The 144,179-nt window shown below is 38.4% G+C and overlaps 10 protein-coding genes and 1 long non-coding RNA gene across 16 annotated transcripts in view; 5 read left to right on the plus strand and 6 right to left on the minus strand.

Moving 5' to 3' along the window:
- Nucleotides 1-7,296: 7,296 nt before the first annotated feature.
- On the plus strand, nt 7,297-10,926 carry LOC147850101 (uncharacterized). Its single transcript, XM_087337123.1, has 6 exons — nt 7,297-7,443; nt 8,245-8,299; nt 8,410-8,847; nt 9,479-10,016; nt 10,133-10,290; nt 10,397-10,926. Exons 3-6 carry the CDS (start codon nt 8,536-8,538, stop codon nt 10,787-10,789), a joined length of 1,401 nt encoding a protein of 466 aa, XP_087193249.1. The 5' UTR covers nt 7,297-7,443; nt 8,245-8,299; nt 8,410-8,535; the 3' UTR covers nt 10,790-10,926.
- A 9,442-nt stretch (nt 10,927-20,368) lies between these two features.
- LOC147850102 (uncharacterized) lies at nt 20,369-37,979 on the minus strand. The gene is made up of 12 exons (XM_087336963.1): nt 37,624-37,979; nt 37,260-37,500; nt 35,818-36,573; nt 35,578-35,665; nt 33,548-33,610; nt 31,675-31,838; nt 30,089-30,164; nt 29,589-29,648; nt 29,401-29,511; nt 21,802-21,996; nt 21,536-21,621; nt 20,369-21,360 (listed from the first exon to the last, which is right to left on the minus strand). Exons 1-12 carry the CDS (start codon nt 37,928-37,930, stop codon nt 21,084-21,086), a joined length of 2,424 nt encoding a protein of 807 aa, XP_087193089.1. The 5' UTR covers nt 37,931-37,979; the 3' UTR covers nt 20,369-21,083.
- Nucleotides 37,980-48,688: 10,709 nt separating this feature from the next.
- Nucleotides 48,689-56,175, minus strand: LOC147850103 (uncharacterized). 3 transcript variants are annotated; one of them, XM_087336964.1, is made up of 14 exons: nt 56,080-56,175; nt 55,484-55,621; nt 54,530-54,637; nt 54,311-54,403; nt 54,057-54,199; nt 53,853-53,928; nt 51,135-51,203; nt 50,846-50,929; nt 50,635-50,770; nt 50,430-50,505; nt 49,862-50,324; nt 49,563-49,757; nt 49,163-49,403; nt 48,689-49,034 (listed from the first exon to the last, which is right to left on the minus strand). In XM_087336964.1, the coding sequence occupies exons 1-14, from the start codon at nt 56,134-56,136 to the stop codon at nt 48,799-48,801; spliced, it is 2,115 nt and encodes a 704-aa protein (XP_087193090.1). In that variant the 5' UTR covers nt 56,137-56,175; the 3' UTR covers nt 48,689-48,798. The 3 variants fall into 3 exon arrangements, with proteins under 3 accessions (XP_087193090.1, XP_087193091.1, XP_087193092.1); XM_087336965.1 differs by having other exon boundaries at nt 49,563-49,725; nt 49,830-50,324; XM_087336966.1 differs by having other exon boundaries at nt 48,957-49,048.
- Nucleotides 56,176-57,647: 1,472 nt separating this feature from the next.
- Nucleotides 57,648-64,288, minus strand: LOC147850104 (putative E3 ubiquitin ligase SUD1). The gene is made up of 9 exons (XM_087337237.1): nt 63,860-64,288; nt 61,351-62,034; nt 60,502-61,242; nt 60,165-60,376; nt 59,739-60,029; nt 59,117-59,274; nt 58,870-59,033; nt 58,634-58,780; nt 57,648-58,455 (listed from the first exon to the last, which is right to left on the minus strand). The coding sequence occupies exons 1-9, from the start codon at nt 64,286-64,288 to the stop codon at nt 57,820-57,822; spliced, it is 3,462 nt and encodes a 1,153-aa protein (XP_087193363.1). The 3' UTR covers nt 57,648-57,819.
- Nucleotides 64,289-80,753: 16,465 nt separating this feature from the next.
- On the plus strand, nt 80,754-81,960 carry LOC147850105 (uncharacterized). Its single transcript, XM_087337251.1, has 2 exons — nt 80,754-81,664; nt 81,787-81,960. Exons 1-2 carry the CDS (start codon nt 80,786-80,788, stop codon nt 81,796-81,798), a joined length of 891 nt encoding a protein of 296 aa, XP_087193377.1. The 5' UTR covers nt 80,754-80,785; the 3' UTR covers nt 81,799-81,960.
- Nucleotides 81,961-93,502: 11,542 nt separating this feature from the next.
- On the plus strand, nt 93,503-99,883 carry HSP101 (heat shock protein 101). The gene is made up of 10 exons (XM_087336985.1): nt 93,503-94,429; nt 95,129-95,298; nt 95,462-95,607; nt 96,088-96,229; nt 96,590-96,771; nt 96,907-97,188; nt 97,403-97,743; nt 98,348-98,627; nt 98,804-99,001; nt 99,162-99,883. Exons 1-10 carry the CDS (start codon nt 93,702-93,704, stop codon nt 99,447-99,449), a joined length of 2,757 nt encoding a protein of 918 aa, XP_087193111.1. The 5' UTR covers nt 93,503-93,701; the 3' UTR covers nt 99,450-99,883.
- Nucleotides 99,884-101,491: 1,608 nt separating this feature from the next.
- LOC147850107 (protein S-acyltransferase 10-like) lies at nt 101,492-108,487 on the plus strand. Of its 2 annotated transcripts, XM_087337099.1 has the most exons (10): nt 101,492-101,620; nt 102,148-102,262; nt 102,338-102,412; nt 102,521-102,580; nt 104,990-105,023; nt 105,141-105,250; nt 105,514-105,603; nt 105,691-105,774; nt 108,065-108,130; nt 108,236-108,487. In XM_087337099.1, the coding sequence occupies exons 1-10, from the start codon at nt 101,605-101,607 to the stop codon at nt 108,405-108,407; spliced, it is 822 nt and encodes a 273-aa protein (XP_087193225.1). In that variant the 5' UTR covers nt 101,492-101,604; the 3' UTR covers nt 108,408-108,487. The 2 variants fall into 2 exon arrangements, with proteins under 2 accessions (XP_087193225.1, XP_087193226.1); XM_087337100.1 differs by lacking the exon at nt 105,691-105,774.
- Nucleotides 108,488-110,211: 1,724 nt separating this feature from the next.
- Nucleotides 110,212-120,350, minus strand: LOC147850108 (2-oxoglutarate (2OG) and Fe(II)-dependent oxygenase superfamily protein). Its single transcript, XM_087337187.1, has 15 exons — nt 120,254-120,350; nt 119,876-119,953; nt 117,761-117,810; nt 117,574-117,627; nt 116,698-116,750; nt 114,569-114,641; nt 114,399-114,460; nt 114,258-114,326; nt 113,078-113,183; nt 111,726-111,799; nt 111,255-111,355; nt 110,809-110,904; nt 110,666-110,733; nt 110,509-110,557; nt 110,212-110,432 (listed from the first exon to the last, which is right to left on the minus strand). The coding sequence occupies exons 1-15, from the start codon at nt 120,347-120,349 to the stop codon at nt 110,355-110,357; spliced, it is 1,107 nt and encodes a 368-aa protein (XP_087193313.1). The 5' UTR covers nt 120,350; the 3' UTR covers nt 110,212-110,354.
- Nucleotides 120,351-132,714: 12,364 nt separating this feature from the next.
- On the plus strand, nt 132,715-138,135 carry LOC147850109 (uncharacterized). 2 transcript variants are annotated; one of them, XM_087337129.1, is made up of 7 exons: nt 132,715-132,876; nt 133,446-133,827; nt 135,032-135,228; nt 136,959-137,106; nt 137,372-137,525; nt 137,611-137,855; nt 137,943-138,135. In XM_087337129.1, the coding sequence occupies exons 1-6, from the start codon at nt 132,839-132,841 to the stop codon at nt 137,637-137,639; spliced, it is 948 nt and encodes a 315-aa protein (XP_087193255.1). In that variant the 5' UTR covers nt 132,715-132,838; the 3' UTR covers nt 137,640-137,855; nt 137,943-138,135. The 2 variants fall into 2 exon arrangements, with proteins under 2 accessions (XP_087193255.1, XP_087193256.1); XM_087337130.1 differs by lacking the exons at nt 137,611-137,855; nt 137,943-138,135 and having other exon boundaries at nt 136,959-137,050; nt 137,372-137,512.
- On the minus strand, nt 135,480-136,051 carry LOC147850110 (uncharacterized). The gene is made up of 2 exons (XR_015531725.1): nt 135,851-136,051; nt 135,480-135,770 (listed from the first exon to the last, which is right to left on the minus strand). It is a non-coding gene; the product is annotated as an uncharacterized LOC147850110 (long non-coding RNA).
- Nucleotides 138,136-143,709: 5,574 nt separating the features above from the next.
- Nucleotides 143,710-144,179, minus strand: part of LOC147850111 (uncharacterized) — a 5,730-nt gene continuing 5,260 nt past the window's right edge. For both annotated transcript variants that reach the window (XM_087337065.1, XM_087337064.1), the window contains exon 11: nt 143,710-144,088. In XM_087337065.1, the coding sequence (XP_087193191.1) occupies nt 143,929-144,088 (160 nt within the window). In that variant the 3' untranslated portion in view covers nt 143,710-143,928. The remainder of the gene's footprint in view (nt 144,089-144,179) is intronic.

Below are 144,179 nucleotides of genomic sequence, written 5' to 3' on the forward strand. Positions count from 1 at the left end.
TCACTGAGGACTACTCTGTCTCTGGCATGGGTCATGTTATAAATAAATTTCTATTGGATGGTTGTGGATCTGTTCTTGGCGATTGTACCATGGAGCCAAATTTAGTTGGCACAATATTCTTAATTGTTCGGTGCTCTTGGCTTTGTGCATGTTTCAGCACTACACTCAAAGAATTATGTGGGCCCATTTTCAACTTTGAAAGGAGTCATTGGTTTGATACTAGTTTGTAAGGAGATCCTTCATAGTAATTTGATTGCTCCTTGCTAGGCCATGATCATGGCGTGATACACGACTCAAGTTTTTATATATGTGGATGTCTATAACTATCAATGGGTTGTAGGGAAGATATGTACTGCGAAGAAAGAAGAAGAAAGTTATATTTGTGTCGGCCTATGAGACAAGCCATAGTATCAGTGTGCAAACTTTTATTTTGCCACAAAACTCTCTTATGGTTTTGTCCCATGTTCTTCAAATCAGTCTTATAAAGTGATATATCGTACTTACTGATGAATTAAACTCGTGCAAATACGGGGGGGTCTCTTATTGAAGATGGTTGGAATAATGTTCAATGACAATTGATCTTTTGTATGGACTGCCTATATGTAATCCATCCAGAATGAGAAGAGTGAGATAGTATCAGTTTTTAAACTGTACAGTGTTAGTTCCAACCTATTTCCAACTTGTCATGTCCCATTTTCAGAAGTTAGTATATGAAAGACTTGATGAGCCCCAAATCTTATGGCAAATTTAGCTCATTAGCAGCGACAAATATTTTGCGAATGGCCTTAAAAAAGGCCCCTCAAATTGGGAATGTAACTTCGATTCTCTTTGGGAGTTAATCTCAGCTTGATTGTGTGGAGAGTTGCATCAACATGCTATTTACAGATGCTAAAATAGGTACCCAAAGCAGAATATAATAAGCTGGATTCAGAATTGTGGGGAAAAAATGAATTAGAGGATGTTCATTGAACTCAGGATGGAAATCTACACAAACTATGTTATTGTAAAGTTGAATTTGTGTTTACTATTCAAGAGAATCCAACACATGTTCTGTTCTTTTTTAAAGTCATCAACTAGGTGGTTGGAAACAATAGCAGCCCTTTGATAGATTGTATGTTCCACTAGGTATAGGCTGCAATAAAAGAAAGGTTGTGGGCCCAAATCCAACAATGCTATGCGATTAAAGATTACAGTTGAGACTCCATCCTTGTGCGAGAATTCAAGATCTTTTTGCGTATAATGAGGATTTGTAGGTGTATTGCGATAGGGTGAATACTTTCTCTTTGATTGCCTAGAATTTGGCCTGACATTGTCTTAATAGCATGTGAAAGAGATCTTACATTGCTCTATGCCAAACTTAAATTGGGTTCAAGCACTCGACTACTTCTCTTGAACAACTGCCTTGCAAGGTAAGTGTCTTTTGTGTAATTGAGCTTGAGATTTTTCACTTCGATATGGTGTTGTGTGATGGTTCGCTTGAGAACCCCTAGAATGCATACATACTTACATTCTTGTGCTTAACCTGAATCTCTCATACATAATTGACTACTTTTGGAAGAGCGTCTTTAAGTTTGTTTAGTTAAACCTACCAATGTAACGAGATTTTGTAGGCAGGTTACGTTCTCCCGAGTCCCTACTTCAAAAGTTCTGTTTGGAAATAGTGAAAGCACATACTCTAATCATCAATTGAAGAAGACATTTATAAAATATTTTCGATTACCATATTAAATACATCTTTTCATCCATCATGGAAACGGTTACATAAATTCATCTTTTGGGATAAATATCTTATCTCTCGAGACTTCATTCTAACTTATCTGCAAAATTTGGAAAAAACAAGTTTGCACTTCACTTGTTAGTCTTGTACAACAAATCTTGTGCCACAACTATGAAGGCAATGTCAAGGTAATAGCTTACTCTTATCTAGCCTTCACAAATTTAACAAATTTCAAATTCTAAAATAATATATATCCTTTATAAGAATTCACTTCCATTGGTGACACAATCCTCACCTCGTCACAACAAACGGTTAGGCATTTCTTCGATGTACATTTGTTCTTTTGTTGAATGGGTTTCGCTATAACATCCTTACCAAAAAGATATTACATATTAAAACATAGCTTTTTATTCGTGCAATTTATATTGTTGATTTCCAAATATTCAAACTAACAAATATGACAATGTCGTGTGGGTCTTCAATAATGGGTTAGACGTTGGATGCAACACAAAATCTCTTCATAACCTTAGCGATTTTTCGCCTCACAAAGGATGTACTATGTTAGGTTGATTGTCTCACTAATGCAAAAGAGTGAAAATCATAGCGATTTTAAACTCATGACAAGTGCATTGTTTGGCTTGTCCTTTAATAGGCCATGCTAAACCAATCTCCACTCTATGACCATTCGAGATTTCTTCTTTTTGTATTTCTTTACCTTCACTATTTGGTGATTAAGGTGAAACGAGGATATTGTTGTCTCCATGTACACCCTATATAGATGTTATATATTATAGGCATAACCTTATGGATCAAATTTATGGCTAATTTTAATGAGTTAAGGGACCGTAGGATAATAAGGAAAATCGGTTATCCTTGAAATGAAAAACAAATCCATAAGGACCAATTATGAATATCACCCAACTCTTTTCTTTATTATCTCACTTTTGCCCTATGTACTAGTTTAAATCTTATATGATTTTGCCCATTTTGGGATATCATGAAAGGACGTGACAATGCATGCTGCAAAAGAAGTTTCTATTTTTGGTACAAGGTTTCTTGAAAGGTATAAAGAGAGGAAGAGAGCTCATTTCCAAGGATCAACATGCAAGGCCTAGTCTTTGTGGAAATATACAAAGGCCACATTGTCGTGACACTCACACTTCACGTTATGAAATTTGCAGAATTTCAGTATCAAAGGTTAGGCATAGCAATAAGGGGGTCACTAGAGAAAACAAGGCATGCATCAAATATTTAGAGACCGATTTGTGGTCAGTGAAATATTTGGTCATGTTTGTAAATTCAAGGAATGTTTGGTCTATAAGTAAAAAAGATATTTTTATAATTATGAATTAATAGCGAACACGTATATTTGTGTCACGGACGAGTAGTATAAAGTAGAACCAAGAGGAGATCAAATATTGAGATAGAGAAGAGACGAGAGAAAGAGAGCAATAACTCAACCTATGCTTTCATAATTGGTGTTGTTCACCTTGATTGAAATCAAGGTGCACCCAAGTATTTATACAAGAAGGTGGAGGTGTGCATGCAAGTTAAGAATATTCTAGAGAATGCACGAGGATGCATTTTCTAGAAGTTTTTAGAAAGTTCTAGTGTTCAACATATAATGCATCAAGTACAAGGATGCCCAGATGGATGTAGCTCAATTGGTAAGGTTTCCTAATGGAATCAAGGTGCACCCAAGTATTTATACAAGAAGGTGGATGTATGCATGCAAGCTAGGAACCTACTAGAGAATGCGTGAGGATGCATTTTCTAGAAGTTTTTAGAAAGTTCTAGTGTTCAACATATAATGTGTCAAGTACAAGGATGTCGAGATGGATGTAGCACTCAATTGGTAAGGTTTTCCAATGGAGCTAAGAGGTCATGGGTTCAACCCTTACATTCCATAGTGGTATCTATCGAATTCAACCTCATATACATGTCAATGTTGTGACATTACAATTTGAGGCATTTCAAGAGAAGTCTAGGAGTATCTCAACCACCCTAATGAGGGTGGTGATTAGTCTATATAAACTACTCAAGGAGGCAAGGGGAAATGAAGGAAGCAACAAATCAATCAATCAAGGAGTGAAGCGAAGTAGGCACTAACAATAGGTGTAAAAGTATGAAGTGAAGAGGAGGAGGAAGAAGATAGTGATCAAAGAGAAAAAGAAGGGTTTCCCACGCAAGGAAAACGAAGTGAGGTCACAACAAAAGAAAAGAAAGGGGAACATCTTATTGCAAGAGCCGTTACCCATCAAGTGTCAATCAAGAGTTCAAATCTTTCTCTGTACACATATACGAGAAGTAGAAAATGAGGGGAGGTCATAACAAAACAAAAGAAAGAGGAACACCTTATTGCAAGAGCCTTTACCCATCAAGTGTAAATCAAGAGTTCAAATCTTTCTATGTACATATATACAAGAAGTGTAAGTTAAGTCATTTAACATTCTTGAGACAATCCAAGTGTTATTGTTTAAATAGTGTAAATTGATATATTCAAGTAATAAAAGTGTTTCCTTTTACTTCATCTTTGAAGACAATCTTTTATGCATAATCCCATGTTTTTTCCACAACCATCTAGTTACTTCTATGATCTCCCCTTAAATAAAATATTGGCAGTTTGATGTGAGGACCACAATCTATGCGACATTGTTGAGATATAAGAATCAGGTTTGCGATAACAATTGAAGGAATGATGTCAACATATAGAGGGTGCATAGGAGGCCTACAACAACAAAGCTACGGGGCCATCAATCATAGACTTGATATGCGAAAACTCAAGGATCTCCCCCCAACACTCTTTTTCAAATTTATATATTTCATCATCCTAATCTCTCTCTCTCAATACCCCATGTAACAGGGTTAATCGTTGTAAAAACACTTGATCATATCTTAGTGCTAAGCCCTTTTGAATTGATTGTAATTGTCTAAAATGTTTCCATCTTTATGTATTTGGGAAAAGAATTGCAATTGTACTTCTTTTGATTTACGATCGAACAAGGATTGCCAAGGAGCAGAAGAAATTATACATATCTCCAATGCTTGCTTTTGTGGAAGGATTATCCATTGTCCTGCCCATCACCCCTCGATGCCCAAGTTTGTATGGCAATTTCCATTGTTAGAAATCTTCACAAACATGCTCCTCCTCCAAGTCAATGTTGTAGTAGGAGATGAGTGCCGACGAAGGAGAGTAACTGTATGGTTGAGAGGTCATAGAGATATTGTAACGGATAGAGAGAGTGTACGATTGTAAGGTGTCATCCACACTAACAATTGGATATCGAGATATATAAATGAGGATTTCCCAATCTACTTGATCTCAAGGTCATCCACATTAACCATTGGATATGATGATGGCCCTTTGTTTTGAACCATTGCTCATCTCTTTCATTCTTATCCAAACTCTCTTTTTAACTTTTTATTTGCGTTGCTACTCTCTCTAGTTCTCACACCATTGTTCTAGGGTTGTGCCTAGGTTCTTCTCATGCTTGACAATTGTCCATTTTATCATCTTGCTCTATGTTGATGTGTGTCTACTCACTTGCCCAACTCCATTGGCTCATGTTTCCTTGCTCTTTTGATTCTACACACGATCTCAACCATCCAAACATTTGCCAACCTATCTTTTCGTTCCCTCATAACTTCTCCACACGCTTTTCATGCACCTTCACCAACATCCATAACAATGGACAATTTCCCTTATTCTTTGTCCTCAAACTTTCTGGATCTACTAATAATGAGGGGTGTCCACTCATTTGCTTCCTTATATGATAGGTCACATGGCCCATCCAATTGAGTTTACATGGTCGGGTTCCCTAACATGGGTGAGTTTCTCGACATGGGTCTAATTCCCGAATTTCTTCTAGTTGCCAAATGCGGTATGGTTCCATACCCTCGCTCAAGTGCAACCCACCATTAGTGTTTTCCCGAATGTTTGGCATAATAGAGATTTGGCCCATCAGTATTCTACTTCTAAATTGGCTTACATTGGATACTTCTTCTCCTTGTTGAAGACTACATTGCTGAATCCTAATCATTGTCCATAATATTGGGTCCCATTGTGTATGCCTAAACCTCTCATTAGGCTTATTATCACGATGTGGTGTGTGAGAAGGGGGAAAACACAAAAGAGATCAAGTTTAAAAAAATCTTGAGACCCATCAAAAGCAAAAATTGTTGCATAGTAGTAGAAAAGGTAATGGCGCATGAAAATAATAGATTTTTTTATGTTTATGTTACAAGGGAGCTCTTGAAAGCTATAAGATGTGTAGATAGCTCATCACCAGTTGGCAGGTTTTGAGATTTGAGTGCTTACAAGGCTTTGGTGATAAATCAAACACAATAATGTATCAAATCAAGAGGGCCCATGACAGGCTTGACAACGAGAAGACGACATTGTTGTTGATTGTGGATTTGTCATGCCAAATCAAGGATATAGCCCAACTCATTTCTTTCATATCTCGCTTTTCGCCCTATGTATTAGGCATAAATCTTGAATTATTTTGCATATGTCCATATAATTTTACTTGTAATATGCGAGCTTTACAACTACTCTCTTCCTTATTTATCTACTTCAACCAAACTTTAAGCTCAAGTTGTTTACACTTGCCTCCCCTACTGAGGCTTGATAAAAGGGAAACACCATTGTAAATCTGATCCTCAAGAGAACATGTTGAAGACCAAAGTAAGCTATGCGTTGAAATGCTACTCAAAATCGAATTTATCCATTTGTCCCCTATTTGATTCCATGTAAACGCGAGAGTAGTCCTCGTGAGGCTCTCCACAAGGCAAACCAATATTTTCTTTTACGAAACCTATGGAGCCATTTCGTGATGAAGATCTAGAGCGGGCCACTTGTCGACCCATCAATGGAAATCATGTCTCTTGAGCAACTCGACATGAGGCAGACTCGATAGAAATGGTGGAGTTGTTGCCAGGGAACCCGTTGTAAAAGCTCTCCTAGAGAGAATGACATCTCTCAAGCCCTCTTACCATACTCATTTTTCTTTTTTTTATCGGCATACTGGATGGTGAAGGTGTTTTACGAGAAAGCAATCTTGTGTGTATGTGTTACGCGCACGTGCCTCCCATTCTTTTGAGTGTCGAGATGATGACTTCGGATAACTCTGTGATGATAACACAAGGAAGCATGATCTTCTCTTCTGAAAGAAGACAAAAGGAAGGCTAGTTTTGTAATTGATTGAAATTAAACATGTTGTAAACAATGAACACACACACACACAAGGAAGAAAGAAGAAGAAGAAGTGAGAACAAAAGGAAGGCTAGTTTTGTAATTAACGAAATTAAACACACACATAGGGAAGAAAGAAGAAGAAGAATTGGGAACAAAAGGAAGGCTAGTTTTGTAATTATAGAAATTAAACACACACACATTGGGAAGAAAGAAGAAGAAGAATTGAGAACAAAAGGAAGGCTAGTTTTGTAATTATAGAAATTAAACACACACATAAAGGGAAGAAAGAAGAAGAAGAAGTGAGAACAAAAGGAAGGCTAGTTTTGTAATTATAGAAATTAAACACACACACACACACACACACACAGAAGAAAGAAGAAGACGAAGAAGAAGAAGATGAAGTGAGAACAAATTTGGATGAAATTAGGGTTACAGGCAAATCAGTCCCTGTGGTTTCTTGGCGTGGTTCTCTGCTCACGTCTGTCTTCTTCTTCGCCCCAAGCTTCAGATCTCCTTCCAACCACACGAGGTTTCCTCTCTCTTCTTCGTACTTGTTTTTTTGTTTTTTTTCTTCTTCTTCTGTTCTATGTTGTTTTCTTTCTTTGGTAAAGTTCCTTTCTTTCTGCCTCCCAATTCGCATGGTTTTCTAACAGTTCGTAGTTTTCTGTGGATCTTGTAAATAGATCCGATCTTCTTCTGTTTGCCTTCCTGGGCTGCCAATGTTTATATTTTTTGCTGAATCTTCTAGGATTTACTGAATCTTTTAGGGTAAACTGAAGCTTCTAGGGTTTACTGAAGTTTCAAGAGCCTATGGTTTTTTAGGGTTTACTGATGCATTGTAGCATGTACGTGATGTATTACAGTACCCCAAGTTTCCGGAGTAGCAATGGAAGTTGATTTTGAAAAGAGCAAAGTTGTTTCCAATAATTTCAAAAGTAATTCGAAATCTCCGTGTAGGCTAAAATTTTGTATCAAATCGGCAGCAACAATTGTTGCTGGATGTATAGCAAAGGAATATAATTGGAAAGAAATTTATAAAGTTACAGATTTGGCTTCCGTAAATCTTGCGCTATTAGTATATTTATTCTGCTATAAACTTATTTGGCTAAAATCCGATATGAACTTGTGGTATTATCTCATAATGACCTATTGCTTCTTGCATGAAAAGGAAACTTGGGGTGATCACTAAAGCAAAGTATCCCAAACATTGGATGTTGATGCATTCTTGAGTATATAGAGAAGGCTTGTTTCTAGTTAGAGATTTATTGATGTTTTCCTTAGTAAATTCATGTACCTCCATGAAAGCAAGCCTTATTGCTTTGTGGTTCAGGTTTGCAATCAATTATTGGACTTGAGGCTGCTAACCTTAGGAAGGTTAAATTAAGGTAAGTAAACAGCTATGATTGATGGGAGGTCACATTGATTGATTTTTCAAACGAATCATTACCATCTTGGGTAACATCCTCTTGATTGTTCTATAAAAACACTTTGACAGAAATTTGGTGAAAAGTAGTGAGGAACTGGCCTATTACTTCTTCGGTGATTCCTATACACCCCCAAATCACAAATATTTGTGTAAGTTAAAGAGCCAAGCACTCTGTGCTAAACCTTTTTGTCATCAATGGGTGAGCCTAAGGATGATGAAAGAGATGAGGAATGGTTTAAGGAGGTTTATGGGCAAGGGTATACGGGTCCTATACGGTCGACCAACGAAATCTCTCATGATAAATCTAGTGTAAAAAAGAGGTCCATGACAGAGGCAAGTGATGAGGATGAATCCCCTCCTGATCCTAATGCAGTCCCTACTGATTTCACAAGTAGGGAAGCTAAAGTGTGGGAGTCCAAAGCCAAAGCTATAGAAAGAAATTGGAAGAAAAAGAAAGAAGAGGAGCTCATTTGCCGCATATGCGGCGAGTATGGTCATTTTTCTCAGGTATGTTTGTGTTGAAAATCTCCAGGTAATCACTGCACTCCAAACTACTTACTTGTGCTTGCTTTCAAAGTACTAGGTTCCTGAGAACTGTTTGAAAGGGCTTATACAGAGGTTCATGTCAGATGTTGGAAGTAGTATTGCTGAGTGCTTGGAAACTTACAACGATCTTTATTGTATAAATGGGAAGATGGATCATTCAATCTAAAATAATTCAATCTATGACCGTTGTCATGTAATGAAACTATATTTACTGAATATGCAACACAGCCATATTTTTCAGTGGCTCTGTAAAGTTCTGGGATTGGAAATGCTTCTGGAGCTATACTTTACCTGATTATTCTATGTGGGCTGTTTGGAGGTAGACATAACTCAGCATCATTATATGCTGGCACTGAGTGGGCAATTATCCATCATTATTGCAGTCGTAACTTAAGAGTTATTAGCTATACGGTGCTATTTTCTTGTCATTTTTGCCATCATTAAAAAAATTGGGACATGTATTCATATTTCCAGCATTATGATATTGTCATAATGTTCTCACATCTAGTGCATCCTCTATGGATTCTTTCATTTCATTTCTTTCATTTACTATTTAATCTTCTTTCTGATCATGTCATTTGTTTATGTACAGGGATGCCCATCCACCTTGGGTGCAAATCTCAAGCAGCAAAGAGAGATAGTGGAAAAGATTCCGGTGAAAGACAAGAGGTTAAAACCAAGAATAATTGGAACAGGTGGTTCAGTAATACAGGGTATAGAAAAGGATACAGGATGCCGACTAAAGCTAGAGGACAATTTAGCATCTGGAAGTGCCTCTTTTTTCGTCCGAATTTCGGGCAGCAGCCGAAGTATGGTTGGAAAAGCTGTAGACGCTGTGAAGAAATTACTTGATCAAGTGCAACATGAAAGGAAGCCACAAAGCTCACAACGGTCACATGGTTCCCATAACCGCGGGTCTAGCATGAATTCAGTGGGTAGTGTGCAAATTCAACACATGCCTAACCAACCATCACGTCATGAACAGTCATATCCTGGTCAAGATCTTCCTTATTATGGAGATGGTCAGTATGGGGGCATGGAGCAGATGAATCAAGTTGATTCAAGGCGTCAATGGGAGGGTGGGAATCAGAATGGTTCCTTTGCCATGACATCATATGGGCATAAAGGAGGTACTTCTGCTTCTCCTTCAAATTTTGTTAAAAGTTGTCTTATGGTTGACACTATTGTATGGTTTGCACTTCTAGATAGAACAAGTTCTGAACTGCAAGTATTATGAATGTCATAGGGGAAGATCATGTTGCTGAGGTGGATGTGGGGTACACGGATCAGCAACCCATAACCTCAACCATTGAAACCCTTGAACACAAATTTGTACAAGAGACAATGCAACTAACCAAGGAGCTGAATGATGCTGAAGACAAGGAAAATGCGAGGCATCGAGAGGTTTGAGAAAAATAAAATAGTTATCAATTTAAAGCGTTTTTAGGAAATAAAAGATGCATCTGAATGTTTTCAGCTTATGCAATATTCTCTTTTAACTTGTTTTTAGGCCATGAGAGAAATCCAAGAGCAGTATCAGCAAAAGATGGTAACGCTTAGGTCGCAGCAAGGAAAACGTCGGGAAGAGTTTTTGAGGCAAGACGCACATTTTAGGCAGCAAAAATACCAGCAATATCCGCCAAATGCTCCTCCACAATCTGGGCCGAAATATTATGATTATGATTCATCAGGTGGCTTTGGTAATAATAACCGTGACAAACTTGGCTATGGAAACTTGGTAGACAGGAATGATGGAGTCATTACCACAGGAGGTAGTTATGATTCTTATAGAGGTGAAGGGGGTTATCATAACTCTTCACGGTCATATAGGAGCTCAGGTTATGATGCCCCTGTGACTCATTCCAGAAGTCAAGGTTATGATGCAGGGCAATACCGTTACTGAAGCCATCCGTGTATGTATATTTCTTTTGTTTTGCTTCTTTTGATATTTTCTACTTAGGAGATTGCTATTGTAGGCACAACTTGCGCATGATCTTTCAGATTGTTTTTTAGTTTAGATAACAAGTTTATTGTTCAATATTTTCTTTCTTTTTTTAACATTCTCTTTGATTGTTCACGTTCTTGGAAAAAAGACAAATATTAGTTGTGGTTGCATAGATGTTGGAGAAAGAGTCCTTGAGAGTACATCTCAAATGTTATTGGTCTAATTTTCCCTTTGTATTGCACATTAATGGTGCTATTGATCGAGCAAATGTGTCCAACATCAAATGAGCATTCTATATGCATATAAATATGTTGGTATATGGTTTTTGTTAATGCATGAATTTATCAGATTGTTATATATCGGAAATTTTCCCTGTTTAGATTTTTCAGGACAAGCTCCTTGTTTTTTGATATATTTTTTAAGGTTATCCTATTAAAGAAAGAAATGAGAATTGCAATTAAAAGAAAGGGATCTGAGTGTGTTAGGTTGATCAGTGACAAGCTTTTGTGGTTGGAACCATTAATAATTTTTCATTTTAGTGTAGTTTCAGATGCCTCATTGACTCTATTTCTATTATTATGTGATATATTAGTATCATCCAACGTAAAAAAAATGACATGAAGATTCTTTTTTTGAAGCCAAACTTGATATATTTCATGGGAGTTGTAGTTGATGCTAGTGTACCATGAAAGTTTAATGGCAAAAAATTCTTGAATTCCCCTCCTATGGACTTCTTTCTCTATTGTATTACATTTTCCAAAACCTATGGAAATATTGTTATTTTCATTGAGATATTTTAAGGTGTTTTAGGTTAGGATTCAACTTAGTTATTCATTGGTATTATTAATGTTTGTGAGTGCTTATCAATGGTATGTTTCAATTTTCTTTTTTTCCTTGTCTTCATGAGTTTCGTTGTTTCTAGCATAGACATTAACCCTTTCTAATGCCAAGAAAGTGAAGCCACTTAAACAAGAAGTGAACACCATTGCCAACACTACCATAACATAAATGGTCACCACTTGAACAATAAACTCATTTGAGTGTTTCGTCGGCCACACCATTACAATAGGCCTTTGAAGCTAATGAAGTACGAGATACAACCCTTTGAATAGTAAAGCTATTTACTTTTTATAATGTTTCTCAAGACAATTCTCTCTCAAAGCATTGAAAAAGGCATTAAAAAAGATATCAATACAAATGTAGTAATGATGGTTTTTGTTGCATGAAGATGATGTGATATTTTTTGCAAATACTTCATGAGATGCACAAAAGTTTACGAGGCATTGGAAGAGTTTCATATATACACAAAGTTGAGTGTGTACGATAATGACTCATGAGCCACTTAAAATTGTGGAAAACTTTAAATGCCTTGACCTTGAGGCTCCCTCAAATCATAGATGGATTGAATGTGCTACTCGCCTAAATATAGGAAAGAGTATACTTGAAAACACATGAAATCACGGAGAAATTAGTGTTACGTCATCATGAAATGCTTTTATGACATGGGTAGCGAGTAAAAAGATCCAAAAGACACATAAAAGCAAAATTTGTGTTCCAGCTGGATAGTTGGATGTAAGTATAAAAAAATGGTTTGGAATATGGGATGTAATACTCTTGCTTCATGATGTATCACTAGATTCCATTGTAAATGAGGCCATTTTGGTACGCCAATCTATCATCACATGGGGAAAATGTGGAGGCTCACGCTTCACACATTATACTACATATGTTGCACCTAACTACAAAACCATATACTTTGCTAAACAATGAAACCATATACATCAATACATGTTAGAGCCCATCCCATTGTCTACCATCCGAACCAATGCTTCCATTCAACTTAGTTCACACACATTGCAACGTGAGGCATGTCGTTGGGTAGAAGTAATAAGAGTAGTCGACTATGCGTACTTTGCTTGAAATAAGTTTGGAAGTCTAAATATTATTCTTTGATACAATGTTATGCCTTTGATCATATTCGACTATTCTTTGCACACATCTTTGACTAAACCCAATCCTTGCACAAATTTCTCCCACAGTCACAATGTGCACTCTTGATTGCAACATTCATTGGTGGAAAATTCTTGAACATCAAGAGTCACTACTCACTTTCACATGTATTGCATGAAATGTAATATTTTTGGTATTATTTTTTGGTCCTATTTGACCTCCAAAGTTGATAATAGAATCTATCTATTTATCTATCTATCTCTCTACACAAGAATACATGTTAGAGAACATCTTGTTGTTTAGAATCCAAACTATTGCGTCCAACAACTTAGTTCGCATTTACTTTGATGTGATATGGGGCCGTGGGTGATAAGGCTAGTCAACGATGTAACTTTTGCTCTATATTACACTTTGATACACTCCTTTTCTTCCTTGGATCATAGTTGATATTGCTTTTCATGAAGTTTTTACCAAAGCTTTCAACGATAGATGGCATTGGTGTGCACCAAGAGTATCAATTCTTGCCCATTGACTAACCAAGCTTTCCATCGGTCATTTGCTTTAAATATTGAAAAGGGACTACACAGATAGGCAAATTAGATGGTGCTTGATTCTCAAAGTTTTGTCTTTTTCCACTTACAAATATGTACTTACAAACATACATATATTAAAACACATTATCATTTGAACTTGATTACATTGCATTCTCTAAAACAATATGCAATGCTATAGAAATGACAATTGCATTGAGATCTTTTGAGGTATTGAAGGATATAGTAATTTTCATGAATTTTTTGATAAGATGGAAAGAGGTTCTCATGTTCAATGTGTACTCATCAATGATGCGCACATGCACATAATTTTACCATAGCAATTGTCATTTATTGATGAATGTTTCAACATGTTCTCTTCAATGGTGTGCACATGGACCTTCACACTGTAGGCATCACCCTCAAACACTTATGAATATCTTTAGAGACTTTTGTATATTGAAAGAAAAATATCTACTTCAATGAAACCACCACACTCGTGACATCCATCCTCTCTTTCACAGACATTTTTCTAAGTGATATCTAGGAATGTGAACTTTAGCTCAAAGCATTAGTTGATTCTTGATGGCATTCGTATGCATACGCTTTTATGGGAGGAGCATATGTAAGCACAAATGGGCGTATTGGATGTTTTGGTAAAGGTATGTTTATGAAACAACGTATGCAATCCTAGTATCACATGGAAGAAGAGTATAAAAATACAAGTGAATAATCAAAGGTATATACAAGAATGTGAATATTCAAGGAAAATCGTTATGTAAAGAACCAACTAAGCATTAGCATGTTTTTTGCATCGATGGAAATTAATGTCATATAAAGCTTTATAAAAAGAAATAGTATCAAGATTACTTATAACATCACACAACCTTCACGTTAAAATATTTGCTATCACAATATATATTCACATAAATGTGCATCCTTGAATCTTTGAATCGCACCAATTTCCAAGAAAGTAAGGGAGCAAAGCCTATTAGCTTATACTTGAACATGGAGTATGACAAAATAATGAGAGTTTTATGAAACAACATTACAACCAACATTAGCATCATTAGCATTAACGTTTCACTGTCCCCACTATCAATAGAGTGGGATCCAAATACTTTTACAAGGTAGTTTAACCCAATTATTCTCTTGTAGGGGATTCTTACTTGTTATCTTGAGCAGGAACTCTTGTGACTAAATGTAAGAAAGTGAATAGGGGTACAAACACATACATAAATATATGCACTCACACACACAACCGAGTAACCGCTAAATTTTAAACAACTAGTGTATTTAAGTAATTTCTTACTTTCAAAAACCCTATCTTGCTAGATAAAATATCAAGTAATGTTCAATTTCTACTAAGCAATTAACCACATCATTTTCTACATTCTAATTCCTTAGTATGTAGTGTTAGTTACTTCCAAATATAGTATTCAAACATAATTAAGGAAGGGAATTTTAGTTAAAATGAGGACTTCTTAATACAACTCACCAGAGAGATTTTATTGATGCTGAAGTAATGATTTGATGATTTGATGAAAATGATTCGTCGAAGACATGTTTATATACGTATAGCCTAGAGGAAGCCAAAAAACCCACCACATTCTTGTTTGGCATCCCGTCCACCTTTATGATCTTTTACATTAGTCAATTTGGATGCCCAAATGCTTATTTGTTTCTAAAAGAGGAGGTAAAGGTGGACAGAATGCCAGTGAACAATATGATGAAAATCTTTTTTGGCAAACTCTAGTCTATGGAGTTGTTGATATGATCATGTGCATGGAGGCACTGCACGCATTGGTAGGCATATGTGTATATGAAAAGAGGCAAGCCTCACAATGGGAGAGAGAAAGATTGTTAATTGGTGAGGTTGTCCTATAGAAACACCCCAAGGTTACACATCCAACCAACCCCTACATTCGGCATGAGTGGCATTTGGTGAGTTAGTGTGGTTATTATAATTAGAATGCAATTAGCGAGGTGCAGACCTAGATATTTTGGTGGTAAACAAGAACAAGGTGAAAACTATATGCATTGTATAAGAGAAAAGAGAAGGGGAGAGGAAAAGTGTGTGTGAGTGTGTTTTGGAGAGTTCTTTGTGTGATTGTGGATTTATATAAGAAAAAAACTCTTGGAACGAAAATTCTTTCAACCAATAAAAAAAGAAAAGAAAAATGGGATGATAATAAAAACGGAAGATGTGTTACCAATTCAAAACAAAAATTGTCCGTACGAATTGGAATATACTTTGTTATCATTTTTTTGCGTAATGGAAGTGTGCTAGTGGTAAGATATTAGGCTATCAACACAAGGTCCTGAGATGCTAATCGTGACTTTCACATGCCTGTGTTACACCATATATAACTTCTTCCTAAACTATATGCCCTTGATGGTGTATCGAACCCAAGGTCTCCAAACAATTGTCGCAACCTTCTTAGCTCTGGCTCGATTGACATTGTCTTTATTTGATACTAAAACTAATTGCTATCATATTCAAGAAAATTGCCCAAAATAATATGTTTACTAATGGAAATTCAAAATGCACACTCACTCACAATTAACTATATGTTTGTGTGTATATATGTATATGTTTACTATTGGAAATTTCAAATGTACCTTCACTTACAATTTACCATGTATGCATGTATACATACATACATACATATATATCAAGCCAAAATCTTATTTTGCTAATGGTGCTTCAAAAGTAAAAGTTGGGCATTGTCTCTATTGAGATTTAGAAGTTGAATTTGGTAGTTTCACTTGTAAATTAGTAGAAGCTAATTTATGCGCTTAATCTCTGAATTTCACATTACTAGAAGCTTGCTCAACATTGATAAGATGAATGCAGACACATGTGAAACTATGCATGTAAAGCTTTCTAGAAAAAACTTGCACGCATACGCATATTTTGGCAAATTTCCTTATTATATTTATATATCGAACATAAGCAATCTTGTTTTCTGTAGTAAGATTCCTACTTATCATTTTCCGCATAGAAGATGAGATACTGAATATAGTTGTTAATGTAGTAACCATGGATTTCACAATAGTTTCAAGTCACTTTTTTCCCACACAAGCCTAATTGCTAGCAATCAACGATGGTTCAATTTGGGCTTAACTACTTTAACTTTGACCAAGCCAAATTGTTTAAGGATTAACTAGTTTTGAATATTTCAAACTTGAACTAATTGAACCCTAAACCAATTAAGTCTTAACTGGTTTAGCTCAAACAAGTTTTGGGCCCCTTGAATGGAGGGCAATCTTGGGATAATAATAAATATTGTAAATGACTTAACCGGTTTGAGTGAATTAAGCATAGCTCAAGCCAAACCAAACTGAGCTCAAACCGATTAAGAAAACTTAGGCGTGAACCGAACTGCCAAACCATTTAACAAAGGTCAAAGAACTCGATTAAGGCTTGAGCTGAATTGTTGGTAACTCCTATCCACTACTATAAATACAATTCACCACGTTTTGCTTCAATATTGTATTATAGTATTACAAACATTGCTTTAGGTTGAGAGCTCATGATCAAAGGTCATTGTTGGCATGGCATTTTTGTAGACAAAGTTGGGATATGGGACCATACTTGGGCTTCTACAAAACGTCACAAACTTTTGGATTAAGAACAAATTGTGAATATTTTCTAAATTATCGATATATTATCATCGTTATCATAATGTTATGATGATAGGTACATATTGTCTTGACAAACATTAGTTTTCTTGTATTAAAGAAAAAGATGTGTCAATGAATCAAACAAACTTGGAGCTCATCAACCTTTCATTTTCTCCCTGACACACAATAAAGCCCCTTTGATGTTGGCTTGTTCCCTGCAACATATCCCCTTTGGCTTCTATTTTCACATACTTTTCTACCAAATTTCTTGTGATACTATATAATAAGCTCATAAATCAAAGAAAATTTCAATTCGTATAAACCATCCTTGTATTCTATATTACTTAAAGGATGAAGTTGGACCTATTCTACTACCTTTTTAACGGCCTTTCTTTTGTATGTCTTCTTCATATCCCTAATTTACTTGATTTAGCCTAGCTACCTAGAGTCTCAAGTGGAGCCCCCTTTTTATACACAAAGCTTCGAGATTGATTGCTTAATATTGACACTACACATCTCACGTTGCCAATGCTGAATATGACTTTTATCATGTCATTGTCGCCGCTTGCCCCCCCAAAAAACAAACCTTTATATTAGTTGTGCAAAAGATCCTTTGATCCTAAAGATAGTTCAAGCACAAGAGTGATACAATTTTTGGCTATTTTAGTGAAATTTACAAACCTTTACAATAAAATATCTATCTTTCAATGGCCTTATCATATTTGTAATTATGAAGCTAACTTGATGTAAGGTCATGAGTTCAATATTCTAACTGAAGACATCTTTGCCACACCACACACATATCACATCTCTTAACTTCATACCATGTGAATGTCAACGTATCGAAATAATTATCTTGTTATCTCCATCTCAACTATGACACAATATTGACCAATAACCTTAGTAAAATACATTTACTAGAAACGAAGTTAAAAAATGGTTCGACATATGCTTTAATTCTAAATCAATCTAGGTCGGGGAACACTACACCATACATGGTGGCAATGTTTCCAATGTGCCAATGGACCTCCTATATTTCTCACACACACACTCTCCCCATAATATTATTAACCTTGTGAAATCAAGTTAGTAAGCTTTTATTGTATAAATAAATTTACCTTCTCCACTATCCTACATCCCTTTTTGCTATACCATAACTTCTTTTGGGATTTATGACATTGAACTCTCATCACCTCATGCTTTCCATGAGTTCAATCATATAATCTCCACAATATTTCATTGTACTTGAATTTCAACTTATCGAGGACATTAGTTGACATATGACTTGGCATTTGTGTAAAATACTATTATGCTTACGATTATTTTGGAAGTGCTTGAGTATTGACATTCATTCGCACCATGGTAATAAACGAACAATTTTACGATTTTGTCAATCTTGGTTTACAGTACTAGCATTAATAATCGACAATGCCAACTTGCAAGCATTTTCATTACGATGACAACCTCATTCACATACAATAGTTTGTCTAGGTTTAGCATATGGTATGTTTATTTCATGTCATGGTAAAGAAAAGTGACAAACAATGTTTCCTAGCAAGTAATAATGTGTTGTTGAATTTTGTATTCGATGTAACAAGAGCAAAATGTGTCAAAAAATTTATATGACTTCATATGTCCAAAGATATAAGAAATGTCTTTTTGTGTACGCGAGTTCTATTCGAAGATGTCCATCTTAAGTTGTTACAAATTGTACTATGATTAAAGCCCAAGGATGGAGACACCTAACTTCCAACATTAAAGTTCATTTGGTTTCATATTTTCCTTAACAAAGTTGTGTCCTCTCTCTTAGTTTAGGAAAGGTGAAACTGCCATCAATGAAGATCAACTCAAGAATCTTCTTGTTGGACACTTGGAAAGTCTTTCTAAAAAGCCACTATAATCTTACTCTATTGTATTGACCATAGCAATTTCATTAGTATCTTAATACTTGGGCATTTTCTACTCTTTTAACAATATGTATTGTTCAGCTTTATCTTTTGTTGCTAGGCAAGAAATGATCATTTTTCACTTCATAGTGTTCAAACGAGCTACAATGATCCCTCATCTATAGAATAAATTTATTACCAATGTCAGTATTCACATTCAAAACGAGGATTCCTGCTGAACAAGAGACTCCCACGGTCCACCTATCTTGCCCTTTCCTAAAGATTATTATTTTTTCCATTGCTTAATGTCCATGATGGTTTTGTTATACAAGGTTGTATTTTAGTACGATATAACATTATTATCAAATAAAGGTTGTTTTGACAACAAAAGACATACTGTTTCATTAGATCAAAGGCATTTGGTTGTTTAGTATTTCTATTTGCAGCCATGCAAGCATGTTAACACACATGCACATGCACACACACACACACACACACACACACAAAAGAAAAAATCCTTAAACCTGTATCTTAAACTCTAAACCCTAAACCCTAAACCCTAGAGAAATAGTCAAGTGTGTATGTGAACATTACCTTGAAAAGTTTTTGTAAAGTGCACATTGTCTAATTTTATGTGGCATGAATGATTTTATGAGACACCAAGTAGAGTTCTTCCCAGTGTGCACATATGGTTTAATGTGCCAATATGCCCTAAAACATCTTAGGATTTAAGAGGAGAGAAAAATGGTATTGAAAATTACAGCCTTTTGTGCATTGCATGTGGCTTTGAAAATATGACCAAGATTGGAGATGACACGCAATCGATCACAATCATTTGATGGCACATGATGGTTGTTCAAACCCTAATTAGGTAGTACAACAACAATGTCAAGAAGGAAAGATTGTGCACATTCATCTACTTCCATCTGTTGATGCTATGATTTCAAGATGGAAATGTTGTGTATCTAGATCTACATGATTTCATGTGGGCAAGCTGACACAACCCAAGACATCCCGGTGCAAGAATTTTACATTTAACCCGATAAGATAACAACAAATAGTGCAAAATGCCTTGACATAGAACTAATATTAGTGACATTGGCACCCAACTTCAATATTTTAGCAAATGTAACAATTTGAAAATTTGCATTTCTCCCATATAAAGGCAGTTGCAGTCCATTAAAAATAAGTGAATGCAAGCATTGTTACCAATTTATACAATGGGAAGTTTATGGCTCGTAAGATTTCGACAACAATAGGATTTTACAATACACTACCATACACCCACAAACTGTCCATAGTATTAAACGGCTCAAGCAAGTGAATAACATGGATCTAATCCCAACAGAGTGTACACAATCTGGATTCAAGCAATATAATCACTCAGTAGATCTCTTCATTACAATCCTTGCTAATCTAATATATACATTTCAACTTTACAAATCTGTGCATGTTTTATGATTAAGTTAAGATATTCCCAAGTTATATCAGATTGATAGAAAGTATATGCCATCTATTGGTTATTAGCATGCGAGTTATATATATTTAGTAAATAGAAAATGTATTGCCATTATAAACATTATTTATGGCTTCTTTAATGATTTTGTACATGACTCATCTTGTTTCTTCGCTTACTTGCACCCATCCAAAGAAAAAGACGAGCTCAACATAGAAGAAACAATTGGTCAGAATACACATTGGTACACTGTCAGTGAATACAATAATAGGTTACTCTCATCAATAAACATCGTGATATCTCAATACATCATTCCTCTGTGCTCGCGAGCAATAGGCACAACCCATCAGAAGTTACCTTGACACGAAGACAAGTGGAGGTTCTCCTAGTGCACTAATATAGGACCCATAGCATGTCCACTTGACTTAAATCCAGCGAGGCTTTACATCAAATGTAAAAATTTCCAAGGGCATCCAACATCCGTGCCTTACTGCCATAACTATTCAAAAAGGTTTGGGAATTACGGAAATGCCAAGCACATGTTCCATGTGCATAATGTGTATTAATTTCCAATCATTGATCAGATACCCACTTGCTTGCTTCCATATTAAAATCCTTCAAAACCATGCAGGAGGGTAACTACTGATGTCGAAACATTTTTAAACAGTTGATGGCTGTCCATAGGATGGATGAACCTTTAGACAACTCATATCAGCTTATATGCTGTTGCATATCCACAGATCACATATATAATCACAGCCTCGGCTATGCATTAAAGGTACTCAACTACATATTTGGACTCCTTATCTTTGCACGGTACTCCATCCATGGTATGAAATATTTTCGTCATGTGGACCTGACAACCTCTTGCTTGGAAATGTAGTACGACTTCTTGATGACCCTTGATTTCCATATTCATCCACCAGCGGTCTGTTCCCACGGTTGTAGGCTACTTGGTGTGAACTCAAGAGGTTCATATCCGATTGTGAAGTATGAAGTGGAACTTCAAAATAGCGTCGTGGTGAGACAGGTCCACTCATGGCTGTTCGATTAGAGCGAGGTGTAATAGCAGAGGATGCACTGCAATTAATTGTGTATCCATGTTACATGGACAAAATGATAGTCAGATCTTGAATTCTTATTGAAATAGCATCATGCATGTGATTGAAGGAAGTTTTCTTCCATTAGAAACCAAGATAATAGGATCACTTATGGACCTGTAAACTTAACCAATTATAGCAATAACTGTACTAACCTGAATGCAGGAGGTCGCCCTATGGCCATGTCTCGACGAACTCTGTCACCTTCACGATCCCGAAATGTTATCCTCTCAACCACAGCCTGTATAGGATGTGATCATTTCAACAGTTAGAACAATACTACTGGTCAATGAAACAAGAGTATACTATTTTCAAAGTTACGCATGACGACATTCTTATTCATTAGAGTTCTCCTATTGAACCAGATTTTGTTACTTTCTTCGTCTTCTAACTTTTTTCATTTTGGGGAAAAAAATGTTACCTGGGAGAGTGTAGCACCATTCGATGGCATAGGACTATCCAACTGCATGTAAGGGTGGCAAAGTAATGTGGATGCTGACGGGCGCTTTGAAGGATCCCTTTGCAGACACATTTTTATGAAGTTTTGTCCAAGTGGTGACAATGAATCAGGAATGGGCACATCATGGCAATTCATCACCTTGAACATTGCTGCATACTGGGCAAGAAAGAATAAATGTCCAATGTCAAAGCAATTACATGCACATTCTAATTAATATTTCAAGAGTTGATGCACTCATAATTGATCTAAATGCACAGGTTGCACATGATCTCATTGGGAGTGTTTGTTGAGAATGTTTAAAAGTTGTAACGGCTAGCCCAACGGCTAGTTAGTTCCAACAGCTAGTTAGCCCAACGGCCAGATCTTGGCCTTTATAAAGAGGGACTTCTCCTCATGTAAATATAAGAGATCTCTGTATTTTCTCCCTCCAACGAATGTATATTACAGAACAGATGTGCTTTCTCATATTTCTTTATGGTATCAGAGCATAGATCCGCCCCTCTGCAAAACCCTAGATCTGTCCTCTGCAAAACCCTAGATCTGTCCTCTGCAGAACCCTAGATCTACCCTTCTGCTGAAATGACAGTGATTGGAACAGCACTGTCCTAGCATTCAAGAGAGGAAAGCAGAGATAGGCCAAGTTGACAAGATGGATGATGTGTTCTCAAAATTGAATGAAGATGAGGTGAAAACATTGGTGAAATACATGAAACAGGCTGAGATAGTAGCATCTGGAGGTGTGACAGGAATGCAACCACCACCCCGACTTGAACTCCTCCCAGTTGAGTTCAAACTCGATGGACCAGCCACATACTTGAGCTGGTCGCGTCGGATTATAGGTGCCTTGGCAGGAAGAAGCCTTGACGGCTACCTTACGGGAGAAGAGAAAGAGCCTCCTATCAAAACGAGCAATGAATGGAAAGCATGGAGAGCTACCCACATGTCATTGTACACGTGGCTCCTAAACTCCATGATTCCATCAATCGCCACAACAGTTGATGGAATTTTAAGTGTAAAGGAGATATGGGAGAAATTGCAAAAGACGTATGCAGGGAGGGGAAACAACATGAGAGTATTTCAAATCGAGCAGGAGATTGATGCTGTTTGCCAGGGAGATAGGATGGTCCAGGAATATGCCATAGAGTTGGAGCGTCTATGGGCAGAATACGATCATTTCTCGCCTGTGACAGTGTGCAATGATCCTCAGTGTAAGAGCAAGGAAATTTCTGCTCAAAGAAGAACTATGCAATTTTTGAAACATCTCAACCCGTCATTTGATCAAAGAAGGGCAGTTCTTCTAGCTAAGGCAGAAATTCCTACACTTGATGAGGCAATCGCGACTATGATACAAGAGGAGAGTAGAATGAAGCTGCTCTCTGACACTACCGGACTTCCAGGGGTACGATCGGCACTAATGGTGTCCAATACAAGCGGAAGTGAAAATCGAAAATGCTACAATTGTGGTGAAGCTGGTCATTTCAAGAATGCTTGCCCTAAACCATCTAAGGAGAGAGAATATGGAGGACGTGGACAAACTAGAGGTCGTGGTCGAGGGGGCCGAAGAGGTGCACGAGGAGGTTACCAAGCAAACTTGATGGTAGCAAAAGAAGAGGAAGGAACTAAGGTGGTGTTCACCGAAGAGGATCAAGCTCTCTTAGAAATACTTAGGAGGAAGCAAAGAGCCGCAGATGATACTTCATTCATGTCAAGAGGTAACACTGCCACCTATGCTTATTCGGCCACAAGTACTAGCAACACAAATACTCTTGCCTCTACACCAGAATGGATAATTGATTCTGGTGCATCTAGGCATGTGACGGGTAATGCTAGTGAATTCTCCTCATATACTCACTTATCAATGCCAGAAAGCATTCAAATTGCTGACGGTACTATACAACCTGTAGTGGGTATAGGTACAGTAAAATGTACCGACTCTGTGACATTGTCTAATGTGTTGCATGCTCCTTCTTTCCCAGTAAACTTATTATCTATAAGTTCTATCATACACCAACTAAAATGTGTTGTTTCTTTTGATATTCCCAAGGTGATATTCCAGGAGAAAGGGACAGGTCGGAGACTTGGGACTGGCACATGGCATAGTGGACTATGGTATTTGGATCGTGAAGGGCTGGATTCAGCATTAGCATCTATGGTAGAGGGAATAGATGTAAGGGGATCTAGAATGAGTTATGAGGACTTGTTAATACTTCATCACCAACGCATGGGACATGCCTCTTATGGCATTTTGAGTCGGGTGTATCCACACCTTTTTGAAAAGGCGGATAAAACAAAACTTGTTTGTGATGCATGTGAATTTGGTAAGCTTACTAAAAGTTCATATGCTAGTTCGGGTCATAGGAGTTCCCATGCATTTGATGTAATACACTCCGATGTTTGGGGACCATGTCCCACAAGTTCTATTAATGGATATCGATATTTTGTCTCTTTCATTGACTGCTTCTCTCGTGTGACTTGGTTATATTTGATGAGGAAAAAGAATGAAGTATTTGCTTGTTTTAAAGATTTTCATAGAGCAGTTCAAACTCAATATGGTGCAGTAGTAAAAGTGTTGAGGTCTGATAATGGAACAGAGTATGCTAACATGACATTTAGGGCATACCTCTCAGATCAAGGAATACAACATCAAACTACATGCCCATATACACCAGAACAAAATGGAGTAGCAGAGAGGAAGAATAGACATCTTCTAGAGGTAACGAGAAGCATGATGATTTCTATGAATGTCCCAAAGCAGTTGTGGGGACAGGCAGTTTTGACGGCTGCCACATTGATCAATAGAATGCCCTCTAGAGTATTGGAGTGGAAGTCTCCATGTGAGTTGTTGCAAGGCAATAACTCTGGAATCCTTCCTTTGAAGGTGTTTGGATGTGTGTGTTTTGTAAAGGACAGTAGACCATCAGTAGGAAAACTTGATCCTAAAGCTGTAAAATGTGTATTTGTGGGATACTCTGCCACACAAAAAGGCTATGTTTGCTGGAGTCCAGTAGAGAAGAGATTATTTGTGAGCATGGATGTGCATTTCAGAGAGTCAGAGCCATATTATAAACAAGGGGTAACTTCACCCTTTGATGACTTAATTCAGACTGAAAATATGAGGGAAGGAGATAATTGTGAGAGGTTGCTAAAAATAGGATCAATTCCTTTGCTGACCCCTACATCAGCTGAGAAAGAAGTGAGCGTAGGAGGTACGGAAGAAGAAGGAAACGAAGACGAGGAGCCTATATGTGTTGGGACTCAAGTTGAGGGGGAGCTAAAGGTGTATACAAGGAAGAGGAGGCAGAAAGACGGAAATGTGAACACGTCTTCAGCACCACATGTGCCATCAAGTTCCATGTCCCGACCTGCCTCGACTTCTGAAATACCTACAGAACTCCCGAACCTAGAAATCACAGGTGATATGATTTCCTCTCCTTCTCCTATCGAGATTAGGAGGACCTCTCGCAGTAATGCAGGGGTCCCTCCTGATCGTTATGGTTTTCCTCATGATATTGCTCAGTTTATCTCTTATTCTAACATATCAGCTACACATAGAGCATTCATTGCATCATTAGACTCTGTCACTTTACCCAAGTGTTGGCAGGTTGCTAAAGAAGATCCAAAATGGAAAGCAGCCATGCAAAAAGAACTCGGAGCTCTTGAGAAGAACAAAACTTGGGAGATTGTGTCACTACCACCGGGAAAGAAGGCGGTTGGGTGCAAATGGGTGTTTACAATAAAACAGACCCCAGAGGGAAAAATAGATCGATACAAGGCACGATTGGTGGCTAAAGGATATAGTCAGACATATGGCATTGACTATGATGAGACTTTTGCACCTGTGGCGAAGATGAGCACTGTTAGAACACTTATTTCCTTAGCAGTGAATAAGGATTGGAAATTACATCAATTAGATGTAAAAAATGCATTCCTTCATGGAGAGTTGATGGAGGAAGTGTACATGGATGTTCCCCCAGGTTTCGGTACAATTCAAACAGTAGGTAAGGTTTGCAAACTTAGGAAGTCGCTTTATGGACTAAAGCAATCTCCTCGAGCCTGGTTTGACAAGTTAAGAAGGGCTATGGTGGGTATGGGATACCAACAGACGAATGCAGACCATACAGTGTTCTTTCGACAACACAAGGACCATACTACATTGCTTGCTGTGTATGTGGATGATATAATTATCACAGGTAACGATGAAGGAGAAATTGCCCAACTGAAGATGCAATTGGGTAAAGAGTTTGAGGTGAAGGATCTAGGATTGCTACGCTACTTTCTTGGAATTGAGGTAGCTCGTGGAGCAGAAGGAGTTGTTCTATCTCAGCGAAAATATGTACTTGATCTTCTCAAAGAAACTGGAATGTTGGGTTGTAGGCCTGTAGCTTCTCCAATCGACCAAAAGATCAAGCTAACTGAACTTGCGGGAGAGAAAGTTGATCGTGAAAGGTATCAAAGATTGGTAGGTCGGCTGATTTATTTGACCCACACCCGTCCAGATATCTCATTTGCAGTAAGTGTGGTAAGTCGCTACATGCATGATCCGAGGAAAGATCATATGGATGCAGTGTACCATATTCTGAGATATCTCAAAGGTGCCCCAGGGAAGGGATTAATCTTCAGAAAACATGGTCATTTTAACATTGAGGGCTATTGTGATTCTGATTGGGCCAGTTGTGCTGATGACAGAAAATCCACATCAGGATACTGCATGTTTGTTGGAGGCAATCTAGTCTCTTGGAAGAGTAAGAAACAGTCAGTAGTAGCAAGGTCAACAGCTGAAGCAGAGTATAGAGCTATTGCTATAGGAGTTGCGGAGATGTTATGGCTGCGAACTCTCCTAGTAGAACTAAAGGTGAATCAAGAAAATCAGATGATGTTGTGGTGTGACAATAAGTCAGCAATCAGCATTGCCAACAATCCGGTACAGCACGATAGGACCACATCGAAATCGACAGGTTCTTTATCAAAGAAAAGCTTGATAATGGAATATTAAAATTGAGTCATGTTTCTACTGAACATCAAGTAGCAGATTGTCTTACAAAGGGACTTGGGCCAGTAAGTCTTACTAGATTGTGTAACAAGATGGGCTTAGTGGATATTTTTCACCCATCTTGAGGGGGAGTGTTGAGAATGTTTAAAAGTTGTAACGGCTAGCCCAACGGCTAGTTAGTTCCAACAGCTAGTTAGCCCAACGGCCAGATCTTGGCCTTTATAAAGAGGGACTTCTCCTCATGTAAATATAAGAGATCTCTGTATTTTCTCCCTCCAACGAATGTATATTACAGAACAGATGTGCTTTCTCATATTTCTTTAGTGTTGATATATAGAAGTGAGAGCCCTAAGCACAGAGTGAGGTTCAGCCAAGGATGCAGAACTTTGTATCAACAAAAAATTTGTTACATGATTAGATATAGCCATTTCAGCTATGCATTTTGAGATTCAGAGCTCATTCTCCCTCTAATATGTATGATATGCAAAGAGTTATTTTCAATAATGAGTGGGATATAATTGTGCACTGAGCCATAAGGATCGTGCTAAATCAGGGTCGACTTTCAGCATAGAGACCATGGCCCTTATTGTGAGGGATAAGCTAAAACTTGCAATTGGTTCAAAGGGTGTACATGAACAATTAATAATGGTCGCGGTCAACTATGAGAGGGAAAGGATGTGACTTGTTGGCCTTTATACACGGAATCATGTTGTTGAATATATCGAACTTTGGTAATGTCATATAAAATTCTGTGTCTTGGAAGAAATATGTTTGGTGATTTTGAGACGCATTATAATATGGTCTACTCTATCTCAATGCATAATTTAATGGATGCCCCCAAAAGAGAGGTTTGGGACATATTCACAGTAGAAGTCCTCAAGTATGAAGCAAATCTTGGTAATACATTATGATCTGCAGAGTATAGATCAACAAGAAATCTGCTGCATTTCATATATGTAATTATGATGAAGCTTTCCTGCCAAAAGTGTTGGTATGCATGCATGTCAAGCATACGCACCATTTGACCATTTGAGCCTTGACTGGAGAAGGATGATGAAGATGACGAGGATGAGGACAACAAGGAAGAGGGAGGAAGTGGAGCAGCAGAAGAAGAGTTGAATGTTAGACGAAACTAGGGTTAGGGTGAGGTGGGAGTGAGATGGTTATGTGATCACTCAGAGCCTCAGCATAGATAACCGAAATCGATCAAATGTCATTAGAGATATTTTATGGTTCATCCAGTAGACTTCCACAATCAGGAAATCATAGGAGAAAATGTACCAGACACAAGACAGAAGAGGTTAAGACATGCACAATTGTGATAAAACTAGCACCTCTAAGTGGAAGAACCAAATCTGCAATGTTCCAAATTGGGCCCTGGATTACTCTGCCACTCTTCCCCAAAAGTTCACATCGACGGGAACGTTTGGCACCTCGATGTCAGCTCTTCGCCAGAGGAAGCTGGTTGACAGAAAGTGATCTGCCTGAATGAACGATGAAGACTGGACAGAATTGGATCACCTGGCAATGACGAGAATTTTTCTACATCTAGCCTCTGTGTCCACTTGATGCGGAGGATCTATGGAAAACGCTAGGAAACACTTCATGAGGAGATCGTATGAGGTTTGGATGGAAAATTTCAGCAACTGAAGCCACTCGCAATGAGGCTTGGGCCAGAGATGCAGGTTGCCATTCATAATTCTGAAGGGTGATTTAGAAGCCTAACAAATTCAATATTAAACAAAACTCGAAAAAGAAACCTAAACTGAGCCCAGTTATACAATTTCAAAAGGATCCATATGAAAGAAAACACAATTGGTAAAAGGTGAAGGGAAGCTTTAAAAACTTGCCAGCAAAATCCAAATACTAATGCACCAAATTGTGACGAAAAACAGGGATGCCAATGAGAAGAAGTACCAAAGGAAGCTCTTTTCATTCAACGATTTTATTCCTTTCTTATTTATCATCTTGGCATCTCTCTTGAATTGGCTAGATAAATACTTCAGAAGGGTGTCTCAACCTCGATCTAGGATCAAAAATGTCGGAAAGAGGGATAAGATTGGTTAGGATAGCATGTGTCAAAACAACTTTCTTTCAGAGCATCCTTGGATCAGAATATCTTGAATTCCTATGAGATTAAGGATATTAAATTAACATATTTAGATTCTGTTTTGGATACACTTACAATTTTGCCCTCACACTGATTGTTCATTTATGTGGACAATGTCAAATGCAAGGCTTATATTTCGTATTTTGGCTCAACATTTTGTCCATGAACCCATTCTTTATTTATTTAATTTTATAAGTTTATGAACCTACTCTTTAATTCTAGAGTGGGCAGTAGATAATGATTTTAGAGTTCAACTTGGTGGCTTATACACCCTCGACTGTATCAGCTTGTCTACGAAACTTCTCCCTCAATTTTATAAATGTTATCTAGAGCTTGATACTCATAGAGCCAAGCATGTTATGTCCAACATATGGCCACTTCCAACAGTGCATTTTTTTATTTAACAAAAAAATATTATCCATCATATGATGGTTTAAGCTAGTCAAATTTTGAAACTCACCCCTTCATATTGGAACCATGGCGGCTTTCCAGTGGCCATCTCTATGACTGTACAACCAAGGCCCCAAATGTCTACTGCAAATTCAAATCCTGCATTGTTTTGTAGGATAACCTACAGAATGCAAAGTAAACTATGTGCTCTTTTAAACATACTGTAATAAGAAATGATTGTAAAGAGCAATATGCTACCTCTGGTGCCATCCAATAAGGGCTTCCCTTGAATGAAAGTGGGGCTATGTTATCCCCAATCTGCATGATAAGGACAAAAATATTAAGCTCAACCACTATTACATAATAATGAAGATCTACACTACATGGTAGAATTTACACACTAATGCCATGGTTAATGTTAAGCGCAACTAATACTTAATCATACTAATGCAGACCTATGCTACAAGAGAGGAGATAAATAAAGCTGACATGCTTATTACTGCAACAGAAATCTGAAACTTAGTTTATGCCCCTAATATTATACCTGCTCCTGCTAACATATGGGCTATAATTACAGCTGAAGGAAGCAACAACATTCTGAGATCAATTACTAGGTTCTACAAACCAGTATATACTACTTAAACAGCTCTAACAACAGCACTAACTAGTAGTAACAAAAAAGCATAAGCAATGGCTCAAAGTCGCATGGATTTCAAATCCAATAATTGATCAAACATAGAAGGAAGAGTATTTCTTACAAGTTTTGCCATGCCAAAGTCTGCCAACTTCACAACACCATCTTGGTCCACAAGAACATTGGCACATTTTATGTCCCTATAATATACATTCAAAGAAAGAAAGATGTATTAATGTCCCCTTAAGATTCCAGTGACTTGTGCGACGTGAACTGTATTTTGTAAATACAAAGGATTCAGAAATTTCTGTCTCATCAATAAAAACAAAACAACATTCCCGATACCATCTAAGCTGGGGTGGTATCGGAAAACAATACAGAGCTCGGAATCTAAATTTGCCAAATTAAACCAGTTATCTCAAACAAAGGCACCTATCATTGTATGAAACTCACTTAATGCCTTCATTGAATTCCAATCATGTTAAAAACGCCATATAAACGAATCTAAGCTCCCTTTTTCCATATTGAAAACTCAATTTATGTGTATAAATTAGATTCATAATATTAATATTTACTCTGCTTTTTCTATGTGAATTACATTCATAATATTAAAATTTAGTATGCCACATCTTCTGACCATGACCATCAATTCAAGAGGTCGAATTCTAGAAAGAGTGGAGATGTCTTCAACGTGACAACCATCAATAATTTCTACTTTCTGAAATAGACTACCAAAAGTAAATGTGTCAATGAAAATTGATAAAATATTTCTGTCAATACAACATCCAACAGCGAAGGTAACAAAACCATTCCTGCATACAAAAACAGTATCTGGCAAACTAAGATACACGATATAACAACATAAACTTAAATATTGGTTATAAAGTTTGCAACATTGACGTTTGACAAGTGTTTAAAGTTATTGCTAAGACCAGCTGAGAGATTGGAACATCACTAGATACAAGTCTATCTTCTCTTGTTACCACTGGCTTTTGGGAGCATTGACACAACTCTCAGGAGCTAGATATGAGGACATGGAATGAACTAATGCGGGGGTTGAGTACAAGGATGTCCTGAAACCACCTTTTCCAAATCCCTGAGGATGGATTTATACTATGCCCAGGATATATTGGCAACCATCTCTCTCATGAATGGAGATGTGCCCCACTGTACAGATCCACAACTCATCAAATCAGTTGGAGATAAGGGATTGGAACATATAGGGGTATACCTCCTCCCGAGCAGAGGATATATCAGGTATAGCAGGGCACGTGTATAGGCAGATTTATGACTTCTTCAAAAGGCCGTGCTAAGAGACCTCAGAACAAACGTAACCAGAAAATTTTGGAGGTATATGCTTGACTAAACAATTCATTTGGCCCACTCCAGATGCCAAGGATATATCGATCAACACAAAGAACACATCGCTCCCAAGGGGGGATACTTAGCATCAGTGCTTTAGATCGAGTACAATTCTCAAGGCACTTAACTACAGGTGAGGTTGATATGATACACATTAGTGTATGAGAGTGTTCATGGGCTTACCCACTCACATTCTACATCTCTTAAATATGTATGTATTTTGTCATATATTTATTTTGCAGGTTGTACCATCTGAAATACTTGTAATCATGGTACCTATATTTACTATAGATCTTTTGTTTTCCAACTATAGAAACAATTATATGGCTAGGGTGCCAAAAGAAGTACCTGTGAACAGTCTTTTTGTCATGCAGATACTCTAATCCTAGGAGAATCTGCCTCGTGTAACGCCGGATAATTGGCTCTGGAAATTTACCCTCGAACTCATGAAGTAACTTGTATATAGAGCCTCCAGACACCAGTTCCAGGTATATGTACAAACTATTTCCAACCTGTGCATATAAACACACATATAATATTTTTCCCATAGAAGATATTCATTATATTATATTCAATGTAAATATTATCAGGGGCAAAGCATTAGATCCAATAACCACTCCAGAACAGAAAACAATGAACAAAAGATACATCAACATCTCTAAAAGACCATAATGTCCTATGAACTCATAAATGCTAATTCGTAAAAAGACATGTACTGAAATGGCTATTTTGCTACCCTCTGGCAGCTGAAGGAAGAAAAGGCTATTCCAGCAATATATTCAAAGAACTTGCATATACATAGTACCATTGCAAAAGATTGAGCATGATTCCCATGTGACTCACACTGGATGACATTGATGCCACATGATATCATTCTAGGAGAGAATTCATAGGCTGATCCACTCATGTTCTACCTCTCCGAGACATGTATTTACTTTGTAGACTGTATATCCTCCACATTGCTTGCACCTGTGATTCCTATATAATGAAATTGATTACAGCCTAATTACTTAGGGAAGCTACCTAGTTTAGGTATAACTTACTTCAGCTTTATTTTAGCAGACTTCTATAACATTCACAGTGATGTAACTTCTTGTCTCAGAAGTCATAATGACATTTTCAAGCTGTAAAAAATAATATTTCATTTCAAACACTATTATTATGTTGTTACTGCAGCACACATATCATCAATACAACTTATCACCTCACTTAATATATACAATTTATTTATTTCCAAAACTGTCATTTCTTAATGTAATATTCATATAAAAACACAAAAAAAAAAGAAAATGCTATCAGATAAAAACACATACATGCATTACCCAAAATAAACAATAATATAAAACAAGTTGAGGCCAATAAGAAGATCTCAGAAAGAAAAAAAGAAAGATAGCTATACCATTAAGAGACCAAAATGGCCTATAAGACCAAACAAGAGATTAAATCTTCAAATGTCGTCTCGTCTTTAAGAACAACAAACCAAAATAAAGATAATTGAAGTTGAATCTAATTATCTAAGCACTTAAGATTCTGAAGTTAGATACACTAAAACTTCTTCCTTCCAGATGAGTTTACTTATCTATCTCAGAGGACTAGTCATTATAACCATGTAGTTATATCGTGCTGGTCAAGATCATGCGGTGAGCCATTCATGCCAGGCAATGTAGGTTGTATTAAATTTCATCGCCTGCTGTTGCATGACATCCTTGAGATATCTTTTCTCCTTGTTTAGCTAGTTCTGAGCTAGCAAAAAACAGGGCTTACATCGACTATGCACAAAGTCCCTATCTAAACATGGCCAATGGGACAGTCATCCACAACTAATGGACCTACTCCCCAACTTAATTGTCTCGTTTAATGAAGATTATATAATGTGCTGATAGCATACTCCTAAATTTACATGTACAAGAATCCAAGACAAGTACACGTAGCTAGCCTTATTTGTATACCAATAAACCGTAGAACAATGCCCAAGCCATAGTTATCGAGATTGCAGCAAACTAGAGGATTGTCCACAAGGCTTAATAGGCTTCTTTGATTAAGGTTATGCTTATGCTCATAGCATCCATCGACCTCTCAATGCCAATTAAGTGTTGAATATAATCCAATAATATACATGTATAAGAATATTATGGACAAAAGAAGCATAACGCAATCTTTAGAATAACCTTATGACTCATAACAATCTTCACCTTCACAATGAAATATGGAATCAACTTACCATTTCACTCCCTTTGTAGTGTAAAATATTGGGATGCCTCAAAGTATTTAGGACCGCAATTTCCTGAACATTGGCAATAAAGGGAATCCTTAGTCTAACCAAAATGCTCATATCAACTTCAAAGCTGGAGCTGAAAACTTTTAAAACAATATAAACATACAATCTAGAAGAGATTTAAGCCATGATGATCAATAAAGTATAGGATGCACCAAAACCAATATGAGTATGCCTCTAGTTTACTCCCTAAAAGCAATGAGGAAGCTCGTATGCATTGCCTATATACATAGAAAAGTTATTTTGACCAAATGCATTCTCTACTCCAAGCCATTGACCAGTTTTCTGGGCTCTATGCACTTCAGACTAGTAGAAATTGGTAATTTAGAAAGCAAAACTTATCACAAGTTTGAAGTTGAAAAACATTGCATTCTGCTAAAAGAAGCAACGAAATTAGGAATATATAAAGCTGGTGGAAAAGGCAGTGAGAATATTAAACTTCCATTCTACCAAGCAGGTTCAGAAGTTTCAGATAAAGGGCAAGATGACTCTAACAATGGTGTGATCTCATATGTTTGCCTATGAATGCGACAATTTTGAATGCTTCCTTGTTATTAACTGCCTTCAACAGACTACAGCAGAGTATGCAACAATCTTATGTGTATTATAGCAGATGGACGCAGGTCAAATAGTGAGCACCCGCCAATATTTCCATGGTATATAACTGGTTGGATAATGAATTGATTGATACACATCTACCCCCAAAACTTGTTTTGAGAATGTATCAAATGGAGACATAACGTGGTAACCTAATGCCACCTAATAGCCCTGACAATAAATTTATGTTGGTTTGGTGTCATGATTTGTCTTTTGAAAACAGAGTTTGTATTAACTGTCGTGGCCCCAAACTTATTAAATGATGCCATCCCAGTTGGAAACAGGGAAAATGGAAATTATCGAAAATGGAGTAAAATATACATTCATATTTGGCAAATAAATGTAATACAGACTCAACTTTAAAAGTATCTTACTTATGTAAAGATATTACACACACAATTATACGTAACATCTTTACATTTGTGTACGTAAGACACATTTAATGTTGAGTCTGTATTACATTTACCTGCCAAATATGAATGCATATTTTACTCCATTTTCTGTAATTTCCATTTATATATATGTATAATTTTTTATTTTGGATACCAAAACCAAATAATTTTTCAGTTTTTGTGACTATTTTTGTGGTCTGAGAATGGATTCATGATCAGGCCACCTTATATGGACATACATCTATCCTATGCATTGCGTAGTGTGATAGGGCAGCCGCGAACTTCATCACATCAGTTACAAATTAAGGTAGGCAGATATACACGACTACCTATAGAAGGGAGAATTTGCCAATTGTGCCATCAAGGAGTGGAATCCGAAGAACACTATGTTTGTCACTGTAGTGTCTTTTATGAAATCAGAGGGAGATACCATTGCCTCTTTAAACAAGGCTTTTGACCCACTACGCAAGGTAATGGAATATGAGGACCAACGGTGCCTAGGGCTTTTCTTGCTAGAGCTCAAGAGACGTCGGGAAAAGTCATTAAAGAATACAGCCACACAAGCTCATCCACAAAGAACAATAACAACTTTCTTTAGCCCCATCACTCCTACTAATGCTACAAGTCAATCACGGGATACACAAATGGGTTCCTGACCAGGACATAACAAAGGGATTTCAATTGGTTGGGCAATAACGATTTGCCGTGCACGTAGGCCCCAGCTCCATGGACCACGATCTCAACACCCTTGTCATCGACAAATAAAAGCCATTATCTCCCGCCATCGCAGGTACATGTACATATACTTGTACTTACATGTACATATACATATACATGTACATGTACATGTATATGTATATGTTATGTAAGTACAAGTATATGTACATGTAAGTACAAGTATATGTATATGTATATGTATATATGTGTTAAACATACAAACATGTCATTTTTTAAATGTTTCAGCATTTATAGTGAAGCAATTGCTACCTGAGACAGTTGTTTCGCACTTTCTTGGGATCGTGGATCATCTCCAACAAGTTCCACTTCCTTTATTGCACACATATCTCCCGTCTCACTTCAAGATGTCAACAACAAGAAAAATGAAAATACACAAAAAATTCTCGTAAATTAAAGGGAAAAGAAAACATGATGAAGGATTTCATTTATTTATCATAAACACTTTTTCCCATATTCATTTCCTGGTGGTTGATGATCTACCTTGCCTACCTGTGAATGCCTTTGTAAACCTTCCCAAAAGATCCACTTCCAAGAAGGGCACCCTTTATCCATTTCCCATTACTTGTGTCACCTTTTCCAGGGCTTCGAGACCATATATTCGATGGCGATGGTGCATCAAATCTACCCGAATCATCATACCTGCTCAGGTTCATCGATGAAGGAGCAGTTGAACGAGGAGATCTTTGCAAATCCGGAGGCGGAGGCAGTGGATGTGCATGCGAATGATGTGGATCATCATATAACCACGGATCTGGACTGACATTATTCATCCTTTTTGGACTTGAAAGAGGACTCCTTCTTGGACTTTGAAGAGGGGTTTTATGTGGACTTGCTAATCTAGGACTAGCAAGTGGAGTTCTCCTTGGACTTTCCGAAGGAGTTTTGTATGGACTCAAAAGTTTAGGACTTGAAAGCTGGCTTCCTGGGGTTTCCAAAGAAGCCCTATGAAGACTTTCTAGTGTAGTTTTTTCCTGTATCCATACATGATCATCTAGAACTTTTTTAGGCCTGGCTCTGCTGATATCGTGATAAGAAGAAATTGACACGTTTGGACTTCTTATTGGGCTGGTTGGCATACTGCTGAGAACGGCTGTGCGCGTACGCGTGTTATTAATTTGATGACGTGAAGAAAACCCTGTCACTCCTATCTTTGATGGCTGGATAGCCATGGCTCTTGGTGTTACCTGATCACTCCCATAGCCTACTTTTCCATTCTTTTCTCGGTCAGTCATATGGTTTGCTTTGCTGAAATATTTACACGTTTGCATTGCTTCAATATAGAAGAAATTGGGATCATCTCCTTCAAAACGTGATATGCACAGTTAAAGGTTCTTCATGCAAAAACAATGGATAGAAGTTTGTTATGCATACATAACTATATTATTAATATGAATCAGTGAAGGTTACAAAAGGCCCATTTTCCATGTAGTGTGAATAGCTACAATAAACACATACTGAACTTGGAATGGATACGTTAGGGGGCTGTTGTCCTACTGTACATTCTTCCATGTTCAGAACACAATAACCTTAGAGTGTATATAAAGGTTTGGTAGCCCAATTGTACACTCTTCTACGGCCAGTTTTCAGAGTCATTGTGTTCAAACCATTGCTATTAGCATCATATGCATAGTGGGTTTATCTCTATGGCTTCATGGAACCCTATTGAAGAACATTTTTACAGGTGTAGTGCTCATTAATTATTCATGAGAACTTCATTTTATTGAAATTATTTATTCAGAGAAATCTCAATCTTTAACAGTTTTTATTCCATACATCTTCTAACTTAGAGGCATGTGAACCTTCAGTTCTAAGACTTAAAGGTTGTTTTTGATAATGCAAGTAAACATTAAAATATTAGACTGTTTTTTTTTCGAAACACTAGTGTTACATAACAGAAGCCAATGAAATGATTGAGATGAGTTTTCCCTTACTCTGAACTGTTATCCAGGTGAGGTGATATTAAAACATTCAGTGTCTTCATCGGTATCGACTGAGCTTGCGATACGAATACTGAAGCCTGATTCTCTTCCAGTTTTCGACTGACCAAATATGATCCATTGTCTTGTACATCACTTTCCGGGGAAGTACTCATGCCCAAGGTTGTAAGGCAATCGAACGATGCGCAATCACTCCGTCGAGGCCCCTGGAGATCATTCCGGCTTTCACTAGTGCCTTAAAAAACATTGAATTCGACATTAACCCCAACATCATATCCACCATTGAATTCAACCTTGAATTCACCATCAAATTCACCATTAAACCCACTCACTCACCGTTACCATTAAAGTCACTCACCATTAAACTTGCTGACGTCGAAATCGTAGCCATTTCTTCTCGGAGAGGAGGGCTCTGACACCGAGGGCAAGCGATCGAGCCGTGCTTGAGCATGTGTACTGTGGGGGAAAGGAGAAAGGAAATCGGAGGTGTCAAGTTGTTTCAGGTGCCGCCTAAAATTTCGGGACCGAATGAGACGTGGGTTCCCAGAACTCAAATCATGAATTTCATCATGCTCAACTTTCTTGTCCAAAGAACTTCCAGAAGCTTCTTTGCTCCCTTTCTTCTTCCCATCCTTCAAAGGTAGCTTAGGAAACCAGGATAACATTGGGAGTGCATCTAGGTTGGATATAAAAGTATATGTGTGTGTGTGTGTGTGTGCGCTTCTGTGTCCGTCTTCTGTTCGAGTATGCAAATTTATTTAGCAGATTTATTATCTTTGTCGCTGACCAAATATATACAGAAAAAAGGGTATGGATAGTAAAGTTTTTTATGTGCAAAATAAATGCCGAGGGGAACAAAATATGTGGATCAATTCGACACAAAGCTATGTAATTAACAGCTGAAGCGCGGATCTACGTATTTCTCTCTCTATATAAATACATATGTCTAATGAAATACAGAATGGATGGGAGTAGAAAGACCTGGGAACAAGAAAAATCTGAGGAAAGATGATTGGTATGGAGCTTCTCTTTTCCTCTTCCCTTCTTCTTTCTTTTTTCCTGTCTCTCTCTCTCTCTCTCTCTCTCTCTCTCTCCGAGCTGTGTCTCTACGTTGGGCGACTTGACGAGGGGGGCCTTGAGTAAAAAGCAAACGACCAGTCTCTGACCAGTCTCTACACAGACAGTGGGAAGAAGAAACAGGGGAAATCAGAATACATACATACATACATACATACATACAGATATACCATACATTTATACATACACTATACATTTATATATACATTCAATAATATATATACACATTTATATATTTATATATATGTGTGTGTGTACATTTATATATATATATATATATGTACGTAACATTTATTTATTTATTTATTTATTTATTTATTTATTTATTTATGTATATATATAGATATAATTTTGACTCTTGCATCTCCGTTGCAAGCAATCCACAATGGTTCGGTTTCGGCTTAACTGGTTTGCCCTTGTCCAAACCAAACCGGTTTGGGAGTTTCCGAACTTGAACCGAACCGGTTCCTAAACTCCCAACCCCGTTTTAAGGCGTAACCGGTTTGGCTAGACCGATTTGCCTTAATCGGTCCAGGACCCGGTTTCGCCAAGCCGATTAAGCCTTGACCGGTTTGGACCATAAGGGTTTCGATTCGGCTTGAGCCATCCTAAATCGAGCTCAAACTAGTTAAGGAAGGTAAAGCCTAAACTGAATCGAACTGCCAAAATCGTTTTAAAAAACGGTTGAACGATTCGGTTCAGGCTTGAGCCAAGCCATTGCCAACCCCTACCCAGCAACCCCCCAAAATGATGTTGTTGCTACTGCTAAGCCTAACCTAGTGAGTGAGTGAGAGGCCCAAAGGACACATACATACATACATACATACATACATACATACATACATACGTAAGTACATGCATGCATGCATGCGTGCATACATACCTACATACATACATACATACATACATACATGCTAATGCTGCATCCACAACTCCCTGTCCATCAGCTCCAAAGATCTCCAACAATCCCCCCCACCCCATATCATGCCATGCCTGCCCATTAGGTTCCAACATCCCTACAAGATGCTATGATAGCAATAACCACATTCAAACATGTGCCCATCCATTAGCTTGCCCTCGATTCCAACCCACGTCAGACCTCGAGAAAAAACAACCTTCTTTTTTTGTTTTCCAGTAGTTGATCTGGAAAACCTGCAGTCGATCCCTTCGCTTGTATTTTTTCTAATATTGACCCACTTTCTTGTCTACACGCTTCATTTCGTGAAGGTCTAGTTTCCACAAAGAATTTAGAAGCGTAGAGTTTTTTTTTTCAACTTTACACATAAGCACTGACTTTACATTGTCAAAGTTTGCTTGTAGCCCAGACATGCAAGCTGACTAACCTTATTATTAGTTAGGTGAGAGTCATTGGCCCACATTTGATGTCTTAAATTAAATTCTTTCAAATCGCTAACCAAATTTTAATGTAAATAGAGACGATATCTCCACCTTTCGTGGACCAACTTTCACCGTTGTTTGTATGATCAAGCAAATCACTTACTCCTTGATTCATTGCAAACATTAAATGATGTTGGTGACCTAATCTTGTATTGTCCTTTGATCGCATTTTTTTTCAACATTGTAGGCCACAATGAATCTCACAATTATGTTTAGAAATCTCCCTCCCAAGAAAATCATGTCCAAACTATGTTGAGTCCTAGAGTCGGATCTAATGTTTTTGTGTTGAGATGGTTGCATGTATTCTCATATGGTCATGCATATTTGGGAATGTGCTTGTGCTTTGTACATGTTTGGTTTTCTGTGTCTCTATTAGGATTCCATGTATCTGAGAGAAAGAGAGATGCATGTCTAAAGTAGAAAGCGAAATGTAAATGTGTAAGCACATGTTTTTGGCCTAGAAAATGGGGGTTTGCATGAAGCCCATTGTACAAGAGAATAGTATCAGTAGATGAAATTGTTTCACTCATTTTTACAAGAGGAGCCTTGGTGAAATGGTAGCGTTGTTGCTCCTACATGTATAATGAGATTGTAGCTCAAATCCTAGTTGTGTAGTGAATCTCGAAAGTTGTTTAAAAGATAATAAACTATCTTGTTAATTTTGTGGAATATCATGATTATTTGGTACATTGAGTGATTGAATTCAACTTGTATTGATGATATTGTTTTTATCTCAATTTGCACATAATTGTTTGATAATCTTGAAAATCAAATGTAATTTTTCTATTTCTACACTCGTTTTAACACCTTGGGACAACTTCTATGACAACCATAAATATGACTTTATATATTCTAGTCATACCTTGTAGCATATGTAGATTGCCACCATCTAAAGAACCCTCGGTAAGCCTCAATCAATTAGCATCTCTAAGTCTTTGGTTCCACTTAGTTTGTTTTCTTTTTCCAGAAAAACATATCCTTCCATTAGTTTTAAAAAACATATCAGCTACAAAATACAAATTTATGGAATGGAAGTGATTGTCCTTCCCAACAATATATTATTCAGATATATTACTCCAAGCATTATGCTCTCTTTCTCCAACCTTCATGATAATTCCAAAGCTCTACAATTGTATCCATTATCTACATAGCCACCGATCATGGTGTTCCAAGATACAATATCTTTTAAGAAAAGATTATCAAACATCTTGTAGGCATCCTCAAGACTACTACCTCTTGCATACCTGTAGGCTATCAACAAGAGTGTTTCCAAGTGTTGAGCCCACCTCAAAGCCTAGCTCCACAACCTCAAAATGGATGATTTTGCCACTATCTAGTGCTCTTGCGCTCAAGCATGCTTTAAGAAGGTTCACTAGCGTGACTTAGTTTTGCCTTGTTCCATGATTCTTCATCTTTACGTAAACAATTAGTGCTTCATCTCCACATCCATATGAAGTGAGACCTGAAATTAATGCAGACCAAGCCACAACATCGTTAACAAACAAAAATTTGACTATAGTTCGAGCATCATCTAATCTACCACATTTTCTGTACATGTCAACAAGTATATTTGCAACAAATCTATTGATGGAAGCCCAATCTTTTTTGAACCGGCATGTGTTAATTTCCCTTTCTCTAGGGTCTCTAGATTTGCACAAGCTTTGAGAACTGCTACAAATATGAATCTATTAGCTTGTATACCTTCCTCCCTCATGTTGTCATATAGATGAAGAGCTTTCTCATCATTTCCATGTTCTTGATACCTTGCAATAACAATATACCAAGAAACTACATTTCTAACTCTCAGCCCATCAAACAGTTTATATGCATCTGATAAACTTCCACATGTTGCATCCATATAAACTAGAATGCTTCCAATGAGCACATCCAAGATGATACCTAGTTGAGTATTGCAATTTGGTAGTAGGATTCAATTTTCAAGGTGTTGCTTGAGTACATGGTCCTTCATTTTTAACCCTCACAAATTGGTAGAAAAATTCACTGTCAAATTGCTGCTTAAGTATATGGTCTTGCATCTTTCACTGTAGCAATGTGGTAAGGATTCAGTATGCAAATCACAGTCTAACCTCACCTTGTTAGCATCAGATTGCATTGCAACAAATTTCTTTTCTGGGACACATTAGCATACCCTTCCCTGTCAAGTGCTTTAGTTTTCAGACATTGTGAGCTCGTCGTAATTGTAGTTTACCTTATCCACAAACAATATGATTTTCCTTCAACATCATCTTTAACATCACTTTTACGAACACAACCATTTTGCAGTTATGAAACCAATACTTCTTTGATTTTCGAATGTGCTTGAGACAAGACCAAAACTAATTGTGGCAAATAAAAAACCATAATTCTAGCACACTAGATATTTCATGTAAATAGATTTCATAAATGTCTCCGCATAAACAAACTTCCCCCCCCCCCCCCCCCCCCTAAAAAGATACGCCTTAGTATTATGAAATCATAAGAAATACAAAAGTTGTGTTGGATAAACAAATATACCAACCGATTCCCTTGTACTCTCATCATAGCCGATTTGTTGAGCATAGCCAACAATAAGGGTTGACCAAGCAAACACATTTCGAAGATGAAGGTATTCCAATACTTTTCTTGCTTTCTCAAGCATACCATAGGTAACATACATATGAACCAAAGCAGTGGCAATAAAACATTATTCTCCAACAATTTCCTTTTCATGACCTCATCATGAATCTAGAGCATTCCGCGATATAACATTTCGGGTTGGCAACTTTTTGACTTTAACTACATAAACAAACTTTAACTTCCTGAATCTGACTTTTCACATCCAGAACAATGTTCACATTTTCACCAGAACTTTATTTGGTCCCTTCACATCCAATCTCCCTCCAACATACATATTTGACAAAGAAATGTAAGGTGCCGCATCTCCAGGTTCCATGTTCATGGCATGATTCATTGCAAACAATCCTTTGATACCATCACCATGTGCCTTGCACGCACCAAGAAAAGTGTTCCAGACTTGAGCATCTGGCATTATAGGCCTACTAAAAATAAGGTCTTCTGCCTCAACTAACTTTCCAAATCATCCGAAAAGATCGATCCTACAACCATCGAGTTCAATGCTTGACAAAATTCGAAAATTTATAACCCTTGTCTCAGACCAATCAAAGCCTTCTTCCAATAAGGCTTCATGAATGCATGCGGAAAATACGCTCACAAAGGTGACTCAATCAGGTACAATCATTTGGACCTTCTACATATGTCAGAATAACCAAAGTGTTTCCTTTGCATTGCCCCGTTGAGCATATGCGGCAATTATTGCATTCCATGTGACTTGATTCCGTTGCTCAGTTTTCTGGAAAATTATATGAGCAACCTCTAAAGATCCACATTTCCCATACATATTGAGAAGTGAATTGAAAATAAAAAGTTCCAATTCGAGATCAGTTTCTACCACAATTTGCTCAAGCTTTTTAACAAACAAACACTCTGATTCTCATGTGTACACAACATCCTGGTCCCTTGAGCTTCTTTCAGGTGGTTGATATCTTCAATAGTGTAAATCATATAATGGGCATTTAATATGGTTGTGAAGGCTAGTGTATGTTATATGGTTCAATGCACCATATATTGTTGAGATAAAACTTCATGAACCTAGAACAAGCCAAATGAGGTAAGTAATAATACTAAGGTCAAGTGAGCCCCTCTCAACATCTTCTTAATTATAAAAACTTTATTGAGTAGGGATGTAATTGGTGTCAATAAAATTACAAGAAAATGATTTATTAACAACTCAAAAAGAGGGTCAATCAAAACATTGAAGTCAAGGAACCACAAAAGGTTTGTTTTCCTTAGCAGAAAAACTACAAGAACATGTGGACCGACACCTAAGTTAGTTAATGACCAAGATTGTGATCATTATGTGATGTATAGTAGCCATTCAGAAGAATACCTAGGCTGGGATACCCTCTCTCTCTCTCTCTCTCTCTCTCTCTCTCTCTTGGTGAAAACACACAATTATATTAATAAATGTGTGTAAAAAACACTACGTACAATGGGTGTGACAATGGAGTATGGTCATCCACTAACTACACTACATGGGTAGTGGAACATGTTGAATTGCCAATAGGCAAGACAAACACTCCATTGAGGAAAGAATTTCCACTTGCTCCAATAAAGAAAATCGCCACATTAGTACTCCCTTCAACTTTTGTAGATATGCTTTCACTCCATGTCTACCATTGAATACAAAAGCGTTGTGCATGTTCCAATTATGACATAATCTCCAATATCTCAAAAATAGAAAAACAATATCTCTTTTTTTCTCGTAAGTACCTTACCCTAGTGGTAAGTTGTTAACACTACAAGCACTGCATTGTGGGTTCGAAACCCAATCTCCTCAACCTCTCTATTATATACTTCATATACTCCTAATATTAATTCACTAGATGCCATTGTGGAATGTAGGGGTTGAACCCATGACCACCTGGTCTCCATTGAGCAACCTTACCAACGATCTCTCTCTCTCTCTCTCTCTCTCTCACACACACACACACACACACACACACACACACACACACACACTTGATAAAGCCTTGTCTTTTTCTTACATTGTTCCCATTTATTCATATCCACGTGTTCAAATAGGTATAAATATCTACACAAAGTATACTATAGTATTGGTGTCACAAACATTTAATTATGGGAGTTGGTATAGGTTCCATCATAGATTACACTTTTGATCTTTCAAGTTCTCCACGTGCTATTAGAGACCTAAAGTGTGGTTTGCGTCATGTAAACTAAACTTGAGGCACATGAGCACTTTACTATTTGCATGGTCATAATCTATTGACATCTCCATTGCATGGTCTTCTCTGCCTAAAGTACATACGAAGCTTTAATTGTCCCACTATGATAACAAGTAGTATACATACTTGGTTTGTAAACTAACCCGCAAGTATAAATTTCATCTCTTTGGGCAAAATGTTTGGTAAATTATATGAAATGCATCTACAATGCTTATGACGTAATACCCCCGAAGTGGTATTTTGATTATCATTGGAAGAGAGATGTGAGTTCAATCGAGTATTTATTAATATGCAAAACAATTTTGTAATATTTTGCATTCAACAAATTCTTCACGAACCAACTCTTGATTGGCTACAACGAGGGATAGCATATTGAAGTTGACCTACTTTTGTAAATTAGTGCAAAAAGAAACTTTATGTCAAATGCACGAGGTGAAAAGTGTGAATTAGTAGGCCATTGCTCTCCCCAACAAATAACCAAAGCTACACATGCATGGTTTCATGCTCACATATTCCAACATTCCTCGTCAATGATAGTACAAATAGTAAAAAAACATATTTACTTTAGGTTTTACACTTCAGTGCTTACGCATTACTCCATTGCATGTGATGCCTTATTTAATTTTGATTAGTTTGGGCTCATGTGTTCACACACATAACTTCATCTATTTGATAAAATGATTGAACAACAATGTTGGAAAGAGGCCAACTTTTTCAAAGTATGCCAAATGTTGTTCTCACACTAAGGTTTTCAAACATTTGAACAAGGAGAAATTTGAATTCTATGAAAAGAAACCTAGCAATAAGCTATTACACAATTTAGCTAGAACAATTGTACATCATCCATAGTGATGTAGGCTTTGCCTTGTGTTTCTATTCAATTACAATTTGGCTATCAAGCTCTAAGTTCATGTTGTCGTGTGATACTACTAGAGTTGAAGAGAGACTAATATTTTTATGGAAGCCATCCTAAAATATTTTGTTTCGAGTGCCTTCTCCTTCATAACATTATTGTTTTGGGAACAATTGGCCAATTATTGATATAGATAGCGATGGCGATGAACTATGCCTTAATTTGCGACGCACAACATTTTATCTTGTTTGATTTGCCACGAGTACAATTTGGTGCATTTTCATCCACGTAAATTGTGTCTCTTGTTCACGATGTTTTATAAATTATGCGTGATGCATTAGTATACTTATCATATTACTCAATGAAATAATTATTATTTTTTAATTATGAGAAATAAGGTTCTAAAATTTTTAAGTTAAAACATTTTAATTTGTTCAATAAACTACATGCTACAAAAACATGTTCATTACATTCTAGTATTGATTGGAGATCATTGGACAATTATGGCATCAACTTATCAAAATTAGAGATAACTAAGAATATGATTCCAATTAAAGCCAATTGAAACTAGGGGCAGAAATAAAGTCATTATAACGTTGAAATTTCATTACCTATGTCCAAGAACTCAAAAGGTTTTAAGGGAGTTAATAAGACGCTAAAATAATGCTTATCAAACAACTCATTTGGAAACCTAAGTATACTTCCTAACCCTATAAAGTCAATTGATGAGAACACCTATTGTAGCAAAGAGGATGTGAATGTTGAATTTTAGTCAACAACTTTAAAGGGCAAGAAACTTCCTATTGAATCCAATATGGTGTGTTATGAGAACAAAACTCTATATTGTAATATATAATGTGTATGTCCACATTCGTAAGTGAACTTTTCGAAGAGGAAAAGTATAAAATATTTTAAAGATCTCTTTGGAGATTGTTGTTTTGCAAAAACATTGTTTGAAGCATCATCTTCCAATAAAAACAAGAGGAAATAATACAAAATCTACAAGAAGGATGTGGATGAGATTAATGGGGCACAACAAATTGACACGCAAGAAAGTCGAGGGGAAAGTCCACACATGATCACGACGTTTAAACAAGTATCATAAAACATGAGCAGAACATAGGGTGTGCCTCTCTCAATTGTTAGCCTTAAAACGTTAAATTCACATGCTAAATAAAGCTAGTATACAATAATCAAAACATGGGTTGAATTGACAGGAAGTTGGAATAATTCGATACTTGCGTAAATGCTTCTTGGATACAACATTATTTTCAAATATATATATATAGATTGTCATATTGCATGCACTTTTTTTTTACTTCCAAGTATCCTATGAAATTTGGAGTAACACCTCGTGTTCATTATATTGTATTGTTTTATCACACCCAATATCTTAATCCAATGGAAAACTTGATGCAAGAAAGTTCATAACGATGAGCGAAGAATATTCTCCCCCATATTGCGCCCATTGGGCTTTTGAAAACTAGCTAAATAGATATCGCAATTGTGGATTGCTTGTTTCTTACATTAACAATTCCATAAATAGAATATTTGTAGTTCATTGTGAACACCGACCTTGCGAATATACTAGAATTTGTTATCTCTAATGCCTTGACGGTATGGAAATATATGCTTCACAATTTACCAATGCTTTGTATCAGGATTGCTACTTGGGAGAACTTAGAAGACCCAATGTATATTTAGCCTCATTGCCTATGAATTAGACTACACAATCCATACATACATCATAGTTAACAATCCCAATCCTGAAAGCTTCTTTTCAACCCTAGTTCGATTAGTGTAGAAAATTCCTACTAGCTCCACATGTCAATCCCATTGTCAATGTCTTTTGTATTGTACCATTATTAATATTGCTTTTGAAAAGGCAATTTTATTGTTTTTAATATTTGCACAATGGAAAGTATGACAATGTCAAGCGTGTAAGGACTTTTTTTAAGGAGCACATTACATGTGTGTGTGAACTCTAACTAAACTTGTGAAGACATTTTATAACGAACACACTATTATCATCCCACTGATAAATATTAATCACCACAACCTTATTGTTCAACCCACACTATCATGTTCATATATTTTTTTAATGGACGCACAATCCTACCATTGCATGACAAAAATTGTACCATTAGGCAATCATGTTTCTATATTGGAAATCAATAAGGTAACATGGTGTATCTAGACTATGATGTAAATGCCATAGCTTTCACTTTGTGTTTTAACTTGTAATGTCTTGAATCATAAATTCCCTCCTTGACTCAAATATTCCTATTGAAATATGATGTTCCTTATCTCAAAATTTATCTGATTAAAATAGGTAAACTCCATCTTATTACTCCATATTATATGCATTCGATGTTAAACATAACCATAACACCAACATTGACCTAATCACTACTCTCATTTGGACTATTCTTGAATGAATATGGCCTACTTTACTAGCAAAAAATCACCACTAAATTTAGTATGATGATACGTCCAAACAAACAATGTTGTTTTATGTACAAGGCAAAAATGGCACAAGAAAATGAGCCATCAATCCTAATGCAATGATTCCCACCACCAAATAGGGAGATAAAAAATTGGTGATTCAATGTATGTGTGTGAGATAGAAAATTTCTAATTTGATATATATGTGTTTACTTAAACAAGGGAGGACTTCTCAAACTTAAAAAAAGGAGCTCTTGCAACCTCACTATGATTTTATTTCCAAGAGAGCCATGTTATAAGCAATCTAGGCTTGTAAGTGTTCTTTTTGAACATTTGGGCAAATGCTCTCGAGGGTGATCAAACACATTCTCTCATCAACTTCAAAAAAACAAAGCACTATGATGTTTACTCATCCCCTAAATATGGAGGACCCAAAGAACTCACCTCTCCACAAAATCTACAAATACAAACATTGAAATCACAAATGATGGATTCCATTAAGAGCTCGGTTGATCAGCCTCGATTATGATTCTAACAAGTACAAACCACAAATAATTGGCTCCATTATGACTTAAGTTGGTTGGGCTCCATTATGTTATAATAGCCTATCAATGCTCATAAGTGCTCTTTCTAAACATTTGAGCAGATGCTCTCAATGGTGATCAAACACATTCTCTCATCAACTTTCAAAAAAACAAACCACATTAATGTTTACTCATCCTCAAAATATGGAAGACTTAAAAAAAGCTCACATGTCACACAAAATCTACTAGCACAATTGTTGAAATCACAAACGATTTGGCTCCATTAGGAGTTTGTATTAAGTGTGTGTGTGTGTGTGTGTGTGTGTATATGGCACACACCAATGTTATAACTTCTGGTACATGAGAGGCGAGAAAACAAGTGTATTTCTTAATTACATTAAAACTTGGCATCTTTTAAGGAAAAAGGACATAGGTCATTTTTTATCTCTACCATGGAAGTACTTTGATAAAGTCCCTTGGACAATAGACTTGGATTCACAACAATTTAGTTTTCTCTGCTTAAGAGCTCCTTTTCTACAAGAAGATCTGGTATCCCCATTCGAAGACATATTTCTCCCTTTGCCTCCTACTCTTCTTGCATATATTTCCTCTAGAATGTGTTGTTGTTGTACCACATCTACACTTCCGAGATCGACACATAAATCCACATCTATACACAAATTTCTGTTTTTCATCAGCTGAATGAATAAATTTATACTATTTCAACATATATTGATCGGGGCGATACATACACAATAAAAAGGAAATTTGATTGATAATATAATATCCTTTTTTTACCACTAGGATTCTTTGATTCTATGGATTGCTGCAGTAAAGACGATTCTTGAGGTTCAGAAGACTCAGCAAAATGCGCATTTTGAAATGCTGAATCCTCTTCACATAAATGTTGCTTATTGGAAAGGGTAGCTTCTTTTGTCAAGCCTCCTTGTACACTGCTGCTATTTGGTAGATTGTCATTACACGCTTCTTTCATGCCTCCATTAGAGCTTTGAAAAAAATTGGACGCAGGGCCATACCCCTAAGAGTAAAGATGCACAACATAGGAGCATATTAAAAAAGAAATTTGTCTCACAAAGTTAAAAATGCCACGCGTCAGACAGGGAAATTACACCAGATAAATAGGTACTATATAAATTAAAAGAAACAAAAGAGGTTTAATATACAGCAAAAAATGTACATTTTGGAATGCTGAAACTGCTTCACATAATTGTTGCTCCTCTTTTGGGAAGATTGTTCTTTGGCCACTTTCCTTTGTGAAATAGCTTTGTAAATTGTTGCTATGAGGAAATTGATTCTTAGGAGTCTTCAACATCGATTGTTCTTTCATGTCTCTATTAGTGCTTTGAAAAAAATGTGATATGGATTGATAACCCTAGACAACAACACCAGCAAAAATAACAAATAAAAAAGAGCAAACTTAAAATTATTTCACTGATACACTTACGAAATGCATACAAGCATAGAGACAAGAAGTACCTGCTGTAACTGATAACCTTGAAAACCACTTGCTGCAATCGCTAAACGAGTGCATGGGAAGGGATCTTCTATGCGTTTAAACAACCCTAATGAAGCTTGATGCAGTAAATTTGATAAGACTTTTGTGGTTTCATCTGGAACATTTTTTTCGATATCTGTATTGCTCGAGTCTGACCTTTCATCACTCTCTCCACTTGACTCGAGCATTATCATATCAGCACAACGTTTGCCTTTGATCATAGCATACTCACTGCTGGAGGTTATTGGAGGAGATCTTGATGTGGCCGCCCTGAGTAACTGTAATATTGTATGTGGTGTATTACATGATTTGGAATGATCTCCAGTTTGCTGAGATAATCCTGACCTGTAATAAAGTTGCAAATGCTGGGGTATGCGAGTATTTTCCGTAGCATCATCATGCATTCGTATGGCTAGTTCATCACATAATATGCCAAGCCATTTCCTACAATGTTAGAACAAAAAAGTCACACATAACCGAAAAAGACACATAAATCTGGAACATTTAAAATGGAGAGAATGTTAGAAGAGGTGGAATTCATATTTTCACCTTATCACAGAAATATCTTTTGTTGATCGGAAAGACTTGGCAGCAAGCATAGACTTTGTCATCTGCTTTTCTTGAACTACAAAATGAGAAATAATTATAGGATCTCATGTAGGATATGAATATATCATGATGCATGTATATCAATAGAATGTCTTTTGTAGCACACATACATTAACATGATAAAAGAAAACTCTGTAGCATCAACCTTTATCCTCATAAATTCCACGAACAGCTTTGTACAAATAATTCCCTAGACGAATGCCAAATGAACTGATCAAGACTTCGATTGGTATCTTTTGAACATCTCCAGCTGTTTGACAATTCCATTTCTCATGAAGTTGCTGCACATTTTCTTTAAGTTTTCAAAATTGGTTGGAAATCCCTATAGAGATAATTGTGAAGAGCTACAAATGTACCTCGCCAATTTTCCCACCCATAAGTTTAACTTTCTTCAGAGGAAATCTATCCATAAAATCAGCCACATCTGCAATAGGTGATATCTGAGAAACCATTTAACGTTCAGTAGAGCTGCACTTGGCATAAAATAGGAATATGGCATACATGACATTGCTCTGCAAATAAGTAATTTCCTACAGTAAAAATAAGTATCTAGATTGTTATAAAATGTGTTTGTCTTCTATAAATAGAATCCCATCGAGATGATAATTTAATGTAAACACACTGATTTAATTGACAAAAGCTTACCAAAGTTTGTTTATCTGGTTTGTTTCTAGCAGACGCTATTTTAGCAAGGAGTTTGTTTGTTGCTATTCCCTATCAAAGAAAACCAAAAGTTACCAACCTTCTCCCTCCTTTTCTGACTCTCCAGAGGGATTACAAAGGCATCTGAATGCCTTAAAACTATTTTGCATGGAAAAAGGTATTTAACACCACTCAAGCAAGGGTAACAAGATCAGAATCAGAATTCTTCTGGGGAGAGGAAAAGGTGGAATACACACGCTGCTACACATACCTAGGAGTAACATTTAGAGGGCCTAGGTTCTCCTTACGGGAGGCTGCTTGTGCCCAAATTTCTCGTGGATATGCAACCATTGGTGCTCTCGAAAGACAATGTGCATATTTGCAATTCCAAGAGCCACGAACAAAGCTGTAGTTATTTGATACACTTGTCGCGCCAATTCTTCTCTATTGCGTGGAAACATGGGGACCGAGTCTTAACAAGGCCAATCATTGGAAAGATTTAGAGAGACCTTTAATGTCAACGATTGCCCGCATGATAAGGAGCAAAGCATCGGTGTTCCCTTTAATCACATGACATACGCATAAATGCACCACCCCCATTTCAATGTAGTTGGGATTGTCCCCATCTAAACATGACCAAAGTGGAAAAGAATAGAGTGATCCGAACCGATTTCATTAACTTGGAAAACAAGATAACATGGATCAGCCACAAAATATCACTTGGTAAAAAGATGGCCCACTACAAGACATACTTTTTACACACATTGGACCATGGATTCATCATCTGACCACCTTATATGGACATCCATCTATCTTATCTGTTGCGCGGTGTGATAGGGCAGCTGCGAACTTCATCACATTAGTTAGAGATTAAGGTAGGCAAATATACACAAATACCTCTAAAAGAAAGAATTTGCCAATTGTGTCATCAAGGAGTGAAATCCAAATAACACTATGTTTGTCACTGTAGTGTCTTTTATGAAATAAGAGGGAGATACCATTGCCTCTTTAAACAAGGCTTTGGCCCACGACGGAAGTTAATGGAATATGAGAACCAATCGTGCCTAGGACTTTTCTTGCTAGAACCCATGACATCTAGGGAAAAGTTGGATAATGGATTGATTGATACACATCTACCCCAAAAACTTGTTTTGAGAATGTATCAAATGGAGACATAAGGTAGTAACCTAAGGCCACCTAATGGCTTTTGAAAACGAAGCTTGTATTAACTGTTGTGGCCCCAAACTTATTAAAGGATGCCATCTCAGTTGGAAACAGGGAAAATGGAAATGATAGAAAACGGAGTAAAATATACATTCATATTTGGCAGTTAAATGTAATACATAAGTATCTTACTTATGTAAAGATATTACACACACAAATATATGTAATATCTTTACATTCGTATTCGTAGGACACATTTAATGTTGAGTCTTTATTGTCTATAATTTCCATTTATATATATGTATATTTTTTTTATTTTTGTGACTATTTTGGTTAGTCAAAAATCTCGTTCTCTCATTATAATATATCTAACTTGAGAATCTCACAAGTGTTGAAAACCAGATTCTTTCGTCTCTTTTTATCTTATTTACTTTTATATTTATTTTTATTTGATTTGTTGTTCTCAAGATGAGACAACACTTAAGATGTAATCTCTTGTTTGGTCCTACTAATGCTACAAGTCAATTAAGGGATACACAAATGGGCTCCCAACCAGGACATAACAAAGGGGTTACAATAGATCGGGCAATAGCAATTTGGCGTGCACGTAGGCCCCGGCCCCATAGACCACAATCTCAGCACTTATCTCCGACCATCGCAGGTGCTCCCCTCGCTTTGGAGACCTCTCCATTCTGGATCAAGCTATGCTAGAGATCTTTCGAAAACAGAAGTTATAATATATCTAACTTGACAGAAGTTAATAAATATTAGTAAGTAAATATAAAAGTAGATAAGCTAAAAAGAGACAAAAGAATCTTGTTTTCGGCATATGTGAGATTGTCAAGTTAGTTATGTGATGTTCTCAAAGACAAGACAACACTTAAGCTGTCATCTCTTGCTTGGTCTTATAGGCCACTTTGGCCTCTTAAAAGACGATAATATTTCTTTCTCCCTTTTCTTTATGAACTCCCCTTTACCATTGTCATCAAAAAATAAAGGTCATTATCAAATAACACCGAAAGTACTCTCCTTGTTTCGGATATCTCTCTATCTTACATTAGTCCCACCTTTCAAAGGCAATACTTTCGGTCTATCAAACTTCAGAATCTTAAATTCTTAGCTACCTAGTTTTTTGGTATCCTATATTTAATTATATTTATTTTGGTTTGTTGTTCTCAAAGATGAGATAAGATTTTATGATGTGGTCTCTTGTTCGGTTTCATTGGCCATTACGGCCTCTAAAGGACATTTACATATGTTTCTGTCTACATGGCTATGGATTATTCATTACCAATAATCTTTGAGGGATATATACTGATTATTGCCAGCATGCTTCAACTTGAGGTTCAAACTGCACAACCTCAGACTTATCATTTTGTGTAATTTAAGTTATAATACAATGTCTCTCGTCTTGGTTAGATGTACATGCATTCTTGACTTCATACATGGCCCAAGATCCAACTCCATGTACAGATGATGCCATCGACAAATTGATTCAACCAGTCCCTACACATTTTATCACCAGAACCACCAACATTTAAATCAATGTATGATTACCACAGAGCAAGTGTAGCCCAATTTGCATCGCACGTCATTGCGAATTTGTTCTGCTATAATGGCACCTGCTAATAATCTGCGATGCATTAAATGCTGAGATATTAAAAATTCAACTAAAATGCCAAGTGCCCTCAAAACAGTATGAGCTATAACAAAACGTGTGGAAAATCTTCAAGACACCAAAGACTTGAGAATGTAAAGAACCTTCTACATAGAGGATCACAAACTTCAATTGACCCATTTTCAACAATCATATTTGAATTTTCTCCCGAACCAGGCACTCCACTACCAGAAAGACGGTGTAGTTCTTTCTCCCAATCATAATCTTTCCTAAGAAGAGAATCAACCTATCATGACCAATAATATACCAACAATAAAATTGGTAAGCAGGCTTCTAAATACATCAATATGCCAAAACGTATTTATCTTAAACAAAACATCATAAAGTAGGCCTGAACCTTTTTGGTTACATCCAAATAAGCTTCATCAACACTTGCTCGCTCACAAATATCAGCATATTGATGGAAAATATCAAAAACACACTTGGATGCCTGTAAATGCAGTAACAAACTAGTTCATTTTAATACTCCTTCTGAGTCATTGTCAAACAAATGCATAATAATTATATGCATTCTATAAATAAAACAAACAAGGGGATATTTTATAAAGATACATACTTGTCGATATCTTTCCAGTGACACTTTCGTTGTGTTCCTCCTTGCTGCCACACCAAGACTCTGTTCATCTCCAATAGTCTCGACATGAACAAGGTGCAGACTCGGACACTGGAAATACAACAAGGTTTTGATAAGATGGGGAAGAAAGACAAAAGTGTGCATATAATAATTGGATATTCCATTGAGCTTCATCCATCTTGTGTGCTATTACCTACTAAAAATACAAAAAATTATGGTGCATTTCATAACATGAGCATTATTTTTATATCTGGGGACCTAACACATCACAATGGAGAGAAGAAATCTCACAATATCATACCAGCTGCAAAGCCGAAGAAAATAGTAGTCTGGTTACAAACAACATGAAAGAATGTGAGCTGCCTCTGTATTTGTCCTAAATGAGCAGGGAAACCATTGCCAATGACACTAAAATTCTCTTTGCTCATCTGTCCAACCACAGAATCAAACTTCTGGAAGATTCAAGTAGTGTAACTAGGAACTTAGTTTTTTTTCTTTCAGCTTTTAATTTTTCTTTTGGTTCTAAGCTACACAGCTGAAGGAAGTGCTTCATAGAGAGTGTTTTTCCCATGGATAATGTCACCCCCCTTGGATATTAATATATCATCACCATCAACTCTCAAGCAGTTGGAATGGTAGTTCATGCAGTAGAATCATATGTCATGAAAATGAGATAACCCAAGTTCAATCCCTGACATAGATCATATCCATTCTTTTATGAACATTTAAAAAACTATCTATTTTTCTCACTCCCATAGGTTATAATTCACCTCTGAAAAAGAGAATATGATTTATCTATCTATCTATCTATCTATCTATCTATCTATCTATCTATCTATTTATCTATCTCCCAACTTAGTCAAAACATCCAAGATAGTTGCAACATTGAAGAAACTTTGGCAAATTAACAAAAGTAAGATCAATGTCGAGGTATACCTTGTGCAAAGCTTCAGATACTCGGTCATGTCGGACAACACCGGAAGCACGCGCCGCATAGTTAACTGCAATGAGACCTTCCCACTGCTGCACAGCCAAAGGCTGATCCCAAGGTATATTTAGCCTCACCTGTTCCACCTGAAAAACCAAAGGGGGAGCAAATATATAAAAAGGCAAAAAGCATGGAAATATCCCTCAGGTTTTTTATTATTTCGCCAAATGCACCCAAATTTTTAATAATGCCCCTATGTTCTCATTATTTCCACAAATGCACGCGGACCCGCTTAGCAACCCCAGGTTTGAAAAAATTGTATGTGCAATTAGAGCAATTATATGATGAATTCATCCCCTTTTCCCTCAACTATATGTGCTACTTGGAGCAACTTTTTTTTATAAACCTCTGGTTTCCCTCTTTCAAAGCTTGACCAGAGGGCATTTCCGGTCAAGGGGGAGATAGGGCAAGCCTTAGCAGTTGGGGAATTAAAGGAAAACAAGGGTTTCCCCTGATTGTTTCTTTGCTTCTTTGCTTGTTCGTTTCATTTCTTGAGATGTGTGATGAAAAGAGAAAGCTCTGACGGATAGTGGAGTGAACTTACTGCTGCATAGAAGCAATCCATGTCGACGTGCAGAATGACAGGTGGGGGCTCCTCCATAGCCTAACACGCATCAATACACACACAAAAAAACAGAAACCAAACAATTGCATATGTACATACTTTGGGCGCCAAACTCCTTCCTTCTCCTCCTCACAAAATCTCAAGGCTGATGTGGCGCAAACTCATTCGACGGTAGAAGTCCGTATGTTCCACGACCCGCCCGAACCAAGTAGAAGTGTGGGATGGATGCCTTCTGATCGTCACGGAATGATGGGTCGAACCCATTGCCCATCGGATTCAGGATTATGATTCAGATTCAAAATTTGGATTCGAATTCAGATTCAGATCATGAATAGAGATTTGGATTTGGACTTGGATTCGGATTCAAATTTCACAATATAGATTTGGATTTGGATACGGATTCAAATTTCACAATAGAAGTTTGTTCGTCGGTGAGTCATTCACCCCTTTTCAATCTATGATAAGTTGCTATCTTAATAGATGGGGCTTTGATTGCTAAGAAAGAGGGATCAACCCCGGGTAGTAGATACTCGATCGTACACTCTCATCATGTGATGAGTAGCTACAATCGAGGGGGAAGTACACTCCAATTGACAAATGGATCGAATTCATGGAGCCTTGCACATGGACTGGTTTCTTTGTTGGGTGGCTACTTGGACAAATGATGCAATGCGCCCTTTTTTGTTACAAGGAATATATAAAAATAAATGGATGTGTCAACACTTTAATTAAACCTTGTCTTATTTTATATTCCAATGGTACAAAAATAATCTTTCGTTGTTTTGGGATTATTATGGAGGCTTTAGTTTAACATTACAAGAGTTGGACAACCTAGTAAAAGTGAGTGAGTGAGTGAGTGAGTGTGAATGTGCTTCTTGCATCCAAAATATGCGACAAGGAAGGGGGTTGCCTGTCCTTTCCCGTTCTTTGAGCACGCCTCCGGCTTAGAGCAAAAGCCCAGAAAACAAACATAAAGCACTGAAAGAGCGTTGCTTAGTGGCTGGCTTTGGCCGCCTTTACAACCAAAATACATAATTGCTATGGGAGCTTGCACAATTACAGGAGGTATGTTTACTACAGATTCCTACAGCACTGTTCGCGGGGTGGATAAATTAATTCCTGTAAGATATTTGTTTGCCGGGTTGTCCAAACTATTATTGATGTTGTGACCAAACTTCGCAAAAAAGTGGCTTGCCACAAGCTCTTAATAATATGGCTGTGATCTGCCACTATGTGCAATTATCTATTGGGATCCTCTGGCTCATAGCTATTCAACCAACGAAAATGGCATCCCATAAACATACTTCTGATCCGAACGAGTGGTTGTGTGTGTGGCAGTTGAGCAAGAAGCAAAAGCAGAACGTTTCATAAGAAACAAACATACAACTTACATTTCATAAGAAACAAAGAAGGTTCAATTTTTAGAACCACACCCCACAGTTATTATGAGTAACATCAGAGACATTCCAAATTCAACTCCGCATTTGACAAGGCGCTTCTAGAAGCATATAGAATGCATGAACTATTCAAGTCCAAACCACAAACAATGATTAAAATTATAACATCTCAAATTGTAATCACCCATAAACTTACATTGATCAGTATATACATATCCTTTGGCTATTGGATCTTCTCATCCCAAGCTCTAGGACTAACATTATCATACAAAATCAGATCATCAAGGAACTTGACACAAACTAGTGGAGGTTCCCAGTTCCTTTATTCAGCGCGGACACTGCACCCTACAGAGCTATGCCTTCTCCTTAGTCCCAATGATTGTTGACCCTCATCAAACTCCTCGATTCCATCTGCAGAACAACTTTGACCTTCAAATTCACGCTCCATGTTTGCTTCGTCGATCAAAACTTCATCACCAACAACAGAGTCTGATCCATTCAGCATGCAAGACGTGTCAGAGATGTTTCCCTCCAGGTTCTCATCAGGTGTTGAGGAAGTGGCAGGTGCTGCACTCTTTTCTTCAATCTTTCTCTCACCAAAATTATGTAACCTCTTGCCGATAAGATATCTATCATCCCGAATGGCATTGTGAAGCTCAGAAAGCCATTGTTGCAAACTTTTTATTCCATACCATACTATGCCAAGTAAGAGACAACCAGACCAAGCAAAGCGATAAACTGCTGAGTTCACAATAAGAGAATAGCCCAGCACAGGAAATACACCCCTTGCAAATACATAAGGAGCACATAGGGCTGTCAATAATGTCACAAGAATAGGTAAGACAATCTCGCGCATGATCCAAACACCTCGAAGACGTGTGAACCCATCAGCCTTCACTCGTTCGAATTTAGTGCGCCAGCTATCATCAACTAATGGAGCAATTTGACCAAACATTACCTGATCATAGGAGGAAATAAAAAGTATTTAGTAAGACCAAACTTCTCTTCATTGACTTTTGGTTAGCGTGGAGACAGTAATAGAAAGAAAGAAAGAAAGAAAGATATATTAACGTCTTTTAAGAGGCCAAAATGGCCTATAAGACCGAGAGAGAGAGAGAGAGAGAGAGGAGACTTACCAGCCTTGTCCAGATCTTCAGAAATACCAGCCCCAGAGCCCAATCTTGGTAAAGAAGGAAAACAGGACTCTCATCTACTGGAACACGCAGCGGAATTACAACTAACAGCTCGAACAGAAGACCAATCAACACAGGAATCACCACAATCTGCAGAATAGAAGACATTGAACAAGAATTACACAGTATACATTAGACAAAAATGGAAGATCTGAAAAGCTTAATAAATGTGATCATACCCATAAAGATAGAAGCATTGAGCTTTTTGTTATGATTCCAGTCCACTTCACGATTTGCATAAGTAGAATTTTAGCGTTGTGGGTTTTGAGATAATCAATAGCATACCCAATTGCCGCAATTGTTGCCCAGATGACATAGCAACCGATGTTGAACGCATATAAATCTACAAAGATAAGCTCAATCTCAACTATTATTCATATAAACACTTTCTTCAGACTAGCAGAATATTTAAACCAGTGCTTATACCATTGCATTTAACACCATATGATATTGGGATGCTGGATATGGAGGAAAATATTCCTCGACCAAGAGACACGGGCAACAGCATTACAGTTGAGTTGAAAAACAGCAGAGTAATCCATGCACCTATCAGAAGGAGTACTATTCGAAACACAAACATGTACCTAACACAACAAGTATAAACATGTGAATTATTTTGGTCTCATAGCTCAAGCCATTTCACATAAGAGCATATAATATAAAACTTGAGCTATTTGCATTAGAACATAAAAGTTTGGCTATTTAGCATAGAGAGACACAAATATACCATTAAAGTACATTTTATTCTTGAAGATAAACAGGTAATTAATAATAAAACAAATCCTCTGTATCCAATTTCAGAAATTACCGAATCATGTTTCTTACCCATTAAAGTAATTAGTTATCAACAAATTAACTGACAATTGGCAAGTCTAATTTATAATCAATTTAGCATTGTTTAACACCCATTGATGCACAATAACTACCATTCAGCACATAGTTAACAACAAAATTAACATAGTTAAATCAAAGTAGCTTTCTGGAAAAAGAATGGTGATTCAGTACCTATCCAAATTTGGATGGTAATTCCAGCATAAACAAAACTTACTCTTCAGATTCATTCTGTTGATCAACTTCCAACTCCACATTCTCAACAGCAACAGGAGGCTGCGCAACATCAAAACCATGCACAACTACCTCCCCTCCTCCCTGATCATTTGCCTCCTCTGTTGCTGGAAGTAGAAACTCAGAAAGTCCTAAAGCCCAGCCCATCGAAGAGAACCAATATAAAAGAACAGTTTTTATTGTAGCTTTCGGTCTAAAATGTTCGATTGCAAAGGGAATGCAAATATGGAACAAGAGCATGTCAGCTGGTATTTCTGTAAACGGATCAGAAATTCTGCACAAAATGAAGCCTTATTATTAGATCACTGTAATCCTCTAAGCTTATCTATACGGAGCAAGAAGTATTAAGCCCCATTAGATCAACATAAACCATTGAGCTGATCTATAGACCGCAACATATCAGATGTACCTGATATCAAGTGGAAATAATGACGGCGCGACCGATAAAGCTAGTTTTACTGGTAGAAATATTAGCATCACTATGAGACTGCCATAAACAACCACAGATAGAAGAACACGGCGAGCATGTTTATGAATCGGATCCTCGATTAAATCATGGAAAGGATTGTAATTAGGATCAGCAGGATCCCGCAGAAAGTACAGTACCCCTGGCCTGAGAACCTACAATCGCACATACAAAGTCAACACAAATGACTGATCACTAGATATATTTCCACACTTTCTGAAAAAAATGATTTAATTTCCATTAAATATTAACATCAAGCAACCCAAGATTTATACAGTACCTCTCGGAGTAAACTCACAAAGATACTAATGTGAAGCATATACACAATACCAACAAGCCAGTGCAAAAGAGAGCTTGTAAGAGGTGAAGCCCAGAAGAAAGCCATGCGATTACCCATTGTACCTCCAAACATGCTGAGCGTACAAATATCTAGCCACCAACCACATAGGAGGGGAAACACTCCAAGTTCAACAAGCAAGAGAAAAGCAACTTTGATCATTGTCATCGTGTACTTTAGTGCTGAAAGAACCTGCCTTGCCACTGTTGGGGCAGCTTCAGCAATAGAGGCTACACCATGTAATCGACCAACTGTAAGTTGTTCTCCTCTCAAGTACTTGATCAAAGCTCGAAGAGCAAGGTGGAAACCAACTGCTACAATTATTACAGTGTAACCCGCTGCCACAGTTGTAACATCAGAAAACTTGAATGTTGTAGCATCTATACCGGTTTCATCCACCTGCATTATAGATGGTCCTTGCATACTGGTATTGAATAGCATGTCTACAAAGGTGGGATTTCCCAACATTGAACTCTCAGGTGTATTTACCATGCCAGTTGTAGTGCTGGTATTTTTATTTACATCGAGGATTCCCAAGCTTAGAATATTATTTTCAGCAGATCCAAGAACCTCATTGAATGGTCCCATAAGCATCAAGCGAGATGCCAGGGATAGGACTATACGCCCTAGAGTGAAAGGAAGGAAAGCCACCAGTCCAAGAAAAATTGCATTGCTTGCCAGTACCTGCAATAGTTGAACAAAACACAGGTGAAAAATCATAAAAATAAGCCATTAAGTTTATGTATATTAAGGCCTTCTCCAAACTTAAATACAAATAAATGCATTACTTACTGTAATAGCATTCTCCAACAAGTGGAAAACGGGGCCTTGCATCCCAACGAGCTCATCAAAAGGAACATCTTCTGCACCATCCACATCATCTGCTCCATCAAACATTTGCTCAACATGTGCCTCTAAACGAGCAGCTTGCAGTTCGAGACGTGCTGCCACATTCTCAGCATTCCTTCTGATAAGTTGGCCTGCACCTGCAGCTATACCTTGCCCTAAACCACCGCCTTCTCTGTTCCCACCACCACCTTCAACCCTATCACCTACCAACTGCCTCCTACCTCCTCTTGCCTGAACATCATCTTCCCTATCCACCTCAAGGCCACCTAACTCTCTTAAATGGCGGAAATATTCTCGCAGTGACGTAGCACCAAGAAAGATAAAAACAATACCAGCCGATAATAAAAATCCATGGAGACAATCAGTAAAAAATAAAGTGGGTGTCAGCCTCTGAATAAATAGTCGTTGCGCTTCTGATATACTTCGAATAAATGTCAAGCGCCAGATCCAGAAAGTTGTGAAAGGGATTAAAATCAGCCATATGGACATAACAAAGGTCAGCCGTAAGAAAAAATGCATTCCTCGACCTCCCTTAATGGCCAGACCTAAAACGAATTCCCGGAATGACAATCTTATTGGTGCATTCTCGGCATACACAGGAGAAAATGAAAAGGGGTGCTTGCAAACCTGCATTGCCAATTCTCACATAGATTTAATACACATAGAAGTGCTAAATAACCAACTTATGCAATGTAATTGACAGATCATAGAGCTACTAAGGAGAAACATATTGCATTAGACACATTAGCTTTACAGAGTTATCAGCCTTCAAATACATAAGAAAGTATGTAATGTAATAAAATATATTATCAGTAGGTTTTTATAGACTTTTTTGAGTTGAAATCAAAACTGAGAGAAATAAGAATAAAAACATAAAAGAGAAGATCTCCCAACAGGTACTAAAGCAAAACATAACTATAATTCAAGAGAACGCAAACAAAAGAAGAGCAACATCATCATCGCGTCTCTACGAAGCTAACACAACAATGAGGTTGGAAGTCCTGCCTGTCATGGATTCCACTCCCAGTCATAGCGGAACCCACAACCAAACACAGAATGCGAATCACATAATTTTAGTGGTAAAAGCGTCCGCGTTTACAGTAGAAGCTCCTGGGGTGTGAGCTCGATGAAAAACAGAAAAAGAGATTTGAAAGATGTGTTCTGTTGGGACAGGACATCTGGTATAAAAATATGGAAGGTCTCTCTACCTGCATACGTTGAAGCTACACACCAATATGTAAACCCTATATAACCAAGAGGCTAATCTCTTAACAGTGAATAATAGCTTGAGACTTGATCTTCAAAGAATGCTAAACAATAATGCAAAATACCTATGACAATATTTTAAGATTCATAAAAAACAGTGCATTGTACTCCAGAGAATTCCAATAATATGGTCCACTATATTAAGAATATGGACAAGACCCATTATGTTGTGGCATATTAAGAATATGGAATGCTTAAGGTCAATTTCAAATCCAATGATAATATATGAAGAATATGGACGTGACACATTATGCTGTCACATATTAAGAATATGGAATGTTTGAGGTTAATTCATCTGTAATTAGTTCGCAAATTCCAAATTTATACTGTTGTGGTGAGGGCTGGTTATGGTTGGATCCACAGGCTACAAATTCAATTCATTGAGGTTTTATCACTTTTGCAGCTCCATGGTCAAGAATATTTATTATTTACAAGCAAAGTTTCTACAGTGAAATACAAACACATGTCTTGAATTGAAATGGTTATGGAGGTTTTATATCAACCACTCTTGGCATTTGTGTTATTCATGAATACATAAACAAACCCCACATAATTTTTCCATAACACATAAGAAAACCTTAAGTTAACAGCATTATAATGGAGCAATTATGTTACTAATAAGAAAAGGATAAAGGGTTACAAGCATCATCATAGGTCTATACTAGCAAATTTTCCTCCTACACTGCAACAAACGATGCCAATTCAAAGTAGAATTTCCAAAACGTCCATGGCACATCGTTTATCAACACTACTTCATGCTAAACTTGAATGCCATATCTTTTCTAGAAGAAAACGATGCATCGATATATACCTTGCATGTCATTTCTCAACCCTTAAGTTATGATATTCTCATAGAGCAATTTACTCAGTACACTACTTGAGAGGAAAAAGTCTACAACAGATCAATATCTCCCAATTTCCTCTCCTTTCAAAATTTTAAGAGAAATTGCCTCTCTTACTCTGTCGCTCTTACTTTCATATATTAACCGGAACTACCACACGCTGCCTACAAATGTTTCCATTGAACATCCATAGAGCGTTTTTACAGTCCATGTAGACATAATAAAATAGCCGAGATGGATGTATTAGTGCGCACGTACACATCAGTAAAAAGCAAGGACAGAAAGAACTGACTTCACCATCTCCTTTCTTCTTTTTCACATAGAATTCGACAGAAGTAACTCACCTCGCAGTGCCGAGCATTACTATGGTTGAGCCATTGAAGGAGGCAATCCTGGTGAACGTATTTGATGCTTCCACTGCAAGCACATGGATGGTAGAGAGGCGATCCGTTCTCGCCAGATGTTCTACAGATGCGACAGACATCTTCCTCCTCCTCTTCTTCTTCTTCCTCATCCACATCTCCTTCTTCTTTCTCCGTTTTCATTTCTGGCTCTCCCTTGTTCGCTACTTTCTCCGCTTCTTCTTCTGCTGCTTCTGCTTCTGCTGCTTCTTCGACGCCATGCTTTGATGATGCTTCTTTGTCGCCAAGGGTAGGCGTATGGACGGGGTTCTGAGAGGGAGGATCACTGTGTAGAGCTTCTTCGTCTGTGCTCTGAGGAACCCTAACCCTAGCCATGGCGACGCAACGATTTTCTCCATTTTCCATATTCATCCGACATATAAATATATCTGAATTATGACATATGGAAAGTGTTGGCACTTTTGTCCGCGTTCACACGGGGCCGCCCATAAGCCGCCCCCCCCAAGGCAAAACTACACACGGCAAGTCAATAAGTAAAGCCAATTGGATAAGACCTAAAAAAAACCCCACACAATACTCCCTAGGACACATAACTAAAATAAAACCCGATCGCACTTTGCTCTGTAGTTTTCTTGTGTTATATTAAGTCTCCTGAGAACCATAGAGTTTGGACCGCGTTTTCGTGTATTTAGTCCTTTTTTAGGGAGCAAAGATTTCGGTCCACCCAAGTCCGATTGCGAAAAAACTATGAGGTTGTGATCATTGTAGGGTAGCCGCTCACATCATGTTCGCCTCGATCTCCTCAACCTCATCGATCGGCAAAAAAAAAGAGATCGAAATATATTGTTTGTGGCAGCTCTAGTATATTTGAGAGGTTATCTTTCCATTTCTTCCTCAGTGGGTAGGATATTCAACCCCTTCTTTTGTACAATAACCTTGCCTCGTTATATTGACAAATGCACCATGATTCCGGGTGTGTGTGTGTGTGTGTGTGTGTGTGTGTGTGTGTGTGAGAGAGAGAGAGAGAGAGAGATAAATGGATATCTTTTTAATGTCCACTAGAGATTGATCGTGATCTATATGAGACGAGAGCAAGCCCACGGTGAGGATCGGAATTGAGTTCTCCCAAATTGATGGCTTTGATGTTATGTTGTATAATCCATGAAGCCAACAATTGAGAGAAAATGAAAATATACATACACACGTATATATAAGAGATTGAAATATCCCCATGGACCTAAGATATAGCATCTTAAAATGAAATAAACAAAGAGTTTATATATGTGTGCATTGCATTGAATGCCTCATTCTATCTAAAAGTCTATTACATGCATCCTTTGTTCACCAATAAATCAATATTACGATAACGTTTGAATTATACTAGCATCACATTCTTATGGTAAGTATTTTGAACCATTTGGTCTCATCGCTCTACTTCTTCTATTGACCAATCCAACTTGAAGATATTCTTGAGTTAGCCTCTTGAGATGGGAAAGACCCTATTTACAAAACATTTTTTGGGAACCCCATTTGCTTGTTATTCTCAAAGTAAATTGTGATATAAAATAACAATGTTCATTGCTTTAAACAGGCCTACCATTTTGTTTTAAGTGGCCATCACAATTGTGCAATGGTATGATAAAGTGCATGTTTTTTCGCCCTTGAAAGAGGATCCCTAGTATATTTACTATTGTTTGTTGCATTGCCTTTTGTAGAAAGGGAATTTTGAAAGTTATTCATTCTAGAAAAATTCTCATTATCACCAATAGAAAATCTAAATTTGGATATATACGATGACAATTTCATCCGGTGAACTATTATGTCGGCAAGTATTATTATAGTAATTTGCCTTAAGAATTCTTTTTCGCCCTTGTCATGTCAAGTGTATATTTTTCTATAACTCCTCATGTGGTCCATTAACACGAGGCTAAGTATTATTATATCCCGATTATTTTAGTAGCCTAACCTTTAGGCAACGATATTGTTGCAAATCGCGTTTTTCCAACCCAAAAAGGGAATCACATTTATTGTTTCAACCATTCGATCGTACAGAGAGAACTTATGGATGGCCTTTTGTAAGGAGAATTTTGTATTTTCACATTTGTGCATTACCTCCTAATTGGGCGCTCACTATTTGCATCATCCAACTAATATGTAAACAAGTATCACGGTGATGTGTAATCCATTATTTCTATCATTCATCATTAAAATGCAATGCTATGGTTTTCTACATCTGGATTGTAGAAAAGAGGAATTGTAAAGTTATGCCACTATCTCTTGTTTGCTTTCAAGTTGAACATTATACATTATGTCATTGATCAACATTGACGTGCAAATGCAATTGTTTGCCCTGAGGCCATAGGCTACAATTAGTCTGCATCCACCACGATGCCCACAAAATTGACCATAAGGTAAAGCTCGATGACTATTGTATGCAAAGGGATATATGTACACAACCAAGGACAATATATTGCCTCCTAAATTGCTTACATGGGACATACATCACATGTATGAATAATTGTCCTTTAATAACACATCCGGAGGTGCAAAAAAATGGATGTTGAAATTGTAGTTGATTTTTTTAACCATGGTATCATTATGCAAACAATCATAATTGCAACTTAGTGTAGGACGCGATGAAGAAATATTTTGTGTTCAATTGGCTTGACTAGTACACATATATGTTTTTTTAGTGCCATGTATAGAAAACATGGAAACGAAGTTCTGAATCATATATGTTGATCATCACATGCCTTGCCTATTCTTTGGCTCTTCTCCCAATGTTGGTGGCTTGGTAATTGTGTAACACCTTAAACAATGTCGTGTAGGCAAATATTGGCATTCAAACTTTTACGAACTAGGTTTCATTGAAGCGTGTGGATATGATCATATTTGACGATCATCATTTGTTGTGTCTATTCTTACGATATTCGTTTTAGAGTGCATGATCACTGGAAAAGTATAACTAGTAGATGACCAATAAAGATGCCTATCATAAGTTGATCGTAGATAGACACTAGTTGGCGCCGAATGGGTCCCTTAACTGTTAGCGAGTTTTAAGTATTTGATATTTACCCCATCATAAAGAGCAACACCAAATATGGTCCAATGATCCGAGTAACATAGTATCCCGCATGATTTTCCACCAAATTGGAAATTTAGAGGTACTATGGTGAAAGTTGTGTAAGGCCGAAGCGAAAAAAAGAGAGAGGAAGAAACAGAACAAGACAAAATGAAGCAAAAGAAACATATGAATCTTTATTTTCATTCATATACGAAGAACAAAATGCTAGAATTATGATGTGAAATGCTACTAGATTATAACGAATCTAATGGCATGAACAAGATGATTAAAAGCCAAATAAAAATGTTCAGGCGGACGAACATGAATTGTCCGGGTGGACATAAAATGTTCGGGCATAGATAGAGAAGAAAGAGTACTCTTAATTTTCAACCTGAAGAAGAAGAAAGAAAAAAGAAGCTTTAGGGTTTAGATAGAGAAGAAACAAAGTATTGTTTCTTTTCAGCCTGAAGAAGAAAAAAAGAAAAAAGAAGCTTTAGGGTTTAGATAGAGAAGAAACAGAGTACTGTTTCTTCTCAGCCTGAAGAAGAAAAAAAGAAAAAAGAAGCTTTAGGGTTTAGATAGAGAAGAAACAAAGTATTGTTTCTTCTTAGCCTGAAGAAGAAAAAAGAAAAAAGAAGCTTTAGGGTTTAGATAGAGAATAAATTGTTGGGTCTATCCACTCAAGTGGAGCCCACGACATGGAGTCGGCCTAGAACCGACTGCTGACTCAAGCAACTCAACCTCAGTTAAAAACTGAAATCATTATAATTATTATTTAACTATATATATAGTCATGTCAATATTTGAACTCTTAACTTCTTGACATACATAATCAAGCGTTGTGTTCTGACCAACACATCCAAATATATGGACATGTTATGTATATCTTAGTAGATTATTAGTAGATTATCTATTTCAAGTTCTAGAGGGTTCTAGAATATTCTCCAAAATATTCTAATGCATGTACTTCGACTCACAGTATAAATACTTGTAACCTCCTTGATCCCTTTCAAGGGATTCAACACCAGTCATTGACACAAGAGTTTTTAGAAAGTTTTAGAGGGTTCTAGAATATTCTCCCGAATATTCTCCAAAATATTCTAATGCATGTACTTTGACTCACAGTATAAATACTTGTAACCTCCTTGGTCCCTTTCAAGGGATTCAACACCAGTCATTGACACATCAATCTAGTATTCTTGTTTATTCCCATATTCTCTCCTTGATTTACAACTTTGTCTTTATGCTTTTGTATTTGTTCCTAGCGTCTTAAGTTCCTCATCTCATCGCTCCCAACTTCCCGAGTTTCTAGCCTCATCACGTCAAGTTCCACGTTCGTAACCTTATCAGTCATAGCATTGTCATCTGTGCTTTGTCGTAGTCTAGCGTTGGTGTGTTCGTGACATATATATGTTACGTATGTTTTTTTTGGTATGTTTTTTTTGGGTGTGTGTCTTTTTCTTTTGTGTGTGTGAGTGTGTGTACTGGGACAAAGAAAGACGTTACTTTACAAGGCTCATAAAAAGGGTGCAAAAATAGCAAGACAATGCGCCGAGAGATAGAGAGGAAGAACATATCATGATGCAAAGAAAACAACATCTGGAAAACTGAAATAAGGCTAAAAAATAGAGATTTGAGAGAGAGAAGTGTGTGAGAGAATGTTGTGAAGATTCAGTAGAAAAAGAGCTCAAGAAAAGGGCAATCGAGAGCAAGAAACCGTTGTCGTGAAGAAAACCGTCCACAAGCGGAATCGGTGCACAGGAGCGTAGGAACCGGCTCTTCTCGAATGTTGTCCATAGAAGATCCTAGGCGGGTAGATTTAGTGGGTAGGAAGTAAAGGGGAAACGGCTCCTTCCTTGCCTATAAAAAGGAGGGAGACGAGAAGGGTGAGGGGATCGCGGAGAGTCGAGGACGAAGTGCTGTCGGTTTGCGTGCGAAGGCTTCTCTCTCTCTCTCTGGTTCGCAAACTCCATAGCTTCCTTCTGTGCAGGTTTCGGGAGGCTCGCGCTGCTCTGAGGAATGCCCGAGTGCTTCCGGCAGCACCTCCAACCTGCTCCTATCTTTCTGTGCGTTTACGAACAGGCATCGGCATCTGTTCGTCGGCCTGTTCGGTTGTAACCGACTTCGTGTTTTTGTTGCTTCCGTGTTCTTGTTGTTGTCTTTGTTAATACATACATACATTCGTGTCTCTCTGTGTTGCTGTCCCACTCGCGTCTTTGTGTCGAAGGGCCGTGTCCCTGTGAATCTACGCTCGCACGTAGTGTGTCTCTTGTCCTTTCTCTCTTGCTCTTCGGTACAGGACCCTTGAGGTCCCGCCTCATTCCACGCATCCGCGAGGAAAACCTCGACATCTTTGGTGAACCCGACGTGAAGGAGGCGGCAGAAGAGCAGAAGATGAAAGGGTCGGATCTTGCGGAGGCCATGGCTTCGGCCGTGGATCGGATATTGAGCGCACGCGAGGGCTCCGGTGCCCTCGACAAAGCCATTGAGGCGGTCGTCAGTACGATCGGCCGGTTCAGCGGAAAGGATGCCACGAAGTATTTGGCGTCCTACGGGGCAGAAATGCTGATGCGGGACATTCCGGAAGAGAGGCGTCTTGCCGGGTTTCCTCGAGTGGCGATGCCGAGCATCCATGCGGAGGTGCTCGAGGTGCGGGCGGAGAGCCGTACCTGGGAGGAGTTCGAAGGCCGACCCCTAGAAAAATACGGGCTGGACGACGCGCTCCGGCTTTCGAAACGGGACTTCATGGAATGGGTGGAGTCCCCCAGCAAGGGAAGAAAAGCGTCGGCACTCCTCCGGGAGTTCGAAGAACGCTTTGCGCACCTTTCGGCGCTTGACCGAACCGTTCTGGATACGAGTCGGGTCCTATTGTTCGTCAAGTTGGTGGACGAGCGGGACAGAGATCAAGTCGGCTCCTTGCTGGAAACCGAAGACGGGCTGACAACCGACTGGGCTGCGGTTAAGAGAGTCTGTGGCCGTTTCGACAAACGGCGAGAATGGGCTGACAACGGGGCGGCCGGTGCGGGCTCTATCACAGCAAGGAGGCTTGAACCGGCACCGCAAGTACGAAGGGAAGAAACCCGGGAATGGCTCGAAACCGGTCCGGCTTTGACCGACATGGTCAATGGCTCGTCCGGAGGAGCAGCGCTGGAGGAGTTGACGCGGGCAATAAAGGATCTCCAGATCGCCCAGACTCGAAGGGAAGGCGGCGAACCGGCTCGTGACCGACGGCCGGCAGCGGGGAACAGGTGCATGTGGTGCGACGAGGTCAGCCACATTCGGAAGGACTGCGGCGATTTCGCAGAGGCGTTGAGGAACCGGGTGGTGTACCTATGGGAAGGTCGGGTGCACGCCGGCGACACCAGGAGGGCCCTGAACCGAAACGACGGGCGAGGAGGAATGAAGAGACTGATGGAAGAGGCAACGGCCCGACACGTGGAGGCCATCCACTACTCGGCGTCGGCCGGCATTCGGGTCGGGGGCAGCGAGGCCCGAAAGGAGGGCAAAGACTGATTCTGGTCGGCAATGTTGGAAGGTCTTGCCGGCGCACGGCTAAGGAAAGATGAAACGGACCGCGCTGAGAGACGGGTCCGGGAAATAACCGGGTGGAGCGATCCGGTCGAGGAGAAGACGGGCTTTGTAGAAGCCGCCTGCCGGAACTACGAGGCTCTGGTAGAAGACAAACGAGTGGGGAAAGCCGGAGCGGCCGGGCCCTCACAACGGTACGAGACCCGATTCGGGCAACGACGGAACGATGCCGGCGGGTCCAGCTCGCAAGATAACCCCAGGAAGGGCGGATACCGACTGGGGACGGAGATAGAAAGGACTACGGACCTACGAAAGGTCCTAGAAGAACGGATCCTCGACATCAAAGTGGAGCTGTCATTGCGAGAGGTGTTAGGGATCGCCGAGAAGGAGTTCCACGACTCCATTGTAGACCTGGTGAAACGGAAGAGGCTGTCGACGGAGACGGAACCGGAAAGACCGGTGGAGGTGCGGACGACGCACATCGACGACATGGCGCTGTAAGATGAGTGGGCGGAGAGCCACTATTCAAGGCCGCATTGGGCCGAGCAACCATGGAGACCAAGGTGCTGGACAACGGTTCGGCCTACGCAAGGGTCAAAAGCCAGGACGGGCGCCATTCGGTCCAATTTCTAACGGTGCGGCCGAACCACGAGCGAAACCGCGAATCCCTCGGTGGCGAGAACCGGGAGGATTTTTAGAGAGGGCTGCCAAGGCGTGGGGCCGAGACAGTCCGGACACTCGGGAAAGTCCCCACGACTGTACGATAGGTAGGGGATTTTGCTTCTTCGACAATGGAGGGTGTATGATAGTCGGCATCGTCGGCCGAGAAAAGACAAGGGCGGAAGTGCGACTTCGAGCATGCGGAGTTCTCGGCCCGGACGAGGAAATCAGCGGAGCCGTGGAGGCGGTCTCCTTCGACGACACCTTGGGAATGCTGAGGAAGGTAGCCGGAGAAGACCTTAACGAAGACCGGACGATACCGATATGTTCCGAAGAGATGTATGAAGTCATCGCGAACTTCAGTCGGGGGCTCGGGTCGGATCGGACGGCCCGAGTTAGCACGAGGTACAAGACTATGGACCGGAAGGTAAGGCCAGTTGCGGCACCCTTGCCGGAGGGCAGCGAGTCCCGAATCAGAGGGGTGGCATCGGACCCCAGTTTACAAGATCCGGCCTGCATAGGACACACCTTCACCGACGGAACGCTCCGGGAGCTCAAAATCGGTGGGGGCGGGTTCCTACTGCCGGCGAAGGAAGACCGGTTTCGGAGAATGCTCAGAAGGCACGGGAAAGCCTTCGCATTCTCACCGGAAGAGATCGGGTGCGTAGACCCGACGATCGTGGAGCCGATGGTGATATTCACGGTACCGCATGTACCGTGGAATCTCAAGCCAATTCCAATACCGAGAGCTCACATCCCGAAGTTGATGGAGCTATTGAGGCAAAAAGTCGATATGGGTATTCTCGAACCGTCGAGCGCGCCATACTCGAACCGATGGTTTACCGTACCAAAGAAAAACGGAACATTGCGCTTCATTCAGGACCTGCAGCCGGTCAACAGAGTGACCATCTGGAACGCAGGAATCGAACCGACCATAGACGAGTTCGCAGAGGCCTTCGCCGGAAGGTCGATTTACTCGGTCGGTGATCTGTACTCGGGGTACGACCAGTTCCAGCTTGCCGTGGAGAGCAGAGACGTTACGACGATGCGAACCCCCCTCGGCCTAGTGCGAATGTGCACCCTGCCACAAGGAGGGACCAACTCGGTAGCCCACATGGTGAATGCAATGAACAAGGTACTGAGGGATTGCATCCCGGACATCACCATGCCGTTTCTAGATGACATCCCGATCAAGGGGGTGCCCGGTGGAGGAGAAGGACGAGACAGTCGGGCCGGACGGATGCCGGCGATTCGTGGCGACACACATCGACGACTGCGAGAAGGTGCTACAAAGGCTTGAGGATGCGAGGCTCACCTTCTCCGGGGAGAAATCGGCCTTCGGGCAATCGGAAATCCTGGTGGTCGGACACCTATGTGGCCCTTATGGCCGGAAGCCGTCTCTGGCAAAGGTAGAAGCCATCTCCGCAATGAAGACCGATTGTAGCTCGGTTACGGAAGTTCGGAGGTTCTTGGGGGCATGCGCGTTCTACCACATATGGATCCCGCATTACGCCCACGTGGCGGAGCCGCTATACGGGTTGCTGAAGAAAGGGCGAAATTTCGAGTGGCGAGACGAGCACACGGAGTCGGTCCGGAAGCTGAAGGAAGCTCTTGCGGCAACACCAGCGCTCTTGAAGGCTGTCTACGAGAAGGGTACCCCGGTATACATAACGGTGGATACGAGTCCGACCGGGATCGGATGGGTCGTCAACCAAGAAGACGAGGACGGCATTCGGTTCCCGATCCGATTCGGCGCAAAGGTCCTCAGTGAGCGACAGCGAGGGTACGCCCAGGTTAAACGCGAACTCTGGGGTATCGTTTCGGCAGTAAAGGCCGACAAAGACTACCTGATCGGGACAGAAGTGATTATCGAGACGGATTGCCTGCCGATTCTCGGCATGGTTTCCGGATGCGCGACACCGGACCTGGCGATGCTCAGGTGGATAGCGTACATCAAGTCCCTGGACCCGGAAATACGGCACATTTCCGGAAAGGACAACGCCATGGCCGACATGCTTTCGAGGGCGAGGTTTGATGACGAGGGCGGCATGGTTTCGGAGGACGAAGAAGTCGGCGTGGACTTCTTCGAGGCAGCGTACGTGACGACCGATGGGACGAGCACTCCGGCACTTAACGACTTCGACGAGAGCAAGTACGACGGCGAGTGGCTCCAGATCGGTGGATTTTTGAGGACGATGACGCCGGATGCGTCGTGGACGAAGGACGAGGCCAACCGGATCCGAAAGAAAGCTTACCGATTCTTTCTCCGGGACGGATACTTATGGAAGCACCCGAAGAAGAGGAACGGCGTCCCGCTCCGGGTGGTGGCGATGAAGGAAGAACAAGAGGAGCTGCTGACGGGCTACCACGACAGCCCTTGGGCCGGACACCGTGGAACGTGGGCCACGTTCGAGAAGATAAAGGGGAAGTACTGGTGGTCGGGACTGTACCGGGATGTGCATCGGTTCGTGACGACTTGCGAGAGCTGTCAGATGCACTCCGTAGTCCGACATCGGGACGAGCTTCACCCTACGTACCCTTCGACCATCCACTTCAAATGGATGGAAGACCTGGTGACGATGCCGATGGGAGTAGGACAGATGCGATATCTGGTCCTGGCTCGGGAAGATCTGACGAACCAGGTGGAAGGCCGAGCCCTTCAGAACAAAACGACCGCGGCCGTATGTCGGTTCCTGATCGAGGACGTGATATGCCGGTACGGGTGCGTCGGGAAGATCGTGGCTGATAGCGGGGAGTTGGACGCCGAAGAGGCCGAGGAGCTGTTCGACCGGCTAGGAGTCAAGTTCTCGCTTACCACTGCGTACAATCCGGAGGCGAATGGGAAGGTGGAGCGCGGACACGGACCGATCGTCAAGGCATTAGTTCGGGCATGCGGAGGTCAAGTCGGGAACTGGCCGCGGCTGCTGCCTTACGCGTTGTGGGCGGACCGAACTACGCACAGTTCGGTAACCGGATTCATGCCGGCAGAACTCATGTTTGGGCAGAAGCCGGTCATGCCGATGGAACGTACGATATCCTCGTGGGCAACTGTGGACTGGAGAGACGAGATGAGCCGGGAGGAACTGCTGGCGGCGCGTATACGACAGCTCGAGCGAAGACCGGAGGACGTGGAGCAGGCTGCGGAAAGGCTTCGGGAAGTAAGGATAAGGAACAAAGCCCGATTCGACCGAACGCACCGGCTCCGACCGAAGAAGATCGACGAAGGCGACTGGGTGCTAGTCTACGACAACAGCCTTGACAACCAATAACGAGCGACACGGAAGTTCGCAAGAAGGTGGTTCGGGCCTTACGTGGTACAAAGCGCCAACGACTACGGGACGTACCATCTGGCGGAGCTCGACAGCACGAGAATGGCGATACCGGTAGCTGGGAAGCGGATCAAAGCATTCAAGAAGCGTCACGACGACGAGCCGGATTCGGTGGGCCTGGACCGCGACGACGAACGATCCGAAACCGAGGAAGAACCGACGGGCGGGGAATGAAGGCTGGACCGGTTTTCTCCGTCCCGACTCAATTTGGCGCATGCCGGTGGATGCGCGGTTAGGTGGGGGCGGATGTCGTGAAGAAAACCGTCCACAAGCGGAATCGGTGCACAGGAGCGTAGGAACTGGCTCTTCTCGAATGTTGTCCATAGAAGATCCTAGGCGGGTAGATTTAGTGGGTAGGAAGTAAAGGGGAAACAGATCCTTCCTTGCCTATAAAAAGGAGGGAGACGAGAAGGGTGAGGGGATCGCGGAGAGTCGAGGACGAAGTGCTGTCGGTTTGCGTGCAAAGGCTTCTCTCTCTCTCTCTGGTTCGCAAACTCCATAGCTTCCTTCTGTGCAGGTTTCGGGAGGCTCGCGCTGCTCTGAGGAATGGCCGAGTGCTTCCGGTAGCACCTCCAACTTGCTCCTATCTTTCTGTGCGTTTACGAACAGGCATCGGCATCTGTTCGCCGACCTGTTCGGTTGTAACCGACTTCGTGTTTTTGTTGCTTCCGTGTTCTTGTTGTTGTCTTTGTTAATACATACATACATTCGTGTCTCTCTGTGTTGCTGTCCCACTCGCGTCTTTGTGTCGAAGGGCCGTGTCCCTGTGAATCTACGCTCGCACGTAGTGTGTCTCTTGTCCTTTCTCTCTTGCTCTTCGTGTTGGGAGACAGATCCCTCCGGATGGGAAGGGAGAAGAACAGTTCCGACGAACAAACTCGGCCGAGGCCGACAGGTCGAGGTCGAAACGGTATGAACCGGATCGGGAGTATCCGACAGCGGAGAGCCGGATGGTGTAGGCCCGGTATGAACCGGAGGAAGAGACATATTCTTAAATATGTTTCTGAGAGCCCATCGAGGCTACATTTGTAAATAGCCGAAAAGTCATATTAGTATAAATATGACTTAGGGCAAACTTTTAAGTGTAGTTGTTTTTGTTGTTGTTATTCTTCCTTGTTGGTGCAAGAAGAAGCGAGAGCGCGTAACTGTACAGAGAGAGAGAGAGAGAGAGACGAGGTTGTTGCCTCTGTTGTAACCGCCGCCTGTGGCGAAGATCTGAGAGCACGAGGTCGTTGCCTCAGTGAACTCACTGTTGTATATTCCTACATAGTGACAGTTTGCAGCCTGTGGGCTGCCGTGGTTTTTCTCCTATTTTGGGGTTTTCCACGTAAACCTCTTGTGTACCCTTTCTCCCCTTTGTGTCGCGTTTCATTACCTGTTTTTTCTGTGTATGAAAAGAATCTCGGTTGTGGCCGAGCGTCGGACATAAGGAACGTCGAGTTCTCAACACTTTGGTACAGGACCCCTGAGGTCCCGCCTCATTCCACGCATCCGCGAGGAAAACCTCGACACCGTTGCAAAAGTGAGGACGTAGATCTCACAAGGTGTTGTCCGGACTACCCAAAGAGTCGACAACAACTCTTCTGTCTATCTGTAACAAGTTTATTTGTTATGTGGTTTTGGTTTCTTCTTGTTGTTCATTTCGCCTGTTAAGGTGAACATTGTAACCAAGGTTGTAGCCTTGAAATATGTGTGTATTCCTTTGAAGTGTTAGCTCTAAAGGTTGTCAACACCTTGTTTACTCAGAAAAATAGCAAATCTGTTTCGGAACCTAAGGTTCCCGTGGTTTTCCCCATTTTTGGGTTTTCCATGTCAAATTTCGGTGTACTCTCGTTTTTGTCTTGTGGTTTCGTCTATTTGGAAACTTGTGTTGGTAATGTAAATCATCCCGATTCGGATCCATATTCCTAACAAGTTGTATCCGAGCCGAGGTTCATACCCTCTGCAAAGATTTGGAATATGAATGAATCATAGGCGGGATGATTAAGTTGACCGGACCAACTACTCCATTTGGAAATCCAAAATGAGAGACATGTTGGTGTGTAAGGACATGTGGTTGCCCGTACGACATGGTACAAGCAAACCCGAGAACATAGATGCATCAACTGGGGAAGCAATGCATCTAAAAACAACATCATACATACGTTGTTTTATAGACATGACTCTATATAATAATTTCGTTGATGAAACCAAAGCACACGAATTATTGGGGAAAAATGAAACCATGTTTTAGACGAAAAACGCCTTAAATAAAGTCTCTGTGTTTAGGAAACTTGTAAGACTTAGATATCAAGATGGCTCTAGTATGGCAAATCATCGAAACACGTTTCAAGGACTAATAATTCAAACCATCTCTCTAGATATACCTCTAGCAAATGAGGTGTTGACCTTGCTATTGTTAGGCTCTCTCCCAGGTAATTGGGAAACCCTTGTTGTGACGTTTGGGACTGCAACACAACAAAAGGAGCTAACATTGGACATGCTTAAGTCGAGTCTTTTACGTGAAGAAGCACGACGAAAGGAACACGAGTCCAACTTTGACCATAAAGCCTTAGTCATAGAAAACAACTCCTCTAGAGGAAGAAGCCACGCTAGGGGTGCACAAAATCACAGAAATAATTGTAAGGGGAGGTCTAAATCTAGAAGTAGAAAAGACTTCAAGAAAGATTTTTCATGTCGTTATTGTGGTGGTCCAAACCATTACGAGAGAGACTGTTGGAAGAAAAAGAAAAACCAAAAGAAAGGAACCACCGACAATAAGAGCAATGACCCCACTACAACCACTTGTGATGGCGACATTATCATTGGATGTGATGATGCGTGTGTTAGCTTAGCATGCCAACAAACTGATTAGATTATTGACTCGAGAGCCTCGTATCACATTACTCGGGAGATGTTCTCGTCATATGCCGGTGGTGACTCTAGCAAAGTCAAAATGGCCAACCACGGTATAACAGAGGTTGTTGGCATAGGAATTATAATTCTAACCACGGACAACGGTTGCAAACTCGTACTAAACGATGTTAGGCATGTACTAGACATTCGACTGAATATTATTTCGGTCGGTAAGCTTGATGATGAGCGTTACACAAATTCCTTTAGTGAAGCAAAATGGAAGCTCATCAAAGGCTCACTAGTATTAGCAAGATGCCTAAAACAGAATTCCCTCTATGTAATGCATGCTATGGTGTCCGATGGAGAGGTGAATGTAGTTGATAAGGAAGTCCCTATTGAATTGTGGCACAAGAGACTTGGGCACATGAGTCAAAAATGACTCGAGGTGCTAGCTAGAAAGAACATTCTACCTGAGATAAGAGGTATGCACTTGAAGACTTGTGTTGATTGCTTGGCTGGCTGGCAACACATAGTCGCTTTTCAACATTTGCCCCCAAAAAGAAAATCTCAGCCACTAGAACTAGTGCACACTGACTTGTGCTATATGAAAGATAATACTCTAGGGGGGCTTAGTACTTTGCCACATTGATTGATGACGTCTCAAGGAAATTGTGGTGTTTTGCATTGAGGACTAAAGATAAAGTCTTTGGGATCTTTAAAAACTTCCATGTAAGTGTGGAAAGGGAATGTGGGAGAAAACTTAAATGCATCCATGCAGATAACAAGGGTGAGTACCGAGGACAATTTGAACAATATTGTCGTGAGCATGGGATCAAGCTTGAGAGGAGTGTTCCCAAAACACCTCAGCACAATGGCATGACTGAGAGGATGAATAGGACAAAATGTGAGCGGATAAGATGTATGTTATCCCACTCAAAATTGCCGAAATCTTATTGGGGTGAAGCAATGAGGATTGTCGTTGACCTCGTAAATCTATCCCCATCAGACCCTTTGGATGGTGATGTACCCGAGAGGGTGTGAACAGGTAAGGAAGTGTCATACAAACACCTAAGAGTGTTTGGTTGCAAGGCTTACATCCACATCCCAAAAGACGAAAGATCCAAGCTCGATGAAAAATGTAAACCATGCATATTTTAGGATATGGCCATGAGGAATTCAGTTCTAGACTTTATGACCCAGTGGAGAAGAAGGTCATTAGAAATAGGGATGTGGTATCCCTTGAGAATCAAACCTTGCAAGATCCGGATCCGAAGAAGATGCCAAAGATCACCCTTGATCCTACGGTCACCAACAATCCAACTCCTGCCCAAGACATACAAGGTTAAGGGGAGAGATGTGGAGGATTATCAAGATACGATTGATTATGCAACTGATGATGCTCATGAGGAGGAAAATGAACAAGAGCATGATCATCAGACCCTAGGTGACCAGACTGATGATGTTTCGGTGGCTCCACCAGAAGTGCAATGGGTGAGAAGGTGTATAAGAGAAAGAGGACCTTCAACCAAATATAGTCCACATGAGTATGTATTGCTTACAAATGGAGGAGAACCACAAAGCTTTCGAGAAGCTATGGCACATGATCATAAGGAGAAATGGCTCGAGGGCATGAATGATGATATGAGGTATTTGCAAGACAATAATACCTATGATCTAGTAAAGTTTTCTAAGGGAAAGAGAACGTTGAAAAATAAATGGGTTTTCAAGCTCAGAGCTGAGGAACATTGCTCACAACCAAGATACAAGGCAAGATTGGTTGTGGAGGGGTTCAGCCAGGAAAATGGTGTTGATTTCGAGGATATTTTCTCACTAGTAGTAAAGATGTCCTCTATTAGAGTTGTGCTCGAGATTGCAACCAATCTCAATCTAGAAATCGAACAACTCGATGTAAAAACTGCCTTCCTTCCCAGTGAGTTGGAAGAGAAAATCTAAATGGAGAAACCCGAGGGATTTGGAGTCAAAGGAAAGGAAAACTTGGTATGCAGGTTTAAGAAGAGCTTGTATGGCCTAAAACAAGCTTCGAGACTCTGGTATAAAAAGTTTGACTCCTTCATGATGAGCCATGGGTATAACAGGACAAACACAGATCACTGTGTGTTTTTCGAGAAGTTCTCAAATAATGACTTTGTTATTCTACTTCTATATGTAGATGATATGTTGATAGTTGGTCGAGACACCAACAAGATTGAAAAGCTGAAAAGAGAGCCGAGTCAATCGTTTGCTATGAAAGACTTGGGACCAACCAAGCAAATCCTTGGGATGAAGATAACCAGGGATAGAGTGAGCAAAAGGTTGTGGCTATCTCAAGAACAATATATTGAGAATTCCTCATAGAGATTTGACATGGCCAAGTGTAAGTCGGTTAACACTCCACTTGCGGGCCACTTTAAACTCAGTTCAACTCAATGCCCCACAAGTGAGGAAGAGCAAGAGAGAATGAAACAAATACCATATGCATCTGCAATCGGCAATTTAATGTGTGATATGGTATTCACGAGACCAGATATTGCTCATGCAGTTTGTAGTGAGCCATTTTCTCTCAAACCCTGGCAAAGATCACTGAGAAGCAGTGAAATGGATTCTGAGATATTTGAGAGGTACCACAAGAGTGTGTCTAAAATTTGGTGAACAAATTGTATTAGATGGGTATAGAGATGCAAATATGGCTGGTGATATAGACTCAAGAAAATATACATAAGAGTACCTAATGATGTTTGCAGGGGGAGCGGTCTCTTGGCAATCGAGATTGCACAACATGTGTGGCATTATCCACAACGGAGGCTGAATATATTGCTGCCACAGTAAGGAATTGCTATGGCTGAAGAAATTCCTACAAAAGTTGGGGCTGATTCAAGAAAGATACATTCTGTATTGTGCTAGCCAAAGTGCTATACATTTAAGCAAGAATTCTTCCTTTCATTCTAAGTCAAAAACACATAGTTGTTAGATACTTATGGATTAGAGATGTGCTTGACGAAAAACAGATGCACACTGAAAAGATTCACACAAATGAGAATGGCTCCGACATGATGACAGAATGTGTGTCACGGGAGAAGCTCGAAGTTTGCAAGCAAAAGGCGAAACCTAGTTGCACCCCCCCCCCCCCCCCCCCCCCACTCGAGAGATGGAGGGGGAGAATTGTCGGGTCTATCCACTCAAGTGGAGCCCACGACACAGAGTCGGCCTACATCCCACCCGACTGCTGACTGAGTGCTGCTGAAGCAGCTCAGCTCAGCCTCAGCTAAAAAGTGAAATCATTATAATTATTTTTTCTAACTATATATGTGTGTATTCCTCTAAATATGAGTGTATTCCTCTAAAAGTGTTATAGCGTTAGAGGCTATCTAACACCTTGTATATATGTACATACATACTCAGAAATGGTAGTGTAAATCATCTCTGTCTCTGTCTCTGTTTTTGGCCATCATCATCAGATCCTCTGTCGCCATAGCCATAGCCATAGCCATAGCCATGTTTGCTTCTTCCCCATCTCCTGCATACTCTTCTCCTCCCACCCCTTCGTCGCTCTCCTCGCCCACCGCCATGGCTCCTCCCATCAGCTCCCCCTCACCCCCCATCTCCTCTGCCTCCCCCCCATCCCTCAAAGCTCGCCTCGCCCTAGGCCAACGCCTCTACGGTGCGTTCCTTTGCTCCTCTTCCCCCACCATCGCCGAGATCCTGGGCTGGTCTGGCTATGATTATGTCGTCATAGACCTAGAGCATGGCCAGGGAGACGTCCCCCAATCCCTGCCCTGCCTCCGCGCTCTGTCTTCCACCCGAACCCCCTCCATCATCCGAGTGGCCTGCAATGATCCCGCCCTCATCAAGAAGACCCTCGACCTCGGCCCCGATGGCATCATGATCCCGATGATCGAATCGGCTTCTCAGGCGGCTATGGCCGTGTCTGCCTGCAGGTACCCCCCTCGTGGCATCCGCGGTGCCGCCCACCCCGTCGTCCGCGCCTCCAGGTATGGCCTTGACCCCGACTACCTCTCCCGGTGCGAACAGGACCAGGAGTTTCTAGTGATTCTTCAGATCGAGACAGAGGCGGCCGTAGGATGCATCTCGGAGATTGCGGCCGTTGATGGAGTCGATTGTCTGATGGTCGGTCCGACCGATTTGAGTGCGAGCGTAGGGTATCTTCACAATCCTGGACATATGCGCGTGAAGGAATTGCAACACAAGGCCGAGAAAGCCGTGCTATCAGCCGGGGGTGTTTATCTGGCGGGATTCGCAATGCGTGATGACCCTCCCGTGGACCTCTTCGGACGGGGTTGCCACATGGTATCAGGTGCCGTCGACATAGGCATGTTTCGGGATGTGGCCCTTGCTGATGTGAAGGCTAACAAGGTAAGCTCATTGAATTTACATCATTGCTTGCTTTTTGATGCCTCACTGTATGAATTCCGACATGCATACATGCATGTATGTTATATTGACCACACTCTTTGGAAATATTTGATATTTTGCAGCCAAGGAAATGAATCGGGTTTGCATTGCTGGGATGCAATGAAAGTGGATTAAAAAATGATTGATGAATGCATCCATGGTATATCCTAAAATTGTGAGTTCAGTCTGATGAATGCAATTTTCTCAATCCTAACAGCTGGTGAATGCTTTCTTGTTATAAAGTCATGTTTTCTCTATGTATATGCTTCACAACACATAGATAGATATGTTACTAGAGACCTAATGCAAATGCAAATTATTGGACAAGGCCGAGCCCATATCAGTTGAGAGCACAGAGAGAGAGGGATGACACAGGAGGATTTATGGATTGTATGCTCCATAATGATGAACATTTCACCCCCAAAAAAAAGAGAACAAAAAAGTGAAATAAATATTTATTATTCGATTAATAAAACTGAGCTTGTGAAGTTGTGAGCATAGACAAAACTGAAGGTCGAGTACCAACATGGGCCATTTCAAGATGGAGAAGGAGAGATAGGTAGATAGTTCATTAACATCCATGGAAAACTGAATCTGATATATGGAAGAAGGTTGTGCCCATGGCGAGGATCAAACTTGGGATTTCTCAATTTTATGAGTTAGATGCCATGGTGTAAGTCACCAAGACCAACAGCCAAAGAGAGACAGAAAGATGTGTAAACGTCTATGACTGCTGAAAATTGGTCTATGAGACAAATCATGATAACGAACTATTGGCAAATTCATGTTGGCTGTCGGCCATAGAGAGAAAGATAAAAATGTATGAACGTCTATGAGTGGTCAAATTTGGCCTATGAGACTGAATCATGATTACGAACTATTGGTGAATTCTTGTTTGGCTATACGTAAACAAAAGTAAAAGCTCTAGATTTCCTAAAGATACATGATAACGAATTTAATGCATGTGATGGGAATGATTTTGGAGATGGTTTACAGACGTGAAGTGCATAATCAATATGTCTAGGTTGAGTAGTGGTGGAGAAACATGGTATTATTCCTGGTTGATTGGTGTAGTGGAACAAAACTATGAGAAAGTTTACTGAGTGCATCCATGTGTCCTTGGCTGACTCAGACATGGCAAACAACGATCCCTACTATATGAGTTGTGACATGTTTCCATTTCATAAAATCCTCATTCATTGCTATTGCATAAAAAACCTCATTGAATCATGGGATCTATTGAAGCATCAAGAAACCAGTGTAATGCATCATTATCAGTATCTTCAATTAAAACTCAAAACTTTGCTTTTGTATCATTATCTTCTGCTAAAACTCAGTCTTTTGCTTTTGTATTGTTATCCTCAACTAAAACTCCAAAGTCTTTTGCTTTTGTATGTCTTATCTCCAAAGTCAATTTAAGTGGTTTTTCAGAATCTCAAGCATGTTCTCAATCCTCTCCTTGCATATGATCTCATTGGGAAGTGATTTGGTCTCAAGTAGACTTGATGATCAACAATGGCAAACGATTTATTTTGAAGTCGTTGGAGGATGTAAGGAATGTGCATGTTGACTTGAAGCTTCATTAGGGAGATAGATGAATATAGATTATCTATGCTCATGGGAATCCAAATACAATCATGGCACAAGTTTGAGTTTGTCGGTAGGGTTCAGCAATGGTTTGGTTTAAGCTTAGCTGGTAAACCAAACCAGTTTGGGGGTTTCCAAACCTGACCCGCGAACTGTGTTTTTAAACCAGTTTAGGTTAAGCGGTTAAGCCTAAACCGGTTTAGCCAAACCGATTAAGCCTTAACCAGCTTGGTAACCAGTTTAAGCTTAACTGGTTTGAGCAATCCCAAACCGAGCTCAAACTGGTTATGGAAGCTCAAGCCTAAACCGAACCGCCAAACTGCCAAATCAATTTAAGCAGTCTGGAGGTTCGGTTTAGGCTTGAGCTGAGCCGTTCCCGATTCCTATTTGTCGGGAGGATTGAACTTTGAGTTCTCTCAATTTTAGAAGTTGAGAGAGGGAGAAGAGTTCTTTATTGAGTGTGACAAGAAGAAAGAAAAATTGATTTGGTAGTTCTTTCTATTGAGCTTGTTGGGCATCTTTTCTCTAAAGGAGTAGGCTTTATGTCAATTAGTCACGTGGCAACTTAGAGAGTTTACCTTGCCATTAGAGAGAGATAAGCCTTTAGTTAAACCCTTATAGAGGTCTAATAGGGTAATGAGAAAAGTAGTGCCACTCAAGGCCAATGCATCATCTACGATGTCATTAGACATTCCTACATATAACTGAATCTTTATCCACAAATAGATTTAGAACAATAGATGGAGCACACTTAATCACAGGAAGTAGGAAATTGAGAGGTTTTCATAACATTTTGTGAAAGTATTTTGGTTAATAAGAGTTATATGCAAGTTAAGTAAAAGGATTAACACTTGATATTAGTGTGCAAGGACCATTCGTGATTTGATAAAGCCATTTGGGAATGATTTCAATTGAAAAGTTCAAGGCATGTTTGTACCCTTTTGGTGGATTTTGGTGATATTAAACTTATCTTCAAACCAATATATTTAATATGGGTTTTCGTATGATTGACACAACAAACTTGTAATTCAAGGGATGGATTCATGTTTGCTAAGTTGTTGTTGTAGCATTCCATAGACTTTATATTGGACCAATGACCATTTCCCTCCTACATGAACATCTTTGCCATTCCTTTGAAGGGATTGAGCGGATTGAAATGATCAACCAATGGATACATTTCATTGACGTCACAGATAGATGGAACCATTCAGCGAGCAATCAAGCATGCACTTGACTGAGTTGTTGATCACATTATTGAACGAGTGATCGAGCATGGCTTCGTGTGATTGAGTGAGTCATTGATCATACAGTTGCATCACATGAACCATGTGTTCTTTTGCTCGTTGGTAGATCTTCTACCTCTATCTCAACGATCATTATCATTTGCAGGGTTAAAGAGTATGGCATTGAGAACCATATTTTAGTATTATGGATTGAGCTAATGATGAGCAAAAGATAAGATATTAATGAGAAGAATAGGTTTAAGGGTGTTTACTCACATTAACCACTCTCAAATGTAGGAGGGAGCTTATCCCTACTAGTAGAGTCTCGACAATGCCTCAAAATGTTGTAATGAAGGGGATAGATAGTTCCTTTTTTATAGTTCAACACCTAGGCCTTTAGAAAACCATGTGTTTCGACATGTCATACGCCTTGGATTCATTCGAGTTCCTAGGATAATTCTGTCTCGACTATTCTACCCTTCTTTAAGGTTATGCCTATAATATGTAGTTTAGTGAACGTAGAAGGTGCATCTCTTGTAATGATGGTGCTTTTGAGCTAGTTGAATTGTTGTAATAAGTCATTCACGTAAATATGATCCTAGTCGACATATTTTTAGAAGTGTGTCTAAGCATGTGATCTTGCAAACACAATGCTAGACAATACGTACATCACGTTGTAATGTGAAAGGTGTAAGATCCATGCACGTTTGGTGGAACCTTTGGGGTTTTCAACTAGGAAACAAATGACATGTACAAATTTTGAGAAGAAGAATTTGGATAAAAGAAAAAGACACTAAAGATTAGGATGGGGAAAGTAGCACATGATAAAGAGAGTTTTGAACCACAAATTTATGGACTAAAGAATCAAGATAACCAAAGAAGATGTTGCTAATTAAAAAAATAAGAGCTTATAATAGGGTTTACGCTCCACCCTTCATTAAAAAGAGGTGGCCTCAACGGAGTGAAGGCTAAACATGCATTGCTACTTGGTACACATGTTTTAACCAACCCATGTAGTAAGGCATAGCATGTGTTGCCATGTTTTTATTTAACAACCCATATGATTTAACTTACCCTTTGTTATTCCTAATTCATCTCTATCTAAATTCGTTTTGACAAAACTATTCAACAAATAGTTATCTATAGTAGATAAGCACAAGTTTTGATACTTTGACTTTAAGTTTGCAAATATAAAATGTTTATTTAAACTCACAATATTGTTTTTGTATATATAAAATATAGAAATGTGTGATTGAGAGATGGTTCATATCGTTTGCATTGGCAACATGACAACATGTCCAACCTCTTGTTGCCATCCAATATAGTTGATGTGTGCGTCACGACATTTTCTCCTAATCATTGTTGATGCAATCCCTATATCCTTGTCCTACAAAGAACTGGATGTTAACCATTTCTGTACACTTGGACATCGGTTAAAAACGAATGAACAAGTGTAATGCTAATGAAAGGAAAGCGACAAAGGAATAGAGAGATTGGTGTCCCAATGTGAAAAGGCTCAAGGGCATTATAAAAGCTATAAACAACCCTTTTCTAAGTTTCTTCGTATCATTGATTAAACTTGAGTTGGTGCATAAGCCTCTTTTAATATCTTTATCTTTGATTATTTATAACCTTAATTATTAGCTTAATCTTACCTTAAGACCCAAAACTTATGTCTTAATCTGAAGTGTTTGGGTCAATAGGTTGTAACTCTTAAAGAGTATTCCTATTCCTCAATTGAGAGCTTGTATTATTGTTGTTATATTTCCTTATTTATTTTTATCATGTTGTTAAATAGTCTAACATTATATCGTTAAGTGGTTTAACTTTAATATTGAAGTGATTAAGCATGTTACATTAAGTCTTACCTTACTAATCCATACCAACCCCCCCCCTCCCCCCATTCCTTGACATAATACCTCATCCAAACACCCCCACACACTCATATATAAAAACATATAAATAAACAAATACATCCATAAGCAACTAAATAAATATGTAGAGGTCTAAATAATAAATAACATGATAGATAAATACATAAGTACATACATACATAATTGAAAATAACAATCATACATAGAAAATAAAATAAAGTAATTAACTAATATAAACAAAAGAGGCAAAAAAGAAGAAAACAAAAGCAAGAAGAAGAAGAGCAACTAGGGAAGGGGCTCCCAACCACACACAAGTGATTCAATGAACAATAAAGCCAACTTACCCTACTTGGTCGATGCATTAATGATGATCATTGATAACAATACAAAAGTCACATTGATGACGATCATGATGATTTCAACCCTAAGGAGTTCCCAATGTATCTCCTAATAACGAGAGTAACCTTACTAATGTTGATGCTAGCACACTAATGGAACTCACACTAACACCCTAACCCTTCTAACCTTCTTCACCCTCTCCATGTCCCCTCTTTTTACCCACTTCCACATCCCTCAATCACAACACCCGCTACCCACTCTTGCACATCTCACAAATGTTTCGTCATCTATACTCTATAATAATTAACACTCTTTGTAAGCGATGTTTCAAGATGAAACGTCCTCTCATCATCACTGAATGCTTTATGGATTGCTTGAATATTGGTCATTTTGTCGACCTCTCAATCCTAGCTCCATTACATGCTCCAAGAATATATGACATGAATGGGACCATATTAGGAAACTCTCGATTGGCTTTGTCATCATTCTTCTACCTCACCTGAACCACAACACAGGCGGCTACTTTTTTGTGAGGACAAAACCAAGTACTAATTGTTTCATCCCTAACTTTTGCCACCCACACTTGCCATTTGCACTCACTCGACCTTCTTTCCTCTTCCTCAACCTTGCTTGGTTTGACATCCACAACATAGGGTATAAAGGCAGTATCTATAAACCTTTACAATACAATCACAAGCATGAAAGAATTATAATTGTGATGTAGTTAAATAAGGAAGAATTGTAACCATTTGTAAGGACTCTTTCTCATTGTACTCCCTAGAGCTCAAATATAAGCTTCTCTCTTTCTCTAATCATTTCCTAAATCTTGAGTTGTAAGCTTAATCAATGTAATGATATTACACTAATCATTAAGCTAGGAAGTAATGGAAGATTAGCAATGTTGATGATTTATTGTGTTGCTCCAACAAATGCTCAACTTATGGTATAGTCTCACGTAAATTAAGTATCTAATTAATCTCTTGTAAGTGATTAAGCCATGGAGTAGAAATAGAGTTTGCTTTAGTAGTTAGCCTACATGATAGCAATGCAAGAGTGATTGACACTTACTCTTGGCTTTCCCACCACCAAAAAGGTAGATGGTGATATGTTCTCACACATTGACCTCAAGGTTGTTCTCAAGAAGAACATTGAGAGACACTATATATAATGGATACCAATTAGAGGGACAAGAACAAGATTATAAAATGAGAATAAGAAGCTATAATTAGATAACACTCATATTATAATTTGTAATTGGTGTTAATCTCCATGATTTCAACAAGGGAGATCAACCTTTTATGTAAGTGTAGTGGAGCATATTAATTCTTGCATGCTTGCCAAATCTTTACATACTTCGTCTCTCTTTTACCTGAATTCCTACATACCAAGTCTCAACGCTAGTCTCCCCATATACTCAACTCGTCAACATCAACATACAAAGTCTAATATGTAGGATTTAAGCATACATATGCATGGCTATGATATTATCCCCCTCCTTTTATCATTGACTTCTAGGCAAGTCAAGTTTGTGTGGATAGCGAAGATGAAAATCATGAACTCCTCTACAACATTGATCAAGTGATCAAGGGGTTCTCACGTGGCTTTTGGGAGTGGGTAACCTTTCCATAAGACAATGTAATGTAATTTCCATCATATTATATTTGAGTCGATAATCTTTGCCACTTACTCATCCCCGGTCTTGAGTTCCATGGGAGGCAATGTTGAGGATAAACTTCCTAGAATCATGGGGGGGTGGTAGGTTTCTAGGAGTGAGGTATGGAAGACACCATGGGTTTTTGTAATGTGATGGGAGCTCATGTTGAAATGCCATTGACTTTATTTGTTCTATAATGCGGAATGACTCAATTTTTTGTAATCGAGTTTAGAGTAAGGTCATGTCGTAGGTGATGCGTTCTCGTAGTAGCCAAACCATGTCACCAACTTAAAAACTAGATTTAATTGCTCGTTGTTTGTAAGCCAAATGAAGAGTGGGGATGGAACCCATAGTTGGGAAAGAAGGGTGTGTTACCAACCAAGGAATGAAGAGTATCATTGTAGACTATCTTGGATAATGTGACAAATTTTGCCCAAAGATCTCATTGATAACTCATCATGCATCAAAGGTACTGTTCTAGGACCTGATTTACCCATTTGGTTTACTTGGTTGTTTCAGGGTGAATTGTCAACGACAATTTTTCAGAAGTTCCAAGGATTTGGAAAGCTATTTCCAAAAATGTGAAATAAATTGAGGACTACAATATGAGATCATGTCATATGACAAGTCATGGAGACACATCACATTTGTTTAGTTGTTTTCCTAACGTGGCTCGTTTTCAACTTTAGTCAAGGGTCTTCAACGACATACGATATCAATCTCTATTGGAATAGGATGTCACAATATCTCAATATCAAGATTTGAACCTATAACCTTCAAACAAGAGCATTATATTTTAAACATTATATCACCCACTCTAGAGTTATATAGCACTGTCCACAATGAATAATCACCAAATGGCATGCATACATGTATGCCAAGTGACGGTCATACGTGATCGCATGTATGCTATATAAGTGGAAGATCTGCTTAGTGTTGAACCATTGTGGTTCAATACCAATCTTCAACACCCTTGTCATCTTGGTCTCCCAACAATGCAAATTCTTGTTTTCTTGTTACCTTCATTTCTTTGAAATCAACATTGTCCTCGAAGCTTCAATTGTGACATATGGTCATCTATTGGATTAGGGATAGGGGCATGCATAGTTTTAGATGATGTTGATGTTGCCACTGATTTAGATGTTTGCTCCATTGCTTACAATAAGAACATTGCCCAAATAGATGGTTGTCATATCGTATGGCTTGACTAATCATTTTGGTAAGAGATTTAAGATTTTCATGAAATGTGAGAAGCAGATTCATCACATCACTATGAGCCTTTGTCAACATTGATCCATTAATGTCTCTTCATCTCAAGGGATGTCAAATGTACAAAGGTGAAAATTATCTACATATGATGAGGTTGGAGAATCTCCTTGAAATAACTTTTGAATCTTATTGATACAAGTTCTCACACTATTTGTATTGCCAAAACAAGTTTGAAATTCTTTAATGAACTAATTAAAAACACTTAATCTAGCAAACATTTTCTCAAGTAATGTTGTAAACCAAGGTAGTGTTGTGCTAGTATATCACACCACAATAAACCCTACTCATGTCACATTAACCGGATATCATGTGGGCATAGATTGACACATGCGTGATATTCGTGATATTCTCCATGCGCAATATTCTCAATTTCGAGAATATGAAATGGCCCTAAGAATATTAAAAAACCATTCGTTTTGCAAAATAGATATAAAATATTTATTTATTTATTTAAATAAATTTATTTTACCAAAAAAAGAACAATTATTCATTAATAGATTATAGTGTCAAGAGAGTTTATGAAACTTATTTTAATTAATCAATCAATTAATTAATTTTTAAAAAACGAATATTTTTATATTTACTATACAAATATGATTAGTATAAACTTTGAATATATGATTAGTTTGAAGTACTATTTTTAATGTCAAAATAAAAATATCCATAAATTTTGAGGGAATAAAAAGTGAGAAATTAATGAGCCTTTATTTTATTTTATTTATTTATTAAAGTTAAAACGAATACTTATAATTTATAGGTTATACATTTATTATAAAAATTTAGTAGTGACAAATCCCCAAGTCCCTCTTTTATTATCCCTATTTATTGTCAAGTTTCTTTTTTTTATCCTAGGAAATTTTAAAAAAACAAAGTTTTTTTTTTTTTGAGTTAAACGAATAACTTGACCACCCATTCGTATTCGTATGCATTCGAATGGGAAACCCGACGAATGCGAATATGTCAATCTATGCATGTGGGATACATTTGTAATACTATGTTTAGATATCCTTGAAATTATGACAGAGTACCATCAAATTTTGCTGGGAGACTTATCTTGGGTTCATTTGGAAAACTTTGTGATCCCAAAGCTTGTTGTTGCAAAGTTATTAGTGCCACTACAAGTTCGTGAACTTTCTTGGTTAAGTTTTTGACCTTTCTTAGCATTTATTGATTCTAAATATTTGAGAAGCATTTAATTCTCTTGTTTCAGGCCAATGAGTTTGGTTGTTAAGCATTTTACATAAGCCAAAATGCCCATATATTATTATTCACTTATCGATGTAATGGTTCTGAGAAGATACTTAGATAGGGAGAGACGTTTTTCGAAAAAAAGACTGAAGAAGGATTTATTCAGATTCAAATTTGAAGGTGGTAATCAATAAAACGATTGAATCAAAGAATAAAATAAAAAGAGAAAAATGAACAAGTTGTCACAAAGTTATTGGTGCCGCTTTAAGTTGGTGAACCCTCTTAGTTAAATTATCATGTTTTAAACATTTTTTAAACATTTACTTATTCTAAATCATTGAGAAGCATTTAATTCTCTTGTTTTAGGGCCATGAGTTTGGCGTTCTACATAAGCCAAAATATCCATATATTATTGTTCACTTATCGATGTCATGGTTATGAGAAGATAAGGAAATATGTTTTTCGAAACAAATAACGAAGAAGGATTTATACGAATTCAAATTTTAAGGTCGTAATTGAGAATAAGATTGACTCAATGAATAAAATAAGAAGAGAAAAATGAACGAGAAATAAAATGAGACTAACAAATGTATTAACAATGACAAAAAATATAATTGTGATTTAACAATATCACCACCTGGCATTCATGCAAGCATATGCTATTGGGCGATCATGTATTAGCTCGTGGAGGTGGTTACATTTCATAGTGATATGTATGTACTTTAAGTGATATACAATAACTCACATATTATGCACGGCATAATGTATCTTAATAGATACGGAATCTAAAGGAATCATGACAAATAACAAAAGTGGCCAAGCAAGGTTGCTATATAAGGTAGGAGAGAAAGGGCGCAAGGGAGAACAATGACATTTTCATTGTCAAAAATCTAAGAAATGAACTTAAAGAGAGAAGCAATAACAATCACGTTAGCCTCGATTAGAATCCTAAGTTGAAATTCGACAACATGTCTTGATTTTTTAAAGGGAATTCTTATTCGATTCCTTGAGGGTCAGAAAATGCGGTATATTGTTTTAGAACATTATTAATAGTGTAAAGACATAGATTAATTAACTTGCAGTCGTATTTAATTAGCTATGGTTGTGCTATGGAATGCCACAACCATAGTATGAACCATACGTACCATATGTGCATTCGCATTCGCGAGTGGTTCAATCATTCGTGAAAGAAAAACACCCTAAAAGAATGATAAATACCATACTTTTGGATTAATTATTTATTATGAGGTAGATAAGCCTAAAAATGAAAAAAAAACATAAAAAAAAGGGGAAAAAACAAAAAAAAACACAAGAATGAATAACATCCGCATTCGTTTTCCAACGCTAGACAAACACGAATTTTACGTACTATGGCCACAACAATGGCATGGAGAAAGAGAAGAAAACGCCTTTGGAAATGCAAACAACCCACCGAGTTCTTCCTTTCTGGAAAGTTATAAGCATAGAAATCATACTCTATAGATAGTTGAAATCTCCCGAGAAATTATGTAAATGAAATATTGAATTGTTATATTTCTCTCATAAATTGTAATTAAGGAAACAATTATATTAATTTCATAGTTATTATTATGTTTTAATTTCACTGTAGCCATAGCCATGCATATGTTGTTGGAAGGTTCTAGAAGCTTCGCTTCATATTCAATGGCAGTGAAATTTGAAGGTTCCAGATTGTTTCCATAAGTTTTGGATGGTTCTAGAAGTTTCTAGAAGCTCAATGGTCGTTTATCATTATCAACCTATTAAGATAGTTTCCATCAATTTTGGAAGGTTCTAGAAGTTTCTAGAAGCTCAATCAGGGACGTTCTAAATGTTTCCTCCTCGATTACATTTCCAAAAGCTCGCCCTCCTTTTCTTCACGCAAAAAATTAGAAGCCTCCGGAAGCTTCCACTCCATTTCGGAAGGTTCTAGAAGCTTCTGCTCTTGGACCGATATGTTTCTCTTTTGAAAGCTATATTTTCTTCTTCTCAAACGAACCTGGAGAGGAAGGTTCTGGAAACTTCTTTCATTTTTGGGGACTTTCCTTCTAGAAGGTTCTAGAAGCCTCGAAGGTGCCAGAGCCTAGAGTGGAAGGTTCTGGAAACTTCTTTCCTTTTTTGGGGACTTTCCTTCTAGAAGGTTCTAGAAGCCTTGAAGGTCCTAGAGCCTAGAGTGTAAGGTTCTGGAAACTTCTTTCCTTCTAGAAGGTTCCAGAAGCCTCGAAGGTCCTAGAGCCTAAAGTGGAAGGTTCTGGAAACTTCTTTCCTTTTTGGGGACTTTCCTTCTAGAAGGTTCTAGAAGCCTCGAAGGTCCCAGAATGTTCTGGTCGTTTCCTTTCCTTCCTTCGGCCATGTCTATTTCTTCTCCTCCTCCCTCCCCGAAAGCATCTCAACAACAAGAATCTAACAGGAATCCTAATCGCAGAAAACCCTAATTCTCAGGAACCCTAATTCTCTCAATCTGTTACTTCTCTGCAGCATTTCATCACTGTCATCAGGCGAAGACGCATAAAAAGCATCGCCATCGCCATCACTTCCTGTTCTTATGATCAAACCCTAAGTCTTCTTCCTAGAAGAAGCAGAAATTCTCATACCTATAGCTCCTAGAAACCTTTTACTTGTCCTTCATTGCCTTCTGCAGACGCAGAATTTTTCATAGCTATAGTTACTAGAAATCTTTACTTGTCCTTCATTGCCTTCTCCAGACCGTTACCAAAACCCGAATCTTTGTATCATCTTTGCAATCTCCATTTGCTGCAGATAGTCGCCATTATCATTGTCACAAACTCCAAACCCTAAAGTCTGTATTGCGTCCATTTTCGCTTATTGCTCTTGCCCTGTTCCCCTGTAATTGAATCTAAAAAAACATGAATCCTGAGAATTTCACACACAAGACGAATGAAGCCATAGCCGAAGCGCATGAACAAGCTCTGAGCTCCGGCCATGCTCAGTTCACACCGCTTCATCTAGCCATAGCCCTACTCTCGGACCAGGGTGGGATTCTTCGACAAGCCATAGTCAACAGTGTTGGATCAGAAAGATCCGATTCTTTGGAAGGAGGAGGAGAAGAGGCGATCAGATCATTCGAGCGCGTTTTGAGGGCAAATCTGAAGAAAATCCCGTCACAAAATCCTCCCCCAGATTCCGTCCCTGCCAACACAGCCCTAGTGAAATGCATTCGGAGGGCACAGACATTACAGAAGAAGCGAGGAGATTCTCATCTTGCTGTTGATCAGCTCATCCTAGGACTATTAGAGGATTCTCAGATATCGGATTGTCTGAAGGAATCAGGATTGAGTGCATCTCGGGTGCGTTCTGAGATCGAGAAGTCGAGAGGTGGTGGAGAAGGGAGGAAGGTGGAGAGTGCGACAGGAGACACGAATTTTCAAGCATTGAAGTCATATGGTGTGGATCTGGTTGCGATGGTTGGGAAACTTGACCCGGTCATTGGGAGGGATGATGAGATTCGACGAGTCATCCGTATCCTCTCTAGGCGCACGAAGAATAACCCGGTCCTCATTGGTGAGCCTGGCGTAGGAAAAACTGCCGTCGTTGAAGGCTTGGCACAGAGGATTGTTCGAGGTGATGTTCCAAGGTAAGTAAGTAGTAACAGAAATGTTTATAGCTGTGCTCGAATAACATAGAGATTGAAAAGAAAAATGAAAGCCTTATCCCTTCTTTTGTTTTCTTTGGTTTCTGCTATGTTGGTAGTAGTTTTTTTTTTTTCAGGCTTCATTTTTTATTCTCTGGTTTTGTTCTCTTTTGTTTCTTCTATGATGGTAATGGTTTTTTCCTGCTTCATTTTTTATTCTTTGGTTTTTTCATTTGTCAATGATATATAATAAATGAACTGTATATATAGTTTAATCTGATTGAATTGTTTTAATGCATTGGTGATAATAAATACATGTTGTCAACGATATAGATACAAATGAATTATATATGTTTTAATCTAGCTGAATTGATCTTATGTATTGGTGATTATTAGTACATGTTGTCAATGATATATATTGGATGAAATATATATACTTCAATCTAATTGAATCGTTTTAATGTATTGGTGATAGTAAAAACATGAAAAACTTGGTTTTAATGATAAGGAATTGATGATAAATTTTTCATTCTCTAATATGTGTGTGTATATATGTACATGCATGCATGCATTCACTTCATTTTTTTTTTGTGATTTACATAGCTGTGTAGGTATTAAATATGGTATGTATATATGCGTGTGCTATTTGAAACGGGTCTCACTGATAATGTAACTCTAAATTTTGAATCAACATTTCTGCAGCAATCTCTCTGATGTGAGAATCATAGCGTTGGACATGGGAGCTCTAGTTGCAGGAGCTAAATATCGTGGAGAGTTTGAAGAAAGACTAAAAGCTGTGCTGAAAGAAGTCCAAGAGGCGGAGGGCAAAGTTATTCTGTTCATAGATGAAATTCATCTTGTTCTTGGTGCAGGTAATGGGTCTTTTATTCTTGTTTTTGTTTAAAGGATTTTAATGGGTTTTCTAATTTTGTTAAAGTCATATTTTAGTGTTGTTTTCGTCTGGAGGGTTTTTTAGCTCAAAAACATTGCTAGTCTTTTAATTGGTCCGTTCTAAGATTCTTTGGTATGTTTCAGGACGCACTGAAGGGTCTATGGATGCTGCCAATTTGTTCAAGCCAATGCTTGCACGGGGTCAATTGAGATGTATAGGAGCCACCACTCTTGAAGAGTATCGGAAGTATGTAGAGAAAGATGCTGCTTTTGAGAGGCGTTTCCAACAGGTCTGTATTATCGTAGGTGCATAATATTATCATAATTTCATATGATTATTATGTGTGTGATTGCACAATGTCCACCGAGTATAGCTGCATGCTTGTATGTTTGCAATATATTGTCTTTCGAATTTGAGTTGTGAGGTGGATTGTAGCACAGCAATGTGTATGCGTTACATTGTTCTTTGAAATTTGAATACATGATGACAAGTGGGTACTAGCTCACATGTGAGTGTAAATTATACTTATCTTTCAAATTCTGCCATCTGTCAATATGTTTAGGAAGAGCATTGTTCAGCATGAGCACTCATGTATACATCTTCAAGTGGTATGTAGAAGAGCACTGTAAGCACATATGGAATTTGTATTGTGTACTTGTGGTGGTATATATAGATCAAGCAATATCAAAGGGATGCATATTTTGAGATTTCTGTTTCCAATGTTTGTGCCCTTACTTTTATTATATTTGTTTATCTTTGAAATTTGTAGGTTTATGTAGCAGAGCCCAATGTTGCTGATACTATAAGCATTCTACGGGGTTTGAAAGAAAAGTATGAAGGGCACCATGGCGTGCGTATCATGGATAGGGCACTGGTTGTTGCTGCTCAACTCTCCAATCGCTATATCACATGTAAGTGCCTTATTGCCTTCTCATATAATTTCATTTGAATTTTACGTTATTCTTTCTTTGGACAACAGGAAACTTTCTATTCACCTGATTAATGGGTGGCTATAAAAAATGTGTGACTGTTTATTTGCAACTTGAATTAAGGGTTTCACCTTGAATTATTTATTACTTGGTTAAGAGTGTTTATTGTGCAGTTAAGGGTTTTTATAACTGGGTGTAAGTCGTTTCTTGTGTCTTGTTAAAAATAAAATAATTGATTTGGTTTGTGTATTAAGAGTGGAGCTGTTGAACAGTTCATTCTATTTCGTTTGTAACTTGACTGAAGGTGTGCTGCTTATGTATAATTTGCTTATGTGAATGCAGCTCGGCATCTTCCAGATAAAGCGATAGCCTTAGTAGATGAAGCATGTGCTAATGTTAGGGTTCAGCTTGACAGCCAACCTGAAGAAATTGATAGTTTAGAACGGAAGAGAATACAATTGGAAGTGGAATTGCATGCCCTTGAAAAGGAGAAAGACAAAGCAAGCAAAGCAAGGCTACCTGAGGTGAGATATTATTTAAACCCTGAAGGAATTAGAAGTGCCAGCCAGTTTCTTACTCAGGAAAAAGGAGTTCAACTTTTTAAAGTATTATTAATAGTAATTGTAATGCTGGTGTGCCATGAAATGCTGTTCTTTCAGGTAAGGAAGGAGCTTGATGACTTGCGAGACAAGCTTCAGCCATTGAAAATGAAACATCAGAAAGAGAAAGTAAGGCTGGATGAGATTCGGCGACTAAAACAGAAGAGGGAGGAGATAATGTTGAATCTCCAGGAAGCAGAGAGGAGGATGGATCTTGCACGAGTGGCTGATCTCAGATATGGGGCTCTTCAGGATATAGAAGCTACGATTCAGAGGTTGGAATCGGAGACGAATGAGAATAGTATGCTCACAGAGACTGTTGGACCAGAACAAATATCAGAGGTAGGGTGTTGCGATCTCAACCATTGCTAAAGCTGAGTTTGTTGTTATTGTTTTGCTTATTTATTTCCAATATCAGTGGGTTTCATCTGTACTTTGAGACAGTTCCCTAAAACATCTCTTTTGAAGATGTTTAAGACTTAAGACATGTTTTTTTGAGAATATTTTGCAATGTTTTGACATCTTTCATGTTTTGTTTGTTTTCTGTTTTAACTAGGTGGTGAGCCGATGGACCGGCATACCAATGACTAGGCTAGGGCAAAATGATAAAGAGAGATTGATTGGGTTGGCTGATAGGCTACATGAGCGTGTGGTCGGTCAGAATGAGGCCGTGGAGGCTGTTGCAGAGGCTGTGTTGAGGTCTCGTGCAGGTCTTGGGAGACCCCAGCAGCCCACAGGTTCTTTCTTGTTTTTGGGTCCGACTGGTGTTGGGAAGACAGAGCTAGCTAAAGCACTCGCTGAACAGCTCTTCGATAATGAGAATCAGCTTGTTAGAATTGACATGTCAGAGTATATGGAGCAACATTCGGTGGCTAGACTCATTGGCGCACCACCTGGGTAAGAAAGATGGCTTCAATAGTATTCTTAGGAATGGACTTTGTGTGTCTCCTTTTTGTGCTGCTTCCATCGCTACTGAGAAACTATTCATGTTTTGGTTTGCTTACCATTTGTATAAATATAGTTTTCTAGCTGTCTTATTTCTGCTGCTAAGCATTCAAATGTTTGAAGTTCTCTACTGCTGAAAATGCCCTTGAACATCTATGTTTGGAAGTAGTTAATACCTATCTCATCTTCTGTTGCATATTGTGAACTCCTCATTTGTATGTCTTACCCACGATGTCCTATTCCTGTTAAAACGCATTTATATGTTGCTTTACGGATCATATTTTATGTAATGTACTTTTAAATTGCCAATGAGGTATTTCCATTGCCGAAGCACCCCTGTTTAGCATTCATGTTTTGTCTTGCGCATTTATATGTTGCTTTATGGACCATATTTTATTTAATGTAGTTTTCAACTGCCCATGAGGTATTTCCATTGCTGAAGCACCCCTGTTTAGCATTCATGTTTTGCCTTCCTTGGGCATATGCATTTTGGGTGTTGCTCACTCTATGTATGCTTTTATTCTAACTGCCTGATTTGTTTACTGTGTCACTATAGGTATGTTGGACATGAGGAGGGTGGGCAGCTGACTGAAGCCGTAAGGCGCAGACCGTATAGTGTAGTCTTATTTGATGAAGTGGAGAAGGCTCATCCTTCTGTCTTTAATACCTTGTTGCAACTCCTTGATGATGGGCGGCTCACTGATGGGCAAGGTAGAACTGTGGACTTCTCCAACACTGTTGTCATTATGACATCAAATCTTGGCGCTGAACATTTACTAGCTGGGTTAACTGGTCGCCAAACCATGGAAGATGCAAAGGAGAAAGTGCTAAATGATGTGAGTTCTCTATCTAACACTCATTTGGTTTACTTCGTACATATATGCACGTATATTTGTTTGTGGATTGAGAATGTTAGTGTTTGAGAATGATGTAGGTTTGAAATCGAGTCTTTTTATTTGTGGGGGTGTGATATTATTAACTAATCATTTGCAATGTCTTTTTTCTTATGTAGGTTCGACAACATTTTAGACCCGAATTATTGAATAGGCTTGATGAAATTGTTGTATTTGAGCCTCTATCTCTGGTTCAACTACGCAAAGTCGCTCGCTTGCAGATGAGGGATGTTGCGCTTCGTCTTGCCGAAAGAGGAGTGGCCTTAGGTGTTACTGATGCAGCTCTAGATTTGGTTTTATCTGAAGCTTATAATCCAGTGAGTTTTATTTTCTTTCATTTTCTCTTTCATTACATTAAATATCTCTCTTTTTTTTATACTGTATTTGCGGGTTATTTTGTATTCCAATGATCTATATATGCTAGTCTTTGTTTGTGGGTTATTCTCTTGACCATGTGTTTGGCTTATTTGGGCACAGGTTTATGGTGCTCGGCCTATTCGTCGGTGGTTAGAGAAACGAGTTGTGACTCAGCTATCACGCATGCTGATAAGTGATGAGATTGATGAGAATTCAACTGTCTATATTGATGCGAAGCATGGAACCAATGAGCTCAAGTATGAAGCTGTGAAGACGGGTGGCCTAATTAATGAGGTAACTGGAGTCAAATCTGACATCCTCATAACTATACCAGATGGGAAGCTTGATCCTCAATCAACGAAGAGAGTGAAAATCGATATGGATGGTGTTGATGATATGGAAGATTAGGTTAGTTAAGTGTGCGAAGCTGCCAATGAGGATTTTTGTGAGTTACTCCAAACTTTTGTTTGGAAAAAGAACATGAGGTTTACTACCATGTGAATGGAATAGAAACCATTCACTGTCCTTTGGTTTGTTGCCCTTTCCATTAGATTGCAAATATAGAGCCGTTTTCATGTTGTTTTTCCGTCAGAGACTTTACCACTGACTGGCAAGTCATCTTTTGGGAGAGAGTCTCTCCTATGCAAGAAAACAATTGACTGGCAAGTCATCTTTTGGGAGAGAGTCTCTCCTATGCAAGAAAACAATTGTTCATTTTCAATCAAATGAGGTTTTGTTCCGAGATGTATCATTCATTCATCTTGACGTACAAATTGTTTTATATATGTAAGAGAAGAAAACAAATGTTCAATTTAATCAAGTGAGATTTAGTTCTAGATGTATCTATACATCTTGACTTACAAATTGTTTTGATTTTGGTTGATTTTGGATTACATGTTGACACTTCCAGATTGCACAATGTGCATAGCTTGGATTAGGACTGTACATTGAAACTTGGGCTTTATATTTCAAACTGGGAAGATTAGATTGAATCTCTGTACATACATAGTACTCGATGTTGTCCTACACAGTCCTTAAAAAACCAGGCAGTATTGCCCTTGAAAACCACTCCATACTGTCAAGCTATGAGTTTTTCCCTTTGTAACTATGGGTTAGGTATAAGATGGGGTGGCATTATGGCACTATATAGTCATTTGTTTTTCAGACTCTTAAAATACAGTTTGGATTGCTGGACATATCTTTCAATGTATTGAACAATAAGATGACAATTAGTCATGGAGATGGAAATATTTCATGAAAGTTACATTAGGGGTGTGTATTTACGATGAGTTCACTATATTACAATTTCAAGGATTTAGTATATGGATTCATTACATTCTCTTCATATTGCATGGATAATGTCTTCGCTTGGTGGGTTGGGAAAGCATAATATATAAGAGGATGTGCTTACTTAGGAAGGCTCTGTGTGGTTTGCAGTTGTGGTCTATTGTTCTGCATGTTTTCACAATTATTCTGAATGGAAATATAAATGAATTAGAGGTTTCAATTTATAGGTGAAATATTGAATGAAAGTTGTCTTCCACCAAATCTTGAGGATTGATTATGGTTTTCACTGCGAACTATTAAGTGCAAATAGGCAAGGATAAACATGACGTTCAGCTTGACGATTCATTAAGGGGTTTTTTCCCTCGGAACTAGATATGGCATCTTTGAAAGGATGGCATGATCTTCGCCATATTGAGAAGGATTGGTCTCAAATATATACGCAAAACATTCAAGTCCTTCAATTGCTTTAATTCCTTCAATTTCTTAAGCATATTTAGGAGAAGGGCATTTCCGTAATTAATAAAAACCCCCAAATTCCTTAATTTCCCAATCCCTGCCCTTTCCTTATTCATCATCTTCTTCTTCTTCAAGTCCTTCAATTGCTTTAATTCCTTCAATTTCTTCTGCATATTTAGGAGAAGGGCATTTCCGTAATTAATAAAAACCCCCAAATTCCTTAATTTCCCAATCCCTGCCCTTTCCTTATTCATCATCATCTTCTTCTTCAAGTCCTTCAATTGCTTTAATTCCTTCAATTTCTTCTGCATATTTAGGAGAAGGGCATTTCCGTAATTAATAAAAACCCCTAAATTCCTTAATTTCCCAATCCCTGCCCTTTCCTTATTCATCATCATCTTCTTCTTCAAGTCCTTCAATTGCTTCAATTCCTTCAATTTCTTCTGCATATTTAGGAGAAGGGCATTTCCGTAATTAATAAAAACCCCTAAATTCCTTAATTTCCCAATCCCTGCCCTTTCCTTATTCATCATCATCTTCTTCTTCAAGTCCTTCAATTGCTTCAATTCCTTCAATTTCTTCTGCATATTTAGGAGAAGGGCATTTCCGTAATTAATAAAAACCCCCAAAATCCTTAATTTCCCAGTTCCTGTCCTTTCCTTCTCCTTCTGCTTCTCTCCTTCTTCTTCTTCTTCTTCTTCAATTCCTTCAATTTCTTCTGCACATTTCAGATCCCGCCTCATCGCGAATCCATGAACCATACAGAGCCGGAAAGGAAGGATTTCTCGAGTAATCCCACGGTCCAAGACACAGTATCGCGATGGAGACACAGCAGCGTAGGGAAAACCTGAATCTTCTTTCTTTCTTTCTTTCTTTCTTTCTTTCTCCATTGCCTTCTTTTCTTTCTTCCATCCCTGCGTAGATCTATGTGTTCCTGGTTTATATATATGTATGATTATATTTTCTCGCGTCTCATTCAAAAGTTTTTGTTTTGTTTGCCAGCAAACAGAATTCCTTGCCTTTTGTTTGCATTCCATCCATCCATCCATCCATCCATATATGTGTGTGTGGGTGTTTGTATGCACATGTGCATGAACAACTTATTTTCCTTGCGTTTCTGTTTATCTTTCAGCACAGATAGGTCCACTTATTTGTTTAATAACTTGATATGTGCGTATATATTCTCGTTTCCTTAAAAAGACTTTTCTTTCCATCAATGCATATTGCATATAGTTTTCTTTGCTTTACAGAAAAGACAGAACCCTCTTTTGTTAGATACTTATCTCTGTCTTTGCCTATGTAGATATGTGCATGTCTTGTTTCTTACGTTTTGCTAAACCTCGTGTTTTTTCTGGTTTCGCAGGAAATGGACCATCTGTGACATCAAAGATGGGTATTGTTATTCTTCATTTGATCTATGTGGCTGCTCTATTTGCTTTTAATACTGAGCTCCGACAGCAAACGGTTCTATATCCATGGTATTTCAAGTTAGATGAGATTAGAGCTTGAAAAGATTATGGCCATCACTTTATATTGCATTTTCCTTGATGTAGGTACACATTAGCTTATCTTGTTTTGCTCATCATTACTCTCTTTCAGTACTGGTTCACAGCAGGTTCAAATCCAGGGTAATCTGCAAATGATATCCATTCTTTCCTCTTCTAAATTATCTATCACATTTCTGAAATTAGTTTTGTCGCCAATTCTTTATAACTTTGATTCTCCATGCTTGGAAGGTTCCTTGTGGAGGAACTAAATAAAGATAACAGCTCAGAAACTCAGACAGGAGATTCCAGGTACAATTGATTGATTTAATATTATCGCTTTCAGCTTTTTTCCTGTGTTCAAATGTGAAAAGATAGGAAGATATAGCCAAAAATGGAAGAATTCTGATGATTTGCACAGAAACAACTTTTATACCTCCTGACAAGGGATTATACAATTATCATAATTTCAAAGGTAGGGGCTTTTCCTATATTTTATCTCTTAACACAACTTTCGGAACTTATGTATCAATAAATAAGAGAAGTATGTGAACTTCCTTTCAAAAGAAAAAAGCAAAAAGAAAAAGATGTGTAAAACCAGCAGAAGCCCAAGGAAGCAGAGACTAAGCACAAGATTGGCCTGAAATATTTTAAATGAAAAGCTAGAAAAGCCCTATAATATGAGAAATCAGAGAACAAGCAAGAGGCCATTCTGAAAAGGCTTAAATGAAAAGCAAGAAAGAACCTGTAATCCTGCTCAAATAACTTAATTTTGCTAGGTTTTTGAGAGTGCAGCATTGAAGAAGAAACCCGAGAGGAAAAGGAAAAACGTGTCCCAAGTCATGCTAAGGCAAGGAATGTTTGAAGAAAACAATGTATTAATTTCTCTAAAGATTGAAATGGCCTATGCAATTCACGAAGATATTATAGTTGAAAATGTTGTCTCTTTTATGAGAATAATGAAAACAATGATATGATGCACAGGTCAATTGCAAAAGATTATGAAGAGATTTTCATAGAAAACTAACAAAACCAAGGAATAAACAAAGTACTTGGACATAATGTGGAATAGGCTAGTGTTTCACTTCCTTCTATTTGATAAAAAAACATTTTGAACACCATGGTCGATGATTATATTTCCCAAGTAAGTAATTGATCTTTTGAAAGGTCACCTTTGTGGCATAGACATATTTGTCTCCCAATCTTTGTAGGGCAAAACAAACATGAGGGTATTGTTCATCCAAAGTAAGACTATAAATAATAATATCATTTAAGGAAATGGCAACAAGATGATCGAGTTGATCCTGAAAAGTGTCATTCATTTTACGTTGAAAGTGATCAGAGCTTTAGTCAAGCTAAATGGCATGATTAAAAATTCGTAAAGGCTATAATGTTTGCAAAGTGTGGTTTTAGGAATATCCTCAATAATTCTTATTTGCTGGTTGATAGTAAATAGGTCAATTTTGGCCAAGTATTGACCACCATGCAAATGATTAATCAGATTGCCTATATATTGCAATAGGGATATGGTTTTCTGATAGCCACGTTATTCAAATGACGATAATTTACACACATTTTGCCATGTTTGCCACAATTGCAATGGGGAGAACTGGTTCACCCGAATGGTTGATTTAATCAATGATTATGTGTAGGTGATAATTTGGGTGGGTGATAGTTCACCAAAGAAAAACATCTTTGAAATAATTTATGATTGGATTGAATGATCAAACCTACACTATTTAGTACCAAAGTGGTTGAATGGTTGATTTAATCAATGGATGAAGCGGAGTTTTTATCATGGATAACCTGGTTTTATATTAGCATACCTCAATTTCACCATATGGAAATAAACTCTTTATGTAGCAAATTGGTAATCTATGTGAATTAACAATTGATGAATTGTATTTCTTCAACTATTAGGTGAACTTTGTATGTGTAATCACTTATGTCCGTTCGAAGTTCCAACATTTATACCAAGTAATTGCTGAGCTACCTGTATCAAATAACTAATGCACTAGAGATCCAATACAAATAGGAAATACAAATCATGGGTAATGCTAAGGCAAGAGATGTTTGAAGAAAAGAATGCAAGCATGACATATGTATTAATGTAATGGCCCATGTAATTCATCAAAAAATTATAACTAAAAATAATTTCTCTTTTATGAGTAATTAAAGAAATAACACATTGCATAAGTATGTATTTAGATGTTTTCAAGAGTTAACTGAAGAGAATTCTAAAAATAGCATCCCTAAATTCAAGGTTGATATTATAGCTTTCTCTATCATACCTTCACATTTTGGAAAATGGGTGGAATGGCTTTTGTATACTAGAATGGGAATCATGAACCAAACTATATCTTTGCTTCTCTAATTGTTCATATTTTTTGTACTTGACGTACCATATTCATGTCAGATTACTCAAGAAGTACTAGTGGAGGTGTAAAATCCTCCAAGAAATATGTTTCGGGCTTTCTATGCAAATTCTCAACAGGACACTATTTGTTTTCATTGCTTTAGGAAATTTGAAGAACGCCTTATAATTATGTTCGTTATAGATTACCTTAATATATATTAAGTATCTGAGGTTTTGTGCTGGCGTTGTGTGATGTTTCAGCACCAATATTTTAAAGTGTTTAAATTGCAGAACGCCTTTTTGCCCACTATGCATTGCATCACACATTTGTTACTTATTCCAGCTTTTATGGGTCATGTATGCAGTGATGGTTTCTGCAAAATTTGCAGAGTAAACCAGGTATTCCAATGCTAATTTCTGTCCTGTTTTTGTCAATGAACATTTATGCTTTGATTTGTCTTGAAGTTATGCAACCATTATTCTTTCTCTGATATAAACCAGTGATTGTGATTCCAGCCTTTAAGGACTAAACACTGCAATGACTGCAATAAATGTGTACTGAAGTATGATCATCACTGTCAATGGCTTGGCACATGTATAGGGTATATGAATCATCGTATGTTCTGGTACACAATCTTAACTTTGCCCAATGCTTCGTTTGTTTTCTTTACTAAGAGGAACAAATGTTTGAAGAACAACGTATTTTAAAATCCATTTAGAGGATCCACATCTTGTTTCTTTTGAATTCAGCAAGTTGCATGTGCTGCTGTGGTTGTGCTGTTAATAGTTAGAAATTAGAATTATCAAGTCCTGCTTTTTTACGAGGTTATTCAATCTGTATATTTTGAACTACAATGCGGTTATGTGCTCCATGATATTGTTTTTGCAGGTGGTACATCTTTTTGGATACACTACTATGCATTTGGACATTTATTCTGTTCTCAACTGCCTTCAGTGATGGAAATGGCACTTATGCATTGTAGGTCATTGAGGTTCGATACCTTTATAATCTTCTGTGTCTAGTGTTGATTTTCACCTGTTGATTTATTGTTTTGGATATGTACAGGATACAGAATGCAATTGTCGTGATATTGCTCATATTTCTTCTTCTTTCCATATTCTTCCTGATGGCCCTTAGTCTTTTCCATAGGTTTGTAGCTTGTGCATAAGGAAAATCTTTATATTAGTGTAGTTAATTCTCATTTGACTGCACTTTGGCATCGTTTCTAAAAAATAGATAATAATATTTGGCTAGATGCTAGAATTGTAATCCTATTCAGATGCGAGTTGCAGGGTTTCAACCCTTCAAAGTTTTCTATGGTTCACAAAAGGGAGAAGAAAGAGAGACATGTAAAAATCCAGAATGGTCGATGACTCTGTACAGTGGAAGTGTTATTTGATTCATGAACAGAAAAATAATGTATAACCTACTAAGCTGCTATTCTGCAAAAGATGTCCCTTTTATGTGTTGTCACAATTGAGGTAGAGAGGCCACTGAAACTAGTTTGCGAACTAGCTTTTTATATTGGGCCCTGAGCTATAATTCATGTTGTAGATCCGTAGTGGGGTTCCTATATGATAAAGCTGAACCTGTAGTGGTTAATCTGGTTAGAGTTGTATGAGCTGAACTTTGTAATCTTAGTAATCTGCAGCCATTAAAGCTGCTGATAGATAGAGAACCACTTATGTGGGGTAGTTTATTTTTTATGTCGGGGTGAGCTTGCAGTTTATGATCCATTTGGTTTTGGGTAGCTGCCGATCAGCCACATCATCATATTTCTTATTAACCTGATTCCTGATGCCACTCCTGACGCTGTAGTAGTGGGTGTGGCTAGAGATGTTTGTACCGAACTCTGAATCTTTGAGGCCAGGACCTCCAGTTATGCATAAGACAGGTTTTATTGAAATATGCAGATCCACCACATTTACATGGTCACAGCTAGAGTCTGATACTTGAAATCAAATAAATGCAGCATCTGCAGGTCCAAGAAATCAGGATACCACACGCACTTCAAATTGCGCCGATTACACTTTCACAAGGAATAGAGATGCCAACAGATAATGTTTCAAATAACTTGAGGTCCTGGCCTCAAAGTCTCAGAGTTCGGTACAAACATCTCTGTCCACACCCATTACTACAGATTCAGGAATGGCACCGACAATTGGAAGTGGACCCACTCGCAGGCTGAGGGCATGACTACCAGTGCCCTTTGAAACCACCCTTGGTGAACCAAAAATATACAGGATGGGAGTTCAAGATGACGAACATTTTGGATTCCTACGAGCTTCTGGACATTCCTACAGCCAATCTGGAGTAAGTAGAAACTCTGGATTTAAAGAACACAATGGTTAATCCCTACCAATCTGGTTGAGTGCTAACACCACGTATGCAATTTTTGATGGGGATTAACTATTTTGGGGTAATCAACTTTTGTGGTGACATTTATTTAGCATATGTCCACATTGTGGATTCCTACGAGCGTCTGGACATTCCTACAACCAATCTGGAGTATGTAGAAACTCTGGATTTAAAGAACACAATGGTTAATCCCTACTAACCTGGTTGAATGCTAACATCACGCATGCAATTTTTGATGGGGATTAACTATTTTGGGGTAATCAACTTCTGTGATGACATTTATTTAGCATATGTCCAAAGTAGCAGAGTTCTGGATAATTCTGCAGATGTTGTATGCAATGCAAAACAAGGTTATGGTTAAAACTTGGTGGATGCAGTGAAAGACCTGTTCAGGTGGAGAGTGCAGACAAATATTAGCCAGGTGTATCTTGTATTGGTGCAACAGAAGTTCAAACTTACCTTATCATCTTATTGGTTGTGAGGGCTGGACTTCGTTATAAACTAAGTGACTAGCAGGTCACTGTATGTCTTCAGGCAGAAACCTTGAGCATATATATTGGCTGTTCTATATCCGTTTGAGACATAGCAAGAATTTAAAGATTTACTGAGTGAAAACGGAAAGACTAATGCATGGATCGGAAAGAGGAAATTTGTGACCAAGAAAACAATATCCAAAGACACTCGTAGCAAAAACAATATTTTTAAATAATGCATTTGTTTGTGAGAAATGTATTGGAAATATGTTGACCGTAGTCAGGGAGAACAATATGTTCAGAACAAGTAAATAATATCCAGAGATACTTGTAACCAGAAACTCTACTATAAACAGAGAAATGGAACGAAGCTGCAGGCAACCAGAAAACCATCAAATGTAGGACCAGTAACTTACAGCAACTATTTAGGTCATATAGGTCAATGTCAGAATTGGATATGCATGTCGACTATGACTTATTAGTCAGATGGTAAGGAGTGTGTATTATGCTTTCTCAAAAATATTGCTGGAGCTTGTCTCTCTTTAGATAAGACAACCAATGCTTTATTTTCCTTGTAGATGTAAACTCGTTATTGATTTTATATGCAGCTACCTGATTTTGACTAATCAAACTACCTATGAACTACTTCGTAGAGAAAGGATCAACTATATGAGGTTTTCGCTTCTTTGTCTCTTTCTCTGTTGTTTGTCTGTAACCACTTGTGTGCTTGATATTTTTTGAAGTATATGAAGACTAACAATTTTGAATGTTACGTACAGGGATGTACCCTTCAATGTAAAGCCTTTTAGCAAGGGTTGTATGAGGAACATATTTAATTTTTGTTGCAACTCAAGAACATACTATCATGTAGAGGAGATGCCAGATAATGCTTTTCTACAGGCCAGTGCATCAAGCTCATGCTGTCAAACTTTGTGCTTTAATTGCTGTTGAGATTAGAGACGATGTATAATATCTGTGGGCTGTATTGAAATTCGTATTTTCTTCTCATCATCAAAATTCATTGCAAGTGATCTTGATTCTTTTTTGTCAGAAATATCATTAGACTAAATTGTCAACCATGTAATATCTATTCAGTTGTTTTCAGCTGGTATCTATCTTATTATCTGGTTTAATGAAAGACGTGTGTGTGTTTTTAGTATAATCATAATTGCGATTATAAAGCATAAAGAAGTGCGTGTGCTTTTAGTATAATCAGCAATTATGATTATAAATTTATTTCGCCTAGCATTATCTTTTAGCATATTCAGCAATTATGATAATAAAGCATGAAGGTCCAGTGATACCTAAGCACTTTTTCCTTGACAGTTTGACAACCGCATGAGTGAACCAGTTCTTGGGAAAAATAAATGCCATCTTTAATGAGCAATAGATTCATGATCACTGCCAACCAAATCCAGAGCATCTTAACATTACGTGGAATAAAAAGTGGCAATCTATGCAAATGACCTAATACGTGTGTTTTGAGCATTGTTATCTTGCTTTTCAATGGCCCTGGCATTCCTTTCTACGTTTTGATGGAGGAAATCATGTCAACAATGGAACTAAACTGGCAGGCTCACACATTGTATATAAATTTACTTATCATTGGTTGTTCAATAAATTTGACAAAACCTCACCAATAGTGAGTGCTTCTTTGTATCCTCACTACCTCAGAGAATGATTACAAGTAGAAAATTTCATTTAATCTTATTATAATCCCCAAAATCATAAAAAACCGAAAATTGCATGCATTGTCATGTGGATCTTTTGGAAGGAACTCAAAAGAAACAAGGAGAAAGGTGTTGTCTTACCCTTTCGAAAGAATGGTTAATTGATTCTAAACCAATGCAATATTTAAGGGATTAGAGGGGTCAACAATTAGTTTATCACATGACAAGAATATTAAATATTTACCTACATACTTTGCCATAACATTCATTAAAGATCAATAGCACTAAATTTGCTATGAGAATCAATTGAACAATTCTTAATCAAAATTGCATTACTATAGCTAAATTTCTGTCTTACCTGTACAATACATATTCATCTTTATCCTTGCCTTCTGTTGCAATCTAGTGAAATTCCAAGTGTCTTAACAGGTGATCTTGAATGATGGTTTCTCTCAGTCGTAACAAGTTATGCAAAGATCAATAGCACTAAATTTGCTATGAGAATCAATTGAACAATTCTTAATCAAAATTGCATTACTATAGCTAAATTTCTGTCTTACCTGTACAATACTTATTCATCTTTATCCTTGCCTTATGTTGCAATCTAGTGAAATTCCAAGTGTCTTAACGGGTGATCTTGAATGATGGTTTCTCTCAGTCATAACAAGTTATGCAAAACATTTTGTCTTACCTGTACAATACATATTCATCTTTATCATTGCCTTAGATGTTGCAACCTAGTGAAATTCCAAGTGTCTTAACAGTTGATCTTGAATGATGGTTTCTCTCAGTCATAACAAGTTATGCAAAACATACATATTGGGTTACCATGACTTAAATTATTAGAGGTTAACTTTTAACCTTGCTTCACTATTGTATTAGTGTAAAACATCATTAATAATCCAGTCAACTCAAACCAATTTGTCCATGCATAGAAGAAATGGACATGCAGCAATAGAATATAAGATGATTTCAAACATTTAAATTTTATCAAGTAAGGTGAGAATTATAACCAACAATAAACAAACTTTTAACCTTGCTTCAGTATTGTATTAGTGTAAAACATCATTAATAATCCAGTCAACTCAAACCAATTTGTCCATGCATAGAAGAAATGGACATACAGCAATAGAATATAAGATGATTTCAAACATTTCAATTTTATCAAGTAAGGCGAGAATTATAACCAACAATAAACAAACATTTACATAAAGTTGCGCAATAGTAATTAAAGTTCTACTTTGTAGTATTTTGACAAGGTTTCTTCTGAGAAGTCACCAGCACTGACATATCGGACGCTTCCATCCTAAAAGAAGACAGCATTTAGTTCTTTCAAAAAGCCAACAATGGTTTTCCATTGACACTGGCAAAATAGATAATACCTTCTCCTCGGAATCACTTTGGACACATCTTATTTTTAATGGATGATCCCTAGTGCACATAACACGTGAGAAATCAAAAGTGTTTATTTAAAAGGGTATTCTGGTAAATATCTAGACCGGGGTGTTTTGAGTACTTATTTGGATTGTTGTTTATTACCATTGTGGTTGCATGAAAACTGCAAAGGTATTTCGTGCTACACCATATGTGTGATCGCCCACTGGTGTCTGGATAATGTAGTCGAAACAATGAAATAAATACATATAACATTATCTTGATAAAAACAATGTGATGATACATACCCTCACGCAATGTGGAGTTGCATGCAAGAGTCCTTCAGTAAGATATTCTGTTGTTTCACCCATTTGGTATGCTATCTGATCTTCTTGAAAATTAGCCTTCAATAGATAAAAAGAAAAGCCACACCAACATTGTATCTCAATAAAAGAAGGAAACGCTAACAAAATAGCCTTCCACTTTCAAGAAATTTCTTAAACACCCCAATATTTTTAAATTTTTTAAATTCCTAAAATACCCACTTCTTTCTAAACTAAGGCTTATTAAGCTCACCTTCTAGGCCTGTAACTCCGGCATTATTTCACAAGAGTACATCATTATATACACACATAACTCAAAATTAGAAAAACAAAGTAAAGTCACATTCACAACATTTTGGATAGCAAACCTCACAAATAAATCGATTAAAAATAACATTATAATGAAGGTCACTATATAACAAATCTATTACCTTCACTATCTCCCCATTTCGAGTCTTCACATATAAGCCAGCATTTCCATCAGGACAGACTACTTGCACTCCATCCTTCACATACATTGCACATGTAAGACCTAGAAGACGAAAGAACAAATTATTAGGAGTGTCTAATTACAATTTGTTGCTTGGAAGATACAAATATTTATACAGAAAAGCTGACTACATTTAACCAGGACTACTATAATAAAAAGGAAAAACTCCCAAATACCCCCTAATTTTCCATTATTTCGTCAGATACCCCTAATTTCCCAAATGCCATCTTCAGAAATTATATCTCCTATTTGAGCAACTAAATGGTCTATCCATACCCCCTTATTATCTCTTTCGGGGGTTGTCCTGGGGCATTTGAAGAAATAAGGAATACTTAGGGGGCTTTTGTTCCATGAGATATAGTGCAGAAAAATAAGAGTGAAGGCGAGACAGCAGAAACGATGAATAAATAACCTGTTAAAGAACCATGATCCAAGTGCCATCCACACCAGGATGATACAGATTCCGAACTACCTTGACTTAAATTGCTGAATACATGGAATATCCAATATCATTCAGATTAAACAAAGATTCCAATATACTTAAAATGACAATTAACAAATCAATCTCTGTGTCTCTGACGAAATCAAAACACAGAAACTCGCAATGTATTTTCCATTATCAATGAACCAAATTTTTTGTGTTTCTGTTGGGGTTCAGAGTTCTGCTGCCTATCCAAGATAGATGCATTAAAATCTCATCTACATATGCTAGGTAGGCACCACACATTTTTGACAAATGGAGACAAGATGCACTCGACAAATAAGTCTATCAAGTTACTAAGTATACTCCATATCTATGCAATGTATGCAACCCCAATATTGTATTATCATACTAAAATGCGTGGGAAATCTCATATATTATGTAGCAAGCTCCTGATTGGTTCTAGACTATCAGATATCTAGCTATGGTGATACTCTAGTTTATTAAAATCTATCTTCCTGGTAACTATTTTGTCAGCATCTTTAACAAAGAGAGATTGTTTTTCGGAGGTCTATGGCACCAAGATCCCAAGAAAGATTCCCTGCCATCCTCAACAATGTACATCTCACTCTCCAAATCCTTCCTTTACCTCAAGGTTCGGGAAACGGTGGATATTGTTTCTCAATCGTAACCTGATAAGTGTTTGGACATTGTTTTCAGTAAGCAAAGAGAGGACTTTGAAGTTGTGAATGCAAAGTTCTGACTCTAGATTACCTGCCTTCACAAAGTTATTACACCAAACTTAGAAGGATGAATGTCATTGAGGTGGAATAACACAAAGAAGAGGCAAAATGTTTTGGAGAGACTGTCAGAGAGATGCGGTATGCATTTCATGCCAATCATTTTAACTTCTATAGCAGATCTTCATTCCTGCATTTAATTCTATTCGCGAGTGAGGAAGCAGCTCCATGATACAATAGAAACTAGATACAAAGTCAATCGCATAAGCTCAATAAGAGCATACTTTCAACATTAGAAGATCAATCATTTTCTACAGTTTGTCGCAATGTACACTGGCTATCAGTAAAGTCGAGATGCCTTTAACTATCTCAATAGTTTATACCTAGTACTACAACTTACAATTATGAGGTGTAAAAACAATCCCAAGGACAACCCTTCTAATAACTTGAGCATTCTCGTTAAAAGATTCATGCAAATACAATCATTTACAATGACCCATTGTTGAACAATGCAGTATTAAACAGCACTACAACTACCTAAAAGAACAAAATGGCCTTAAAGCTGAATTAAATTTTCATAATCAATATGTTTTTACATCTTACCTACATGGAGGTGCAAAGTAATGAAGAAGACGGCCTTTTGGACAGAGTGACTTCCTTAATATTTCTTCCAAGGAGACACTTTCCCCACCACCATTTTTTGAATTAACTGCAAAGATAGATTATGAGTATTCCCTTTCTCTAGGAAACACAATGGCTGTATTATTGTCAAAGATCATATGCAGTTCATAGGTCTCATTTAGTATGCATAGTTGTATACAGGTAAAACGAGACAAAAAGCTCTGAAGTAGTGTTATAATGTGTACGTACAAGGAAACATTGAGACAATTCAACTGGTTTATTTTACTATAAAAGAAATGATACCTCAGACCTGTTCATGTGGGAAAATATTGAAGCATATTAGACCATGCAGAAAATCTATGCTTGAATTATTGCATTTTGATCAATTCAAAGTGCCAAAAATCCATAAAAAATATCTCTCAGATATCATTGCCCATACAATGTTCCACTGTTGTGTCATGTTTGGCACATGGAATGAGCAACATGGAATTGAGTAAAAAAGTGAATATGAGATCTACAGCTAGAATATCCTGTTAAGAACATACAGGTTACAGAGTCAAAACCATCTTGAGCAGAAAAGGTCACTTTTCAGAAATATGAAGAAATGCTCCTTTTTGACATTTCATCGTTAGCATCCAAGGACAAATAGTCTAACAAATTATCTATAGCATATATATATAGACAAATAGTCTACAGTAGCTGAAAGATCATCCATACATAGACTATATAGCAAAGGGTAATTGGTTAAAAAATCCTATTATTAATATAAAGATCAAAGTTTCAAAAGCTTCTTGAGCCAAAAGTGGTCAATTTTGCAAAAAATGCTAATTTAACATCAAGATCCCACTATTTGAAGATTGCGTACAAAGACCAATGATCTTGCTATGTTATATAATATATCTACTATAGCTGATAACTTTTGAAAAGACTCCCCAATTTCATTTCGTAATTATCAAAGGTCTACTTGGGAAGTCTCATGAAATAATAATAAGTTAATTGTTGGAGATAGCATTACCAAGAAAACAAAGTTTTCCAAGACTTACAGCCTAAAGGGGGAGGAATCACATATCAATTGCTTGCAATCAAATAGCTTTAATTTGCATAAGAACACAATTAATTTATTTAAGCAAACGAAAAACGAAAATTAGGAAATGAGTCATACCATATTTATCACAATGGTAAGCTAAAGTCAATCCAACATCTATGATCAATTTCCCTAGCTCCTTGAAAGCTGATGGACATCCAACATCTATGATTAATTTTTCTGCCTCCTTGAAAGCTCTAATAAATGAAACACACGCACCTTGCTCAAGTTCTGGAATATCTTTGGTTGGCCATAAGTTTGGGCGACAATATGAAGGGTACCTGGAGTTAAATTAAAATGGAATATAACAGCATGAAAAACTCTAGACAGTACAGTTTCTCCTAGAACTATGCACATTAGCATCTGACTTCAGTTCATCAGTGTTTTACCTTTGTATTAACAGTTGATCTGAGGTAGGCCTGTCTACCAAAGGATTGGCATAAAAGGATCCTTTTAAGACATCTGAAATGTACAATGCAAGCAGAATTCATCCGCAACATATCATTGAACACATGATGAATGAGAAATAAAATATAACACTAACAAAGGAAATATCCTGCTGCAAATATCATGCGCACATTCTTTTTAACAAGAAAACAACATGTTCATGTTTGATGAGCACAAATGCATCCATCATATTATAAAACTCTGCATCCATAATCTTTTGAGGATGAGGAGATGAGATGCCATAGCTCCGACAACCAAGCTCGAACACACACACATTTATATATATTCAATAATCAAATAAATAATTTATTTATTACATATTCACCCATGCACCTCATTTTTATACTTTTATTAATTATTAGTTATTTTTTAAATTGCTATCTTTAATTCAATCATTCTTATAATTATTTTTATTTTTAAATTTATTGACAGCCAGGCTGTTTTTAAATCAGTGTGGGATCTTGCATTTGTTCACAATGTTTCCTTCTCCTACACCAGCACGGCTTATTGTTATTTTTAAATTTATTGACAGGTGGGCTGTTTTTAGATCAGTTTGGGAACTTGGATTTGTTCACGATGTTTCTTTATCCTAACACTTGCACAAATGGTTCCTTCAGCTCCCATCTTAATCTTTCCTTCAGCTCCCAAATGGTCGAAAGACTATATGGTTCACCAATAGAGGCATTTTCTTTTACTGTTGTTAATGCAGATGGTCTAGTTTTGTTTTCAGATCCTATGGATGCAAAGCAAACACTTACCAGATTCCTATGCATTTAGTGGGTTTGCAGTCAGCATAACAACTCAACCTAGTGAATCATCAGAACTATAGGTGGAATAAATGTGTTGAGCATCGCCTTGGGAATTCCTAAACAACTGCTAGAAACTAAAAATATTTATCTCTGGTACATGAGTTTAAAGAAGCTCCACTTTATGTAGTGGAAGAGTGTGAGGGTTGCATTTTACTTTTATCATTGAATGGGAGGGGGGGGGGGGAATACAGAAATGGTTTGTATGCCACCACTTGCGATAAAAAACATGTTGTTGCTTCCAACAAAGGACAAAGACCAATTGAGGTGATTGCTCAACCAATGGTATCAGGTAAGAAATTCTTATTTATTAACAGCTCTTTTAAATCAGCAAGAAATTATAATACGTACTGCACATGTTTTCCCAATTTCCAAGTTCTGTATGACAAAGCTTAATTGATTTACTAATACCTGACTCCATGGTGATATAGCCTATTTATGTCTCCGCCATAATGGATTCCCACACAATGTCTAATATGGAACAAGGAAAAGAAAATTTATTTCTCCTTGTTCCAGAATTCCACTCTTTAGGAGCTACTTGTTAGATATAATCAATGATCAACCCCAACTTGTCAATTTATCCCCACATGTACTCTTAGAGTGCACATTTTGTGATAGCGCCCCAAATGAGGAGTAGCTATAGTGCAACCCAACAAATTGGGTCGAGAAGGTGCAATGTAGGAAACCGTAAATGAGGACAGAATGTATTAAGGAAAGAGGGAAGTAGGGTAATAGGATTGACTAGTCAAGTCGACTAGAAGAATATCCCGTGGGCAAGTTACGATGTACTAGTCTTGAAGTATGAGCCATTGACTTTAAGATAAGTACTATCTAGCACTAGCTTGTATCTAGGGAGCTGGGTCATATTAAATGGCAAGTCAGTTGACAGAAAAGGAATACCTGCACAACTATTAAATGACCAGCACATTTAACATGACACAGAGACCAAAGAGAGGATATAATCCACTCTCTCTATCTCTTACACAATGGCTGTGACTATTATCTGTCCCCACTAATTTTGTGGTCGCCTGGTCTAGATCCCATCTAAGCTCTAAGGTGTGAGCGCATGGGTGGACTACCATTCTGAGCTACTCTCATATGTAACTCTATATGCCTATCTAATCGATTCTCAATATTTCTAACCCTATTTTGGTACAATAATCAATGTGGCCGGAAGTCAAGTATAGTCTTATGGATGTTTGACTCACAAAGCAACTTCTAACAAATTTAACAATCTTCAACCCTAAGAAATAAACATCATCTACCTGGACGACCTGATTCCAAAATCTCCTTCCCATGGCTCCAACCAAAAGAGTACCTATAATGAGAGAACAAACAAAAACAGAAAAGAGTGTCAAAACTCGAACGAAAATTATTGAGCAAAAAAATGGAATCAGCTAAAAGACAATCAGAGATACACATTACCCAGTGAATAAACATGTGTGCAGGGTGTGTGTGTGTAAACATAGATGTTTTTATCCGTGACACAAACCCATAATCTAAAGGTTATAAAACCTATACCTATACTTTCGCCATAATTTGAGCCAGAAAATCCAATATCATTTTGGTCTACAGCACAAATAAACCAAAGTGGCATCACCAAGGAGTTCTAAGAATATTGTTTTCACTTTTAGAGACAATTACTTCGCATTAGTTGAAGAAAACTGGTCATGAAAGTCAATCTAGAATATAGGTCCTTTTTTCCACAGTCTTCTTAGCCATAGTAATTATGGTTTGCAACCACATATAAGAGTATTCATGGTCTCCTATACCATGATATGATGTTTGGGAAGTAAAAATTGTTGAAAATACTTGGAGGTCATTTGCACCATTCAAGCAAGTTGAGGACTAGTTTTTGGGTTGCTGTATTTACAATTCTACATGCTTCCAACATATTATGTGGGTCAATGAATCCTTTTGCAAGCTTCTTTGACATAACCATGAAGATGCATCCCAATCTATAAAGGGAGAATTGCTCTCATGTGAAGCGTCATCAATAGAATTTTATTGTGAGCAGTAGAGAAAAAAAGAATTGCATGAAAAAGTGATGGTTATCTTACTCAAAAAATATGCTATAAGACATCTTATTAATAAAAGCTTGGGGTAATTGATTGTCAGAAAAAAGTTATGCAAATTCATACCTGCTGCGTGGGTCTTCAAGTGTTTTCTTAACATCATCAGGAAGAGCTGCAAGGCTTGCATAAATTGAACAACCCTCAAAAACTTCTTTTAAAAAAAAGATATATTTCTTACACTTTATAAAAAACAAATATAGGAATTTGCTAGGGTCAATCACATCTTTTAATCCATTCTTTTGCTGATGTATACCTTTCAGCTAACAGCAGCAGTCTCTGCCTCAGTTCTTTATAGGAAGGAACCTATGAATAACATTAACATCAATATTACTAAACCCCTGAATTGAGAGATCAAATTGTTTTTCATTTGTTTTTACTTGTTATAAATAAGAAAAAAAGTAAAACCTCACTTGCCCTTAAACATATACTTTGTCCTTCATCCCAATTCACAATGGTTTTCTTTAAAACTAAAGAGATTGGTCTGTAAAGTTTCTTGTTACCCTAGGGAAGGTGTACACATATCTGCTCACCTTTCGCCCCTTTGAAACTATATGCTCTTTTTTAATATCATATATAAAAGCCATTTGGTTTGCATTATATGCTTAATTTAGTTTGATTTGCACAAATGGCATTATGGTTTACGTGAAATGTTTTCCCATCAAGTATTCCTAGGAAAAATTTGTAAAAATGCTATAGTCTTATAGGCTATTTAGACCTTATTGTAGGTATCAATACATCTTCATTTCTTCTCTTACTCTGAATCAATTAGTCATTAGCAGAATCATGCAATAAAGGTTGGCTTCATAGAGACTAGACAGACATGGATAGAACCTCCAATTTAATAAGGGATGAAAATGGCCTCTACCGGGACCCATCTTATGAGGTTGATACAAAGCTTATGCCTAGATACACATTTGACACATGGATTGAGATGCACACCATTGGTTCAGCTAGAGACTAGGAAGACATGGATAGAACCCCCATGTTAGTAAGGGAAAAAAATGGCAAGAATCATTGTCTCCACATCATTGAGATGGATTTATACTATAATCCATATCTACATATATGGACATCCATTTGACACATGGATTGAGATGCATACATCTGAGAATTTTGCAGTAAACACATTAAGTGGAGAAAAAGTTATAAGTATAGGGTTATATCTCTTTAGGAGAGGATTTATCAAATATGTTAATATCGCACTAGAGTTAAAGCCAATGAACAGTATCATGTGACATCTGAGGATTCTACAAATTTTCCAGAGGCCATATATATCAATGAAAATGTTTGATCAAATATGTTTCTGTTCCTTTTGCTAGAGATCCACAAAATCTTGTTCGACCACTAGAATCACAGAAGCCTATTCATCCAAAGCACCCATCTAATGTAATAATCATGCATATAGATTGATATCCTAATTTGAAGTGTTTTGTAAGCTCATGTATTTATATCTGCCACCATGAAAGGAAATCATCATGATGAAATTGTATATGGAGGATCCAATATATTAATCAAGCATACATATAACATTCATTTGTAGTTTTTTGTAGTAAATAACATAAACAAAAACAAGTAACACTAATTCGTAGCGTTCATGAGCTCATTTATCACCATGAAATAAGAACAATCGTTATTTAAAGGTATTGTAAGTAAGCTCTCAACGGCTGCTAGTAAAATAGACAATACAATGCAAAAACCTAATTTGATTATGTATCAACATTGACCAGATATGTTATCTATTGTTAGGCTGGCACTCGGATCAAATAGTACATCAGATTAAATAGGCGACAATAATATGATAATATAGGAGCGGAGAAATAAATGACACAAGTATTTACGTGGTTAGGCCAAATTAGCCTACATCCACGGACAGGAGAGTGATTCCACTATAAGAAAATATAACAGAGGGTTTACAAAAATTAGAGAAAATATTCTCTAATTAAACCCAACACCCAAGAGAATAACCTCACAATTCTCTCACAAGAATTTTCTCTCAAATATTGTTTCCCAAACTCTCTAATTCTCTCAAATCTCACAAGCCTACAACTCTTGGTAGTCTTCAATTTTCGGATGCCCCATCAAATGACTAAGGCTGCCTTTATTTATAGCCCTCACTTCACCGACTTTTACATAGTAATGATGCACGTGGCCTTCATATATTCACCAAGAGTGATGACTTTGCAATTTAATTAACAACGCATATAGCTTACTCATTAAGTCTTTCAATTAGTCATCATGCTTTGTGTAGATCATGCAGATGAGAGACATGGCTTTCCATAAACCACAACAATGAATTCAAGTCATTTTAACATCTATTGCTCACTAAATAACCAAATTCTAAGATGCAGACTAGAAAATAAAAACGTACGCCAGAAATAGCAACAATGCCAAGACCATTTGGCCCAAATCCTTCCTCCAACGCTTTGGAAACATCCGCATCTTCATTCTGCTTAGTATAGATAATTCATAGCAAAAATAATCTTGACCGTGATTTATGAAACAATCCACGATTAACATATATGTATACATATATATATATATATATATATATTCATAGGTTCTAACTAGAGAAGTTGAAGATCAATGAGTATCTATATAAATAGATGGATAGATATGAACTTACATCTATATATGCCGCATCACTGTATGTATATGTACATATGTATGTATAGATACTCATAGACCTTCAATCTGAACTTGTGAGATGAATGCATTAAACAAGAGAAATATGCTATGGGTGATAGACCTGTATAAGCGAGTAGGGTATGGAGACGACGGGGATGGAGGCCATAGCCAGAGAACTCGGTATACATGTACAATGTATGTATGAACATATATACATATTTATAATGTATAATGTATAATGTATAATCATAGATTCATAATGTATAATGTATAATGTATAATGTATAATGTATAATGTATAATGTATAAAGTATATCGACGTGTCTAACTACATACAAATATTTAAGAGGGCAAGTGAGGGAATCGCGGAGAGGGACGGTGTAGGTCGCTCAGCTTAGGGCACGTGTGATCTGCACCGTCCGATGTGGTAAAAAAAAAAACCGCACGAAGAAATGGTCGGTTATTGGGGAGCCTGACTTAGGAGCCCCACTCATTAATGAGCATTGACTATGAACACCTTGAATCCGTCATTTTAGGGTATTTGGATGGAAGAATTATAAAGGAGCACCAGTTGCCGCCAGCGAGCACTTGTCAACCACCTACCATCATCCTCTTTCGATCTGCAAAACAAAGGCGATAATAGGTATGTATTTTGATGGTTATTTCTATTTTTTACATCGTTATCTCTTTTCATTTCATTTATATTTGATCACGTCTTATTATGTGGAAATCCAAGGCTTTTGATACTTAGTCATCTTATTTTATGGTTTGCAAGCTTTCATCTTATTTGATGGTTTGCGATGAATATGAACGACCTTAAATAACATGTTTGTCTTAGGCATCTATAATGGTATGGCCTTCATTCATGTATCTTTCTTTTCTCTCTTGTTGCTAGAAGCAAGCTTGCTTTCCACAACCATTTTTTCTTTGTAGTTTCTCATATGCCATCTTCTAAATGTTTGAATTCTTCCACTCTACATCGGTATCTTATTAAGAGAACTAGGTTCAATCATGGTTCTAGACATACAATAGACTTTGTAATCAAAGTAGGATTTGAAAATTGATATATTTCAAACATTTTAATCTGCAATTTATTTGAATCACCATAAATAACGTGTTTGAGTGGTGTCTCTAATTTTATGGGCTTCTTTTGTATCCCTTTTTTTCTTCTTGCCTCTCATATGCCATATTTGAAATGCTATTGGAGACACCTTGCATGTTCCACATTTCTCCATTGAATATTTCAAATGTTATTAAATATGAACTTGTGTCCTCCCAATTATTTAGCTATATCAATAAAATTTTGTTGCATGCATTTGACAAAATTCTCGGTGTGCTTGGATTGTGAATTTTGAAAACTTGAATGCAATGGACATATTGGTGGTTATTGAAGATTGAATGTGGTTAGTATAGATGGCTGGTTGGTACAAGACCTTCATAGACTTTGATGCGGATTGGGGTGAAACAATACCCTATGAAGGGAGGCATGGCATGAATCATTTCTCAACTATATATCGTGTATAAATAGTGATGTTTGTGTGCTAACTTGAATGATGGTTTAGGGTTTTTGTAAGAAAGAGTGGTAGGTGCCCCAAATCAAACGATATGGATGCTGAAAACAACATTATTGAAAAGCCTATGAATGACTCGAACACGAACCCCATACACGACATGGGACCATTTATTGAATGTTGAAGATGTCAAACTGAATGGTGAGCTAATGTACATTCTTGTAATCATTATTGAAGTAAGTATATATTGGGTCAGGCCTCCCAGACCTCAGAAGACACAATGTTGGCCTTTCTCGATATGCCAACAGAGGCTTTCGAGCTCAATGCCATTTTGTGGCACGACACTTCCTTCGAGCTCATCGACTTCCTCGCTCGATTACAAGTAGCGGCCGCATCACGCATGGCAGAGGAACACCAGGATAGAGCGATGGTCCAGAGAGCTATCGCCAGCGAACTCGAATCCGATGAAGAGGCAGCCCTACAAAAAATCGGTTGAAAGCGTCAAAAGAGGAGTAGCCACCTGCTCATCAAGCTGCATGACTTGAATACGACCCTGGTAGAAGTATACCAGGAATTGGCAAAATAGACCTGTGTGGCCAAATATATGGCTTCGAGCAGTAAACAGACACGCAAACAAGCCAAACAGGTGATGGTCCTTTGGTAGGCTTCAGAAGCCAGAATAGCCGAACTCGAACAGTAGCTCTGGGAAAGACAAGGCTAGGGTCAAGCCAAACAACTCATCATCACCGCCATTTCCACCAACGCTCCCAACTTGGATAATCCCCTCCCCCACCCAGAACTGGCTGATGCCGGCCTTGGCTCAAACACCCTCCCTACACAAACCGAAACCATCACACTAGAGGTTCTCACCATGCTCTCAATGGCCACCGGCACCACCACTAATGAACTCGTCGAGTGCTTAGCAATGCAAACAACGGTGGCCAAAAAAGCCAAGGAACATTACATTGCAACCCTTGCCGAAATTGAGGCACTCTCCACAACCCTCCAATAGGCCCAACACCGAAAAGTTAAGTTGCAAACACAATTCGACACAACCTTAAAGGAGAAGGCAGAGGAATACAACAAAACCTTGCAACCGCACGAGGAGCAGGCAACAAGCTGCTTTCGAGAACAACAACATCACGCGGACAAGGCCGTGTGCGTCAAAGAGGAAGATAGCGTTGCAACTCTTCGAGCACAAGCAGAACAGATGGCTAGAGCAATAAAAATGGTAGAAGAGGGCTTCCAACGATTGCTTATGGCTACCCTCGAAGACCATAAGAAAAGTTCTCCGGGATGCACAAGCGCAGTACCGACAACTGCAGAAGGAGCACGACACGTTGTTGGTCGATTTCAGCCAACATCACCAACAGATGCTCAAGCTCCAAATTCGCGATCAGCTACAACGCGACGAAATTGAGACGTATCGACACGAACTCGCCTCCTCCTGAAAGGACATTGAGGAAGCTGAGTTTCTGTTGGCGTGACAACTAGAGCAAGAACATGACCATTGCGAGGACTGACTCAAGCAAATGAGGGCACAAATGAAAGAAATGTACGCTCACCACGCCAACTTCGTCAGGGATCTGCAAGAGTTCCGAGCGCAAAGTGAGATGAGCCAAATTCGGATTAAAGCTTTATTAACCAAGCATCAAAAACACTTGTACTCGCGGATTGACAAAGCTCTATCGCACAGATGGAATGCGTGGTCGGCCGAAGCGGCCGAATTGCAAATATTCCGCGCCGATCACGAGAATCGACAAAAGGAGGGTCGAGGATTCTACAAGATGAATGAGAACAACATCCAACTGCTCCGAGAAGACCTCACCGAGGAATTCTCCTCCCTTGCCCAAAGACATAGCAAGGAAGTCAAGAAACTCCTCCAAGACTTCAAGGACGAGCAACTACAACTATCCCTTGACTTAGAGCGTTGCGAACGAGAGCGACTCTAGGCTGAAAACATAATTGAGCCTCCTACAAATGAAGAAGAAGAAGCCCCCTGAAAGAGCATGCACGAGCCAATGGCAACACGGGGACACGAGGAGCAGATAGATATGGAACCGATACGCCAGGACCAGAAGTAGGAGCAAGGAGATTCAAACAACCGACATACCAACCAGGAGGATGCACCCCACGAACCAACTCACACAGACAACTACAAAGGAGGGCATGAGAGAGTAGTAACCCACGATCAAGGAGAAAATTGGCAAGCATCTTGCACATTTTGGAAGAAGCATAATGTATAATATCAATTTCCGATTCTTTCAATTTTTTGTAATTTTCGAGTTTTTCGATTCTTTTTCGGTGTTCAACGTGCAAGGCACTGTCCCATGGGCATGCCATGTGTTACCCGGTGGGACAAGAGTGACATGTGTGAAACGTATCAAAAGGAGTCAAGGACTAACAAACAACACAAAGGAAGCCAAATATCAAGGAAGGAATGTGTGGAAAGCACCACTATTAGCGAACATAGAAGGGGGATCTAGAGGATTAAGGGTAGGAATAGACAATCTGAGAGTGAGTGAGTGTAACCGAGAGTACTCGGTGCTTGTATCTGCATATTACATTTTAATTGAATATATATATGTTTTGTGGGTAATTTCCACGTTTTGTTTTGTCTACATTCCGATCTCTATTTATATATATCTATATAAGTTCCATCTGTGTAAGGAATGTTGAGTAGACAAGCCCAATCGGATTCAGATTGGCGTCTGGATCGAAGAACCAGATCGGTGTCCGGAACCAAGAGGTGGATCATAGAGGTGGATCAGTATGAACTGGTAGGCCGTTAGAGGCCTATGAATCTAGCCTAGTATGTAAGCACATGGGAGTCTGTGCCAGTTGCTCGTATGAGCATTGAAGTACATGTCAATACTTTTGTCAGTCCTTTTAAGGACTTGTATAAAAACTGTTTTGTAGGACATTGTATACATAGAGAGTGATATTTTGAAATTGAATATATATTGTTTTGCTCTCTCTGTCTCTCTTGTGCATTCTCTATGTGTTTTGAAGATTCCGTTAAACCTGTGTATATTTTCTGTTAACATCCGGTGAAGTTGGTTAGGTCTTCAAGCTTCTACATGTAATTCTTTTCATGGTATCTGAGCACGAGGTTTGTGAATCCTCAGCTGCCGATAGAAAGCCTAAGCAGACCAGAGAAAACCTAACTTCCGGAAAAGAGAACGAACCGAAGAAAGAATGGACAAAGGGATGGCAAGCTCGCTTCCGACAAATAAGCTCAACAGAAGCAATTATGCATCTTGGTCTTACGAGATGCACCAGTACCTGCTCAGACACGATTACTAGAGCTATGTCGAGGGAGTGAATGAAGTAGCACCGAAGTTGGCACACAAGGACTTTCCGGCATGGGAGCAAGGAGTGAGCAGAGTGTTCTACTATATCGCGTCCTGCGTGCACAACTAGATGCTCGGCTATATCAAGGATGTAACAACGCTGAAAGAAGCTTTGGAGAATCTGAAAAGATTTTTGCAGCAAGCACGACGGCCCGGAAGTTGCAACTCTGACAAGAGCTCAACAACGTCTGACAACGAGATATGTCGGTTACCAACTACACCACCAAGATCAAGGAGATCTGCAATGCACCGAGTTCCATCAACATGATAGTGGACAAAGACGAGATGGTCCATATATGCCTCGGTGGTCTAGCACAATGGTATGGCCAATCTGGACGACGATATGCACCCGAGCGAAGCCACCATCCTTCTTCGACCTGCAATCGATGCTGATGGTTGAACAAAACCACACGGGTGGGTCGAGGAGCACTCAATTGGACAATCAGATGTTGTATATGGAGGCGGATCAGTCCCGTGGGCGTGGAGGATGAGGTGGGTCGACACGCAATAGCAATGGCCGGCAAGAGCAGAACTGAAGGCACATAGATAGTGCCGACAACAGTTCAGGACCTCCGCGAGCAGTGAGAGTCAAAGCGACACCGCAAACCGGCAAGGAAAAGCCGACACAGAATGCTGATATTGTGGCAAGAAAGGCCATTAGGAGAGCGAGTGCTAGAAGAAGCGCGCCAATTCGGATAAATACGGATCCAGAAAGACCAGTCAAGGGAGTCGACAAAGCTCAGAGTATGTCGAAGGATTAGAAGGATTCAGAACCGAAAAGACCGGAAAAGGGCCAACCTTTGTGATGAAACACAAGGCAAACTCGATGATTCATAAGACTACTTCCGGATTGAAGGAAATGTTGTACGTTAACTCCGGAGCATCAAACCATATGACGAGCCATGAAGAGTGGTTCTCGTATCTCGAGAAGTCGGAGGAACCGGGAGTTGTCGAAACCGGAGACGACACTCCTCACCCGATCGAGCATGTCGGAGAAGTTCCTTTGAGTCATGTCGGACAAAAGGGAAAGCTTATGAATTTATTTCATGTTCCGACAATTACGAAGAACCTAGTGTCAGTCGAATAGATCGTCGACCAGGGGATGCAAGTGCGGTTTACGTACCTCGGGTGTTTCATCGAGGAAGAGGGTCAGATAATCGTACAAGGGCGTTGGGACGAGAGGATGTTTATCCGTTGTCATGAAGTACGAAAGCTTCACATTAAAAGTCTACAATAAGATAAATACGTAACTAAAATAAAATAAATCTTGATAATATTTTATACATAAAGATAATATTAACAACACACTATGATAACATTATATGTAGAGGTAAATAAGTAAATATATTGCTATATTACATGGACAAGAAAGGATTTGAGCCAATAATCCTCACCTTATGACACTCTAACCTTACCATTTAGCCTATACTAACAATTTACAAGAAATCATATGCGTTGTTTTATTTGAAGTAATATTTTACAGTCTAAACCATGTAATACACCATATAGCAAATTACATGGGCAAAAGGGGACTTGAACCAACAACCCCAACCTTACAAGCATTCAAACCTTACCATTTAGCCTATACTCGTGATGTATGTAAAATATATGTGTTGTAGTGTTGTATGGTTTAAACCATGAAATGTACCACATGTGCACCATATAGCACACATGCAAAAGCCTCTCTGCATGTGCACTATATAGCACACATGTAAGAGCTTCTCTACATGTGTGCCACATGGCCCACATGTAGAACAATCTCTTCCCTATAAAAGGAGAAGGGAGTATAGTCACAAGAAATCAAAGAATCGATCAATATCAAAAGAACTATATTATATATATCAAATAGAGTTATGTTGTAAGTGATATCACAATAGAGAAAGAAGAAAAGAAGGTCAATATACAAGAGGAGCTCTAAGTTGGTGGTTGTGTTGCTCAACTCTCAACAGAAAGGGTGGAGGTTCGAGTCTTATCTCATTGCAAGATAGAAGAGAAGATTGTGGTCTACTATCAAGAAAGAGAAGAGCGATAGAAGTGAAGATTGTGGTCTACCTTGTGAGACAAAGTTCGAATTCAACAACGCTCGCAACTATTTTGTAACCCTTTCATCAAATAATTATAAATCTCTTTTATTGCTTCAATTATCATTCTATATCCTATCTTGTCATATCTTGTTGATCACTATTTATCTATTTCTAATCTTTCGTCTCTTCCGTCCAAAATCCCAACAATTCCTTCCTCACTTTCACGTTATCTTCTATCTACGCAACGCTACGCTTCTAGACGAGGCACGCCATGACACCGCAACAACAACGACATAGGCACCGCTCTATTCGCCAAAGGACAAAAAGTTGAGTCGGATATAGACATGTGGCATAAGCGGATCGCCCACATTAATTATCAAAGGCTTCAAGACTTGCAGTCGAAATAGGTTGTATTCAGACTGCCTAAATTCAGTGGCCAGTAGGCCCAAATTTGTGAAGCCTGCCAGCTCGAGAAGCAACACCGGCTTCCGTTCCCCATCGAAAGAAACCGGAGTTGTAACAAGCTCGACTTGATACATTCGGATGTATGGGGACTAACACAAAACGTTAGGCTTGGCGGGAGCCAATATTTCGTCTTCTTCATCGACGACTACAACTGGCACACGTGGATCTATCTCATCGAGAAGAAAAGTGAAGTCTTCGATTGTTTCCAAAACCTACAAAGTGTTGGGAATAAAGGGTCGTCGTGCCTTTTATTAGTGCATGAGTGTGAACGCACTTGTAGCACACTTTTGACTTGTAATACATAATATCTAAAAACCAAAAAAGAGGTACTCTTTGTACCCAAGACAACGTGCATCTCTTTGTCTCTCACTCAAACTCTCTCCCTCTCTGTTTTTGACCTAAACCGTAATCCTTGTGGTGCCTTCAAACTGGTATCAGAGCTGAGTTTAGGGTTTTCTGCAGAACATAGTTCAGGGTTTTTGTAGAGCAAAGTTTAGAGTTTTATCCACAGCAGAGTTTAGGGTTTTCTTCATAACAGAGTTTAGAGTTTTTCTGCAAAGCAAAGTTTAGGGTTTTCTGCAATGTAGGTTTGGTGCTCCGTTTGGGCTAAAAAATCATGACAAGCAGCAGTGAAAGTAGCCACATTATGCACGTCAAGAAGCTTGAGGGTGCACACAACTTTGCGGTTTGGAAGAAGCACTACTACAACATCCTGTTGCAAAAGAAGCATGCAAAGCCTATAAAAATCAAAGGGGTAAAGCCTATAGATATGGACCAAGATGATTGGCAAGAGTTGAACGAGCTTGCACGCTCGACTATTGACTTGTCAATCTCTGATGCCTTGCTTTTTAATATCGAAGGTTTGGACTCTGCCTATTCTATATGGATTAGACTAGAGGAACTGTATGCCCAAACGATGGCAGCTAGCAAAGTTTATTGGCTTAAGAAACTTATGGATTTGCATATGACAGAGGGCACACCCATGTCAACTCACCTGAGTGAGTTCAATTCCATTTTTCAGCCAACTAGTTGCCTTGAAATTCATCATTGATGATGAGTTTAAGGCCACGTTTTTACTTTGCACCTTGTCAGAAAGTTGAGATACTTTCAGGACTGCTATGAGCGATGCTTCTTTATGACGATGTAGAGAGTTCCCTACTCATGGAAGAGATGAGTCGGCAAAATAATGTATCCAATAAGTCCTCTAGTGAGTTGCATATGAGGGGTAGGTCACAACAAAGAGGCAAATCTGATAGTTATGGCCGTAGTAAATCACGTGCTAAAGATGTAGAATGCCATCACTATGGCAAAAAGGGTCACTTTAAACGTGATTGTTTCAAATGGAAGAAAGAGAAAGGAAAGGGCAAGAAGATAGGTGATTTCATAGAAGAAAAGAGAGACATTCAACCGAGGAAAGGCAATACTAAAATTGAAGAGGTGAATGTAGTCACTCATGATAGTGATAGTGGAAATGATGTACTCTTTGTTTCGTCATGCCATAGAGAACATGCTTTACTTGTAGATACGGATGGTGACATGCACACTTGGATACTCGATTCCGGTGCTTCTTTTCACGTCACGCCTCATCGTGAGTGGTTTTCAGATTACACAAGGGGTCGACATGGTATTGTCCATCTTGGGGACAACGATGCATGTGAAATTGCAGGTATTGGCACTGTGCAATTACAATTTCAACATGGTTTTGCTTTCACACTTCAGCATGTACGGCATGTACCTCAACTCAAGAAGAGCTTCATTAGCACAGGACAACTAGATGATGATGGATTTCACACAACCTTTGGTGATGGGAAATGGAAGATTTGTATGGGATCTAGAGTTATTGCCAAGGGTAGTAAAAGTGATAGTTTGTATCCTCTCCATGTATCTAGTGTGAGTGACCATGTTGTTGCCATAACCGAGCAACCTAGTGTTTCTTTGTGGCATGGTCGACTGGGACACATGAGTGAAATTGGTATGAAAGTGCTTTCTCGTTTGGGTTACTTGCCATGTCTTCGTTATGTTTATTTTGAACATTGTGATCATTGCATTTATGGTAAACACGTACAAACATCTCATAAAAAGTTTCTTTCGTTGAAGTCGTCCCCGTTTGAATTAGTACATTCATATGTATGTCAGATGCCAGGGCTACCATTAGGGGGAAAGAAATACTTAGTCACTTTTGTCGATGATGCTACACGGAAGGTATGGGTTTACCCTATTCGTAGCAAGGATGAAGTGCTCGACAAGTTTCGAACATTCATGGCATTAGTTGAGAATCAAATTGATAAGACACTTAAGTGTCTTCGCTCTGACAATGGTGGGGAATATGTGTCCAAGGCCTTTCAAGCATTTTGTGACAGCAAAGGGATAAAGAGGGAACTCATTTCCCCTTATAATCCCCCCCAAAATGGAGTTGCAGAGCATATGAATCAGACTATTCAAGATAAGGTCCATACTATGTTCTCTCATGCTGCGTTACCCCGTGGTTTTTGGGCAGAGGTTGTTATGACAACTATTCACTTGATTAATTGGTCACCTAACAAGTCTTTGGGAGGGGGAATACCCCAAGAAGCGTGGTCGGGCAAGCCACCTTCATATGCTCACTTGAGAGTGTTTGGCTGTGAGAGCGTTTCAATATGGAGGGGGGTTAAACAATTGGGGTTCCATTGCCTCCATATTTGAAACTTAGTGTAGAAGACAACTCTACATCTAATGATGAGAAGGCTGAAATGGCTAAGGTTCCATATGCTTCTGTTGTTGGCAGTTTGATATATGCGATGGTTGCTACACACCCTGATATTGCCTTTGCAGTGGGAGTGGTTAGTAGGTACATGGCAAATCCTGGCAAAAAGCATTGGGAAGCGGTGAAAGGTATTATGAGATACCTCAAAGGCACAAAGGACTTGGGCATTTGCTTTGGATAGCAAAAGGCATCTATTGTTGGTTTTACGGATGCGGACTATGTTGGTCATGCAGATTGCAAGAAGTTTACTTTTGGGTATGTGTTTACTTTCACAGGAGGAGCGGTCTCTTGGATCTCCAGACTAAAAAAAGTGTGTTGCATTGTTTACTACAGAGGCAGAGTATGTTGATGCCACTGAGGCATGCAAAGAGGCTTTATGGCTTTCATATCTAGTGAGAGATCTTGGCATTACAGAGTTACCTATTCTTCATTGTGACAGCCATAGTGCTATCATGCTAGCTCGGAATCCCGTCTTTCATGCAAAGATGAAGCACATACAGTTGAAGTATCACTTCATCAGAGATGTACTTGACAGCTGGAACATTGAGCTTGTCAAAGTACATACAAATAATAATCCTGTAGATCTTCTCATGAAGAGTCTTCCAACTGAGTGATTTGCTCATTGCCGACAGATGATGGGAGTTGGATAGATGTATGTAGTTGAGCTTTGTACATTCTTGAACTTAGTTGACTTTTTTTTTCTTCCTTCTCACGACACATTGCCTTTAGGTGGGAGGTTGTTGGGAATAAAGGGCCATCGTGCCTTTTATTAGTTCACGAGTGTGAACACACTCGTAGCACACTTTTGACTTGTATATACATAATATCTAAAAACCAAAAAAGTGGTACACTCTTTGTACCTAAGACAACGTGGATCTCTTTGTCTCTCCCTCAGACTCTCTCCCTCTCTGTTTTTGACCTAAACCCTAATCCTTGTGCTGCCTTCACAAAGTCTTGTCGAACGGGAAACAGAGAGAAAGATCAAGTGCATGCGGTTGGTTGGCGGAAAATAATACTTTTCCAGCCAATTCAACAATTATTTGCAGCAGAAAGGAATTCAGAGGGAATTTAGTTGTAGAGCACTTCCGAACATAACAACGTAACCGAGAGGAATAACCGATCGAGTGTGGAGGCGACACAAGCGATGTTGGAAGAGATGAGCATGCCCAAGTTCTATTGGGCCGAAGCGGTTCGGGCGACCATCTACATCCAAAACCGGATCGGGGATAATGTGTCAGCACACGAGCTGTATTTCGGTCGTAAGCCGAACTTAAGGCACCTTAGGATATTCAGTAGCATAGCGTATGTGCATGTATCGGATGAGAAGTGGAGAAAGTTGGACCCGAAGTCAGAGATATGCATATTGGTTTGCTACTCACACGAATAGAAGGGTTATAAGTGTTATAACCCCGAACAAAACAAGTTCGAGTAAAGTGAGATGTTGAATTCGATGAGTTGGCATCATGGTACTCCTTACCGACTCCGACCCAATTTCGAAAGATGAGGCCAGTGAGCCCGAAACAATCCGGGCAGAAGAATAAGAAGAGTTCAATACTCTAGATGAGAGTTCGATCTCATTCCGGATGAGCGGGCCGCATGAAGAGCTGAGTCGGAAAGACGAGCAGGATGATGAGCCGGTGAGTAGTGGAGACTCGGTCGTGCTTTCCCCGGGTATGAGGAGATGGTTCACATGCAAAGAGAAGGGGAAGAAGAAGATGTCGAAGTACAACATCGACAGAGAAGAGTCAGATCAAAGCGAGTCTGACTCCGAAAGGAATGAAGATGGACCTCAGAGGCGAAGTCTGAGTCGGCTAAGAGGGCCTTGAAATCGGCAACCAAGAAGTTACGCCGATCGATCCGCCAAAAGAACCCCTTAAAACGGTACGGTTAAAATGAGTACATCACGCATCACTATGTGTACATGACGAAAGTGGCGGAAGTGCGTGAGCCGGAGAGCTACACAGAAGCGGCAAAGGACGCACATTGGTGTGCCGCGATGGAGGAAGAAATGGGGGCACTTGATGCCAACGACACATGGGACCTGGTTGACTCTGGAAGTTCGTCGATTAAGGAAGTTTTAATGTTTTAGTTTGTGGCAGTTTGATTTGTTATTCCAAGTTTTAAGTTTCAAGTTCAGAGTGATTAGAAGGTTTTGGTGGAAATGATATATTTGGTTGGGCGACTTGCAACGGTCAGAGTTGGGCGACCTCTGACAACTTCTTTTTTTCCGCACGTTCTTTTTTATCCAAATGGGGCGGTGCAGATTGCATGCGCCATCAGCTGAGCGACCTGCACCGTCTGTGGCCGCGATTCCCTCGCCAACCCTATTTATGATTTGGTAGCAGATAGACACGAGCATGCATGCATGTTATGCTATGATATATTATGCTATGTATGTATGCTATGTTATGTTATTCTATGTTATATTATGCTATGTATGTATGTTATGTATCATGTATGTTATGTTATGTTATGTTATGTATGTAGTAAGTAGTTTTCTCACGTTTCAAACCCAAATAATCAAAAAAGAGACAAAAGATCGATCGATCGAACGACAGACAGAAGAAGACGCGCTTCTTCTTCTTCTTCTTCTTCTTCTGCAATCGAGCTATGGCGACCACCGTATCTGCAGAGATCGGGTGGGACAAGTATGTTTTCTTTCCTCTTGTGATCCGCGTACAATGTTGAGTGGCATTTGTTTCCTTCTTTTCATGCTTCAAGTATGTTGTCTTTCTTCTCATGATCCTCGAATAATGTTGAACGGCATTTGTTTCCTTCCTTCGATCTTTCATTCTTTTTGTCATCGAGCCTATGAATGTGCACAACAAATTGAAAAAGATTGATCAATTTCGTATGGAAATGCATGACATTCCTTCTTGTCCTTGATCAATCGGGTCAATGCGATCCATCTATGAGTCTGCAAACAAATGGAAAAGCTCCCTGTCTCTCTCTCATCATTTTTACTATCGTTCTTGTTCTCGTGATCTTTTCTTATTAAATTAATCCATTTATTTTCTTTGGATTGGTGAGGAAAGCAGAAAAGGTTCATCGTCATTTTCAGGCTTGGTATGACCAAATCAGAGTTGACCTCTTTTGAATTTCAGCGTCGTTTTTGTCATCATTTTCAGGATCCTCAAGATGAAATTCTATGTTGTCAAGTCTGATCTATTGAATTTCGTAATCATTTTATTATTATTTTCACCATCATCGTTTTCAGGCTTGACAAGACAAAATTCTATGTTGTTGGAGCTGGCCTCTTCTCTGGTGTTTCAACGCTTCTTTATCCTATTTCAGTAGTAAAAACTCGGATGCAAGTTACCACAAAAGGTCAAGGGAATCTCTCTGCTCCTTCGGTATTCAGGAGTATCGTAAGACAAGATGGGTTTATAGGTCTGTACAGAGGCTATGCTACGGTTGTTGTTGGAGCTATTCCCACAAGGATGGTTCTTCTTACAACTCTGGAAACTACCAAGTTAGCAGTTTCAAAACTCACCAATAAATTAGAGATATCGGAACCTGCGAAGGCGGCCATCACCAATGGGATTGCTGGTTTGGTCTCCTCATTCCTTTCTCAGGCAGTCTTTGTGCCTTTAGATGTGGTATGCAAGTTTTTTATATTTACTGCATTTTTTTGGTTCAATCACTTGTAATCTTAGATGTGGTATGTAAGATTTTCTACACTGAATTTTCTTAGATGTGATATGTAAGATTGCAACGGTTAACTATTCATAATCTTAGATGTGGTGTATTATTTTGTCTCTAGTATGGTATGTAAGACTTACTATGATGCATTGTTTTAGTTGAATGTCTCATATTCTTTGACGTGGTGTGCAAAATCTCTCTTTCAAGTCATTTTTTGTCAATATATGACTTAGGCTGTATTTTAAACAATAAATTTTCTGGTCATTGTGGATGTTGCTGGTTCATCATTGATCTGAAAACTTCTATTTTACTCACTAATTAGTAGAGTTCCCTTTGTGTTGTACACAAAAAATAAAAACCAATTATGGGAATATACTAGAATTTATAGGAGTTTAGGAGAAAATGTCCCTTGGATTGAAGGAGTACAAAATTCTGAGACAATGCCAGAAGTTTATATGAATTTAGTAAAATTTTTAAATATTTTTGTCAACCTTTCTCTACTCTGCAACTTCGAAAACTTGACAGGCATTTAGTCAATGAGGTGAGGCTGCCTTTTTCGTAACATATAATCACCATGCAATCTGTGTGTTTGTGTTTTAATGGCCTCTGATTTTTGCTTTGTGATAGATGTCATCTTGAGTCATTTTGTTTGGAAAATTTTCCATACTTCTCCTGAGCATATGGAGGTTCACACTTGGTCCAATATTTTAGGAACCTTGGATCTTTTTTTTTTCTTTGTTTATAGGTGTTACTCTGGTATAATGTAATTTGTTTTCGCGTAAACATTTTGAGGCTCTTCACAAGAATCGGCACCCAAAGTAGTTGTTTGTCAACATTACAGAGGAATCATGTTCTTTTGGTGAAGGAAAATCCCATCATGTACCTTGCATTTGTTTAGTATTCAATTTCCAGATTCAAGGTGGTGCCAAAATAGGGATGACTTCTATTTGATGTATCTTATGCTGATTATATTTGACAATCTCTCTTGATTTGCTATTTATGGTATGATAGTCTTCTGAACAATTTTGTTTATGAAATGCTGTACAGATGTATTTGACGTGCAATGATGATAGTTTCCTTCTATATCCTTGGCTTTCTTTGTATTTCTTTTTCAGGCATTGGAAAGAAGCAAGCTTATTACTTCCTGGCATGTTTTTGTAGGTTAGTCAACGACTAATGATACAAGGCACACCAGAAGCTACAAAGTACTCTGGGGGAATCGATGCTGTGAGAAAGATCTTGAAGGTGGATGGAGTTCGGGGACTTTATAGAGGGTTTGGAATGTCTGTCATGACATATTCACCATCTAGTGCCATATGGTGGGGTTCCTATGGGGCTAGCCAGAGACTGATATGGAAGTAAGTCCAACAGGCAACCAACATAATTGATTTAAAATAACATACAGAAACACTGTTGTCATCATCAATTGGAAATGGAAATGGGTTGGATGAGTTTCCAAGTTTTCAAAACTAGGTGATGGGTTGAAACTATATTGTTTTGAGATTCATATTCAGATAAACTTATCGTCATTCGCCTGATAAGATACATGCAAAACACACTAATTGCAAGCATGAATACAAGATTGAAAGATATAAGATAAAAGTCACTATTCATGATGACAATGAAGAAGATAAGAATAGAAACATCAATATCTACATGGCGTGTCATATATGCTAATTCTTGGATGACACAAAGAAATTGGCAGACACAAACCTCCAAAAGCCAATTTGCACCTCCATGAGTTTGTTGTTAAGACTTGATGATATGTTTTCATATATTAGGGCTCATGATGTGCTTTCCATTACATTGATCTATTCTTTGAAGTTTTTGTATCTCTGTTAATATTGCTACATCTTCATTTTTCGTTGATCCCTTCTTCTGATGGCAGCACCAGATTTGCCTGCAGATTGATTATTCTGTTTTTGCTCCAATCTCAATGAAATGGTCTGTTGCCATTTGGAATGTTTTTGAGTCACCAACTTTAAATTGTTTGGTGGGGAAACTTTAGGTAAGTTGGTTGTTGATTGATGTTTACATCCTCTGGAAGTTCTGCATGCCTGTTTCATAGTTCCATTGCCAAATTTATTATTCCGATCTTACTAGTGAAGTTGCATTTGTATAGAAGAGATGGGCCTTGTGTTTGAAGCATAAAGTTGCATGTCATGATAACTTGAAGCCTATTAACACGATATTTGGAAAGCTTCACATCCATAGCCTATGTAGATTGTGAAGATTTTAGACAATGCCTTGGAAGATGAAGATATGTTGTTGGCTATGCCTTGGCTTTATAGACTTCATGTATTGATAGATTACCCTTTCATAAAAGGACAGACTCTGTACTGGATGTAAACTTTGAGGGAACTTTGTGTTGGGAATAAAGGGCCATCGTGCCTTTTATTAGTGCACGAGTGTGAATGCACTTGTAGCATATTTTTGACTTGTATGTACATAATATCTAAAAACCAAAAAAGTGGTACACTCTTTGTACCTAAGACAGCGTGCATCTCTCTCTCTCTCCCTTTGTCTCTCACTCAGACTCTCTCCCTCTCTGGTTGACGTAAACCCTAATCCTCGTGCTGCCCTTCACTTTGTTCCTCTTATTTCTGCTTTTTCTGTTTCTAATGTAATGAATGAAAATTCATCTTTTTGTTTACTTGGTTTTTGTGAAGGATGGTAATGCATATGAAGATAGATATAATTTATCTGCATTAGACAAAGTCATTATGACATTCATGAATGCTTTCTGCAATTGTTTTTTTGAATTCGCAACCTTGTAAAAGGCACGAGGACTATCCAATTTATTTGATGGCAGGGTGTTGTCATCCCAAAAGGCCACCTTACCAGCTAAATGAGCTTTCAGTCCATAATGTCTTCTTATAAATCTACGGTACCTTTACTGCAGAAAAAAGATAGTTCTTCGCACATGTGTATTGATTACCATGCATTGAACAAGAACACAATTTTTGTCTAATCCAAGAATATTAGGAAGGTTGGAATAGGTGGGGATGTGTAATGTCTATTATATGCTGTATAAAAGCAATGCTCTTATGTTATGCTTTACCGTGTTGTCTTCTGCAATATTTTGCAGAGCTTTGGGGTATGACTGGGCTAAAGCTGATCAAGAGAAACCTAAACAATGGCAAGTTGTATCCGTTCAAGCTGGTGGAGGAGTTACAGCTGGTGCAATATCATCTATACTAACCACTCCATTGGATACTATCAAAACTCGGCTTCAAGTAAAATGTTTTATTGGAAAACAGCAAAATACCCCTAATTGTTGGATATTTACCAGCCCAATTGGTTTCTAAAAATTACTAAAATACTGCACAGGAGTCTTTTGGTAATTTTTGAAAACAGAAGGGTATTCTGGTAAATACCCAAAACGTTAAAGATATTTTTTATCTTTTCAAAGCTTTATTATGTTTGTCTGAACCATATAATGGAACAGCTTTATTTGTTAAGGAACTGTAAACTCTTGACAGTATTGGTCTTTTGCATCAGGTTATTGAAACCACCAAGAAACCCACTATATCTTCAACTGTAAGAACACTTTTGAATGAAGATGGTCCGGCAGGGCTGTATAGAGGACTTGGGCCCCGATTTTTTAGCATATCTGCATGGGGTACATGTATGATTGTGTCATATGAGTTTCTAAGTGAGTGACTTTACTCTTACTTTGCTATTTTTCTAGTTACAAATCCAAACCATTTGCCATTGTTGAGTTATTTTGTTTGTGACAGAACGGTTGGCGACAAAACAAGAGACTTGACATCAGTAGACAGGAATACTATTTTATTTTTCATATTCTTTCATAGAAATTCTTGTATTGCAAAGTTGTAGCTGGTTAAAGGCAAGATTGTATGAAGCAAAAGCTCACACACATTGATACAAAGGAATGTACTATACGAATTTTGAACAAGTATTTTATTCTTTTGACCTTAGAAGGGTCACATATAATTCGACTCCTCTAATGATAATGGTGAAGGTAATCACTGTTCTTCATTTTTTACAAAGCCTAATAGGGTTTAGGGGTTTCTTCTGGCATTGGCTTAATTATCTTTGTTTGTTGCAGGTTATTTCAATGTTCATGAAATCATTGTGAATGGGAAAAGATTCAGCTCCACAATCACCAATAAAATATATGATTGAAGATGGACCATTTTACTAACCGCATTAACTACTGATGCAGTTTGATTGTAATATTTTATGTTTTATTTCACCTTGCTTTTGGAGTGTAAATATGTTTAATGCTACCATTTCTTCTCTGTATGTTTTAAATAATGCATAATTTGATCAGCTTATTGAACCTCGTATATGTTAACTATCTACCATCAATGTACGTCCTTGGTGATCAAAATTGTCTTGCTACATATAAGATGAAGTACTTTTGACTTGCTCTTCATTATACTGTATTGGTAAAAACTCCGAAATACCCTCCAGTTTTTACCCTCTATGTAAGGACATTTTATAGAAGTAATGAAAACGTAAGGAAGGACATTTAGGGAAATAATGAAAGACTCAGGTAATTCTTCGTTATATATTTATAGTACGCCCCTCACTAGTCTGATCAGATCATTTTGTCATGCTTTTAGGTTTCTCTATTGTGATTATATGAATAGTCGAGAACCAATTGGATGTGCCTCCTACAAAGAAAACCATCATATGCTGGGATTGTTGAAAAGGTATGATTTCTAGAAAGGTCGTGACTTGTGGTAGGTCAAAATGCATGTATATAAATGTAGAACTCGCAATATCTTTCATGGAAGATCTTTTGTGGATTCCTACTGCTCCAGGGGATGTGCTGATTCATATAGAAGGGTTCTCTATACCTTTTCTTGAACTCATCAGTCAATACATGTAGGGTATGTGATTATGTTTTTATGCACTCTTAAAATAGGTAATGTGGTGACACTTGAGGTTACGTTCACATGCATTCAGGTTGCTAGCCAGGCCGATGAGTGTTTTAGAAACCCAAACAAACTTGATTTGCTGTTCTAAGTTTGAGACTTTTCTTCTCATCTTTTTTTTAGGAATACAGATAATTTTGGATATATGTACCCACAAAAAACAAAACAAAAAATACAAAATATTGGTAGTCGAAAGCACCCAAAATAAATTTGAAATGTTTGTAAAATTATGAACCTCGAATATGCCTTTTGATTGATAATTGAAATGAGGTGATATGTGTCCCCAAATGGTTGTAGAATTGGCTCATAACATCCATAGATTGTGCCATCCCCTTAGAATGAGCTTATGGGAATGCTTTATGGCAAATCACTAGATCCAAGGCATGGTAGAAGAAAAGAATTATTATTAAACCTTGGAATTCAAGTTTCTTGCCTAAAGAAATGTGGTATTCTTGTAGAGATGCTTATGTGGTTATACTTCCAATAGGATCTTACCCATAGAAACGAGGAATAAGTGTTTGCTTCTTGCACACTCTTTTGCATTTCAAGGAAAAACATGGAAGAGAGTCGACTACAAGTCAAAACACTTTATTGTTTTATTGATTTCAAGAAAACTTTTGATGCCGTACCACGAAGTGAGCTTTGGAATAGAATGGTAGAGATTGACATGCCATTAGAGTATTGAGTTGTTGTTGCATGCCTAGAATAAGTTAAATGCCAACTAAAACTGGATAGTGGATTCTCAAAGCACTTTGTAAGTAACATGGGGGTCAAGGAAGGATGTCCACTATCACCCACACTCTTTAGCTTATGTATTAATAATAAATTAGAAGTGGTGAATAAGGTTGCAAGAGAAGAAGGATTGAATGCCCCCAAATTGATGCAACATGTTATCTTATTGATTGTATGTGCAAATGATGTGGTACTCTTCTCATATGATGTTGATAGTATGAAACATTTACTTGGGGTATTAGAAGAATTTTGTCATAATAGTGGACTAACAGTGAATGTGGAGAAAACAAAAATGATGGTAATGCAAACCATCCAACCTCATCATTACCCTATGCTCACATATAGAGGTGAACCTATACAATTTGTTCAAAGCTTTAAATATCTTGGTATTTATGTACTCACCACAAATAAATGGAGTGCATGCTTTGATTCTAGGATCCAAGCTTGTTGGAAAATCATATTACCTTTTGGAGAACCAATGTAACCAAAGTGATACTTGTGGACGGGAAGTAAAACTAATGTTCAATGCCATGGTAACTCAAGTATTGCTTTATGGAGTAGAAGTATGGGGTGACACCATCTCTCTTAATGCATGGAATGAGATTGAGAAAATCAAAAGATGTTTTTAAGGAGGCAATTAGGAGTTAAATGCACTACCTCTTACCAGGTTATGCTCTTGAAAACAGGTGTTCAACCCATAGAAATATTGGCACTCCAAAGAGTATATAAATACATTAAAAAAGTCAAGAATATGATGAATCATCGATTACCACATCTTACTTGGAATGTTGGATGTAAACTACAAAAGAATTATAAGAGTAAGATTCTCTCATCCAATTGGGTTGTTGACATAAGGAAATGGTTTAGAAGGTGAGGTGTAGATGACCTTTTAGAGCTTTTGGGCGATGTTATGCATTATGTAATGATTGAGGAAGGTTGGTGGAATCATTAAGGATGAAGTGGGAAGATGCTAAGAGGACAAAGCTAGAATACTACATTGCAAATGTCAACCTTGAATATTGGTCTCAATATAAAGCAAGAATGCCTATTGATCGTATCCAACCTTATCTCATTACCAATATGAGTAGTAATGCTCGTAGAGCCCTTATTGTCACGGATGAACATGAAACTTACACTACTTCGCACTCGATCTCACAATTTAGGTATTGAAGTTGCATCATGGTATCAAAATGTAATGAATTTGAAGACATGTAAAGTATGCAATGAAGGCATGGTAGAGGATAAATGTCACTTGCTCTTCACATCCTCGACATATAGTGCAATTCGTTCAAGATATGCTGACATAATAAGAGGGAGTGATAACTTAAGTGCCATACTTAAGACACCACCTAGAAGGTTGAGCTCATATGTGTATGCTTTATTCACACATTGAGGCTTTGTGCTTCAATGTATGAATATCCTTTCTTAGGAAGGAGACACATATCAAGAACACATGTATACTCTGGTCCCATAGGTCAAAATTGGCCTCTTTATGGATGATAAAATTCTAATTCTAATTCTCTCTCTCTCTCTAGAGCTGAGTTCACTTTATCCCCGATGTTAGTGGAATCACTTTTTTAACTTGTCGTTATTCATAGGATACATAGTATTAGAGATATGATCTAATGTAAGCGTATGATAAGGAGAAAAGAATGATAGATAGATAGATAGATAGAAAGGAGAGAGCGAAAGAAGGGTGTCGATCCACCTAACCACCCTTGAGCGAAGGGATCAAGACGGACTCAAGCCTCAATCGGCGTCCCATACCACTGTCGTGGCGTCAAGTCGTACCTGCTGCTGGCGCGCTCGCTACAAGAGTTGAACCACCAGGAAATAGAGTCTCGACGTGGTCCAAAGATGATGAAATGAGGGTATCTAGGCCTCTTATTTATAGTGATACCTAAGGCCCCCAAGCAAGTTCACACTTGGCCTAATGGGTTGTCTCAATCCCGAGGATTAAAAGTAATCCTCCCCTTCTTTACACTCTCGTTTAGCCCTCACACTTATCCACGTGTATAGAATACTACAGTAAATTCTCACCACGGGATATTATATGGTCATGCCCCTAACACATAGCCAACCACATCATAGGATATTTCATCAAGCTTTTGAGGCATCTCAATCACTATATGAGTTCGGTAGGGCCAATAGTAAGGTTTGCACATTTGATGTATGTTTTTTCCATATTCAGTGTTTGCTACATGAGATGAAATTGAGACTAGTCTTGAGTTCTTTAAAAAGAACACACCCACAACTTAACAACTTATCATCATAGAAGGCAAGTTGTTAAGATTTAGTTGTGGGTATTTGAGAGCTAGAGAGACAAGAAATAGCTCTTATATAATATTTTATAGTTATACTCAATAAGATGAAGGTGTTATACATGGATAGACAAGGCAACTGAATTTGAGGTCATTAAATATAAAAAAATCCTTCGTGTCACAAAAACAACCCCACCTACAAGGTGGTGTTGTATATGTCGATCAAACATATTTATGCTTCCCTATTTATCATTAGAACTTGTTACTTTCGTCATAGTATTTCATGCATCTTGCAATTTCTTCATATGCCATAAGAACTTGTTGCTTTTGTGATAAATATTTCATGCATCTTGCAAGTTCTTCATTTGCCTTAAGAACTTGTTAAGAACTTGTTAAGAACTTGTTAAGAACTTGTTAAGAACTTGTTAAATTTTGCTATGTCCTTTTTGGGACTTGCAAACTAGATTGACTCATTTATGGGTCCACAAACGATGGGCTGATCACATTGAGACTTGATGTACGAGTGGACATATCATATGCTGAGATAACTAGAGTATGAAAGAAACAATTGACTTTCGGTTTTTCCTATTTCTAAGGGACTTGGATAATGCCATGGACACCGAGTATTGGAAGATCCCAACAATGGACAATCCCCAATGAGTTTTACGAAATAGTTTGGGAAAGAACATTGAGAGATATTCACATCTTATGAACATTACTACCTATCTAATATTTGATGTTAGTTTTTCTTAAACACCATTATTGTTTATTATCCTTTCTTGACATCATTATTGTTTATTATCTCATGATAAAGAAGTTTCCAAAACACTATGTGAAAATTTTCTACCGTTATTTAGATGCACCTATAAAGAAATGATCATGTCACTCCCATACAAATTAGTTAACTGATGGCTCAAGATTTACCTGTGTTTGTACATCACACAAAATGAGATGAGTGCAAAGCAAGTAATCCCCATGAGTCCGCATCTATTATTTAAACAAGGCTTGAGTTGAAACGTCCACATGGAAATAAAAAGAATGGTGCTTTTTTGGTTGGATAAGCCTCGTGCCCACTTGAAGGAAACTCTTTTTTGGATGCATTCAAAGAGAACATAAAAGCTTTGGATGCAAGTTGCAAAAGCCTCGAACAGATGTAAAGCTAAGATGCAATGGAAATAAAATGAAGATGTCAAGTTTTACCTTTTTATTTGATGGGCACATTCTTTTCGTATTTTTTTGGGCTCTGGAATGGATAGGAAGAATTCAGTTTAGATAAACGTAGCAACACGTGTTTCGCACGCATGTAAAGGTTCCTTAAATTTTGTTTTCTTGAATGGCATATTCAATTTTTGTTTTGTCTGAGTGGGGGATGGATAAGAAAACAACAAAATGTAGGCGAAAAGTAGAAAGAGGTTTTGCCTATTTATTACAGGAATGGTTTCTTTGCTCTTTATATCAAGATCTATAAATAGAATATTATTTTACTCTTGATAAATATCCGGCGACTTTTGACAATTTCAACGTCTCTTTCCCTTTCAGTATAAATGATCTAAATATGCATATGGATATAAATATAATAAGAGTTTCTCGACATATAAATTATATTCATACTAATAGGGTTTTTGGAAGATTCTCGCGCTTCCTGCAACAGCATGGATAGATTTTGTCATATTCCAGTTGTTTTCGTTTTGCTACCACCATCCAAGTCCTTTGCATAATATGCAGTTTCAAATGATATGATATGTGACCTAAATAAAGCAAGAAAAATGGGTGGATAGATGCATGCATTACAAAGATCTGAAATCAAAACGCAACCTATGCTTTTGATGAAATAAACCGCATTAAAATTAATTACTCATAAACATACTCTACACCCTCTTCATCACAATGTGAAGCAAGCAATAGTTGCAGTACGTGTGAATTTAGCATCCAGTTTGCGTTTAGTCAAGTTGATTATTATATTTCACAGAAAGAGAGGGACCTACATGTTGATGAAAAATATTCACGAATTCTTCTACATGTGAATCAAAGGAACTTCAATGATTATTGTTGCTACTACGGTGTGAAGTAAATAAACTGATTTGTCTTTTAACTTGATTTTACTGTGTTGAGGACAACTCAAATGGACAAATGTGGACATGATGTGTGGAGTGCTTCATTACGCCAATGTTGATGGTGCGCCAGACCTTATTGATGTCCAAGATGACTCAATGCGTAGAAGATGTAGCTTCTCTATGAAATGTTCGAGCGTTTGTGCTTCCAATGTAGGGGCAAATGCTGTGCATATACTCAACTCTTGTACAGCTTCGCCATATCTCCTGTCATATTAAAAATCAGCAGCACCAAACAAACTTTAAGATTTTAAAAACAATGAAACAAAAGTAATGGATGAAAGAAATTAATGGAGAA

This window comes from Azolla caroliniana, unplaced genomic scaffold (genome assembly GCF_043228905.1).
Source record: "Azolla caroliniana isolate FFs.n. ecotype wild unplaced genomic scaffold, voAzoCaro1.0.p SCAF_22, whole genome shotgun sequence".
Classification (NCBI taxonomy): Eukaryota; Viridiplantae; Streptophyta; class Polypodiopsida; order Salviniales; family Salviniaceae; genus Azolla; species Azolla caroliniana.

What these genes read in the sequence shown, in the direction of transcription:
- LOC147850101 (XM_087337123.1), top strand. Translation starts at nt 8,536, where the DNA reads ATGGGTGAGCCTAAGGATGATGAAAGAGATGAGGAATGGTTTAAGGAG. An exon ending in AGTATGGTCATTTTTCTCAG is followed by an intron (nt 8,848 to 9,478) that starts GTATGTTTGTGT and finishes GTTTATGTACAG; the next exon opens with GGATGCCCATCCACCTTGGG. An exon ending in ATCATATGGGCATAAAGGAG is followed by an intron (nt 10,017 to 10,132) that starts GTACTTCTGCTT and finishes TGAATGTCATAG; the next exon opens with GGGAAGATCATGTTGCTGAG.
- LOC147850104 (XM_087337237.1), bottom strand. Translation starts at nt 64,288, where the DNA reads ATGAATATGGAAAATGGAGAAAATCGTTGCGTCGCCATGGCTAGGGTT. An exon ending in TGTTGGAGAATGCTATTACA is followed by an intron (nt 61,243 to 61,350) that starts GTAAGTAATGCA and finishes CAACTATTGCAG; the next exon opens with GTACTGGCAAGCAATGCAAT. An exon ending in ATATGGTGTTAAATGCAATG is followed by an intron (nt 59,034 to 59,116) that starts GTATAAGCACTG and finishes TTATCTTTGTAG; the next exon opens with ATTTATATGCGTTCAACATC.
- LOC147850109 (XM_087337129.1), top strand. Translation starts at nt 132,839, where the DNA reads ATGGCGACCACCGTATCTGCAGAGATCGGGTGGGACAA. An exon ending in TCTTTGTGCCTTTAGATGTG is followed by an intron (nt 133,828 to 135,031) that starts GTATGCAAGTTT and finishes ATGTTTTTGTAG; the next exon opens with GTTAGTCAACGACTAATGAT. An exon ending in AGCCAGAGACTGATATGGAA is followed by an intron (nt 135,229 to 136,958) that starts GTAAGTCCAACA and finishes AATATTTTGCAG; the next exon opens with AGCTTTGGGGTATGACTGGG.
- LOC147850103 (XM_087336964.1), bottom strand. Translation starts at nt 56,136, where the DNA reads ATGGAGGAGCCCCCACCTGTCATTCTGCACGTCGACATGGATTGCTTC. An exon ending in CACTGGAAAGATATCGACAA is followed by an intron (nt 54,404 to 54,529) that starts GTATGTATCTTT and finishes CTGCATTTACAG; the next exon opens with GCATCCAAGTGTGTTTTTGA. An exon ending in CAGTTTCAGCATTCCAAAAT is followed by an intron (nt 49,404 to 49,562) that starts GTACATTTTTTG and finishes CTTTACTCTTAG; the next exon opens with GGGTATGGCCCTGCGTCCAA.
- LOC147850105 (XM_087337251.1), top strand. Translation starts at nt 80,786, where the DNA reads ATGTTTGCTTCTTCCCCATCTCCTGCATACTCTTCTCCTCCCACCCCT.
- HSP101 (XM_087336985.1), top strand. Translation starts at nt 93,702, where the DNA reads ATGAATCCTGAGAATTTCACACACAAGACGAATGAAGCCATAGCCGAA. An exon ending in TCATCTTGTTCTTGGTGCAG is followed by an intron (nt 95,299 to 95,461) that starts GTAATGGGTCTT and finishes GGTATGTTTCAG; the next exon opens with GACGCACTGAAGGGTCTATG. An exon ending in CTCCAATCGCTATATCACAT is followed by an intron (nt 96,230 to 96,589) that starts GTAAGTGCCTTA and finishes ATGTGAATGCAG; the next exon opens with CTCGGCATCTTCCAGATAAA.
- LOC147850102 (XM_087336963.1), bottom strand. Translation starts at nt 37,930, where the DNA reads ATGTTATCCTGGTTTCCTAAGCTACCTTTGAAGGATGGGAAGAAGAAA. An exon ending in ACTTTGGCATGGCAAAACTT is followed by an intron (nt 29,649 to 30,088) that starts GTAAGAAATACT and finishes CTTATCATGCAG; the next exon opens with ATTGGGGATAACATAGCCCC. An exon ending in CATGGTTCCAATATGAAGGG is followed by an intron (nt 21,997 to 29,400) that starts GTGAGTTTCAAA and finishes TTTCTTGCCCAG; the next exon opens with TATGCAGCAATGTTCAAGGT.
- LOC147850108 (XM_087337187.1), bottom strand. Translation starts at nt 120,349, where the DNA reads ATGTATATATGTTCATACATACATTGTACATGTATACCGAGTTCTCTG. An exon ending in GGATCATGGTTCTTTAACAG is followed by an intron (nt 111,356 to 111,725) that starts GTTATTTATTCA and finishes TTCGTCTTCTAG; the next exon opens with GTCTTACATGTGCAATGTAT. An exon ending in GAAATGGGGAGATAGTGAAG is followed by an intron (nt 110,905 to 111,254) that starts GTAATAGATTTG and finishes TATCTATTGAAG; the next exon opens with GCTAATTTTCAAGAAGATCA.
- LOC147850107 (XM_087337099.1), top strand. An exon ending in AAATTTGCAGAGTAAACCAG is followed by an intron (nt 105,024 to 105,140) that starts GTATTCCAATGC and finishes TTGTGATTCCAG; the next exon opens with CCTTTAAGGACTAAACACTG. An exon ending in GCCCTTAGTCTTTTCCATAG is followed by an intron (nt 105,775 to 108,064) that starts GTTTGTAGCTTG and finishes TTTTATATGCAG; the next exon opens with CTACCTGATTTTGACTAATC.